Raw genomic sequence first — 144179 nt, forward strand, 5'->3', positions numbered from 1 at the left:
TGAAAATTCGTTAGTACCATCAATATATTTTAAGATTGAATTGAAAACATGAATGTAATTTACATAACGAATCCCAAAGCCAAGTCTGGATTGTGTGCAACTGCAAGAACCATGCCACACCGTGCGTCCCAGTATAGACGTTACGGTCTCTCTTATTGTCGATCTTCCTGATGATCCACTTATGGAAGCTCTTCTCCTATTGTGGGTCACACTTCCTCAGTGGTTCATAAACTAGCCCCCGTTTATCTAGTCTGATCTTCTTTGTTGGGTTGGTGAAGTCATCAAAACGCTTGGGCCTGCGTTTCTTCCTGACAACTTCAAGGCCAGCTGCCTCCTCGGGCAGCAGTACTCGTACACTGGGACTTTCAGCATCACTGACAACTACAGATGTCTGGGAATGTGGAGTGGAGGGTTGATCACCGCGCTCGTAGTCTGCAGGCAAGATATCATAATCTGTATCTGATTTTACGTCGGTGGATCGACATGAGACCAGTGAAAGCAGTTGCGCCAACTGAGCCATGATCGTGGTCTGATTCTGTAGTAAGGTTGCCTGGCCCTCCTCAACTCTCTTGAGCCTCTGCATCAATTGCTCATAATCAGGCTGGGTAACCTGACTAGATGAAGATGCACAGGCCTGTGAAGTGCCCTCCTCAACCCTTGGGATATCCTCATAAAAAATGGAGGCTTCCTTTGCAACTTTTGTCAGCTTCTCTGCCTCCTTCTCAGGTACCACTACTTCCTCCGCTGCAGTCCCAGCCTCCCCCACAGTTGATTCCAACTCAGGGAATAACCTGGAATCAACTTCTGGGAGGCTATTGTAGTAGACTACCTCACCGGGATGTGGCTTCAGCATGGGAAATACCACTAACTGCATGGTTGAATAATATTTGTCAGGAAAACTTTAATAAAATAAATCGTTAATCAACTAATCTGTGACATTTAACAAGATAAAATGGAACTTACTCGACAGTTGGCAAATATAGGAACCAACAGAGCTGTCAAAATAGTGATATTAGTCTTCGTAGCCCAGCTAAGAATCCTCAAAATCTGATTCCCACTGTTCTCACCGAACTTACTCCCGAGAGAAGGCATGGCCTCAAAAGCCCAGTAAAGAAGCGCGGGTGCATAGCAATTGAAACTATACTTCGCCTCCTTTTGTTTTTTGTTTTACCCCTCTTTCTTCTTCTCCTCGTAGTGTTTCAATTGCTTCTTCATGTCCTTCTGAATTCCTTTGCTAACCTTCTTAAATGACAACTTCCCCCATGGATACTTGAAAAAGTAATCAATATCCTCAACCATCCTCAGGGAATCTCCCCATATCATCGTTGTCTTCTCTAGGGCATTTGTAGCCCCTCTATCAAATAGCACAAACCCAACTTAAATGCATCTTCTGGGTTTGTGGAGGCCTTCAATGCATCTTCCAACTGACCAAAACCCTTCGACTCACCATTAAAATATTCCTGGATGATCCGATCACTTGAAAGATGCTCTTTCAACTCATCTGGGGACGGTGATTTCCCAAAATTTAGCCCGGTAACTAGGGCAAACTCTGCAATACCAAATCTACACAGAGTGTTGCCCAGGTAGAGCTGAACCTCTTCAGGCTTCTTGCTTTCTACCTTACGTAACATTAGTTGATGCAGCAGAACCCCAGAAAAATTAAATGGCTTCGCCTTAAAGAACTGTCCCAACGGGCATGCCTGTGCCCTTTCAATAAGACCATGCCTCTGAAACTGCTCTAAAAGGGTATCCAAGTAGGCATTACCCTATAAGTGACACGGCCAGGGAAGTGTTTCTCCAACGGCACAATAAGGTCAGGCATCTGGAAAAAAAAATGTTAAAAATGTAAAACAATCTGGTCACTATCGAGGCAGTTACTATCGAGGCCTATCGAGTCCCATCGAGGCAGAAACTGTAATGCCCCAAATTTCCTAATAAGGTTTAGGACCTTGATTAGGAGGCCGGGAGGGCCATAATTGCTTTATTATGTTATTAAATGATAATATGCATGTTTAGGTGTATTAAATATGCATGTGAACTCATTTTTGAGTAATTGGATGATTTTCATATTTTGGCTATTTTGGGCATATTTGGCATATATGTGAAATGTGTGTGGTGCTTTATTATTGTTTGGTTATGCTAAGGTTACTCAGCACAAGACGATCCTAGGAGGTAAGCTACTGGGAAAGTCACAACGAGATTTAAGCTTGACTTGAAGTAAGTCAAGGGGTATTTAGAGCATTACCAGGTTATTGGGTAATAGGAATTAGTATTTGGTGATAAATTGGGAGTTAGTAAGAGCAAGGGGAAATTCTGGAGGTTTTGACTATAATGTTCCCAGGGGTGTTTTCGGGACCCCGAGCATTACGATTTGGTTGAAGCTACTTAAGCTTGAAGTAACCTTTTAAAAGAAAAAAAAAAGAACGTTCTGTACGTTCTCTCTCCCTCAAAGTTTCCTTTTCGTCTCCCGATCATGTTTTCAAGATAACTTGAGTTCTAGGACTCGGATTCAAGCGAGGATCAAGGCATAGCGATCCTAGGGAAGATTATAAGTTTTTTTAGCCAGAAGATTTAGTTGGAAACAACTCAATTGGAGGGAATTCAAGTTTTAAGTTCTTAAAGTTTTTAAGCTTGAATTGGACTTTGTGTTTTGATGAGTTTTTGTTAGATTTGAAGCTTGGGTTTTATGGGTTTTGGATCATGGGGATGTTTGGGAACTTTGATTTGATGATTTGGTAATGTTTAGGCATGATTTTGGAGGCTTTGGGATGTTGCAAATCATGTTTAGGGATGGCTCTGGGTTGGGGGTCGCGGCCCTGTTCTTGGGAGCCGCGGCCCTAGCTCAAAGAAGCAGGTGGAGTAGTTTTGCCCTTGCTGGGCACCGGGGCCCTTGGTGTTGGGCACTGCGGCCCTTGCTTCTGGAGTGGCTGGGGGTCGAGGCCCAAGGTGCTAGGGTCGCAGCCCTTGAGCAGGGTTGAGCCCGTTTGAGTGTTTTGACCTCAGGAACTTGGTTTTAGGCCTCGGGATCATTCCTACTACCCGGATTGGTGGGGTTTGATGTCTTGGAGGCTAGGTTTTGGTTCCGGGGTTGGTTTTAGAACTTGAACTCATTGGATCACCATTTGTGGTTGTGACTAGGTTTTCACTAGAAGCTTGGAATCGGGATCGTGCTTGTGGCTCGTTTATTGGTAACCCGTGCTTGGACCAAAGGTAAGAAAACTGCACCCCATATGTGACATGCATAGTTATTCTTGATGGATGTTGGATGTTTAAATGTAAACATTGATAGCATATTGAATGCTTAGCAATCTTGCTCATTTGCATATGGTTATTATTGAGGCATGCTGGATGATTAAGTGTGATACATGTGATACACGAGAAACATGTGATTAGGGCATGCCATGAATATTGACTGTGAGATTGATCAGAGCTTGAGTCTCTGTGTTTGTGCATGATCATAATTGTGCTAGCATTTGTTAAGTAAGCATGTTGAATGCCCTACGTTTGAATATTCGACATATGACATATGTTTGGTAGCATTGCTTACTTGTGCATGGTACTGACTCATTAGTTAGAATTGGCAAAGGTGTCTGTATCAACTGTGAAGTTGTGACTCATTAGTCAGGTTCAGCAGTGGTTCTGGGCACTGGTCACACAGTGCTGACTCATAAGTCAAGACGGCCTTAGCGTGTTCAACGCAAGCCAATAAAGATTAGATCTAATCGATATCTGCATTGAATGACTCAAAGAGCATTAATGCCAGACCGACCTCAAGTTCGATGAATACTATAAGCGCTTGTCTATCGAAAGGCTAGTCATTTAGAGCCACGGTGACTATTTAGTCGCATGGCTGTGAGTGTTGAGCCCGTGAGACTTACCCATCAGTCTCTCATCTGTTTAAGCTAGTGACTACCCATCAGTCACTCATCTAGTTGGAGCCATTGTAGGAAAGCCCAGGTAACAGTCTCGTTACACGGCTGTGGGCACCGAGCCCCATAGTGACTTGCTTATCAGTCACTCGGTATGGTTAACATAACCTCAAAGTGATATTCACTCATCTGTTTAGAGCTATAAGCTCTGTATGATCATTTCGATCATCATATGCATGGATTTGGGTGTTGAGCCCCGTAGTGACTTGCTTGTTGGTCACTCAGTATGGTTTACCAAAACCTCAAGTGTTGAAACACTCATCTGATTAGGATTGACTTGGTAGTCATCCAATCAAAAGGGCAGGATTTCTTATCCTGGATACCCCAGCATTGTTTGAATTCATTTGCATGCTTGAATAAAGTCATGTTTGCTAGGCATGCCAGATATGATTTGATATCATGATATGACTGTTCATGAGCATATTGAGTTTTCTTGCTGGGCTTCGGCTCACGGGTGCTATGTGGTGCAGGTAAAGGCGAAAGAAAGCTGGACCATCCTTGAGTTGGAGAGCTTAGGTGACGATGTGTACATATGCAGCTGCTCGACTGCCGCGGCCGAGGTTTGAAGGAAAGGAACTAGGGTTAAACCTTGTTTTGTCGCATAGATCGGCTGGTTGTAAATATTTTCTTGTAATAGACCTTTAAATTATATATTTTTTTGGGATCCCAATGTATACAGTAAACGTTCTAGTGAAACGTTATATCTTAACCGAAATTTTTAATCCCTAAACCGCTAATCATACTTAGTTACACGTTTATGGCCAAATGACTCGATTAGTGAGTTTAGCACTGTTTGCAATGTGCACCGTAACGGTCCCTGGAGTTGGGGTGTTACTATTTTGGTATCAGAGCTTGTCAAGGTTTATGGGTTCTTGTAGACAAGCTAGGCATGTACATTCGTTACTGAAGATAGCTTCACTGAGGGAATGGTAACTATTTCTGTAGTTATGTGTTTAACTGCTTAAATAGAATGTAAATGCTTTACCTGTACATTGTATTAGGGAGCATGAGATTCTGATAGAGCCCGGTTCTTGACTATTTGATTATATGCTCCGTGATTATGTATATGATTGCGATCGTATGATTACCTGCTCCATAAATATATAATTATAATATTTGCATGCTGGAGTTGGAGGCATGGTATGAATTATGGAAGAGCAAAGAACATGATTAATGTATGAATGTCGTGGGCATGTGTTTAGCACTGCAAGTGGTTTGTGATTGTGGTGTGGTAAGACTGTCCCCGTGGGGAAAGCTCTTGATATGCTCGTCATGATTAATGGGTTAAGTTATTGACTGCAGATTCAAACAACAGGTTTATAGCCAAGGCAGACAATGAGGCCTGGTGGTGGCTATACAGAGGCTAGGAGTTTCAGCCAGAGGTTGAGTTCTTCATCTGCCCCTCAGAGTTTTCAACAAATGATCACAGATTTGTAATCAAGATTACAGAGGCATGAGGAAGAGATTAGGAGTTTGAAGCAACAACGGAATCTGTTGGGAAGCACCTCTTCCTTTGTTGTGCCAGGAGTGGCCCCAGCTTTGGCTCAGCCTAGGGTTGAGAGAAGATGGGAATTTCTCTGTGGAAGATTCCAGGAGTATTACCCTCCAGTTTTTGAGGGAGGCCTAGATCCATTCAGAGTTGAGCAATGGATGGTCATGATCAGTTCCATTTTTGACAGTATAGGGCTGGTAGTTCATGATAGGGTGGCTTGTGCGACATATGTATTGCGGGATGATGCCCAGACGTGGTGGGAAGTAGTATCCCATACACGAGACACAGCTGTGATGGACTGGAAAGAGTTTAGGTAGCTGTTTAATGAAAAGTATTATTGTGATGTAGCCAAGACAGCTAAGATGAATGAGTTTCTGAATCTCGTTCAGGGTAAGGCCACAGTAACCGAGTATGTTAATAAATTTGATGGGTTAGCCAAGTTTGCTTTTGATCTAGTACCCACAGATGTAGCTCGGAAGGAAAGGTTTATTCAAGGATTGAATCTTGGAATAGCTCAGGGCATTAGAGATGCCCCAGTGCATGAAGTCTCTACCTTTGCTCAGGTGGTAGAGAAGGCTCTTGTTGTTGAGAGCATAAGTGATGAGAAGGAGAGTGTTAAGGAACATGGAACTCAGATGGTAGTATCTCCACTTATTGGGGCAAGCAAGAAGAAAAACTGGAAGGCTTATCCGATATGCACTCGGTGCAAGAGGCATCATCTGGGGGAATGCCGAGCAAAGGCATGTTTTGCATGTGGTTTGGTTGGACACTTCAAGAAGGATTGTCCAAGGTTAAGAAAGGATGATAAAAAGGGGATGGACAGCTCGATTCCAACTCGAGTGTTTATTCCGAGGCAGTCAGAGTCTGAGACGGAGACTAGTTCCTTAGGGGTGGTAGGTCAGTTTTCTAGTTCTGATTTCTAAGTTATGCTGATTGGTTTTGGTGCCATGTTGTTCCTTTGTTTGTTGCACATATAGAAGCATAAGGATGACATGTAGATCACATGGTCATGTTGTGATGGGAAGATGATACTGTATTGGTGACTTAAGAAATAAGTGGGGTTGTGATAAAAAGGACTCCTTAGTGGTTTGGTTAAAGCTGGCTATGATTGGTTTTGGTTTGATCTGAGATATGGATAAGTTAAGTAAGTGTGGGGAAATTTTAAATGGCAAGGAAAGAATAGCATCTCTTAGGCTTGAGAGTGGAAAGCCTTGTGGCAGTTGGCACTGTGCATAGATTTGGTATACTGATGATATTTGTATTGAGAGCTAGAATTTTGTTGCAAGGAGATGCAGAGAAATCTTAGCTAGTGTGGTGGATCTTGGATCTGGTTAGGACCAGTTAGAGATCAGAGATAAAGTCATTTAAAAGATTGTGTTTGTATTAGATAAGAGCACTGAGAGTGCTGAGTATGTCCTGAGAATTTGTCTAATGCCAAGTGTTTGTGAATCAGATGAACAAAGCATTCAAAGGATTATCTGAATGGGATTTGTGATTGACTTGGACAATGATTTGTGGTATTTTCTCAGCGAAAATTTGCCAAGGTTAAGGAACACCTTAGGAGCAGGAGTTCCTTGGGTAATAAAGAATATTTCAGGTGCCTTGGGAAATATTTCTGAGTCTTCTTGCAGATCAGAACCAGTTAGTGGGTTGTTATGACATCTCAGTAACACAGAGAAAAAGATTGCTTGTGCACCATGTTGATTAAAAGATTTGACCAGAACTAGAGTAGAGTTTCTGGTGGGCCAGGTGGCCAGTTTATTGTTTGAGATTATTATCTCAGAGAAGATCAAGAGAAAAACAACTAAGTGAACCACAGATAAGAAAGATTGAATGGAAATCTTAGCTGGATTAGCTAAGGATCTTGCAATATCGGGTATGCACTTATTGTGGTATAGGGTCGGATTTGGAATCCGATGGACATTGAGATTAATTGGGATATTCTGTATGAATCTCATGTTACTCTTTTATTCTCTTCATTCAGGTATCATGGGAATGTGACAGGATATGAAAGCTTCATAGTGATGACCTGTGATGGAGAAGGGCGTAATGGAATGTGTGGTAAAGTTCTTAGTCTAATAGCAGGTCAGATCAGAGTGTTGGAAATCAGTGAGGCCATGGTAGCCTTTGAGTGTTTTATAGCATCGCGATGGGTTTTGCGGTGGGATTGCCTAAGTTAGTGGGCCAGTATGAGTTGGCAGTGATTCAATGTGGACCAGCAGTCCAAGTGAGTATATTTTTGTTAGCAAGGGTGAGTAACACAACTGATTAGTATTCAGACCTCTTTGAGAGAGGAAGAGATTTATCCAGTGTTGAAAAAGGTACCTTATGAAATAAGATATGGTAGAACGTGATCGTCATCCATTCGCTGGAATGAGATGGGTGAGATGTTATATCTGGATCATAAGATGGTTCAATGGACCACTGAGACTATTAGAAGTTGGAGTTTCGATGCTCACCTCTCAGAATAAATGGAAAAGTTTTGCTGAATTGAAAAGCAGGAACATAGAGTTCCAGGTAGAAGATTGTACCTTCTTCAAAAGTATCACCATGGAAATGGGTGATGAGTTAAGGGCAAGTTGAGCTCTAGAGGAGTATAATAGTTTGAGTCCTGGATAGGACTGGTCAGGTTGACTTGATTCGATCTTGTTTTTGGCACTGTCAATTGTGGACAGTGTATTTTTTATTTCCATGCTGAGGACATGGGTTGAAAGAAACTCATGAGTTGAGTTGTAAGAATCTGGGGATTTAAGGCTAAGTTATCATATAAAGAATAGCCAATCCAGATATGAGACAGAAAGAATAAGGTTTTGAGAAACAAAGTGATACCTTGAGTTAAGGTAATGTTATAGAGACAGTGAGGACGATGGAGTGACCTGGGAAACTGGAATCAGTTGTGCGGAATTGATATTCCGGTAGTTCAGATAAATTTCGAGGACGAAATTTCTGTAAGGAGGGGATAGTTGCAATGCCCCAAATTTCCTAATAAGGTTTAGGACCTTGATTAGGAGGCCGAGAGGGCCATAATTGCTTTATTATGTTATTAAACGATAATATGCATGTTTAGGTGTATTAAATATGCATGTGAACTCATTTTTGACTAATTGGATGATTTTCATATTTTGGCTATTTCGGGCATATTTGGCATATATGTGAAATGTGTGTGGTGCTTTATTATTGTTTGGTTATGCTAGGGTTACTCAGCACAAGACGATCCTAGGAGGTAAGCTACTGGGAAAGTCACAACAAGATTTAAGCTTGACTTGGAGTAAGTCAAGGGGTATTTAGAGCATTACCAGGTTATTGGGTAATAGGAATTAGTAATTGGTGATAAATTGGGAGTTAGTAAGATTAGGGGGAAATTCTAGAGGTTTTGACTATAATGTTCCCGGGGGTGTTTTCGAGACCCCGAGCATTAAGATTTGGTTGAGGCTACTTAAGCTTGAAGTAACCTTTTAAAAGAAAAAAAAAGAACGTTCTGTACGTTCTCTCTCCCTCAAAGTTTCCTTTTCGTCTCCCGATCGTGTTTTCAAGATAACTTAAGTTCTAGGACTCGAATTCAAGCGAGAATCGAGGCATAGTGATTCTAGGGAAGATTAGAATTTTTTTTAGCCGGAAGATTTAGTTGGAAACAACTCAATTGGAGGTAATTCAAGTTTTAAGATTTTAAAGTTTTTAAGCTTGAATTGGACTTTGTGTTTTGATGAGTTTTTGTTAGATTTGAAGCTTGAGTTTTATGGGTTTTGGATCATGGGGATGTTTGGGAACATGGATTTGATGATTTGGTAATGTTTAGGCATGATTTTGGAGGCTTTGGGATGTTGCAAATCATGTTTAGGGATGGCTCTGGGTTGGGGGCCGCAGCCCTGTTCTTGGGCGCTGCAGCCCTATCTCGAAGAAGCAGGTGGAGTAGTTTTGCCCTTGCTGGGCGCCGCGGCCCTTGGTGTTGGGCGTCGTGGCCCTTGCTTCTGGAGTGGCTGGGGGCCGCGGCCCAAGGTGCTAGGGCCGCAACACTTGAGCAGGGTTGAGCCCATTTGAGTGTTTTGACCTCGGGATCATTCCTACTACCCGAATTGGTGGGGTTTGATGTCTTGGAGGCTAGGTTTTGGTTCCGGGGTTGGTTTTAGAACTTGAACTCATTGGATCACCATTTGTGGTTGTGACTAGGTTTTCACTAGAACCTTGGAATCGGGATCGTGCTTGTGGCTCGTTTATTGGTAACCCGTGCTTGGACCAAAGGTAAGAAAACTGCACCCCATATGTGACATGCATGGTTATTCTTGATGGATGTTGGATGTTTAAATGTAAACATTGATAGCATATTGAATGCTTAGCAATCTTGCTCATTTGCATATGGTTATTATTGAGGCATGCTGGATGATTAAGTGTGATACATGTGATGCACGAGAAACATGTGATTAGGGCATGCCATGAATATTGACTGTGAGATTGATCAGAGCTTGAGTCTCTGTGTTTGTGCATGATCATAATTGTGCTAGCATCTGTTAAGTAAGTATGTTGAATGCCCTACGTTTGAATATTCGACATATGACATATGTTTGGTAGCATTGCTTACTTGTGCATGGTACTAACTCATTAGTCAAAATTGGCAAAGGTGTATGTATCAACTATGAAGCTGTGACTCATTAGTCAGGTTCGGCAGTGGTACTGGGCACTGGTCACACAGTGCTGACTCATAAGTCAGGATGGCCTTAGCGTGTTCAACACAAGCCAATAAAGATTAGATCTAATCGATATCTGCATTGAATGACTCAAAGAGCATTAATGTCGGACCGACCTCAAGTTCAATGAACACTATAAGCGCTTGTCTAGCCAAAGGCTAGTCATTTAGAGCCACAGTGACTATTTAGTCACATGGCTGTGAGTGTTGAGCCTGTGAGACTTACCCATCAGTCTCTCATCTGTTTAAGCTAGTGACTACCCATCAGTCTCTCATCTGGTTAGAGCCATTGCAAGAAAGCCCAGGTAACAGTCTCGTTACACGGCTGTGGGCACCGAGCCCCATAGTGACTTGCTTGTCAGTCACTCAATATGGTTAACAGAACCTCAAAGTGATATTCACTCATCTGTTCAGAGCTATAAGCTTTGTATGATCATTTTGATCATCATATGCATGGCTTTGGGTGCTGAGCCCCGTAGTGACTTGCTTGTTGGTCACTCAGTATGGTTTACCAGAACCTCAAGTGTTGAAACACTCATCTGATTAGGATTGACTTGATAGTCATCCAATCAAAAGGACAGGATTTCTTATCCTGGATACCCCAGCTTTGTTTGAATTCATTTGCATGCTTGAATAAAGTTATATTTGCTAGGCATGCCAGATATGATTTGATATCATGATATGATTGTTCATGAGCATATTGAGTTTTCTTGCTGGGCTTCGGCTCACGGGTGCTATGTGGTGCAGGTAAAGGCAAAAGAAAGCTGGACCATCCTTGAGTTGGAGAGCTTAGGTGACGATGTGTACATATGCAGCTGCTCGACCGCCACGGCCGAGGTTTGAAGGAGAGGAACTAGGGTTAAACCCTGTATTGTCGCTTAGATCAGCTGGTTGTAAATATTTTCTTGTAATAGACCTTTAAATTATATTTTTTTGGGATCCCAATGTATACAGTAAACGTTCTAGTGAAACGTTATATCTTAACCGAAATTTTTAATCCCTAAACCGCTAATCATACTTAGTTACACATTTGTGGCCAAATGACTCAATTAACGAGTTTAGCACTGTTTGCAATGTGCACCGAAACGGTCCCTGGAGTTGGGGCATTATAGAAACTATCGAGTCCTATCGAGGCCTATCGAGGTGGGTTCTAAAAATCACAAAGAATAATATCATTGGGTTACTATCGAGTCTTATCGAGGTCTATCGAGGTAAGGCCTAAAAAATCCCAAAGTCTCGTAGTATCGAGTCCTATCGAGGCCTATCGATTCCTATCGAGGTAGGTCCTAAAAATCCCAAAGCCTTGTATCATCGAGTCCTATCAAGGTAGGTCCTATAAATCCCAAAGCCCCGTATCATCGAGTCCTATTGATTCCTATCGAGGTATAGGCTAAAATTTCATCGAGTTCTATCGAGGCATAGTCAAATCCAGTCCTTATCATGCACTATCGAGTCCTATCGAGTTGCATGAAAAATATCGAAGAAAACCCAGATTTCTTCATTCCCCAGCCCCGATCTATCCTATGAACAAAAATCAACAAAAAAAACCAGGCACATACACATATTGCAGATTAAAAACGAAATCCATCACCTTCGCTTTCTTTGGGGTTGTTTCCTAAAAGTTTGGTCAGCTTGCTCGACGTTTTCTCCTTCCCCTTCTCCGATCGTCAACTCCGACCCTTTGGGAGCCCTTGTTCGTGGTCGTGGAAAACAATGAAGGTTGGGTTCTACGGATTCAATTGAGGCCTATCGATTTCAAAGTTTGCTTGGTTCGAGAATTTGGGAGAGAATACGGAGAGTTTGAGAAAATTATGCCAGGGGTATTTTGGGTAGTAACGTCATTAGTAGCACCAAAACGAGAGCCATATAGGGATAGGGTATTTTTTAAATGTAGTGTCACTTATTGCATTAAAACTCAAATTTCCCTATTGAAATAATGAAAGTTTAGGGATATTTACTTTACTGCCCTACACCAATTACACATTGTTATAGTACCAAGAGGTCAAGAAAGTAATTTTATACCAACAAATATCACTACTGACTTCTATATTTGCCAGCCTTTTTAGTTGTATATCTTACTTTACTAATTGGATAAACAGAACCTTGTTCCCGATCTTTACAAGGTGACTTTTTATTTTGTAGCAATTAAATCTTAACAAATATTATAAGGGTAAGATAAAATTTTAACAAAAAAATAAAAATAAAAAGCATAGCACCCATTTTTTTAGCTTTAAACCATTTTTAATTAATTAATATTTTTTATTAAAAATAATAAACTAATTAATATATAAGTGATATTAAATATTTTAGAAGTATAATAGAAAATAAATTTTTAATATTTAGATCAATTTACCAAAATAATATATTTTGTAATAATTAATTAATTAATATGGTTAAAAAGAAAAAGCAAATGGGGTGCTACATTTTTTTGGTTAAAAATCTCATTTTACCTACAAGGTTTATTTAATAAAATATAACATTGGGGTCTATGTAAGTCAAAATATAAAGGTTGAGGATCTAATTGCTACAAAAAAAAAATTGGGACCTAAATGATACAAGTAGCAAAGCTTGGGGACCCCAAGTGTTATTTACCCTGACTAATTTGTTTGTTTCCTTTCTCTTTATTCTCAAAAAACCCAAAACAAAGATGCAGAAAAGTGAAAGCACGAAGAAAACAAATTAGGGCAAATGAGAGAAAATAAAACAATAAATAAGAAGAAAAAGCTTAATTTAGCAAGGTTAACTCACAAATTTTGGGGCTACGTCCTCGTGAGCTTGCCAGAGGAACTTGGTTTGCACTATGGTGAATCAATGGAGTACAAGCAAATCAACAATGGAGGTTCCAACCATAGCTTGGAAGGTAACCTCAATATCTCTCCTTCAACCCTCTTCAAGCTTTCTTATTTTCTCTTTCTTTTCTCTCTTACAAAACTTCTCTAAAACAAAGTAAACACCCACAATCTCTCAAATCTCACTCTGAAAAATACAAAATATTAAAAAGGTATTTGGCTCATTCACTAAAAAATTGTTTTTTATTTTTAAAAGCTAAAAACTGATTCTTGAAAACAAGTTTGGCATTGTTTTCATAAAACAATATTTAAAAACAAAGTTACAAAAAACAGAAAATTTTAAAAACAACAAAAGGTTGTTTTCTATTGTTCTCAATTCTTTTATCCATCTTTTTTTTCTCACATCACTTTTTTAATTATTATTGATAACTCTACAAAATAGAGTTATTTTACCATATTTTAAATGTTAATTGTTGCTTAGTTCTTAAGTTTTTAAGTAATTTTGAATTTATTAGTCTTATTGTAATTTTTTAGATTTTATATGCTTTTATAGTGATATTTTTCTAAAATGTTGTGGTTTAATTTTGAATTATTGTTGTTTAGTTAGAAGTAAAAAAAATGCACTTAATTGATCTTAAATGTTAAATTCAATTCAATTTTAATTAATATTTTCAAAGAATCGATATGATTTATTTTATAATTGAAAATATTTGATTATGACTTAATACATGTTTATTTTGTAGGTTGTACTTTGCATTTTTGCTTGAAAAATCAGAAAAAAAAAAGTATTAAATTTGAGAGAAAAGCAAAGGAAATTAATAATTTCCCAGGCCCAATTCGCAGCCTCCCTTTGAGCCCACGACCCAGGAGAATCTAGTAGAAGCCCAGCCAGCTCCATTGGATCGCCCACCTGCCCTCACCAGTCCGGCCCGCCTCCCCTTCCCAGGCCCATGTGCACCCCCACAGCCCAGCCGCTTGCCTCAAGCCCATCAGCCTGCCATCCTTTCTCTTGAGCTCATAAATGTCCCCTTGTCCCTTTGTCTCATAATGTCCAAATGTCATTTTTTTACCCAACTTTTTTACATATTTTACCACAAAATTCATCATTACATCCTAAAATTTACCTCTACATGTCATATTATTCTTCATTTAAAATTTAATTAATTTAAATTGATTATTTTAAAGACTTTATTTTGCATATAAATATGTAGTTTCAAGAGCATTTTGGGGGTGCTTAATTATGGGGTTACTATCATATTTCTACACTCTCTCTACATTTTCTCTCTTCCTTTTGGAAGAACATTTTGTGCCAAGTATGTACTTCTTTTGTAATATATTTTGGATTCAAGTTATATGCTTCTAATCTTTTTCATAAGATTATTAAGATCATGATGAAACAGCTTGTAACTAGATAATATTTATTGTTGTATGATGATTTCCCTTGTAATGCAACAAATTTTATGGATTTTTCTTCTTCATATATGTCTTTCATCTTTAATATCTTGTATTTTGGATTGTTAGATAATATTACACTTTGTTCTTCATTTTGCAAAACATAATATTCTTTGATTAAGATGTGTCATTAAATTGTACACATCCAATGCTCAGAACAAAAATATTATGTTTTGCCTTATAAATAATGTTATTTGATTTTTTTTTCATTAGGTTGATTCTCATTAAATGCTTTGAAATTATATATATTTTTTTAAAGTAAAGAAAAATCCTATCTTTTTAGAAATAATGTGTGCTTAAATTATAAACCTATTTGGAAAATGATGGTTTGATTTATTTTAACTATCACTAAAACTTGGGAATCAATATACTAATAAATAATAACTTACATTTTGTGAATTCTAGTATCTTAATAATTTTTTTTTTACAACCTATTTACAAATCATAATCGGTTTATTTTTTCTTCTCTTGAATATCTTTATTTTCTATCTTTTATTTTATTTTCTTGACATTAAATCTTGTCAATCTTTGGAGCTAGGTTAGAATTTATTTAATTTTGGTTTAAAATAGTTTCTTTTTATTTTAGACAACTCTTTTGGGTTCGACATCATTTCTTACACTAACTCTATACTATATATATGATTCGTGCGCTTGCGATTTACATATTTAAAACATACTCATTTTGGATCTATCAAGATTTTGGCGCCATTTCCGGGGAGTTGCAAGAAAATAAACGAATTTTTCTCAAGGTTAGTGAATTTTTCTACTAGTTATTTTATTTTTTGCACTGCAAAAAATATACATAAATATAAAACTAAAAAAAAAAGATAAGAAAGAAAATTTTGGACGGTTCTACCACCCATAAAAATTTACTTATATATGTATTTATTTATACTAGCTTTCTATTATTATTTTTTTAGTTGACGGCACTTATGCCTCCTAACTTTTGTTATAATTTTATTTATTTATTATGTTGTTGTATTTTCGCCTTATATTTACTACTTGATGGAAATTTTTGCCTCATAGTTTTTGCTTTATTTTCTTTATGGTTAATAGCATGATATGCCCCCTAACTCTTTTCTTTAGTTGATGGCACTTGTGCCTCTTAGTTTTTTTTTTACCTTATTTACTAGTTGATGGTAATTTTTCCTCCTATTTATAACTTTATTTTTGTTATGGTTGATGGCATGCTATGTCTCACAACTCTTGTTCAATTTTAGTTAACATTATCTAGCTTGTTTTATTTTATTTCTCTTATCATATTATTGTGTAATTGTGAAAAAAAATACTTGAAAAAATATATAATTATTGTCCTTTCACCATAAGCAATCTTTGCTTAAAGGAAATTTGAACAAAATTCTTAAGTCTGCCTCTACTAATTAACCTCGGAGAGTTGTTAGTAGTGTGCGAGTAAGTGGAATCAAATAGGCATGGGGACAAGTAAACAAAAAAAATTATATTGTTGTGAAATCTCTAAAAATTCTAAGTATGCTCTGTGGTTGCAGTTTTTACTGAACTTCCACATCAGAAAATTGTTTGCTTGATATTATTTTTGTTGCCTTATTTGTGAAAATTGTATGCATCATTGGGAACGTAATTCTAAAAACCGATTAGTAAAGAGACGTTTATCTTTATTTGAAATTGAAAGTGTTATTAAAAATTTGAGCATCATGGAACCAATTGCTAATATAAATAGAAATCATGTTGATGAAAATGTTGTGTATGAAAAAACCTACTTGAATATTTTGCACCTATTTCATCTAATGCTCATTTATGTATTGTTTTTCCTACCACTTCTGCTACCCATTTTGAGCTTATTCAATTGTTGTCATCTTTTTATGGGTTAGATAAAGATGATCCTTACATGCATGTCAAAGATTTCTTAGAAATTTGCTCAACATTTAGATTTCAAAATTTTTCTGATGAGTCAGTCAAACTAAGATTATTCCCTTTTTCATTAAATACAAATAAAAAACTTGGTTAAATTCCCTTCTCGCGGGATTTATAACCACATGGGAACAATTTTATAATAAATTCTTGTTGAAATTTTTTCCTATGTCTAAAATTGATAATCTAAGGAGAGAAATCTCCGAGTTTTTTCAAAAAGATAATGAAGAGTTTTATGAATGTTGGGAAATATTTAAATATTTATTATTAAAATGTCTTTATCATGGTTTTGAAAAATGGAGACTTGTAAAATATTTTTATGATGGTTTGACTCCTTCTAATCGTCAAATGACTCAATCTATGCATACTAGAAAATTTTTACAATTTCAAGGGCAAGAGGCTTGGGATGCCCTTGAATATTTATCTGTCAATTCACAACAATGGAATTATTTTGATCCTAGGTCATGGTCAATGTTGTGATATTTTTCGATCAATTATGTGCAAGTGTACACAGTCACAAAAAAAGTAATAAAGTGATAAGTATTCGAGATCGTCTCCACGGTGATTGCAAATTAAAACTAAATGCACAAATTAATTACCAAACAATTGCAAAAGTAACCAAATTAATTTGTTTTGATTTTGTAAACTAACACTACTTGAGATCAATTAAAAATGCTTAAAAATAAATTGCAGTGCCAATCTGAAAGTGAGATCAAATCAATTGATTAAAATAGATTTGAATTATTAAATCCCTCTATGTCAATTGGCCTGTACGTTTTGCTGTAGCAAAATTACGCAGAGTTAACAATAATTCTAAATTAGCTCATAGAACTTTTCCAAATCCTATGGTATTAATTCTTTCACATAATTTAATATATTCCTATGCTGATTAAGTTTAAGAACCCAGAATTTAAGCATCAATTCATAATGGTTACGCAAGGAAAATAACACATTCCTATGTTATTCACAAACATAACCTAACAAGATTATTCACTTGTGTCATTCAAATCGATCAATTATATTCAAACTTCGTAGCATAAATATAACTCAATATCTTGTTATTGATGGCGAAACAACAACAAGAATTCATCAATAAGCATATTTGAATGAACAATGGGTCAATTGCTAAAATAAAATGTTAGAAAATTAGAATTAAGACATAGAGTTCATCAATAATTCAAGCCACAAAAGATTAGTTCATGGCTAATTTAAAGAGCATAAATCCAATTTCAATTCTGTCCATGAGTAATCAATCACAAAATACTAGAGAAAATAGGAAAGGAATAACAAACAAATAGAATAAATAGCCTAAAATGATGATGGAATAAATATTCTCTTCTTCTCCTCTTCTTCTTTTCTTCTTTTCCTTCTTTGTATTGCTGAAGTCTCCTTATACTTGGTACTTCCCTCTCTAGAAAAATGGCTGAATTGGGTAATGGAGGTTGCCCTTTCTTTTTATGATGCTAGGGTAATAAAACCCTTTTTCCTCATGTCCCAAAAATGCCCTCCTTGCCTCTCACGTGAGATTCATTTTCTCTTTTAGAAATTACTCCAAAATTCAATCCATTTTCTCTAATTTTTTTCGCCACCTCATCACTCATTGCCAGCTCAATTAATGTTGCCATGTGTCTCTCCTTTATATGTTGAATTTCCCTCTTTGTATCCTGGTGAAAATGCTCCAGCAAAATTTCTTTTGCTCCAGCAAAACCTGACATTTCAGCAAAAATTAAACAACTTAGAGCCAATTCACTTTTCATTATTTTTATTTGAACAATTCATGCATAAACTCCTTATTTTTCTACTTTCAGCTCTAAAAACACCAAAAAGGACACAAGAACACCAAAGAACACAAAAAAGAAAGGAATTAACTAAAAATAACAATAATACACAAACATCACTCAACCTAATTATATATTTATAAGCTTAAAAGTATAAAAATAACTCTTTATTCAAGAGTTATCAGTCAACTAATTTACCAAAAAGAGGAGGAAGGTGTGAAGTAAAAGATGAATTAGACTTAAGAACATCATTACACGAATTAGCAAGAAAAGTAAAAGCTTTAGCCATAAGCCAAACTATAAATTCTCCAATGCAACCCATAATAGATGCTTGCTCTATATGTTCTAATCCTTGCCATAATGTCCAATCATGTCCTTCCTACCAAGAGGTCTTTTCTGAGGAGGCCAATGCTCTTCCTGCTTATGGGAAACCAAATCATAACCCATTTTCATCCACTTATAATCCAAATTGGAGAAACCATCAAAAAATTTTATTGAGACAAAACCAGTCTCCAATGAATCAAGGGCACCAATACAACACGCAAACAACAAAAGAAACCTTCCTTAGAAGATACTTTACAACAATTCATGCATTCCACTCAACAAATCTTACAAAACCAGTGTTAATCAATTACCATACTTCGAGACACAAGTATGAACACTCACTACTGCTTTAGATGATAGAGAAAAAGGAACATTTCCTAGTCAACCTATCCCAAATCCAAAAGGTCAATATGAGATAGGAAAGTCTAGCCATAATGGAGAAGCCAAATAAATTTCAACTCTTAGGTTGGGAAAGAACATTGTCAAACTCGATTACATAACCGAGGTTGAAAAAGAAAAAGAAAATATTCAACCTTCTAGTTCTAATGTCAATGACTCTTCAAAGGAGGATACTCCAATCCATCATTTCATTCCCAAAACCCCATTCCCACAAAGATTACTTTCAATTAAAAAAAGGCAGCCAACATAATGACATCTTAGAAGTTTTTAAGCAAGTTATCAATATCCTTTTCTTAGATGCCATTAAACAAATTCATGCCTACTCTAAATTTTTTAAGGATCTTTGTACTATGAAAATATACACTAATGTTCCTAAAAAAAGCATTTTTAACTGAACAAGCTAGTTCCATTATTCAATATAAAGAGTCTTGTTAAATATAAAGATCTTGGGTGTCCCACAATTTCATGCATTATTGGTGATCATTTTATTAACAAGGATTTACTTGATTTGGGTTCTAGTGTGAATTTATTTCCTTATTCTGTTTATAAACAACTTGGCATTGGTGAACTAAAACCTACTTTTATAACTCTTCAATTAGTCAATCGTTTTGTGAAAATTCCTAGAGGCATTATAGAAGATGTTTTGATAAAAGTTGATAAATTTTACTTTGGGTTAACAATTAAGAACAAGTATCATTTGCCAAGGATAGACGAAATTTCTCAATTCTGCCACAAGGTACTTATTAGATCGAATAAGTACATTAGATCTAATAGAATTATTTTGCTGTATCCAGACTAATACCAATCCAACTCATTTCATGAATAAAATGTGACCAATTAACGAACCAACAAAACTACTTGTTACAAATAACATCTTTTTGTTGCATCGAAACATATAAATGGAGGTCGACTTGCTGAAGAAAAAGGGGCGGGCCGCGTGGATTTTCAAGAAAGAGAATCTTATGATATGTTGGGAATCTATTATGATAATCATCCACGTCTAAAACGTATCTTAATGCCCAAAAGTGTAACTGTATGATTATCCAAGGTAAAAGAGCCCCTGACCAATTCAAAACAAAAATAAATAAAAACAGAGTTCCAATAAATGGAACCCATGGACCATATTCTTCTCCAATCTAAGTTTTTCTCATGTCTCGACCTATTGGTTCGGTTAGTACTTAGTAATCTATATATTTTTTTTCTTTCTATATGAAATATAGTTTATAAAGAAGTAAGTTTCAGCAAGAATTCAATTTCACTCCAAATACACATATTTAAAACTATTTTATTTTAAATAGTTAAAAAAAAAATTAAAGAAGAAAAAGTTATTTATTACCTGTATCCACTATTTAGGCAGAATACCGTCAGCCATTGTTACTAAGAAACTGAAAGAAACCTTAGAAAAAGAGATATGTTTGATCAGTTGCAAGGTAAAAGGGTATTCTCAAAGATAGACCTTTGTTCTGGTTATCATCAGTTGAGGGTCAAGGAGGGAGACATACCGAAGATTGTTTTTCGCACTAGATATGGGCATTATGAGTTTTTAGTCATGTCTTTTGGATTGACTGATGCCCCAGCTGCTTTTATGGATTTGATGAACAGAGTGTTCAAGGATTATCTGGACCAGTTTGTGATCGTCTTCATCGATGATATTCTGGTTTATTCTCAGTCAGAGTCAGAATATGAGCAACATCTGAGATTGGTTCTACAGAGACTAAGGTGGCACAGACTGTTTGCAAAGCTCAAGAAATGTGAGTTCTGGTTATCTCAGGTATCTTTTCTTGGGCACATTGTCAGTAAGGAAGGGATTAAGGTAGATCCAGCCAAGATTGAGGCGGTCAGAGATTGGCCAAGACCAAAGATTGCTTCTGAGGTTAGAAGTTTCCTTGGATTGGCAGTTTATTACATGCGTTTCATGGAAGAGTTCTCTAAGATTGCTACTTCATTGACTGAACTGACACGCAAGAACAAGAAGTTTGTGTGGTCAGATAGGTGTGAGAACAGCTTCCAGGAACTGAAGCAGAGGATGATTACAACTTCGATTCTAAGTCTCCCAACAGATCAAGAGAAGTTTGTGATTTACTGTGATGCTTCACATTAGGGTTTGGGCTATGTTCTGATGCAGTCAGGGAAGGTAATTTCTTATGCTTCACGTCAGCTGAAGGAGTATGAACAGAGATATCCCACTCATGATTTTGAGTTGGTGGCTGTGGTCTTTGCTTTAAAGGTATGGAGGCATTACCTTTATGGGGAGAAGTGTGAGATCTACACTGACCACAAGAGCCTGAAATACTTCTTCACGTAGAAAAACTTGAATATGCGACAAAGGCGTTGGTTGGAGTTAGTAAAATATTATGACTGTGAGATTTTGTATCATCTAGGAAAGGCCAACGTGGTAGTTGATGCTTTAAGCCGGAAGGGTCCGGGACAGATTTATAGTGCGAGGCTGATAGCCAGAGAATTAGCAGAGCATATGACCAGAGCTGGTATAGAGTTGATGGTGGGCCAGTTGGCCAATATTACGCTACAGTCTATGTTGTTGGAAATAATCAATGAAGGTCAGTTGGGTGATCCATTGCTGATCAAGATCAAAGAGGATGTTTTGGCTGGAGCATCAAGAGATTATACAGTGTCTGATTTGGGCTTGTTGAGATACAAGGGTCGGATATGTGTTCCGTTAGACACTGTTATGAGGTGAGAGATTCTAGATGAATCTCACACTACTCCTTACTCTTTGCACCCAGGCACCATGAAGATGTATCAGGATGTGAGATTGTTGTATTGGTGGCCTGGGATGAAGAGGGATGTAGTGGAGTATGTGGCTAAGTGCTTGACATGTCAACAGGTCAAGGCTGAGCATCAGAGGCCGCAGGGTTATTGTAGCCTCTGGATATCCCAGAGTGGAAATGGGAGGACATCACGATGGATTTCGTAGTGGGGTTACCCAGAACTGTTGGTCAACATGATTCTATTTGGGTTATTATGGATCGCTACACTAAGTCAGCTCACTTCTTACTAGTGAGGAATACATATACAGTTTACTAGTATCCAGATCTCCATGTGAGAGAGATTGTGCGCCTTCATGAAGCACTGAGGTCGATCGTGTCATATCGGGACCCCACTTTTACTTCCAAGTTTTGGGGGAGTTTACAGAAGGCCATGGGAACACAGTTGAAGTTCAGTACTGCTTATCATCCTCAGACAGATGGACAATCTGAGAGGATGATCCAGATATTAGAGGACATGTTGCGAGCATGTGTGTTGGACTTTGGTGGATCATGGAGTAAGTATCTACCTTTGATAGAGTTTTCCTACAACAATAGTTATCAGTCTACCATTGGGGTTGCACCTTATAAGATGCTATATGGTAGGAAATGCAGATCTCCCATTCATTGGGATGAGACAGGAGAAAAGAGATACTTGGGTCCTGAGGCAGTTCAGAGGATCAGTGAAGCCATTGAGAAGATTAGAGCTTGGATGCTCACTTCTCAAAGCAGACATAAAAGTTATGCAGATCCCAAGCGCATGAACATGGAGTTCCAGGTGAGAGACTACGTCTTCCTTAGAGTCTCTCCATGGAAAGGGGTGAGAAGATTTGGGAAGAAAGGCAAGCTGAGCCCTAGATTTGTAGGTCCATTTGAGATCCTAGAAAGGATTGGTCAGGTGGCTTACAGGTTAGCCTTACCACCGGCATTGCCAGTCGTGCATAATGTGTTTCATGTTTCAGCTCTTCGGAGGTATGTATTTGATGTGACCCATGTTTTGAGTTACGAAGATCTAGAGCTTGAGGGAGATCTCTCCTATGAGGAACAGCCAGTCTAGATACTTGACAGAAATGACAAGGTCCTCTATGAATAAGATGATACCTTTGGTTAAGGTATTGTGGAGGAACAGCAAGGTCGAGGAAGAGACCTGGGAGCTAGAGTCAGACATGCATAATCAATATCCCGGGCTGTTTAGGTAAATTTCGATGACGAAATTTCTGTAAGGAGGGGATAGTTGTAATGCCCCAAAATCCCTAATGAGGTTTAATGGTTGGATAAGTAGGTCGAGAGGGCCATACATGATTTATTATGACATTAAATGATTATGTGCATGTTTATGTGAATTATATTATAATATGATGTTAAATGCATGCATGTGGGTCCACATTTGATCATAGGGGCATTTTGGTAATTTGGCCCGTTGAGGGCATAATTATATATTTGTATGCATGTTGGTGAACTATTTTTGAGGCCACATTATAATGTGGATTTGTTCGAGCCATTCGGCATGAGACGATCTTTGAGTGCAAGTTAGCGGTTTGGTCATAATGGGATTAAGTTCGGGGCTCGGGGTGAGTCTCGGGGTAATTTGGTGATTAGAATGTTACCGGGAATTAAAGGGTAATGGGATATGATTTATTGATATTTTAGAATAATGGAAATAACGGGAATTGGAGAACGTTAATTAAGATTAACGAGATAGGCGGGAAAGGACGATTTTTCCCTTGGAGGCTGTTTAGGGTTATAATTAAGCTTAGGGGCAATATAGTCTTTTCACCCTAAGGATATATTTAAACCATTGAAGGTTGTAGAATCTTCCAAAATAGAGTAAGCTTCTTCTTCTCCCGTACACCATTTTCCTTCCTTTTCTCTTTGGATTTTTGAGCTTCTTTTGAGGATTCAAGCTAGGGAAGTGAGTCTTAAGGGCTTTGGTTTATGTTCCACCATTGAAGAGGGTTCTAAACTGAGCTTGAGGTAAGGTTCTAGCCATTAAAACTTTGGTTCTTGCCCTGTTTTTCATTTTGGTTTTCAACTGGATTTCTAGGTTAGATAATGGGAATTGATGGGAGTTTTTGGCTAGGGTTACTTAGGTTATGATGCCTAGGACTTATGTATATGATTTTTGGGTTCATTTGGGAGTCTAAATGAGGTTTAAAATCTAGGTTTTAAGGTTGGAAATATAGGAGTTGAAGGAGGGAAAAACCAGGGTTGAAAACCCTGGTTGTAGCGCTACAACGCCCATCCATGGGCGTTACAGCGCTAGCTAGAGGGTTTTCTATTCTGCCAATAGCGCTAGGGCGCTAGAGGGGTAGCGCTGTAGCACTACCTTGCTTTTCCAGATTTATGTTTTAGGCATTTTTAAGGGTTTTTGGCTCGTAGTTTTAATTCCTAAGGCTCGAGATTGAATCTACTCACCGTTTGGGTACAATTTGGGGTCCCGAGAGTGAGGTTTAGGTCAAGACCCTTTTATGGTTGATTTTCATTAATGGAGGTTATATTTGGTTATGACTAGGTGACCACTAAGGAATCAAAGAGTCAATTGTTCTCAATGGTCGTTCTTTTACTATTTCTCGCTTGAACCAAAGGTAAGAAAACTGCACCCCATATGTGACATGCATGGTTATTCATGAGGCATGTTGAGTGTTTAAATGTGGACATTGATTGGATATCAAATGCTTAGAAAATCTTGCTTACTTGTGAATGACACTGACTCATTAGTCAGAATCGGCAATGGTGTCTGTATTAACTGTGAAGCTGTGACTCATTAGTCAAGTTCGGCAGTAGTACTGAGCACTGGTCGTATAGTATTGACTCATAAGTCAAGAACGGTCTTAGCGTGTTTAACGCAAGCCGATAAAGATTAGATCTAATAGACATCAGCATTGAATGACTCATCATGAGCATTAATGCCGGACCAACCTCAAGTTCGATGAAAAATAAAAGCACTTGTCCAGTATCATAACTAGTCACTTAGAGCTAGGGCCAAAAGGTCCAAGTGATTTCATCATCACATGGCTATGAGTGCTGAGCCCACGTTAATGACTCACTCATCTAATTCACGTTAGTGACTCACTGATCAGTCACTCATCTGATTCACGTTAGTGACTCACTGATCAGTCACTCATCTGTTTAAGCTAGTGACTTACTCATCAGTCACTCATCTGGTTTACGTTAGTGACTTGCTCATTAGTCACTCATCTGATTAGGGCTACAAACCCTAGCAAAGTTACCAAAACCTTGAAGTTATATTCACTCATCTGTTTAGGGTTATAAGCTCTGTATGATTGCATATTATATACGTGCAGTAATGAGTTTTCTTGCAGAGCCATGGCTCACGGGTGTTATGTGGTGTAGGTAAAGGGAAAGAAAAGCTCACCCAGCCTTGAGTGGAGAGCTTAGGTGGTGATGTGTACATATGCAGCCGCTTGACCACCACGGCCAGGGTGTTTCTCAGAGGAACTAGGGGTTAACCCTATTTTTGTCGCTTAGGTTGGCGGGTTGTAATTTTACACTGTAATGACCATTTTGAGTTGTAAATAACTTGTAAACGTTTTTATAGGCCCATGAACAATTTTATGTTTTAAATAAAATATATCATTTCCTTTTGATCAATTTTTTCACCTTAGCCTATTAATAACATCTAGTTGCACGTTTATAACCAAATGACTCGATTAGCGAGTTAAGCACGGTTCAAATCTCACAGTAACCGTCTTGGAGGAACCAGGGCGTTACACCATAGGTTGGACAATTGGAGACATTAAAGGAATTATCTCATCCATATGTATGCATAGAATCCATCTAGAAGAGACTGCTAAAACCTCTCGGGAATGTCAAAGAAGGCTAAATCCAAATATGAAAGAAGTAGTTAGAGAAGAGGTCATTAAACTATTAGAAGTAGGTATCATTTACCCTATTTCTTATAGTAAAAGGATTAGTCCAATTCAAGTTGTGCCTAAGAAGTCTGGGATCACAGTTGTTGAAAACTAAAAATATGAATTAATCCATACTATAGTACAAACATGGTGGATAGTGTGCATAGACTATAGAAAGAAAAATAATGTTACTAGAAAAGACCACTTTCCATTACCCTTTATTGATCAAATTCTTGAATGTTTAGCTGGCCATGCATATTATTGCTTTCTTGATGGGTATTCGGGATATAACCAAATCCCCATTGCCCCCGAAGATCAAGAAAAGACTACATTTACATGCTCTTTCGGGACTTTTGCCTATCGTTACATGCCTTTTGGATTATGCAATGCACCTGCGACTTTTCAAAGGTGTATGATTTCAATTTTTTTATATGGTTGAAAGATTCCTTGAAGTATTTATGGATGATTTTTTTGTATTTGGATCGTCCTTTGATGAATGTTTGCACCATCTTTCTCTTGTCTTGATTCATTTTAAAGAGAACAACATTGTGCTTAATTGGGAAAAATACCATTTTATGGTTAAAAATAAATTATTTTAGGACATGTGATTTCTTCTGAGGGAATAGAAGTTGATAAAGCTAAAGTTGATCTTATTTCAAAACTTCCCCTACCTAAAATTGTGAAAGAAATTAGATATTTCTTAGGCCATGTTGGGATCTGTACAAGATTTATAAAAAGACTTTAGCAAAACTTCTCGGCCTTTATGCCATTTACTTGGAAAAGAAAATGTTTTTGTCTTTGATAATTATTGCCATGTTGCCTTTGATAAATTGAAAAATCTTTTGACTACTGCACCCATTATTCAACCCCCTGATTGGAAAATACATTTTGAAATAATGTGTGATGCTTCTGATTATGTTGTAAGTGTTGTCTTAGGATAGAGACTTGAAAAAATACCTCATGTAATTTACTATGCTAGCAAAACTTTAAATGATGCTCAATTAAATTATTCCACAACCGAGAAAGAATTGCTTGTTGTTGGTTTTGCATTGGAGAAATTTAGGTCTTATTTGTTTGGGTCTACAATTATTGTCTATTATGATCATGCTGCATTAAAATATCTCTTGTCGAAAAAATATGCTAAGTCTCATTTGATCCATTGATCCTGCTTTTACAAGAATTTGACTTAGAAATACATGATAAAAAGGGGTCTGAAAATGTTGTTGCGGATCATTTGTCTAGGCTAGTTGTTGAAAATACTCATGAATACACTCCTATCATTGAAACATTTTCTGATGAACAATTGATGCATGTTTCTTCCTTGCATTAGTATGTTGATACTGTTAATTACTTGGTCACTAAAGAGGCATGATAAATCTAAATTTTATTCTGAGGTGAAATTTTTTATTTGGGATGATCCTTACTTGTTTAAATATTGCCCTAATCAAATAATTAGAAGATGCGTTCCAAATTTTGACCAATCTAAAATCATATCTTTTTGTCATGATCATGCATGTGGAGGACATTTTAGTGGTAAGAAAACAGCTACTAAAGTTTTACAATGTGGTTTTTATTGGCCTACTATCTTTCGTGATACGTATATTTATTGTAAAGCTTGTGAACGTTGCCAAAAGTTAGGAAGTTTAACTAGAAGAAACATGATGCCTTTGAATCCCATTCTTATCATTGATATATTTGATGTTTAGGGAATTGATTTTATGAGACCATTTCTTAACTCCTTTGGTGATCTTTATATTTTTTTTTGGAGTTAATTTTGTGTCTAAATAGGTTGAGGCCATTGCATACCACACTAATGACCACAAAGTTGTGCTTCAGTTTTTGAAAGAAAATATATTTTTCCGTTTTGGTTCACCATGCGCTATCATTAGTAATAATGATACACACTTTTGTAATAAGTCATTTGAACATTTAATGAAACAATATGACATTACACACAAAGTCTCAACACCATATCACCCACAAACTAGTGGTCAAGTTGAAGTGTCTAATAGGGAAGTTAACCACATTTTAGAGAAAAATGTTAATCCAAATAGGAAAGATTGGTCATTAAGACTCACTGATGCATTATGGGCGTATCGTACTGCGTACAAAACGTCCATTGGCATGTCACCCTACAAACTTGTGTATGGGAAGGCGTGCCACTTACTTGTTGAGTTAGAACATAGTGCATTTTGGGCTATTAAGCAGTTAATTTTTTCTCTAGACAAAGCAGGGGAGAAAAAAAAAAGCTTCAGTTGAATGAACTAGACGAAATTAGGAATGATGCATATGACTATTAAAAAAATATATAAGGATCGTATGAAATTTTATCATGAAAAAATGTTTTGAGAAAAGATTTTCTCCAAATCAAAAAGTCATTTTATACAACTCTCATTTGCATTTATTTCCTGGAAAGTTACGCTCTAGGTGGTCCGGTCCTTACATTGTTCGTATTGTTTTTCCACATGGAGCTATTGAAATTGAAAATCATAAAAATGGTGATATTTTTAAAGTTAATAGACAAAAATTAAAACCATTTTTAGAATTAAAAACCGATGAAGTGGATGAAATCCTCCTTGAGGATCCTATTTACCAAGTTATTTGATTGCTTGCGATTACGCTTGATAACTTGTGTTTTATTTGTTTTGTGTGTTTATTTTTGTGTGCTTATTTTCGTGTTTACTTTCGTGTGTTTTACTTTTTGTTAATTGTTTCTTGCTCTCTTGACGATGCACCACGACGAGGTACGACCATTCTAAACTCTAACCTCTTGTAAATTTTAATTTAAATTTATATTTTGACATATTGAGAACAATGCTTAAATTAAGTTTGGGGATAGTGAGTTTAATGGTTGTTTACCATTCATTATGTTGAATTTGAGAGTAGAACTGTGTTAAGTTTGTTAAAAAAAATTATATATATTATGTTGTCTTTAAATTTTTGTTTCGTTTTAAACTTTAGTAATATCTTTAATTTAAATTATAAGGACCTTGATTGAGTGTGATTGTAGTTCTCTTGAAAATATGAATATTACTTAAGCTTTATTTCTAATTATTAGGTCAATTTTACTTAAATTATATACATATATAGATTTTTCATAATAGAACACTTCTAATTTTTATAAGTTTTTATGAAAAATAATTGTTCTTAAAAATATAATTTAGAAAGCAAGATTGACTATTTTATTAAATACATAAGCTTAATCTATATTCATAAGTTTTTTAGAGCTATTATCATTGTGCAATTTTTGAGGAAATACTGAAGATATCACTAATAAAAAAAAATAAAAGTGTGTGTTTTAATTTTCTTTTGCTTGAGGACTAGCAAAACATTAAGTTTGGCGGTGTGATAACTCTACAAAATAGAGTTATTTTACCATATTTTATATGTTAATTGTTGCTTAGTTCTTAAGTTTTTAAGTAATTTATTAAGTTTTAAAAAAATGCACTTTTATTGATCTTAAATATTAAATTCAATTAAGTTTTAATTAATATTTTCAAAGAATTGATATGATTTATTTTATAATTGACAATAGGTGATTATGACTTAATACATGTTTATTTTGTAGGTTGTACTTTGCATTTTTGCTTGAAAAATTCAGAAAATAAAAGTGTTAGATTTGAGAGAAAAACAAAGGAAATTAGTAATTTCCCAGGCCCAATTCGCAGCCTCCCTTTGAGCCGACAACTCAGGAGAATTCAGCAAAAGCCCAGCCCACTCCCAACTCCCCTCTCCAAGCTCGCACCAGCCAGCTCCATTGGGTCACCCCCCTGGGCCCGCCTCCCCTTCCCAGGCCCGCGTGCACCCCCACGGCCAGCTGCCTGCCTCAAGTCCATCAGCTTTCCATCCTTTCTCTTGAGCCCACAAATGTCCCCTTGTCCCTTTGTCCCATAATGTCCAAATGTTTTTTTTACCCAACTTTTCTACATATTTTACCACAAAATTCATCATTACACCATAAAATTTACCTCTACATGCCATATTATTCTTCATTTAAAATTTAATCTAATCAATTTAATTAATTTAACTTGATTATTTTAAACACTTTATTTTGGCTATAAATAGGTAGTTTCAAGAACATTTTGGGGGGTGCTTAATTTTGGGGTTATTATCATCTTTTCTACACCTTCTCTCTTCCTTTTAGAAGACCATTTTGTGCCAAGTATGTACTTCTTTTGTAATATATTTTGGATTCTAGTTATGTGCTTCTAATCTTTTTATAAGATTATTAATATCATGATGAAGCAACTTGTAACTAGATAGTATTTATTGTTGTATGTTATTTCCCTTGTAATGCAATATCTTGTATTTTGGATTGTTAGATAATATTACACTTTGTTCTTCATTTTGCAAAACATAATATCATTTTATTAAGATGTGTCATCAAATTGTACACATTCAATGCTTAGAAAAAAATATTATGTTTTGCATTATAATAATGTTATTTGATTTTTGGTTGTTTCATTAGGTTGATTCACATCAAATGTTTTGACATTATATTTTTTTAAAAGTGAAGAAAGATCTCATCCTTTTAGAAATAATTTGTGCTTAAATTATAAATTTATTTGGAAAATGATATTTGATTTATTTTAACTATCACTAAAACTTGAGAATCAATATACTAATAAATATTATTAAACTTACATTTTGTTAATTCTAGTATCTTAATAATCTTTCTTTTACAACTTATTTACAAATGAGTATTGGTTCATTTTCTCTTCTCTTAAATATCTTTATTTTCTATCTTTTATTTTATTTTCTTGACATTAATTCTTATCAATCTTTAGAGCTATGTTATAATTTATTTAATTTTGGTTTAAAATAATTTATTTTTTTATTTTAGACAACCCATTTGAGTTCGACATCCTTGCTTACACGGACTCTATACTATATATACGATTCGTGCGCTTGCAATTTACACATTTAAAACATACATATTTTGGGTCCATCAATTATTATCTCACATTACTTTCTCTCTTATTAGTTTCTATTTCCTCACTTTCTCTTACATCACTTTCTATCTCCTTATTTTCTCTCTCATCACTTTCTCTCTCCTTAACTTTTATCTCATCAGTTTATCTCTTCTCACTTTTTATCTTTTCATTTTCTATCTCCTTATTTTTTCTTTTATCACTTACTATATCACAATTTTCTCTCTCCTCATTTTTTTCTTTATCACTTTCTTTCTCGTCATTTTCTCTCTCCTCACTTCTCTCTCTTCACTTTCTCTCCCATTTTTTCTTGCATCAATTTCTCTCTTCTCAATTTCTTTTTCCTCAGATTTTTTATCCATACTTTCTCACTCATTATTTTTCATCACTTTTTCTTTCACATTACTTTATCTCATTATTTATTACAAACTCTCAAAAGATTTTTCTCTATGTAAATTGTGTTATATTATTTATAATATAATGTAATATTATATTATTTTATAATATAATGTTTTAGATTAAATAAATGTGACAAAGAGTGTCACATATTGTAACATATAATAGAGAGTTACATTATTTAGATATATGTGAAATATCCAAATATGTAACATATTTGGTGTTACAAATTCAATCACAAATTTGTAACTTCCAAATATTACCCAATAATGTGTAGATTTGATATTACACATTTTGATTTGAATTTCTCAAAGCCATAAGAGATATGGCTGTTAGAGATGTGATTTTAACTCCCATAATGTTTATGGAAGTTACAAAATCAAGTGGGAATGAATTTGGAACGTTTTGGAAAATTTGGAAAATTGGTTGCTGAAAAAATGTCTTGGGTCGTGGCCTGAGTTTTTCAGGCTGCGGCCCAAGAGGCAGTAAACATCGTGGGCCGCGGCCCATGTTTTTTAGGTCGCGGCTGACAACATTTTCTAAACTTCGATTTTATCCAATTTTGAATGTTTCCAACAACCAAGTAACTCCCAAATCTCTATTTTAATTCCATAAACACCAAATTAATCATTGGTAACAGCCATGGGGTTGGTGGAATTTGAAATTCAAAGGGTGTCTCAAAACTCTATAAATAGGAGCCTAATGCTCACTTGTAAGACACACTATTTTCCATCCATAAAGCACTTGGCTGGAAAATATACCCATAGAGGCTTGATAATTCCAGAGAGTTATTTCCTAGAGAGATCCCTTAGTGCTTAGAGAATAGGGGGAAATAAGCTTTTGGACAAAGGTTTTGAACCTTGTTCAAGTTGGTGATCCCCACTACTCTACACTTTGGTTGTTTGAGAGTTTGTTCTTTTATTGATTTTATTTTCATTCTTTTGTTCTTCTTATTATTCTTATTTACTTGTATTATTATAGTATTGAGTTTGTAATCCTCTTCTTCTATTTTCTATTTACATATTTATTTGTATTCTTTGTTTTAGAGTTTTAGTTCCTATAATTATCTTCTTTTCTCTTATTTCTACATTTACTTGTATTGTTGGTCATTGAGTTGTAAACTTATTTATCTATCATCTTGTCCATTGTATTTTTTGCATGGAGTTTTAATATTTCTTACCATTTCCATTGAAATAAAATATATTCTCTAACAATCAAAAGCTTAACCTTTTTTGTTTCAATGGAATGTGAGACCATCAAGATCATGAACCAAGACCTAGTGAGGTTGGATAGGTTTGATGGATCCAATTTCACTAGGTGGCAAGACAAGGTGAAATTCTTTTTGACAACACTCAATATAGCCTACATCCTTGAGTCATCCTTGGCACCTCTAACCGAGCCATCCGATAAAGACACTCCCGAGGTGGTGGAGAAAAGAAAGAAGAGAGAAGAGGACGACCTTCTTTGTAGGGGTCATATCCTTAATGCCCTATCTGATAGGCTATATGACCTCTATACCAACACTAAATCCGCAAAGGAGATTTGGGATGCCTTGGAGAGTAAGTACAAGGCCGAGGAAGAAGGTAGAAGAAAGTTCTTAATTTCTCAATATTTTGAATTTTCTTTCATTGATGGGAAAACGCTTTTACCTCAAATCCATGAGTTACAAGCGATTGTGAACAAGATGAAAGTTCTCAAGATTGAGCTTCCCAAGGCCTTTCAATTTGGTGCAATAGTGGAAAAATTACCACCAACTTGGAGGAGCTATAGGAAGAGAATCCTCCATAAGAATGAGGATTACACTTTGGAAGAGATCCAAAAACACATAAGAATTGAACAGGAATCGAGAATAAGAGACAAGGGTGTGAATGAGTCTAAGGATGAGACTTCCAAGGTCAATGCGGTTTCACACAAGCATCCCAAGGGTAACAACAACAAAAGGGGTAGTGGGAACCCTTTAGGTCCAAAGAAAGATCATGGACAATTCAAAGATTTGAGAGGTCATTGTTTTGTTTGTGGAAATCCAGGCACTATGCTAGACGATGTAGGTACCGAAAGGACCCACATGAGAATGAGGTAAATGCTATAGAAAAGGAAGAAGAGATCCTAGCATAATTACCATGTTTATGTGCCTCGTTGGGAAATGGTCATTTTCACGTAATAAAGCTAGTACTCTTGAAAGCTATCAATAAATTAAAGTATTATTCTATAATAATTCTTTATTTTGTTATGAGATTTGTGATGTGAAACATTTGTGTGAGATATTAACAAAGTTGCAAAAATGAACTTGTTAAAATAATAGGTAAGAGTGACCTATTAGTCCATAATGTGATTATTTATTTGAGAAATTCTCACATTACATTTGTGTTCACATTTTCATTTTGTGAAATACATAAAGAAACTAAGTGAAAGATGCTTTGAAAGAAATGTGTCTTGCTTTAGTAAGTAAATAAATCAAGATAAACATTGAGGTTTTTATCTTGATTTATTGAGAGTTTATCATGTGTCTTAGAGGACTCGTGATGAACTTTGAGAATGATAAGTCTAGATTTATCTTGGAGGATAAATGACTTAATAGAAATGAAGAAATTTCTTCTTAAAAGTGATTATCATTATGAGAGAAATGTGGGGGTGATGCTCCGAAAGTTAATTAATTTATTTTGTTGATAATAATTGATTAATTTGGTCATCCTATCAAATAGGTGATTTGGAATTCCACATTCTAAATCACATTAGCTATATGTGTATAGAATGAACAAATCTAGACATGCTTGGTGTCTAAAGTTATTGTTTGTAATATTTTGATTCAAGAAGGAATCAATTTAAAACGTAAATTATAGAAACAAAGAGGAATCTGGAATTAATATTTAAATGTTTATCTTGGATATTGAACTATAAAATAGTGGGGGTGTTGACTATGGTCAAAATCATTATTTTAAAGGGGTAACTATGTTAATCAAACTATGGCTAGCAACACAGTTTGAAAAAAATAAGAGAGTCTAAGTATGCATACATGAGAAAAATGATTCAAATGGAATCATTTCTACATCTCAAGGGATGGGACTTAGACTCCCTAAAGAGATTCACGGTTGGTAACCTATCTAAATACTAGTTCCAAACTAGTATTAGGTTCAAAAGGTAATAACAAATCAATCAAGTGAATAGTAGTAATACTCAAATTTTGTCCCATCTGAGATATGAGTACTAGTGTGTTACCAAAACGAGGGTTAAAACCGAAAGGTTTTTTAATAGAACTCGGTCTTGAAAAGACAAGTATTTTAGGGTAACAAAATGTTATAAGAGTTCTACCTATATAGTGTTGGTGTTTATAGATCAAATTAGAGATTATACGCAGCAGAACAACAATCAAAATTGTTAATTTAACCTCACAAGATTTCTACATCTACTTCTTCATATACATATATATTGAATCAAAGAGATGAATAGAAAAATTACCTCAAGTCCTTCCTTGCTGCTATCTTTTTGTACGGCAAAATCCTTGAGATCTCACACCAAGATCTTCCAAAATGTTCTCAACACACAAAGAACGAGTGTGGGCTCATTATTCAAAACAATAGGCAAAATCTATTTATCAGATGTTCTCAACACATGAGATCTGATAAAGTTTGGACCTAAATTTGTGAAGAACGGTGACCTATGCTTGTAGCACTGTTCTATTTCTCTCAGGGAGATTTCACGATATATTTTGTATTTTTGAAAAGTATCACTCTGAAAAACTGATCTCCTTTATTTAATATATCCAATATATATTAAAATAAATAATATTAGTTATTTTAAACAATTTAAAAATAATTAATTAGTTATCAGATTTTTGTTTAAATAACAAAATTTTAATCACATTGAAATATCTCATTATTTATTTAATATTTAAATAACTAAAATTGTTGAACCAAGATTCCCCTAGAATCTTCTTGTGCGTGTAGCACAGTGTCTGTGCACTGTGCTACACACCCAACCCATGCCAGGGAGGGGATGTGATTTTCCCACTTTTCATCATTATTTAAATACCAAAAATCCCAAAAATAAATTAATTCAAAATTAATCATATTTTTGGTAAATAAAATAATTAATTAATTCTCAATTAATTAATTACACATAATTATACAATAATTATGTTTAGTGCATAGAAAAATATTTTACTTATCAAATAAGTCATTTTGCCCATTTTTGTATTTATCTTTGTCAGTGTTTGTTTGAGCCATTTCAAGGACCATGGACCTATAACATTAACCTCCAATAAATTAAAACTAAATAATTAAACTCTTTAATTATAATAGTTAATTTATTAATTATGATATTTATCCACTATAAATTCAGAATTGAACTCTTTATGTTATAGATATACTTTTACAGAAATCTAATTTTAATTTGTCCATTGATATAACCATCTTACAATAGTTCAACCCTCTAATTAATTAGTTCATAAATTAGAATGGAAGAATTACCATTTTACCTTTCTTATTTACTTCTTATTCCTTAAGTACCATTAATTCACTAGTGAATAATTAATCTATAATCTAATTTTAGATTTGAGCTCAAAATCATTCAGTTCTAGAATTAACCCTTAATGGAACCATTATACGATATGTTAGGAAAGATTAGATTCTGTATTGTTGATACATGTTCCCAGCCATCTGTGATATTAAATCTCCAAAACAAAAGTCATTAGCCTCAATCTATGAAGAGACCTTAACGAATGAATCAAAAGATTTAATAAACGTAAACAGAAGTTCATGAACACTGAGGATTTAAGTTGATCTAAAAATGATCATCAGTTATGATATGAATTACAAATCTTTATTATTAAATGGTTTTTAGATAAAGACTTTGTATGCCCTGATATTCAGCCCTGGTCTTTTAGGCAACTCGAGTACAGCTGGCTAGCTAAGAACAATACTAAATGTTCTACAAGTTGACATCTCCTTTGCAAAGACAGTGTGGCTCCCCAGGTAATAACACAAGCTGAGGAATACAAAGCATTAAGACACGAGCTGGAGATGCATGTGAAGCACATCGTCCTTGACGCGAGCTAAAGTTATGTTCAGGTCGAGGTATGCTATAGATCTGCCATTTTCAGAAACCTTTATAAACCCGAATACGTTATATATAAACGTGCATGATCAAACATCACATGTCCGTTTATCCCTAAATTCTCGGACACGTAATATAAACATGCATGATCAGACATCACATGTCCGATTACGCCAGACGACCCATGATCATTTTTACCTAATGATTAGACCATACCTTAATGTAAATTATAATATTCCTCATTTGTGTAAGACAAGTGATAGGAAGGATTTGTATTCACGTGATGACCCCGACCCCTATCCTGGGATGGTTCTTCTATAAATACCAAGACCTTGGATAGGGAAGGGGTTGGCTTCTTTCTCTGTAATGCAATACTCTGCAAAGATATAGAGAGATATACAGTAATAATATCGAATCGTGGACTAGGGGGATTTTAGCCTTTGAACCACGTAAAAAAATAAAAGAGTGTTCTTGATATTTCATTTCTAACATCCCTAAGTGTTATTTTCCTAGTTACAGTTTATCCTTAAGCACTAATTTATTCCAGCTAATTTCGTAATACACTATTGGTGAAAAACTGCGTCAACAATTTGGTGCTTTCATTAAGAGCTGCAAATTAGTGATATCGAAAAAGATTCAGAACAAAGTTCATCATGGTGGTCTTTCATTCAAGGCATGGTAACAAAATGGATCAGCATGGTGGGCAGAAGGCTCACCATACCGCTGTTTCTGACGAACAAAACCCAGAGATTCAGCATCGGTAGGGAAAGCAACTGATGGGCCACGACGACACTGGAAGTTCAACGCCTCTACCGCCGGATTACTTTGGAGAACATGCAGTTGAGAAGCCATCTAGCCAAAGAAAACAAGCAAATTGATGAGGTCTTGGCTCGGCTACCCCCTCTTGCAACCGACGTTAACGTCGAAAAAAGGCAAGGCGGGATTCGTAAGTCTCGCCGGGATAGTCGACCCAGGCCAAGTCGATCGGTTAGAACCTCAACTCCAAGTTCTATGCCCGTGTCGTACAATCACCAAGAACTCCTGTTTGGTGGCTTTCCCAAGGATCATCAACGAGTCAACCAGTTGGTCAGAACCTCGACTCTGAGTTCAGTGCCACCGTCAAATGCACCCAGGAGCACCCATGGCAACCCACATAGAAGTTCAAGGACAAACTCACAAAAATGGTATGTCCCAACCAACCTCCTTGTGCCGCGATCAGATCGCCAAACACAGGAAATTGGAAATGGTGGAGCAGAGCGACCACAGGCTAGTTTGATCCGACCTGATGGGACGAGAATCGCCTCACCAATTAGACATCCTCTGTCACTGATAAGGCATTCGTCTCCACCTCGTTCAGCTCGAAACACTCTTACCTACGGAAACAGCAGGAGGAATCCTCCTGCAGCTGCCCATGCTCATGTCCCGCGAGCATGCAGGAATATCCCAGATCCTCATCCTCGACCGCAAGCTCTGAGCTTCTCTAATGGAAGCTATTAGACGGAGGGCCATCGAAGTAATAGGACCAGCGCAGATTTGAGGAATCAGCTGATTTCAGCTCAGAATCCTCAAGTTGATCCACAGACCGAATTGCAAGATTGCCTTAATTCACAGAGGAGAAATCCAGCTCGCGATGGAGTCAGTGGCACTCACCACGAGGGAAGTCCTTCTGAAGTACGTGATAACGGAAATGTCCCACCAAACCAGGCTCGGGCTTGGAGGTACAATAACCCTCCATACGTGTATGGCCAAACAGGAGCTGTTGAACAGCCCCAGGGAGCCAAGGACCAAACCCTCGAGAGATTAGCCCAATTGGAGGAGCTGATGAAAAGACTCCTATCAGAGTAAGAAAAAGACGAGTATGACTCAGGGGACGAGCTCGAGCTCTTCACCCCCAACATCGCAGCACACCATACCCGACGGGTTTCAAGATGCCCCATTTATCAAAATTCGATGGAGATGGAGATTCGTCCAACCACTTGGGAATGTTCAATACTCTGATGATGGCCCACAATATCGGACCTGAGTTGAGGTGCTTGGTATTCCCTTCGACTCTGGTCGGACCGGCCAGGCAATGGTTCAAGCAATACAAAATGCATTCTATAAGCTCGTGGAAGAGCTTCTCCGCTGACTTTAAGATGGCATTCCGGGCTTCTCAAGCAGCTCGTATCAAGGCAGAATCCCTTGCAAACGTAAAGCAGCAGCCCGGGGAACCTCTGGAAGCTTATTTGAGTAGGTTCGCCAATATTGTTGTGCGAGCTAGAGACGCAGATGAAAGTTCTAGGCTTATGGCGATGAGAACAGGAATCCTGATTGGGGGTGACCTATGGAAAGAAATCCAGAGAAAGGGCGTCAACACCGTGGACGAGTTCCTGAATAGGGCTCAAAGGTGGATCAACTTGGAAGAGGCACGAGCTTCGGTCGCAGGAACCAGCCAAGTCCCTTCCCAGCCCGTTGGAGTGGTAACGGATGTTGCAGCTACAGCTCAAACCGTTACCCAGAATAACCAAGGGGGAGGGAGCAAGAGGAAGGGAAGTGGTGAGGGCTGCCGGAATGGTTCAAAGAAAAATAAGCCTGTGACTTACGCCGACCTCGCGGATACCAGAGAGTGCATTTTCTTGGAAAATTCTGCTCGCCTTCCGTGGAAGAAGCCGGAGCCTCTAAAAAATCAAAGGGCGAAGAGAGACCCTTCAAAATTTTGTCAATTCCACAATGACATTGGTCACAACACCGATGACTGCAAGCATTTGAAGGATGAGATCAAGATGCTCATTAGGGTCGGGCCTCTGGCTTAGTATGCCCAAAATTGAATCACTCCTAATCAGCTCGCTGGGCAAAACAATCAATCAGCTCAAGAAGCCCCCACAAATCAGACAGGAGCTCAGGTGAATCAGGATACCCCTCCTCCAATAACAGGAGGAGAGATAACCACCATCTCCAGAGGCCCTCATCCGGCAGGCACGAGTAGAGGTGCCCAGAAGAGGTATATCAACGAGCTAAGGTCTCACAATGGAGTTGAGTTCATCCCGGAGCAGCGTTTGTCTAAGCAACAACGATTGGAGAAACAACCAACCAGTTTTACTGAAGAATATGCTAGTCATGTCCAGTTCCCGCATAACGATCCTCTTGTCATAACCGTCCAGCTCGCCAATCAGAGAGTCAGGAGGACGCTAGTGGATAACGGGAGTTCTGTGAACCTGCTGTTTAGGTCCACACTGGAGAAAATGGGATTGTCTGTGAGCGAGCTGAAAGCAACCTCCATGATGTTGTATGGGTTTTCCGGCGAGGGATCGGCAACTATCAGAACGATCGAGTTAGTGATAACCTTGGGTGAGGGACCATGAGCTATTTCCAAACTGCTCGATTTTGTGGTTGTCGATTGTCCGACCGCGTACAATGCAATCTTGGGAAGACCTACGTTGATGGCATTCGAAGCCATAACATCTGTCCACCACCTCGTGATCAAATTCCCCTCATCTATGGGAATATGTACTGTTCGAGGCTATTAGCTTACTTCCAGGGAATGCTATAACATTTCCATGAAGGGAAAATCACAACCCGAGTAGCAGACGATGGCCATGCAAGATGGGGGCGAGGAATCCCAGGAAGTGAGAACTGATCCTGGGATGGAAGAACCTCAGCAAGTCAGTGGCAAAGGTACCATCCCGAGCGATGATATTGATCCACGAATAGGTGAAGATAGATCCGAGCTCCAGGCTATCGAAGAACTCGAAGAAGTAAATGTCTACCCAAAGATGCTTCGAGGGTAGTTAAGCTCAGGAAAAATCTTGACACTGAGAGAAAGGCGAAGCTGGTAAGATTTTTATAGGAAAATCTAGATGTTTTTGCTTGGTCTCATAAAGAAATGGTAGGGATCAGCCCGAGTGTCATCATGCATACCCTTAACCTGGACAAAAGCATGCATGCGAAATCCCAGAAACAGAGGCCTCTGGGTACAACCCGAGCTGAGGCCCTGGAAGAAGAAGTAGCTCGAATTTTAAAATGTGGTTTTATTTGCGAGGCTAAATACCCGATCTGGGTCGCCAATCTTGTTCTGGTCCCAAAGCCAAATGGAAAATGGCGGACCTGCATCGATTTCTCTGATTTGAATAAAGCTTGTCCCAAGGATTGTTTCCCCTTGCCAAGGATTGACCAATTGGTGGATGCCACCACGGGGCACGAGCTCATGTCCTTCATGGATGCATACTCTTGATATAAACAGATCTCTATAAACCCCGTGGACCAGGAGCATACTAGCTTTATGACTCCAACCAACATGTACTGTTATAAGGTCATGCCCTTCGGGCTGAAGAACGCTGGGGTGACCTACCAGAGATTAGTCAACAGAATGTTCGCTGATCAGGTCGGGAAAAACATGGAAGTGTATGTTGATGATATAATGGTCAAGTCAAAAACTGCCGATAACCATGTCTCCGATCTGAGGGAATGTTTTGGGATCCTAAGGAGGTATAGCATGAGGTTAAACCCGTAGAGGTGTACTTTCGAAGTGGTGTCGGGAAAATTTATGGGGTTCATAGCCAACACCAGGGGGATAGAGGAAAACCCCGACAAAATCAGATCGCTGCTAGAAATGCCTTCGCCCAGGTCGCATAAAGATGTCTAGAGTCTGACGAAAGAGTGGCCGCCCTTAATCAGTTTATTTCTAAGTCCACTGACAAGTGTTTGCCATTCTATAACTTGCTTCGGGGAAACAAAAAGTTTGAATGGACTGAGGAGTGCGAGCAGGCTTTCCTCGATCTAAAGACACATTTAGCCGAGCCACCAATACTATCTAAACCAATGGCAGGAGAGCCCCTTTTTCTTTATTTGGCTGTGACGGAAAATGCAGCCAGCGCAGTACTGGTTCGGGAAGAAGACCAAGTTCAAAAGCCAATATATTATATAAGCAAAAGACTTGTAGGAGTTGAATCTCGATATTTCCTAATGGAAAATATGGCGTTATGCCTCATTACAGCCTCTAGGAAGCTTAGGCCGTATTTCCAATCCCATTCAATCCATGTCATGACCGATCAACCTTTAAGGCAAGTGCTGCAGAAACTTGAGGTATCGGGACGTCTGTTGAAGTGGGCGGTTGAGCTCAACCAGTTCGAGATACTATACATACCCTGAACTACAATCAAAAGCCAAGCCCTGGCTGATTTCATGGCTTAATGCACTGGATTCCAGGAGGAGCCCTTGAGAGAACCAGTGCAGAAATTATGGAGAATCTTCGTGGACGGGTCATCTAACAAGAACGGGTTTGGAGCTGAGATCATTTTAATATCTCCAGAAGGGCATCGTTTCAATTTTGCACCACGGTTCGGATTTGAGGCGTCCAACAACAAAGCCGAGTACGAAGCCTTATTGGCCGGGCTTAGAGTGGCAAAGGAGTTGAAGGCCAGGGTCATCCAATGCTACAGCAATTCCTAGCTCATGGTAAACCAAGTGTCTAGAGAATATCAAGCACGGGGGACAAAGATGGTGGCTTACTTAGCCAAAGTGAAGAAGGAGCTATCCAATTTTGAATATGGCCTAGTCGAGAAGATCCCTCGTGAGCAGAACGCCAATGCCGACGCTTTAGCTAGACTCGCTACCTCCAAGGAAGTCGAGACCTTGAGCATAGTACCAATGGAATTCTTGGAAAGTCCAAGCTTAGCAGAAAGTACGATGTAGGTCGAGATGATCGATATCAGGCCGACCTGGATGACTTCCATAATAGATTATCTTACGACAAGGAAGTTACCTGATGAACGAAAAGACGCGAGGAGGATACTCTATCAAGCTCCAAGGTATAAAATCGTGGACAGGATGTTGTACCGATGTGGCCATTCCTTGCCTCTTCTGCGATGTGTTCTTCCAGAGGAGGCCAAAACTATTTGCATGAGGTGCATGAAGGCTTCTGTGGGGATCACGCTGGGGGGCAAAACCTAGCCTTAAAAATATTAAGGCAGGGATATTATTGGCCCACTTTATCAAAGGATTCCATCTCCTATGTCCAAAGGTGTGACAAGTGCCAGCGGTTTGCCACGGTCGCCCGAGCTCCACCAATCGAGCTGAAAATGATATCATCCCCATGGCCATTCGCAATGTGGGGAATCAATTTAATTAGAGCCCTGCCCACGGGAAAAGGAGGACTTTACTATGTTGTGGTGGCCATCGATTATTTCACGAAGTGGGCGGAAGCGGAGCCCCTGGCAACAATCACCTCAAAGAGGGTCCTTGACTTTGTAGTCAAGAATATTGTTTGTCGGTTCAGACTGCCAAGAAATATTGTATCAAACAATGGAACCCAGTTCGATAGCGATCTCTTCACCAAATTTTGTGAGAGGCATGGCGTAATTAAGAGTTTCTCTTAGGTGGCCTACCCGCAGGCCAATGGGCAGGTCGAGGCTGTGAATAAGACACTCAAAGCGAGCCTTAAGAAAAGGTTGGACGAGGCCAAGGGAGTCTAGCCTGAGCAACTACCACAGGTGTTGTGGACGTACCGGACCTCCCACCGAACTTCAATGGGGCACACCCCTTTCTCCTTGACTTTCAGAAGTGAGGTCGTCCTTCCCGTCGAAACAAAGATAGTCACGCACAGACTCCAGACCTTCAGCCCGGAGCGGAATAACGAGTTGCTCAGCGCGTCCCTCGACCTTATTGATGAAAAACGAGAGGATTCACAACTGTAACTCGCGCGTTACCAACAAAAAGTCACTTGTTATTTTAATTCAAAGGTCAAGAGGCGTGTCTTTGTTTTAGGCGACCTAGCACTCCGAAAGGTATTTTTGGCAGGCAAGGACCCCAAAGATGGTGCTTTGGGTCCGAGCTGGGAAGGACCCTATCAAATAGTGGAAGTCATACAAGAAGGAACCTTCAAATTGACTCGACTTAATGGAGAAAAAGTTCCACGGACCTGGAATGCTATGCACCTAAAAAAGTATTATCAATGATCGTACCACCTGTCTATGTAAGGCTTAGTTATAAAAGCCATTTAATTTAAGAAATAAAACAATCATTGTGTATTTCTTGTGTTTTTATATGGTTCCATCTACGTGTTAGTTCGGATGATAGAGTTGGTCCAAAGTAATCAAGAAAGTTCACTTTCTGATTGCTTGGGGGGCATATACCTTGATAAGGGGATTAAAACTTGGAAGTTAGTAAAAATTGACTAACCAAGTGTTTTTTTCTAAAAAACACGAGGTGTCAAAAAACTAACGCAAACTAAGTTTTAATTAAAAGTCCTGGATACAACCAGGTCCAAAACTTGGAAGTTAGTAAAAATTGATTAACCAGTGTTTTTTCTAAAAAACGCGAGGTGTCAAAAAACTAACACAAACTAAGTTTTAATTAAAAGTCCTGGATACAACCAGGTTCAAACACATGGAAGTTAGTAAAAATTGATTAACCAGTTTTTTTCTAAAAATGCGAGGTGTCAATAAAACTAACACGAACTAAGTTTTAATTCAAAATCCCAGATACAACCGGGTCCAAGGCTTGATACCTAATAGGTAGGATATAAATCAACACCAATTTTGGTTACAACCAAAATTAAAATATCTACCTCGACATAAGAATCATTTCCTAAAGATTTTGAATGTGCAGGTCATGAAGCATAAGAAAAAATCAGTGAATAGATAAAAAATAGATACTGGAATTATAAATAAACTGTCTCGAGGAAAATAACCTCGTACTAAGCCAAAAACGGCAAATGTTTACAAAAAAAAAAAAGAAGTGTAAAAATAAACAGAGGAAAAAGAAAATTAAGCCCCTCCAGGGCGCTCTGAGGACGTCACCTCCTCGGTCTCCTGCCCGCCAACGATGGAGGTTTCCCCCATCTCAAATTGCTCTTGCTGTGCCCGGGCCCTGAACTTCTCAAGGTAGAGATCCCACACGTCAAAGGGAAAAAAGGAGAAGTTGCCTTCTTGGTTGAAGGCCCAGCAATGATAGAGCATGCTCTCCATGGAGGATATTGAGACCGCCTTTTCCTCCTTAGTAGTAGCCTCCAACTGCTTGGCCTTGACCTCCATGAGCTCGGCCTGCGCGGCAGCCAGGGAAGCCTTCGCAGCCTGCTTGCCCTCTTGGGCCGCTGTTAAGGCAGCCTGCTCGCCTTCTTGGGCCGCCATCAGGGCAGCTTTGGCGCTTAATTCGCCTTGTTGAGTAGCTGCGAAGGCAGCTTGGGTAGCAAACAAGGTGGCCTGAGTAGACTGGAGCTCGGTCTTAAGCTCTTCATTCCTGGCCCTGGCCCGAGCTATGCTGCAATGTTGAGCCAAGACCGCCTGCAAAAAGTAAAAGTAGTTAGGGACATACCAAGATAAGATCAAAAGAATACATTAAGTCAAGGAAATTCGGCTTACTGTGAGGTTCATCCCCAACGTGGATTCCATGACATTCTCTGGGCTCCTCTCCTCGATCGCCCTCAGGTCCGTTGGTTTGGCCTTATAAAAGTGCTCCACCGTGTGGTTCACCGTCTCGTAGATAGTCCCCTGAAAAGTGTCTGGAATTTGCTCCAGGTCCTGAGCATTGACCGGGATGCGTACGATGGGGGCAGGGATGATCGGAGCTGGGGGATCAACCTGTGTTGTCTGGCCCCGAGCAATACCGAAAGGAAACTAGGGATGAGGTGGAGGCGGACCCCTTTTGTATTGAGCAGCAGCAGTTGGAGCTGTCGAGCTCTGGTCTTTCCCCTTAGCCGGGTATTTGGAGGTCGTTCCTACCGTAGGTGGAACCTTCTTGGATGAGAACCAGGGTTTCTTTACGATCGGCCCCGAGCTGGATTTCCCCTCCTGGAACATCGAGCGGATGTTGGGAACCCTTTGTTGTGCCATCTCCTCACCTAAAAAATAATGGGAATTAAGTAAGTATGCGTACAAATTCTTCAGTATACAAAAGAACGTATGTGCAATATAATAAGAAGTCCTACCCTCCGAGCTAGAGGAGGAGTCTATTGCCACGACCTCCGGCCTTTGAATCGCTATAGGAGAAGGGGAACCTAAGTCTATAACTTCTTGTATTAGAGGAGGTTCAGGCTCGGGTTCTACCTCGGGGCTAGATTCCTCCACATACTGCTTAAGTCCATGGGAAAAGACACATTGGAGAAGGGAGGGCCACGACCTAAGGTTGCTCCAATACTCTTCGAAAAGGGCCGACCTAAAGGAAAGGGCATTGTTTACAACTATAGTTCCCCTAGGATGGCCCATGTCGTGGCGAACCACTAAGTGATCCATGCACTAAAGCAGGGTTATATTATGGTCAGGGTCATTAGGGTGGCGGTGCACGAGCTGGTTTGGGTTAAACCTAACTAGCCTAAGGTCAGCGACAGCCCTATCTAAGTCCCTAAAGGGGTACGGATTACCTTGGCCAGAGGGGCCTGCTGCTGCCCCCGATGAAGCTCGTCCCACGTCTAGGTCCCGAGCAGCCTAAGGAGCTCGCCTCTTTCGCACGAGCAGCACCTCAGCCTCTTCTTGCTCTTCATCATCATCGGCCTCAGCACCCCCTTCGGGGATGGGCGCTAGCTCGCGGGCGGCCGGGTGGTTAGCCCAAGTCCACCTCAAGGCCAGGGTCTGGCCTTCAGTAATCAACTTACACGCCAACCTCGTGTCATCAGACACGAGCTGGCGGTAAACCTTCTCTCTGGATGGAAGCCCCGCCAAAGTGTCGTATTGACCACCTAGGGTCACTAATTTGGTCGTCCTCGCAAAAATGGCTGCACGAAGATACTCTAGTCAGTATACACACGAGAAGTCTAAGTATGAAAAGAATAATTCCACGAGCTAGGGAGAGAAAGAAGACTTACGAGGACGGTTGAAATATCGGTGTTCGCAGTTGCGAAACCCATTCAACATAAAAACTGGTCTTTAAAGTCGTTGGGGTGGCTAGGCAGCTGGATGACTGCGGGTGAGTTTGGAAATCGGGTCAGATACTAGAACCCATCGCCTCGTCCCCGTTGATCCGGGCTGGCCTTGAGGCAGAAGAAGTAGAGGATGTCCGCCGGGGTGGGGACCTCCCACTCATGCTTCAAGAAAAGGTACTTCAGCCCCGCCAACCACCAATACGAGTTCGGGGGGAGCTGGAACGGCGCCAACTGCACATGGTTGAGGAAGTCAGCGAAATATTGTCGAGGGGAAGGAAGGCCCCTTCCTTTAGGTGCTCATCACTCCAGGCCCCAAAGTCGTCCTGGAGTGAGGCGCAGCTCTGTTCCCCTTCGAGCGGAGGCCGAGCGATTAGGACGCCAGTCCCGACCTCGATGTTGTGGGACAGCATAATCTTGTTGACCCTCCCTTGGGTCGTGATCTTGGAGGCTATCCTCTCCGCCTCAAAGAAGGCATCAGGTCCGACTACGACCTCCTCCTCCACCACAGGGCCGAACTGAGGGATAAAGGATTCCAGCACGACCTCCTTTCCCTTGCTAGCTTGATGGGATGATGAGCCAGCTAAGTTCTTCTTGGACACGCCTTTCTTGGGTGCCATTAGCTCGCCTATCAAACAAGAACGATGAAACTCTTAGTGGGCGACCTAGAATTTTTATGTAGGCAAGAAATAACAAAGAAAGGCTGAGGATTCTAACACACGAACTAACGTAATCTCAGCCCGCGATGCGATGCCACGCGCTACCTATGCTACGCGCTTAGGTTTCCCAGTAGACCCCTGATGTTTAAGGATCCGTGTGTCAGAAAATCATGCCACTACCCTCCTTGTGAAGCGGTTTAGGGAAAAATTTCCCAAGAAGCGTAGCCCCTAAGCAACCTAATGTCGAACCCTCAAAAATATTTCATTTTCTGACAAGCCGAATGGGTATTTCCTAAAGTTACCCATAAATTACCTAGTTTATGAACATCACAATCCTAAACACATTTTAGGGTCTACTCAATAAACCTATATCAAAACCTATGTACCAGAAACATTTAGAAGCAACCTAATGTTAACAATGATGAAGTGCAGATTGGCATGATAAAAAAAAAGAGAAAAACACGCGAAAACCAGTAAACCTGAAAACTTACAGTGTATTCTTTGACGAAAGGGATGAACAACGTAGAAGGAGAGTTCCTAGAAAGATCCTTGGTGTCTGGGTTTCCGAAGGTTTTGGTGACAGATTTCTGGGATTTTATGAGAAAAGGAAGAAGGGTTTTGAAGTTCAGAAAAGAGAAAATGAGGAAAAAGTTCGAATGAAATGTGATGAACACCGAAAATTGCCAGCCCTATTTATACGTAAAAGGCATAAAGAAGCGTGGACTGTCCGATTAAGCTATTGCGAGATACGAGGGTCATGTTTCAAAAGATTAAACGACGGCAAAAAGGTGGCCAAGCCATTTAATGCAATCCTCGAAACCTGAACATACGCCAATCGCGTCATCTCAGATGTCCAGTACTTAAGTAATGAGCAAACATGGATAATCGCAACAGAAGTTTAAAAGTCCCCACCGTGTCAGTCAGAGAATGACGTCATAAGACATGGGCAGGGACTTGGGGGCAAATGTACGCCCTGATATTCAGGTCGGGTCTTTTAGGCAACTCGAGTACAGCTGGCTAGCTAAGAACAGTACTAAAGGCTCTACAAGTTGACATCTCCTCTGCAAAGACAGTGCGGCTCCCCACATAATAACATGAGCTGAGGAATATGAAGCATTAAGACACGAGCTGGAGATGCATGTGAAGCACATCGTCCTTGACGCGAGCTGAAGTTATGTTCAGGTCGAGGTACGCTATAGATCTGCCATTTTCAGGAACCCTTATAAACCTGAATACGTTATATATAAATGTGCGTGATCAGACATCACATGTCCGTTTATCCCTAAATTCCCGGACACATAATATAAACGTGCATGATCAGACATCACATGGCCAATTACACCAGACGACCCATGATCATTTTTACCTAATGATTAGACCATACCTTAATGTATATAATATTCCTCATTTGTGTAAGACAAGTGACAGGAAGGGTTTGTATTCACATGATGACCTCGACCCCTATCCTGGGATGGTTCTTCTATAAATACCAAGACCTTGGATAGGGAATGGGTTGGCTTCTTTCTCTGTAATGCAATACTCTGCAAAGATATAGAGAGATATATGGTAATAATATCGACTCGTGGACTAGGGAGATTTTAGCCTTCAAACCACGTAAAAAAAAAAAAGAAACGAGTGTTCTAAATATTTCATGTCTAACATCCCTAAGTGTTATTTTCCTAGTTACAGTTTATCCTTAAGCACTAAATTATTCCATCTAATTTCGTAATACACTGTTGTTGAAAAACCGCGTCAACAGTTATTCATATCGGTCCTTGTCATATATAATCATATTATATAAAGCACATTTACCGAGATGTCTTACCACATCAATAATCTGAATCTAGATTATTGTATCAACATGATACTCAATAAACCATACTTACAACCCTAATTAAAGAATTCCATAACTTCAATTTGTTGTTGACTATTTTTATTCATTCATGCGATCTTAATTCTCTCATACTAATACAAGATCACATTCTCAATAATGAATATGGAATTTTTCTGATATTTACAAAAAAAAATTATTCAAACAATAATTTAATAATCTAAATATAACAATAATAGACCATTGTATTTATTAATTCATTGAAATAATAAATGTCGTTTACATGCTTTTATGACATATTCCTAACATATAGACCTAGGGGTGGTGCCGCCCCTCATGAGAATTGGGAGTCATTCTCAAGAAAAGTCTATGAATGGAATGTGTACATGGCCATTAACGGTGCAAAAGCTAGACATTGAGGTCTCAAGTGAACATAGCAAAGGTGTGTGTGTTATCACCGGTTTGTTATCAAGGGATAGTGGTTCAATGCTTCGGCAACCGAAATTTCAACAATCTTTGTGATAATTACACTAAGGTAAAATTCAAGTCGAAAGACATTTTACTTTATGCACCAATGCAAGGGTTTCTATAGAGAGTGATTGTTTAATCAAGTGGGGGAATATTACATTTTATATAACGTTTGATTGATTAAATAAGTGTTACAATAGATAAACTATTTAATCTAGTGGGGGAATGTTATATTATTTATAATATAATGTAATATTATTTTATTTTATTATATAATGTTTTAGATTAAATAAATGTGACAAAGAGTGTCACATATTGTAACATATAATAGAGAGTTACATTATTTAGATATATGTGAAATATCCAAATATGTAACATATTTGGTGTTACAAATTCAATCACAAATTTGTAACTTCCAAATATTACCCAATAATGTGTAGATTTGATATTACACATTTTGATTTGAATTTCTCAAAGCCATAAGAGATATGGCTGTTAGAGATGTGATTTTAACTCCTATAATGTTTATGGAAGTTACAAAATCAAGTGGGAATGAATTTGGAATGTTTTGGCAAATTTGGAAAATTGGTTGTTGAAAAAACGTCTTAGGCCGCGGCCTGAGTTTTTCAGGCTGCGGCCCAAGAGGCAGAAAACATCGTGGGCCGCGGCCCATGTTTTTCAGGTCGCGGCCTAAGCGGCTGACAACATTTTCCAAACTTCGGTTTTATCCAATTTTGAAAGTTTCCAGCAGCCAAGTAACTCCCAAATCTCTATTTTAATTCTATAAACATCAAATTAATCATTGGTAACAACCATGGGGGTTGGTGGAATTTGAAATTCAATGAGTGTCTCAAAACTCTATAAATAGGAGCCTAATGCTCACTTGTAAGACACCATTTTCCATCAACAAAGCACTTGGCTGGAAAATACACCATAGAGGCTTGATAATTCCAGAGAGCTATTTCATAGAGAGATCCCTTAGTGCTTAGAGAATAGGGGGAAATAAGCTTTTGGACAAAGGTTTTGAACTTTGTTCAAGTTGGTGATCCCCACTACTCTACACTTTGGTTGTGTGAGAGTTTTTTCTTTTATTGGTTTTATTTTCATTCTTTTATTCTTCTTATTTACTTGTATTATTATAGTATTGAGTTTGTAATCCTCTTCTTCTATTTTCTATTTACATATTTATTTGTATTCTTTGTTTTAGAGTTTTAGTTCCTATAATTATCTTATTTTTCTTATTTCTATATTTACTTGTATTGTTGGTCATTGAGTTGTAAACTTATTTATCTATCATCTTGTCCATTGTATTTTTTGCATAGAGTTGTAATATTTCTTACCATTTTCATTGAAATAAAATATATTCTCTAACAAATTGTTGCACCCGAATTTCGAGATTAAATAGATAGCCTCGAAATGTAGGCTCGTAAAGAGTAAGTTCAGGAATAACAAGGGTTAGCAATACACTTGTACAAATTGTCAAACAATTCTAGATCTACTATCAGTGCTCGAGCATGAGTTGCAGGCTCGAAGATATGCACCTTCTCTGAGGGATGAGTTCAATCAACTTAGCGAGTGAGGAGAAGGCAACAACTAGAATGATGAGCTCGAAGTTTGAGTGGTCTCGAAAGCGCGTTAAAGCAACGTTCGAGCTCGATGACGCTTTTACCACACGGAAAAGCTGTTAGGAAATCCCTATTTATTTGGAATTCGTTAAAACAGTGTGTTGAATCCCTAGTTTTATGGGATCATCATTTAAATAACGCATTTAAGTTGTATTATTATGATTTTTGACTGGTTTTTTAGCCAATTGACGCGGAGTCAAATAATCAGATAATTAATTAGAGAGCTTTCAATTAGACAATCAATGAACCATAAATGAGCCTAGAACCTGATAATAATGAGCAATAAATAATAAAGAACACCAGGATTTATAGAGGTTCAACTCCAAGAATTGATAATGACCTACTTCCTCTTAGATTTGTATTGATCTTAGGGGTTTACACAAGATAACCAGTGAATACATGTAGATTTCTAAGTGTAAAAAATAATACAGAATGGCACAATCGTTGCTAGGTAACAAGCCAGGCTGCTCGGTATGTTTCTGGACCTGGTCGATAGGCAATTTTCGTGAACCCCCCTCACTGTGGTGGAGGGTTTGTATTTATACTAATCCTCTCGCCCAGGGGTTGCGGTCTAGTGTAGCTGATGGGAAAAAATCTCCATATTCTCGCAGGTGGTTGCTTCCCTATCCTTTAGGAGCTTTGATCAAGCTTTCTGAGCTGTTAGACGCTCTTTGCGAGTCGTGGGGAGATTCTTGCGAAGAGCTAATCAGAGAGTGTAACTAATTTCATCCGAGCAAGTATATCTGTCTGTCATATCGATCAACTGCTCTTCTAGCAAGCGTACTGAGCAGTGACCATTATACTGACCAGCAAGTTTTCTGGGGGTCCTGTTGACCAGCTGAGTCTCTGGAGATAGTATGTCGAGCAGTAACTTGTCGTATACCCTGCAGGTATACACCGACGAATTTGATGGGAGGTCTGTCCTGTCTACTTCACGTGTCCAAGTTGGTGCCACGTCAAATTTGCCAATTTTTGGGATAACAATTATTATTCGAATATTTATTTGAATTTAAATATTTGATTGTAACTTCCCTAAACTGGGGGAAGATATTCCTGCAACCAGGTCTATAAATAGCATGGACCTGATCATTTATAGGGATGGACAATTTTGTAGTGAGAAGAGACTGCCAAATTGCTTTCATTTGAGGCTTTTGCACAAAGTTCATAATAACAGTAACTCGTGGATGTAGGCAGATTATAACTGCTGATCCATGTTAAAAATATATTTTTCTTTCTTTTCTTCCTAGTCAATTATTCATTGTTCTACATAATTAAGTTGACAAAAAACAGCATCAACATAAATATATTTATTAATTTTTTATTTAAAAAATCATTTTTAAAAAAATAAAACTAAAAAATTATTTTTAGAAAACATTGAGCAAACACTTCTTGTTTTTTAAAAACTACAAAAACTATTTACTATGCTCATTTCTGAAAACACAATTTTAAAAAACAAAAAACAGAAAACAATATCAAAATGACTCAAACTCTCTCTTCTCCTTCTTTTATCCGAGTTTGGGTAAAAGTATATATAGGCATCGGAAGTGCGGAGGGAGATAACAAGAGATATTCTGATGTGGACTGAAGGCTAGTTGCAATCTTGATTTCTTGTTTGTTTTGTTGAACTGCTCTGCTTGGCTTCCTAACTGTTTTAACTGAACATTTTTTTTTTTTTAATTGCCCGGGTGGAGACTTACCTCGACAGAAAGCAATGCATGTGTTTGTCTACTCAAATTGGCCAATTTTTTATGTCCCAATTAGTTGTGTTTGTAAAAGTGTAAGCTTTAGATAATAAATAATTGTTTTAGATCTCTATACTTGAATCTTTTTATTTTACATTGCAAGGCATTTGATATTGAATAAATTGACCACTTTAAAGTTATAGACTTCTTCATTTACAATTTCATTGGTCCCATTTGCAAGATTGGAGGAAGCCTTCGAACCATGGTAGCTTGTTCAAAAGCATAGGCGATTTCAATCAACTGACGCTCAGTACCTTTCAATCCCCCAAAACATATCCCAAATGGCATTTTACTGCTTGATTCATAGCCAGCCGGGACTGAAATTGCAGGGTAACCTCCAATAGCCAGTACTGTCGAAGCTCCCCAGCCTAGTGTCACCATGGCATCCAACTCATTCTCCTTCATCAATTTCTCAAATCCATTTTCTGACAGTTTCTTCATTGTGTCTATTGCTTTCAACACATCTTCTCCAACACCATTTGTCATCTCCGCCGCAATTTACTGCTCTTGTCCATATTTGTTCATCATTTCCTGCGATTCCAAAAGAGAAAACCTTGTCAAACTATGACAAATGAAAATATGAGTTGTGGACATCAGGACTAAGATTTGCGTACCAGTTCAGGGTTATCTGAGTTGAAAGCAATGATGTCTGAAAGGGATCTCACTGGAGAGTTTACTAACTCATAGAGATATTTATTCAACTCAACCTTCAACTCGGTTGTTAAAGCAATTCCTTCACCACTCTGATTAGCGTCATTAATGATATCAATATTTGCTATCTCCAAATGATCGATTACGGTTGCACCTTCTTGCCTTGAGTTTTCAGATCACAGTCAGACCATTCAAAATTTCGAGTACTAAAAAGTGAAAGATTTTCATGTATCAACTTCAACATTATGAGTTGTTTTAGTTCATACCTTAATGTCTTAACGTGACACTCGAAGGTTGAAATAGCAGAAGTTTCATTATAAGTGTCTAAAAATGGATTTCTTACAACTCCAAGTCTCTTTCCTTTAAGCCCATTTTTCTTTAGAAATTGTTTGTAACCACCTTGAGGAATGAACTTTGCTGCAGCATTTGTTGCTTCATGATCTCTTGGATCATATCCCACAATTGCATCAAGCACATAAACCGCATCCGACACAGTCCTGCATATGGGCCTAAAAGTACGCCACAACTTGGACCATTCATTAACCTTAGTATGCCAAGTATTTTAATGGATTCTTCTCAATATATACAAGTTAAGTTACCCGATTGTGTCCTGACGTGAGGAGACCGCGACAACGCCGGCTCGGCTGGTGAGGCCAATGGTGGGTTTGATTCCGACGACGGAGTTGTGATCAGCGGGGCAAATGATGGAAGCATCAGTCTCAGTTCCCAGTGACACTGCCACCATGCTTGCTGCAACTGATATAGCTGATCCGCTGCTTGATCCACATGGATCCCCCGACTCTACATAAGGATTCTGCATACATACACTTCACTCCTCATTACTTTGGACTTAAAATCACAATCCAAAGATTGATGAGAACACCCACTTAGTTTTCTCTAAATTTGTTTGCCTTTAACTCACGTAGAACCTAGACTATCATAATATCATCAATTCAGTAAATGAAAGAACTAATTTTAGTCATACCCCCAATCAATATTTTTAAGTACTAATTATTAATTCAATTACCAACTCCAAAGTTCTTTTATACATATATAAAAAAAAAATACTTAGTTTTGCTTAAAATTTGTGATCAAAATTGAAGTTTTAGCATGTTTACATGGTAAGTTTCAAAAGTAAGAAAATATCAAATAGACCAACCAACCACGCCTTGTCCACTCCTGCCACACCAACCGTACGGAATCAGCCAAGAACGAGCTCCATACCACTCGCTGAGGCTAGCCTTCCCCAAAATCACAGCCCCGGCGCTTCTCAACCTCTCCACGACGGCGGCGTCCCTCGGCGCTTCCGACCCAAGTAGAGCGTACGACCCCACCGTCGTGTTCAGCGCGTCCTCGGTCGCTATGCGGTCCTTGAGAAGCACCGGGACGCCGTGTAGCTCTCCCAGCGACGATTTCCCGCCGCGCCACGTGGTCTTCTGCTTCCTCTCCCGGTCCGCCTCGCCCGCCAGAGACCGCGCGTCTGGGTCGATTTCCAGCACGCTACGAAGCTGGGGATTGAGCCTCTCAATCTGGTCGATGTAAAAATCAACTAACTGTCTCGACGTCAGCCTTCCGTCGGCGAAGGCATGTTGAATATCAGCAATTGTGGCTTCGACGATTGGAAATTGTGAGCCGTTGATTCCGTTGATGAAGCCTGAAAGCAGTAAGATCAACGGTAAACAGAGTAAAGGGCCGTTATCATTTTGTTCTCCAACTATAGACATGTATTATTTATGGGATTACCTATTGTATTATTATCACTAAAATTGAAGGTTGTTTTTTAATATTAATCTAATTTCAAGATGTACTTTGTCAGAACAGCCTAAGATTGTAATTGGATTGGCTCTTTTGAGTTTAGACTGACCTGTAAAGCTCTATTCTTATTTAACCAATAATTCATTCCTTTTCAAAAAACAAAAAAAGACTTATAGCAAAAAAATATATTAATAATTAATCTATTTTCGCAATGTTCTTTGTCAAAATGATAATAGAATGTTTTTGTCAAAAAACAAATGATAATAGAATGCTATCCTTTAATAATATTTTTATTTTTATTAAAAAGAAAGCTAAAACTTATATAGAGAAGGGTTAAGAAATTAGATGACGTCATTATTACTGGTAATTTGGGTAGCTGTGTTCTTCAATTCACTTCACATGATGTTCGTGGATTTCTACGTAGTGAATAAGGATGTCGTTTTCATCTCTGAAGTGTCGTTTGTTTAGTAACTACTTTGTAGTTGTTTGAATGAGTCAATTACCTATGATTCATTCCCAAGTCAAAATATGATCAAACTCAAAACACATAAATGAAAAAAATGTAAAATTAAATAATAACAAAACAAACTTAAATGACCATAAAAAAACACATACATATTAAGTAATTAACTTTATGATTTTTAAATTTATTATTTATTGTATGTTGACTTAAGAGATAGATTTATTATAAAATGAAATTTAAAGAGAAGGTTTTATAATTTTTAAAATCTCATGGGGGATTGTATAATTTAACTCATTTTGTATTTAGTTTAGATTATGTATGTCAATTTGAAGTTCATATCGATATAGGTGCCATTATTCAGATTTTGCTCCATTGAATTGAATCCAAAGCCATAAAAGGTGGTACTCTTTGTGTGTATCTGATAAAGATATGTGCGTGTGTGTATAAGTATAACTTAACTAGCTTCCATTTATCTTTTAGATCTTTTCTCCCTCACAAAGCTGGCATAATTAAAGTCATCACCTATTTCAGAAGGCTGCTAATGGAGTTTGTAGAGATAAATAAGAAAGAACTATTATAGAATTAGAATAGAATACTAGTACAGATAAAATATGTATCTATTTAGTTGTATCAACTCAGATGAGGATTAAATTTCATCGATACCAAAATATTAACCTCCCTCCAGAAACTCTTATTCAAAAACATAAACTAGTACTTTATAATCACTGGGACAACAATTTTGAACTATATAAGATTGGTAGATATACTGATATATATCAGATGATGTGGGTTCAGTTGAGACAAAATAATCACTTGCAAGGGGTGAATGTGCAGTTGACAGTACCATGACCCGAATTGGCCCTCATAAACCGCAAGCCTGTAAGAAGTACACTGCGTGTAGATCCCATTAATGCCCAATCCATATGTTGAATCACACCAATTGTATTGTAAGGAAATTGAAGGCTGTTGTAGGAGTTGAGAAATGAGGTAACCCCTTCTCTCAGCAGTGTTCTGTAAGGGTCTCCTCTCCCTTGTAAGGCTTGCATCAATGTCATATCTGTACCATATCGCCTAGCTGCAAGTGATCCGAACACAACAGCAACCTTAGTCTCAGGATTCACCATTCTCCAGTAGCACTTGTATTCAGGCATTGTCCAACTCCTGCCAATATATAATTCAGGACGAAACCATGAGTTTCACACAGTTTGTTTTAAGATCCATGAAGTTCCAACTCAAAACTAACATATGATCTCTCAAGATTGTGACTCTTTTCAAGTACCAAATCATCAAATCTTTAGTGGCTTTTTTGTTTTTTGCTCACTATTGTTTTGGATCGTATATGCTTGTTTGAGCTATTGGATTCAAGAGTTTGTTATGTGGCAGTGTACTGGTGTAAACTAGAGTTGTGTAAGCAACTTACTTGGATGGGCATGCTGAGGCTTCCATGAAAGGAGCTGGTGGCAATGATGGCAATGGAGGCAAAGGAGGCAATGGAGGCATTGGCGGAAGCCTGAAAGCTGGTGATGGAGGAGGAATTGCTGGTGTCACAGGCGCAACCACAGGTTGTGGCTGAGCAGGTGGCACTGGTGCTACAACAGGAAGCGGCTGAGCAGGTGGCACTGGTGTTACTGGTGCAGGGACAGGATTAGTGGACTTTGGGCAGTTTGACATTGGCTGGGCAGGCTGTGAGAGCAATGAATCCGTTGCATACATCTCCATGTCAAAGAACCTAAACATTAGCCTGAGTTTCTGGGCTGGTCCAGCAGGAACTGAGCAGCCTGATTCCGAGCTTTGTCCACTGTCCGACACCTGTGAAAAACAGCCACTGAGATCTGGCGCTCCATTAAATTTCACCGCGTAGTTCCCAAACCAATTTGTAGTCTCTTCTCTTGACATTGTGATTTGGCCATTGCTGTCTGTGCAGGTCACTTTGACTTTGACTCCTGCAATAAGAAAGTTACTTCTTTTCTAGATAAATTTAATCCACCCCAAAAAACTCAATTAAGATCAAAACACAAAGTGCTAGAACAAAGAGATAAAATTTACATATATACTCAAGCACATTCATTATAACATGAATGAACATCTTGGTTGGCTATCAAATAAATAGTCAAATGGCTTTTAGACCCTTTTAAGATCTTAGCCCGGTCATGCTCATAACAAACTCTTCATTATGAACTAAGAAACTTAATGCTCAATTGATACATAATGTAGTTAAATTCTAACCGGAAATAGGATAATCAAACCAGGATCTTTGGCCATCTTTGCATTGGTCACAGAAGACAGTGCCAGTAACCATGGCATCTCCCTGAGTTCCATCAATGGCTGCAGCAAAAATGAGAAGAGATACAAACAAGAGCTGTTGCAGCCTACCCATATGGCCAAAAAAGAAACCAAAAAAGGATGAGAGCAAAAGAATAAAGAGAAGGATTGGGTGAAGTGAACAAAGCCTGCAAAAGTGAGAAGTAAATAAAAAGAGGGCAGTGAGTTATACTTATATTTAATGCTCAACTGTCTGTATTTATGAGTTTGGAGATAAAAATACACATATATAAAAATAAAATGTACACTCTCAAACTAAAGCGCTGAAATAGTACGGAGTTGCATTTAAGACTGGTAACTAGTATGGCTGAGTGGTCTAGAAAGATGATGGTATCACATAAACAGATTGACAAACTTTCTTCTAAAACCATAACCTGTTTCACACGTGAGAGATACATAGTTTAAATCAAAAAAGCAACTGATAGACCCAGCCCATGTTTGCTTGGACCCAAATCATATAGAAGCCCACGTGAAGACATGGACTGATAGTGAAAGATCCCAAACAGAGATAAGTGAAGGAGACCAAGAAAGGGAACACGAAGAGAAGGAACCCCAAATCACAGCAGCTGAGATTATCAACAAACCAGCCAAGGAGAATAAGCAAGCGATTCCAGAAGAAGCAACGCGTGAGAGGAGGACGCGCGTGAAGCCAAGATGGCTGAGGGAGTTCGTTATGGCCGAACGACGCTGAAGAAAGGCTATGGCTCACAACTGAATTCTGTTGGAAGCATAAATCTATTTTTGTATTATTTCTATTTCCTGCTGTCATATATATACTGGGCATTCTGTTTTTGGGATTTTTTATGTGAAATACGAATTGGTTATTTGGAGTTGGGCACTGACTTGAAGAGTGCAAAGTAGAGCATCACTGGTGCTTTCATTGAGAGCAATGAGGAACGAAGAGATTGCTGAACTCTTGAAGGCCATGGAAACTAACCTCAAGGATCATGTGGATTCTCAGATGGAGAAGATTTCTTCTAGGCTGGAGCAACACCGATTGGACACGGAGGAACGACTGGGTAATCTTTCTCAAGCCCCCACTGTTGAGCAAACCACAGAGGGAAGCCGTAGGGTGGATTATGACCAGGAACAAAGTGCATCTCGTTGGAATGGAGGGAACTCGGGCTCGAAGGACTTGGTTACGATATTGAAAACCTTGCAGGTGAAGGTCCCCAGATTCGAAGGGGGTCAGGTTGAGAATTGGATATACAAAATCAATAAGTTTTTTGCTCTGCATAAGGTTGATCCAGAGATGCGACTGGCTGTGGTGGCTTTCCACTTGGAAGGAGGACCGGCGACGTGGTACCAATGGATGGAAAAAGGGGGTATGCTGACCAGTTGGGAGGTGTTTCTACAGGAGCTGCGCAAGAGGTATGGGTCGTCGATATACGAAGACCCATTGGGGAAGATAGCAAAATTAACACAGACAGGGACAATCGAACAGTACCGAACTGAGTTTGAGGAGCTCATGACGCAAATCTCGGGGGTGGCCGATAATATGTTTCTGAATTTCTTTGTATGGGGATTAAAGTTACCGATACGACGGGAGTTACTCATGGCAGCACCAACCGACTTGGCAGATGCAATGGCTAAGGCAAAGCTATTCGAAGATAGAAATGAAGAATTGATGGGGAAGTCTCGGTATGAACACTACTACAGCGGGGTTGCCAATCGCAAGGTCACAAACATGGACACGCCAGGGGGAAGCAAGCCAGGTCCGATCATCAACCCAGGAGGGTCAGGGGTAAATTCCAAACTATCTCAACTGCCCATCAAACGCCTTACTCCGGCTGAGTTGAAAGAGAAGAGAGACAAGGGCTTGTGTTTTACGTGCGACGAAAAATTTAGCTATGGACATAAGTGCAAGAATCGGGTATTGTTACTGTGTGGACAGGAAGGAGATGCCGATGAGGAAGAAGAGGGTGAAGTCAATGAAATAGATGAAGAGGAAATTGAAGAAGAGGTCAGTTTGAATGCCTTATCCAACTACACAAATCCAAGGATTTTTCGGATAGTGGCTAAACATGCAACGGAATCACTAGAGGTCTTGATAGACACTGGAAGTAACAACAACTTCATTCAAGAGGTATTAGCAGATAGGTTACAGTTTCCTTGGGAACCAACCAAGCCATTTAAGGTGTACATGGGCAATGGGCAGTTTCTAACGTGTTCTAAAAGGTGTCGTGAAGTGGAGTTGATATTACAGGGAAATAAGTTTAAGGTAGACCTATATGTTCTGCCAATTTGGGGTTTGGATATCGTATTGGGGATGCAATGGCTGCAAACACTTGGGCCTTGTATTCATGATCACAAGGCGTTAACGATGGAATTTCAATGGAATGGAGCCACGGTGAAATTGGATGGTAACAGGAATTGGAAGCCGAGACAGATTTCATGTACTAAGTTAAACTCCCTAGTGTCTGAAGGAGAAATCAGTTGTATGTGGAGGCTACAGCCCGACAGTCAAGAACCAAGGGAGAAGAAAACAGAGCTGGAGCAGATACAAGGAGAAGTTCCACCGGCAGCCCAACAATTGCTGAGTGAATATGCCGAAATTTTTGCCACTCCAAAGTCCCTCCCGCCGATCAGAAATGTGGATCATGGGATCCATTTACAGCCAGGGATCGCTCCAGTAAATGTGAGACCATATAGATACCCATATTTTCAAAAAGATATTATGGAAAAAATGGTCAAAGAATTGACAGAGGCCGGGTTCATTCGAAGCAGCACCAGCCCATACTCTTCACCGGTTTTACTGGTCAAAAAGAAAGATGGGACGTGGCGTTTCTGCGTGGACTACCGGGCACTAAACAGCATTACCATCAAGGACAGATTCCCTATTCCAACTATTGATGAGTTATTAGACGAATTGGGGGCAGCGGTGATTTTTTCGAAACTGGATTTGCGAGCAGGATACCATCAAATTAGGATGGACCGTCGAGACGTGCACAAGACGGCTTTTCGAACACACGAAGGACACTACGAATTTCAAGTTATGCCGTTCGGTCTAACCAATGCGCCAGCGACATTTCAAGCAGCCATGAACCAGGTCTTCAAGCCTTACTTGCGTCAATTTGTGATAGTTTTTTTTGATGATATACTGGTTTATAGCAGGAGCAAGACAGAACACATGCAACACTTGAAACTGGTTTTTCAATTATTACGAGAGCATCGATTCTTTGTGAAGGGCAGCAAGTGCGCACTATTCCAGCACACTATTGAATACTTGGGGCATGTAGTTTCAGGAAGAGGAGTGGAGGCCGACCCGACTAAGATCGACGCCATGCTCCATTGGCCCTAACCCCAAAATATTAAGCAGTTGCGCGGGTTCCTTGGTCTCACCGGCTATTACAGACGTTTCGTAGCTCATTATGCATCAATTGCGGCTCCTCTCACCGATTTGTTGAAGAAAGACAGGTTCTCTTGGAATCAAGACGCTACCATAGCCTTTGGGAAACTCAAGGAAGCCATGACAACAACACCCGTTTTGCATCTCCCTGATTTTTCGAAACAATTCATAGTAGAGACGGATGCCTCTAACGTGGGGTTTGGAGGAGTTCTTATGCAGGATGGCCATCCTTTAGCCTATTTCAGTAAAAAGTTTGGGCCCAGATTATTGGGTGCTTCAGCCTATGATCGGGAGCTAAGGGCGGTGGTGGAGGCAGTCACGCGCTGGCGCCAATACTTGTTGGGACGCCCCTTCATTATCCGGACTGACCACAAGAGCTTAAAAGAGATGCTTACACAGATTATCCAAACCCCAGAACAGCAGTATTGCTTACGGAAATTGCTGGGATTTCAGTTTACTATTGAGTATAAGGCGGGGCGAGAGAATTCAGCGGCGGATGCCTTATCTCGGAGGGAAGAAACATTCATGGGACAGTTGAAGACATCTATTTCAGGCGGCCAGTTTGAAGTTTTGGCAGATCTACGACACGACAATGAGACACAACTAGATTTGGTATCTCTACATCAACAATTACAGCAAGGAAATTGTAGCGATGCAGCTTATACAGTGAGGGATGGGTTGCTCATGCATAAAAACAGATTCGTTATTAGTGTTCATTCTCCATTGAAGAAGCTCCTTTTACAAGAATTTCATGATACTCCGACCGGGGGACACGCAGGTGTGGAAAGGACTTTCCTCCGTTTGAATGCTAATTTTTTTTGGGATGGAATGAGGCGAAGCGTTAAGGAATTTGTCCACTCTTGCCCAGTTTGTCAAACAGTCAAGTACTCCCCTTCGGCACCGTATGGGTTATTGCAGCCGCTGGAATTGCCGGAACGCGTATGGGAAGATCTTGCAATGGATTTCATTGTTGGCCTTCCCAATTCTGCGGGTCTCACAACAATCTTGGTAGTCGTCGACCGCTTCACTAAGTACGCCCATTTTGGAGCCCTTTCTGCCCAATACTCAGCTTCAAAAGTTGCTGAATTATTCGCCACAATGGTCATTCGCCTACATGGTTTACCGTGTACCATTGTTTCTGACAGAGATTCGGTGTTCACTAGCAAATTCTGGCAGCGATTGTTCGATTTAATGGGTACACGTTTGAAGATGAGCTCGGCATATCATCCCCAAACGGACGGTCAGACGGAAGTCACAAATAGATACTTGGAACAATATTTAAGAGCATTCACCGCAGAAAACCCGAAGAGTTGGAGTCGGTTTTTATCATGGGCAGAATATCATTACAACACAAGTGTTCATTCAGCAACCGGTATGACGCCTTTTCAAGCTGTGTATGGGCGACCACCTCCCACCATTCCTATGTATACTCGGGGGTCGACCTCTGTTCAGGCAGTGGATGAAGAACTCACCACACGGAACACTATATTGCAGCAGCTGAAGTTCAATTTACAGAGAGCTCAACATCGCATGTGTCAACAAGCGAACAAGAAACGACGTCATATCGAATTTTCTATTGGAGACTTAGTCCTCGTTAAGCTTCAGCCATATCGACAGTCAACTGTGGCTCACCGCCAGAATGCGAAACTTAGCCGACGGTACTTTGGCCCTTTTCCAGTGGTGGGGCACGCAGGGCCTGTTGCGTATACCTTGGGACTGCCTGCAGGAAGTAGGATACATCCGACCTTTCATGTATCTTTACTCAAACCTTTCCAAGGTGAGTACCCCCAAACCCACTTTCCCTTGCCAGAACTGAATAGGGGCCATCAGCCTCTTGTACTGCCCCTTGCAATTGTAGCCAGTAGAGTGATTCAGAGGGGCTCTTAAACCATGCCACAAATTCTTGTCCAGTGGTCGCATAGTTCCCCGGATGATGCTACTTGGGAAGACTTTGGGCCGTTTTGTCAGATTTACGGGTTGACTGACCTTGAGGACAAGGTCACTTTCGAGGAGGGATGTAGTGATAGACCAGCCCATGTTTGCTTGGACCCAAATCATATAGAAGCCCACGTGAAGACATGGACTGATAGTGAAAGAGCCCAAACAGAGATAAGTGAAGGAGACCAAGAAAGGGAACACGAAGAGAAGGAACCCCAAATCACAGCAGCTGAGATTATCAACAAACCAGCCAAGGAGAATAAGCAAGCGATTCCAGAAGAAGCAACGCGTGAGAGGAGGACGCGCGTGAAGCCAAGATGGCTGAGGGAGTTCGTTATGGCCAAACGACGCTGAAGAAAGGCTATGGCTCACAACTGAATTCTGTTGGAAGCATAAATCTATTTTTGTATTATTTCTATTTCCTGCTGTCATATATATACTGGGCATTCTGTTTTTGGGATTTTTTATGTGAAATACGAATTGGTTATTTGGAGTTGGGCACTGAGTTGAAGAGTGCAAAGTAGAGCATCAGCAACTTCGTTGGAAAAAGTTCTTTAAGATTTTGCTAGCTCCATATTATTTTTTCAGGATGTCTTCATGTTCCCAAAAACAAGTGAGATGGTAGGAAAATCTGATCCACACTTCTGTTTTTTTTTTTTTAAAATATCGAGGATAGCAATAGCACCGAGACCCATTTAAAAAGACACAACTAAAAAGATATTTCAACATCACAACGACTAGTAAGAATCGATACTTATATGTGTGGCCAACATTAAAGTCATAGTAGACCGGTGGTGTTAATATTTGTAATGAGCAGCTAGTTCAACATGGTTATGCATTTTTTTCCCACTTTAGAATATAGATCATATATGTTAGGGCATAACTAATTCTGTAGTATTCTGTTATTTAACAGCTGTAATTAGTTAGTATTTAGTCTTAGTTTTCCTGGTCGTATTCGTGTATGTTAGGTATATCAAAATGGGGCAGTGAGGCGGGGTGGGGCCCCGACCTACGGGGCGTCTTTGACGTGTAAAAACGGGGCAGGATTGCCTTGTCCCGAAAACTTTTTTTTTCTATACTCAAACCCCATATTAAAAAAATATTATTTTAATATATATGCAACTATTATATATTTTTCTTAATATTATTTATATGTATTTCGGGTACCATTTTATATTAGTATTTTTTTTCTCTTTAGTCAAGAAAAATGGATTACAAATATCTAGGTATATAGTGATTTTACAAATGAAATAATATATATTTGGAATCTGTTTTTATTGAAATTGAGTCATATAATGTGTACTGTATATACTATTTAGAATTTCATTTCTTACTTTTAATCTAATTTTATTATAATTAAATTTTTTTTTTTTAAAAAAAAAAGTTAAACGGGTCGGGGCAGACCCGCCCCGATTCAGTCGGAGCGGGTTGACCCAACCCGCTCCAAGGAACTTATCAGGGCGGGGTAAACCCACCTCATTTACATGCCAAGTGTATACATATACTCTGATGTAACCTATTATTGATTCATTCAATACAATAGACAATTACACATTCTCATACTTTCCTTGCATGGTATCAGAACCATTCTAAGACCTTCTTTCTTTTCCTAAATTCATTTTTTTTACTCTCGTTGTTCATTTTCGTTCATCATAAGCTTCCGCCCATGGTATCTTCGAATCCATCTGGGGCTACAACCTCTTTCTCAGCTATCGTCTTCTCCCATACTCTATCTGTGAAGCTCGACAACAACAATTACCTTCTCTGGCGTCCTCAGGTTGAAGCTACTATATGTTCACAATCTCCAAGATTACATCGATTCCACCTTCGTTCCGCCATTGGAGTACCTTGATGAAGCATATCGTACCTTGATGAAGCAGATCGTACCTTGAAGAAAGTCAATCTGAAATGCAAAGACTGGAAAAGGCATGATCAACTTCTTTACTCATGGCTTCTCTCATCTATGGCCGATGGCATCCTCACGCGAGTTATTGGATCACGTACTTCGATTCAAGTTTGGTAGCTTCTTGATTTGTACTTCGTTACTCAGACTGAGGCAAAGGTAGATCAATTCAAGAATCAGTTGTGTAACATCAAGAAAGGTTCGTTATCCTTGAATGACTATTTGCTTAAGGTGAAATTTCTTATTGATCAACTCCATTCCATTGGAGAATCTGTTTCTGTTAAGGAACGCATAGCTACAATTTTTAATGGACGGTCATCTGAATGACACATTCATCACTTCTGTCAATTCTAGATCTCACCCTTATATTGTGGCTGAGATCGAGTCCTTGTTACTTGCTCAAGAAAGTCGCATTGAGAAACAATCTCGTGATTTGGATTCTCATCCGCTTCTTGCACTAACAAATCAAAGGAGAAGAGGAGGTTTCTCCAATTATAATTTTGGTGGGGGATCGTCTACACCCGATTTTTCACAATTTGGTAGGGGTGTGTGACAGTCAGAATCCCGTGATCCGTAAGGGGAAAGACCGGGTAAGCTGTGCAATCCCACACCGCCTGGGGAAGGTCAAGTGTAATGATTCTAAGACTGTGTAGGTATGGGACTACACAGTTGAAGAGGGCTTAAATGGATTGATGGGTACTACCTATATCAGGAAGGTGCATCTTCTTTTCGGTAGCCCATCACTTGAGAACTCCATGGTTAAGCGTGCTTGGCCTGGAGTAATCTAGGGATGGGTGACCTCGTGGGAAGTTTTCCCAAGAAGTGTGCGAGTGAGGACAAAGCACGCTGGAAAGACTTGTCTTGGTTTGTAGGGCCAGTCGTCATTCCAGAAAGCAGCCATAGTGATGTGGGGCGTCACAGAGTGGTATCAGAGCGGATCGGTTTTGAAGACAATCCCATATGTACAAGCATGATGGTAAGCGTGGTACTCATCAAGTAAGTCCTTATGAATATATATATATAAATATATATTAGCGTTAAATTTAATCCCTTAACAAAGTTATATCTAGCGCTACTTGACGTGTAAATAAGTGATATGGTCATTTACTTTCAAGAAAGTTTTATTCATGGTAATCATCCCAACTCATGACCTTTTAGAGTTGAAGAATGGAAGGACATGCAGCTGGAGAGCCTACTGCAGAGCAAACTATTCCAAATGTTGCTGAGCTAATGCGGAAATTTCAAGAAGAAAGGGAGAAAAACCAACGGTTAGAAGATTTACTAGCACAATACATAAGTCAACAAAGAAATGAAGGACGACCACAGGGTAATGAAGAATCACCACATGATAGCGCAGACCACCCACCAACAAATGGAGCACAGCAACACGCACCACCTCCGACTCCTCCAATAGAAGTCAGGAATGCAATAGCCAATTACTCTCCGGAGGCCTTTATGAAATTCCACCCCCCGGAATTTTATGGAAGCATTGATTCGAAAGTAACAGAGAATTGGATTCGCACGATGGAAAGACTTTTTGATCTAGCTCGAGTCCCACAAGTAGACAAAGTGCGGCTAGCAATATACTTGTTGAGGGAGGATGCTAGCTATTGGTGGGATACTATGGCGGCCATCCATGGAGTAGACACAATGACTTGGGAACATTTTCGAAACTTATTGGAAGAGAGATACCTTACGACTGCCTTAAAAGATGAAAAAGCAAGAGAATTCACTTACCTGAGGCAGAAAAAGATGTTGATGAAAGAGTTTATTCGAAAATTTAATGAACTCTCAAGATACGCCCCCCACATGGTCTGTACGGATGAATTAAAAATCAAGCATTTCAAAAATGCTATTCATCCTGACATTCGCAAAGACCTCGAAGTAGCAGACTTGGAGGGAGCTTCTTTTTCCAAAGTTGCTGACAAAGCCTTGAAGATCGAAAGGGCAATACTGATGCAAGAACGGGAGAAAGAAGCTGAATTCAGAAGACAGGGCGCAAGGAACTTCCGAAATCGGCAAAATAACCATTTCATGAAAGGTGGTCCAAGTCAGAAAAGTAGTGACAAGAAGCGGCCTAACCAGTGGAGTTTCAACAACAACAACAACAACAACAAGAGAGGAAAGGAGCAGTCCCAAGAAAAGCCAGGATTTCCTCAATGCCCCAAATGTAACAGATATCATCCTGGTGAATGTCGGGTTGGTACTAACACTTGCTACATATGCGGGAAGCCAGGACACTTTGCAAAGGAATGTTCCCACCGTAATGAACAGTATAAAAGGGGAGAAGAAATGAAAACAAACGCCAGAGTCTTTGCCTTGACTCGAGAAGAAGCGGAAGCAAGTCTGATAACTCTATATTTTAGAGTTATTAATTTAGCTTTTGGACTTAAAAAGTTAGGTGAAATTGAGTGTTTGTGCTGTTATTGTGTGGTTTTAGTCACTTTGTCTCTTAACTTTGTTTGTGTAATTTGTTTTAATTAATGATAACTCTTGTGGAAAATAATGGAATTATGTTCTAAAAATGTGGTATTTATTTTTAAGGCATAGCTAGAGGGTGCTTGGAAAGCTTAGTGAAGCATGTGGAAGGAAATCATATTAGAGCTGAAATTCTGGCTGTTGTTGCAACATCAGTCAACTTTGCTGCAGCAAAGTATGGACAGTCAGCAACATAAAGTCTGCACACTTGGCATGTACTTAGATGAGGTGGAAAGGAGCTGCAACTTCTGAAAAGGAACAGAATATTGTCCCCCACGTGTAGAGAGAGAAGGAGAGGGTTTATACCCTTTGTGAGCCCAAAAAAAGGGATTATCTTCTTCACCCAAGAAAATAGAGTAAAGAGGGAGAGAACCAGCCGCCCAAAGCTCCATTAAAGGGGTTTATTTCTGAATTTCTTGGAGCTGAATCATCAAGAAGAGAAGAGGAAAGAGAAGGAAGCTAGAAGAAGAAGAGGATTAAGAGTTAGAAGACAAGAAGAGAATATCTCTATCAGCTTGGCTTGTTTTTCTAAACTCAACTTTCATATAATTTTATTTTCTTTTTCTTCCTTTCTTGAACTCTTGAGATAATGCTGAATATTTATTGTGGTGATTTGGGTATTTTTACTATGACTTAAGTTATTTGTGTTAGGGATATTGATGAACCCTAATTTGCAATTGCCCCCAAATTGTTGACTATTTTATGAAATTTTTCTCTTGTTCAATTGAGCTATTTTATTGTGCAAATATCTTGCTTGAGAATGATCAACTTATGTGAGAGACAAGCTAGTTTTAATTCCGGAAGGGTAAAAATGAGTGGAAATGCTTGATTGATGCATGTTGATACTTTTGTATTGATTAGTGAATAACTTAGGAATATTTTATTCATCTTGCAAACTTGACGGATTGATGCTAGGAATTATGTTCTTGAAATTAAATTTAGCATAGGAATATGTGAATCTAATTGATGGAATTTTAACATGAGCATTTGGAAAAATGGCATGTGCATTAAATTGGAAATCCTAGTTACAAGAGAACTTTGCTATGAACTTTGTTGCAACATCAGGGGCAAAACTACAAATTAGGGGGATTTGATATGCCTAACTTTTATCATCATAGTAATCGCAATTTGTTATTTTCCAGCTTTATTGTTAAACGCCTAAATTAATTATCTTGTTTAGTTCTTTTTTGTCCTTTAGTTAATTTGATTAATCATAAAAAAAAAAGGGATAATTAATTGCACCCCAAATTGTTTGATGATGATTTTTACAATACTTGTTTGGCAATCCTTGAGGAGACGATAAAAATTACTTTCATTATATTACTTGTTCAACGATTGTGTACACTTGCACACACTTAGGAAAATCCGCAACAAAGTCCATCCACAGTAATCTCAGATCAGCTCATTTTCAATAACATCCCTGCATCAGTATTAGTTGATTCTGGAGCTACACACTCATTCGCATCGGTACATTTAGTTGATAGACTTAATGGATTACCTGTTGAGATGGATACAATTTTTAGTGTAGCACTGCCCTCCGGGGAAGTGCTATACTCAACTCATTGGTATAAGACTATACCAATTACAATCAATGACAGGGAACTATATGTTAACCTGATCATTATCGACATGAAGGACTATGATGTCATTTTAGGAATGGATTTCCTAACAACGTATAACGCTAGAATCGACTGTAGTAAGAAAGAAGTCATTTTTGCACCGGTAGGAGAAGGCGAAGTTCATTTCCAAGGAAAAGAGAGACGAACTCCTTCACCAATGATTTCTGCAGCAAAGGCTAAAAAATTACTAGCAAACGGATGCACTGGATATCTAGCAACGATTTGTGACGTCTCGAAAGAGAAGCTTGCGCGACCTGAAGACGTTCATATTGTACGCGAATTCATGGAAGTATTTCCAGAAGATCTTCCTGGAATTCCTCCCGATCGTGAAATTGAGTTTGAGATCGAGTTGTTACCTGGTACAACTCCGATTTCAAAGGCCCCTTACCGCATGGCACCTGCCGAACTGAAGGAACTAAAGACTCAACTGGAGGAACTTTTGGAAAAGAAGTTTATAAGACCCAGTCATTCACCGTGGGGAGCTCCAGTACTATTCGTGAAGAAGAAGGATGGTACAATGAGAATGTGCATTGATTACAGGGAGCTCAACAAAGTGACGATTAAAAATAAGTACCCGCTACCCAGGATTGATGATTTATTCGACCAACTACAAGGAGCGGCAGTATTTTCAAAGATAGACCTTCGTTCAGGATACCACCAGCTCAAGGTGAAGGAACATGATATTCCCAAAACGGCGTTTCGAACTCGTTATGGACATTACGAATTCCTGGTGATGCCATTTGGACTAACTAATGCTCCTGCAGCTTTCATGGACCTCATGAATAGGGTATTTAAGGATTTCTTGGATAAATTTGTCGTTGTTTTTATCGATGATATCCTTATATACTCAAAGTCGGAAAAAGAACATGAGGAACATCTAAGACGTACGCTGGAAACTCTCAAAAAGGAACAATTGTATGCCAAATTCAAGAAGTGTGAATTTTGGCTCGACAAGATTAACTTTTTGGGACATGTTGTGTCAAAAAGTGGGATTTTGGTGGATCCAGCTAAGGTAGAAGCAGTAAAAGGATGGTCCCAGCCAAGGAATGCAACTGAAGTCAGAAGTTTTCTGGGCTTAGCTGGATATTATCGACGATTCATAGAAGGGTTTTCCAAAATCGCAACCCCACTTACGGCACTCACTAGAATGAATAGTCGATTCATATGGACTGAAGCTTGTGAGAAGAGTTTTATGGAATTAAAGAATCGACTAACTAATGCCCCAGTCCTCACCATCCCGAATAGTACAGACGAGTTTGAAATTTTCTATGACGCTTCAAAGATGGGATTAGGAGCGGTGTTGATGCAAGAAGAGAGAGTAGTAGCTTACGCCTCCAGACAATTAAAGGATTACGAGAAGAACTACCCCACACATGATCTAGAGTTAGCTGCGGTAGTTTTCGCCTTGAAAATTTGGAGACATTATCTCTACGGAGTGAAATGTAAAATTTTTACTGATCACAAGAGTTTGAAGTACTTCTTTACCCAGAAGGAACTTAATATGAGACAAAGAAGGTGGTTGGAATTAGTCAAAGATTACGACTGTGAAATTCTATACCACCCTGGTAAAGCTAACAAAGTAGCGGATGCATTAAGTAGAAAGACGTCGACAAGCTTAATGTTCCTTCAAGCCTTGTCCAAACCGCTACAAGAGGAAGTAGTAAGATCGGGCATAGAAGTAGTAATCGGAGGATTGTCCAATCTGACGTTGCAATCGACTCTACTGGAGGAAATAAAAGAAGGTCAAGAATCAGATCCTCACCTAACCGAGGTCAAAGCAGAAGTCAAAGAAGAAAAAATGAAGAATTTTAATGTTTCTGACTCAGGAATATTAAAATTTAATGGAAGAGTTTGCGTACCTGCAAGAGAGGACATTAAGAATAAGATTATGAAGGAAGCTCATAACACTCCATACACGGTACACCCAGGCTCAACAAAGATCTACAGAAGTTTGAAGGAACACTTTTGGTGGCCTGGCATGAAGAAAGATGTAGCCCAATATGTAGCTCGATGCCTTACTTGCCAGAGGATTAGGGCAGAACATCAACGACCTGGAGGAGAACTGCAGCCTTTGGAAATACCAGAATGGAAATGGGAGCAGATTGCAATGGACTTTGTTATTAGACTTCCACGAACAAGCAAAGGATATGATTCAATATGGGTCATCATCGACCGATTAACAAAGTCGGCTCATTTCCTTCCGGTAAAGGTGACGTACACAGGGGACCAGTTAGCGGAAGCTTATGTGCAAGAGATAGTACGATTGCATGGAATTCCAATTTCCATAGTGTCAGATAGAGACTCAAAATTTACTTCGAAGTTCTGGCAAAGCTTGCACAAGGCTATGGGGACAAGATTGAAATTTAGTACAGCTTTCCACCCACAAACAAATGGTCAAACAGAAAGGACTATACAGACTCTTGAAGATATGCTAAGAGCGTGTGTCCTGGACTTTGAAGGATCGTGGAGTAAATATTTACCGCTGATTGAATTTGCCTATAACAACAGTTATCAGGAAACCATAGGGATGGCACCCTATGAAGCGTTATATGGGCAGAAGTGTCGATCTCCTATCCATTGGCATGAAGTGGGTGAAAGGAAGTACATAGAGCAACAAACTGGACCAGATATGGTGACGTCGACAACGGAAGCCGTTCGAAAAATTCAACAGAGGATAGCAACAGCCCAAAGTCGACAAAAGTGCTATGCAGACAAACGAAGAAGACCATTAGAGTTCCAAGTCGGAGAAAAAGTATTTCTGCGGATAACACCAATGAAAGGTGTTATGAGATTTGGAAAAAAAGGGAAATTGAATCCAAGGTTCATTGGACCTTTTGAAATACTAGACCGAATTGGAAAAGTGGCCTATAAATTGGCACTGCCACCAGAGTTGTCGGATATACATGATGTATTCCATGTGTCTATGTTGAAGAAATACATTCCTGATTCCAGTCACGTGTTGAAACATGAAGTTATCCAGGTGGACAAAGACCTTACTTATGAGGTCGTTACAGAGTACGTCGTTACAGGTGGACAAAGACCTTACTTATGATACCACTCTGTAACGACCTCATTTCTTAACATACATATATATAGTGTAAAAACAAAGTTTTACCTGAATATAACAATACTGAAATTCTGAATTTACAAAAACTTTATTAAACAATACATAAACTAATGTTCATAACTTCAAACCGTACAATACTCATAATTAAATAAAAACTTTATCTTACATACAAATCTTAATACTTTTATAAATAATTTTCGTGGCGTTACTACACCTTAACGTAGAAATGAAGATGCATCTAACCGATAAATTGAAAAGCTTTATGTAAATTACAACGTTATGAAATACTTTTAAAGCTTTAAGTAAATTATAAAGTTCACAAAATAATTTTAATGAAATATAATTATAAAATCAAGTTTCTCGTTTATTTATAAAATAGCATAGCAGAACTCCATTCCCTTCAGGTCAGCCCCATATGTACAGTCATGTTGGCTCCACGTATACTCATCAACAATTTATATTTGGGGCCTCTTACCTACAATACAAAACATTATCTGATGAGCTAAGGCTAAGTAAGTAGAATAACTACCTCATATGCATTAAAATAAACATGCAACATGCTATGTATTTTCTTTCTTTCTTTCACTTTCCTTTCTTTTGGGCCCTAGAGGATGCTGCTGCCGGCATTACATAGGGAATCACATTCCCACCTGAACATAAACATGATAATAGGGAATTTCTCCCTCATAAACATTCATTATATAGGGACGTACATCTCCCTCCTTACATTTTTGGGACGTAGGTCTCCCAAGCAGCACCTCTACTTTAACACTTTCAATAACTTGTTTGTGAACATTAAGCGTGCTTATGCATAAGAAATATAACATTCTTAAAAATAACTTATGCATAACAACATGGCAGGATAGCATATAAATGCACATAAGACACATAAAAGACTTGTATTGTAGATAAGGATTCTACTTACCTTGCGTCTTGATAAAACAACCGAAATTGTTAGCTTCCTGATAAAAACACAAACTATTAACTTACATAAAATCTACATGATGTAATTTTAGTTTATAATTGTTGTTATTCTATTTTTCTTTTCTTCTTATTGTTTATTTTATGTCCAGGCGTATGGTCATACTATATTAGTCCATGGGATGGTCCTGGTCTAAAAGTCGTGGTCGTGGTCATGGTCATACGGAAATGTCCAGGTCATAGTATCAATCCATAATAATAGGGAATAAGGTCATATAATACAAGTCCAAATAGTCCAAAGTGTGACCATAGCCTATATAAGTTTAGTATTATAACGATACATAAAAAAAATAGTTTATATTTCAATTTTTGGCATTGTAAATTACGGCGACATGGTAAAATAATCTATATATAAATTTTAGCATTTTAATGGCATAGTAAAGTAATCTATATAACTTTTGGCATTATAATGGCATGGTGACATAATCCATATATAAATTTTGGCATTATAGTAAAGTAATCTATGTATAAATTTTGGCATTATAACGGCATAGTAAAATAATCTGTGTATATATAATAACTAAATAACTTAAATGAAAGGCTCGGAAAGAGCTTACCTAAAAGGTTTTCGTAGGCTAGCATTTCAGACAGAACTTCGCCTAGATCTTCAAGGCTTAGAACTTTAGAAGTGTGTTAGGAAGATTTTTGGGTAGAGTAAGAGAAAGAAAATAAGGATTTTGTGATTCAAGATGAGTTTTGGAAGGGCTATTTATAGGAAAATTTTGGGCTACTATGCTAATAAAATATTAAAAATATCAAGCATAGTGGAATAATAAAATATTCAAAATATAAGCATGGTGGTTTGCTAAAATCATCATTATATCACTACTGCATCATCATATGGGAACCATGGGGTGGACCCCGCTGTGGGACCCATGTGGACCCTACTGTGGGACCCTTGCGGACCCCACTGTGGGACCCACTATGAATAGTACCCGGTGAATAGTAAAAAAATTGAAAATTTCCCAATATTCTTATATTACTTAGTCCAGCATTTTTGACTCACAAACTTTTCTGAAAAAGTTTCTCTAACACCCATAAATTAATTATTCCCACCTGTTGGTTACTTCAACTACTTAGAATTGTTAAAATCCCATAATAGAAAACAACTATACCTCCAACGGTCATGAACACTATTCACCAACGGTCATAAACGGCTAGTTTTTGTCCTATAAATACTTGTTCCTTCAACCATTTATTTGCACAACTTCTTCATCTCTTAACCTTCTAGATAAAATTCATCATCAAAACATGAATTTCTCTTTATTTTTCATAACTTTAGTGATTGTTTGCTTGTATTTAGCATCATTCTATGGGTATTATACTAATGAAATGCCCATGAATGTTATAGTTGCATATTCATTAGTTATTCTTCCACTTTACTTAATAGCTCTAACATTCGGTTAGAATTGTAATGCACTCAAAAATGAATAAAAATATCAGAGCCTTGACCCAGCCGGAAGTGTGGCTGACGGGGACGTCGGGCCCATAAGGGGGGTGATTGTGACAGTCAGAATCCCGTGATCCGTAAGGGGAAAGACCGGGTAAGTTGTGCAATCCCACACTGCCTGGGGAAGGTCAAGTGTAATGATTCTAAGACTGTGTAGGTATGGGACTACACAGTTGAAGAGGGCTTAAATGGATTGATGGGTACTACCTATATCAGGAAGGTGCATCTTCTTTTCGGTAGCCCATCACTTGAGAACTCCATGGTTAAACGTGCTTGGCCTAGAGTAATCTAGGGATGGGTGACCTCCTGGGAAGTTTTCCCAAGAAGTGTGCGAGTGAGGACAAAGCACGCTGGAAAGACTTGTCTTGGTTTGTAGGGCCAGTCGTCATTCCAGAAAGCAGCCATAGTGATGTGGGGCGTCACATAATGGTATCAGAGCCTTGACCCAGGCGGAAGTGTGGCCGACGGGGACGTCGGGCCCGTAAGGGGGGGTGATTGTGACAGTCAGAATCCCGTGATCCGTAAGGGGAAAGATCAGGTAAGCTGTGCAATCCCACACCGCCTGGGGAAGGTCAAGTGTAATGATTCTAAGACTGTGTAGGTATGGGACTACACAGTTGAAGAGGGCTTAAATGGATTGATGGGTACTTCCTATATCAGGAAGGTGCATCTTCTTTTCGGTATCTCATCACTTGAGAACTCCATGGTTAAGCGTGCTTGGCCTGGAGTAATCTAGGGATGGGTGACCTCCTGGGAAGTTTTCCCAGGAAGTGTGCGAGTGAGGACAAAGCACGCTGGAAAGACTTGTCTTGGTTTGTAGGGCCAGTCGTCATTCCAGAAAGCAGCCATAGTGATGTGGGGCGTCACAGGGTGCTACCTGGAATCCGTATGCTACTCCACCAAGATCCTTATCAAATCCCTCAGCTCAACCTGGAAATGGCACAGCTCGTGGAAATTTTTCAAATCAATCTGGTGCACCATGTCCTGTTTGTCAGTTGTGTTCAAGACCTTGTCATCTTGCTTCCAAGTGCTACCAGTGGTTCAATGTTGAATTTCCAAGGTTTGGAGCTGCTCCTATTGACAAGAATCAGACGTCCATGTCTGCTATGTTGCCCACCTCAGATGTTGTGAATGACCCTGCCTGGTACCCTTATTCAGGCGCCACAAATCATTGTACTAATTTTTATCCCAAAAATCAGAAGTGAATGACATGGCAGGAATTAATTGCACGTGGCTGACACCTGGCAAAACCTGTGTTCGACTATCGACCAGGAAGACATTCGACATTATGCGATCGGTCTTTTCATACGACCAGTCTGGTCGTATGCATGTAACATGCGGAGGAAATCTTAGGCAGTTATGATGGAATCCGAAATTCTCTCCCATTATTCCCTCAGTATCCGATTATTTAGGAAATAATATCTGTAACAAATCAATGTAAATCTTCCCTGAGATTATAAATAGAAGAAGAGGGCTCAGGGAAGGGGATCCTTCTTTTTCTTTTTCTAACTTCTAAATCGCTTGGGATTAGAGTTATCATACCAATCATATTGTATTGTTCTTCAGAGGTGGGTGAAACTCATTGAACCCTAGTTCTTTGATCACTCCTTTGGATCTCACATCAATAACAATCTAAGTGGACGTAGGTTATTACCAGATCCTGGGGCCGAACCACTATAAAATATCGTGTTCTTATTATTTTCGTCATCACGTTCTTTTCAACGCGTTCATCCACGTCAAGCGTATTTTGACTCCATGTCAGTTGCCCAAAATCAGGGGCAACACTAATGATGACCAGAACCTCATGACCAAGACACCTTATCAAGGTACTGACCAGTTGCTTATTGGTGATGGAGCTAGCTTGAAAATCTCCAATGTTGGTGAATCTCATTTCGTTTCCCCCTTTCACTCTAAAACTCTTGTTCTTCGTAATCTTTTACATGTTCTAAAAATCACAAAGAATCTTATCAGTGTTTCCAAGTTTGCTCACGATAACAATGTTTTCTTTGAGTTTCATTCTTCTCACTGTCTTGTTAAGGATCAGAGCACCAAAGCCATTTTGATGCAGGGCAAGCTTAGTAATGGCATGTATTCCTTTTCCCCAACTGATTTGGATCTCTCTTCTAGTCCTTCCTCATCAGTCCACTTTGTTGCCTCTAACTCGACTAGTTTATCTTCAAATACTCTTTGTAATTCAATTCAGTCTTTTTCTTCTATTGTTTCCAATAATGTAGACTCTAAGTACATGTTATGGCATAGAAGGCTTGGTCATCCTTCTGCCAAAATTGTAATCTATATACTCAAATCTTGTAATATACTCCATATTAATAAATATGTTCAAGATTTTTGTACTACTTGTTGTCAAGGAAAGATTCACAAATTTCATTTCCCTAATTCAACAAGTCAGTATACTCATTCTCTTGAACTAATTCATTCGAATATATGGGTGATGCACCTATTGTGTCATCAAATTTTTACAAGTATTATATCCATTTTATTGATGCATATTCTAGGTACACTTGGGTCTATTTACTTAAAGTCAAATCTGAAGCACTTCAAACTTTTATTAACTTCAAAACTCAAGTTGAAAATGAGTTAGACTATAAGATAAATACTTTGCAATCTGATTGAGGTGGGGAGTACAGATCTTTTACTCAGTTTCTAATCACTCATGGCATTAACCATAGACTCTTTTTCCCTACTACTCATGAGTAAAATGGCCTAGCTGAAAGAAAACATAGGCATCTCATAGAAACTGCTCTCACACTCTTAGCCAATGCTTTTCTTCCTCTGAAATTTTGGGATGAGGCTGTAAGGGCCTCATATCTCATTAATAGGCTGCCAACACATGTTCTTGACAACTCTACCCCTCTCCAAGATCGTTTCAAGAAAAAACCAGATTACTCAAAACTAAAAAAAATTGGTTGTGCTTGTTTTCCTAATATTAGACCCTATAATGATCACAAACTTCAATATAGATCTCTTGAGTGTACATTCTTGGGGTATAGTTTTAAGCATAAGGGGTACAAGTGCTTAGCAAAATCTGGTCGCATGTACATTTCTAGAGATGTAATCTTTAATGAGTTTTTTTTTCCATATGCCACTCCCACCTCAACCAAAATTACTCTATCTGTACATATCATTCTCTCTAACTCTTCTCCTCTTCCATCTCTTTCCATTTCTTCTGATCCTTCTCTAGAGTATCCTCTCAGAAATAATTCCCCTCCCTCTATTTCTTCTAGTTCTAATTATAGCCTGAGTCTTGACACATCTCAGTCTCCTCCTAACGCACCTATTCTCTCTCAGCCACAATCCAGTGTTGAGAACTCACCAACACAGGTACCTGAAGTTGATAATGTTGCTACAAATGTAGCTCCAACCAATACTCAACTATGATCACTACATCTAAAGTTGGAGTCTATAAACCAAAGGTATTTATTGCATCAAAAGAACCACTTACTCTGACTGATGCCTTGCAGAACAGTAACTGGCACAGTGCTATGCTTGAAGATCTTGCAGCATTACAAAATAACCATACTTGGACTCTTACTGAGCTGCCTTCTAACAGGAAGCCAATAGGCTGTAAATGGATCATTAAACTAAAAGAAAATCATGATGGTAGTCTTCTTAAACACAAGGTTCGATTGGTAGCAAAAGGGTTCACTCAGCAGTATGGGTTCGATTTTCATGAAACTTCCAGCCCCGTAGCCAAACCTACTACACTCATAGTCATTTTTACAGTTGTTTTACATAGAGGTTGGAGCCTTAGAGAGCTTGATGTCAATAATTATTTTCTTAATGATGAGTTACAAGAAGATGTGTACATGTCACAGCCTCCAAGATTCCAAGACAACAACAATCCTAAGCTTGTTTGCAAGTTTCATAAGGCTCTATATGGTCTTCAACAAGCCCCAAGGGCCTGGTTTGACAAGCTCCAGACTACTCTATTCTCACTTGGTTTTAATGCTTCTCGGGCCGACTCTTCTCTCTTCACTCAGATTACATCTACTCACACTACATTTTTGTTAGTATATGTCGATGACATATTGGTCACTAGTAGCTCTTTTAAGTGAGGTTATGGCTCTTATAACTCAGCTTCACTCTATTTTTTCTATCAAGGATATGGGAGTTGTTCACTATTTTTTGGGCATTCAGGTGGAGCAAATCTCTCAAGGCTATCATCTCTCACAAGCCAAGTACATTACTGATGTGTTATGCAGAAACAAGATGTAATTTGCAAACAGTTTGCCTACTCCTATGTTCGGAGGAAATAGGCTTAGTTCCTATGGAAGTGATTCTATTGTTGTACATGTTCTTTATCGACAACTTGTTGGTGATCTGCAATATGCCACTCTCACTCTCTCAATTCATCACTTGTTGGTGATCTGTAACGAAAATATCCTATGCATCAATCGACTCTCTCAATTCATGCACAATCCGCTGCAATGTCACTGGAAGACACTCAAGAGATTGCTTCGTTACCTTAAAGGCACACTTCAACATGGCAGTCATATCACAAAGGGGTTTACACTTGAACTGGTTGGTTTTTCAAATGTTGATTGGGCATCTGATCTTGATGATTGGTGCTCCACATCTGGTCTATGCGTGTTCTTAGGCCCCAATCTTGTCTCTTGGTCGTCGAAGAAACAACCTATAGTGTCCAAATCCAGCACTGAAGCAGAATATCGTAGTTTAGCCAATCTTGCTACCGAAATCACTTGGCTTCAGTCTCTCTTACAGGAACTTCAGGTCACTTTGTCTTGACCACCCATTCTTTGGTGTGACAACATCAGTACCATATTTATGTCTTCCAAACCACCCACTCTTTGGTGTGACAACATCAATACCATACTTATGTCTTCCAATCCAGTGTTACATCAGCGTACAAAACTGTTGGGGTTTTATGCCCTAATTAAAACCCAAATTCTTTGTAATCTCATTTTATTATCAATAAAAGAATAGAAATCATTTTTTGACTTGGTTAATCACTTTGCTCACATGTTTTATTTTCATGATTATTTGTTTAATATAAACTTCTATTAAATCCCGAGCATATAGCTAATCTTATTTATAGTGACGTAATCACAGTGGAATATAAATATGATTATATGTTCAAAAATAAGTTAGTCCTAAGATTAGTCAGTGCACCGGATTTACACTGACTTGCCAATCTACGATATGATCTACTTACACATTACAGTGTTATGTTCTTTCCAGAACATTAGCAAAGTAGATAAGATCGGATGTATTTGTTACATCGGACAGGACCGATATTGACAGTTGATAAGATAAGTAAACATACCGTTATTATTTATTCTAGTCATATCATATAGTTGACCATAGGTCAATTCAATCTCAATTCTGAGTGGTTAGTATTCTAACTGATTGTATTATTTGAGTTCTTTGACTTGTTCGTTACCAGCTTACCCTACGGACTAGCCCATACTTACATCTTGGGAACTCGGTAGTATAATTGAGTGGGAGTGTTAATCATAGATATGAACATCTATAGCTTCTGATGAAGAAGTGAAACGATGGTTTCCTTTTAGTTTGGTTCAAGGTGATAAATGATAGAGATCTCATTTCAGTAATTAAAATAGTTTACTGAAATATCATTTACAAGGAACTAAGTGTTTTAAGGATAAAATACAATGAGGGGTAAAACGGTATTTTAGTCCTATCTCATTGTAGACCGTCTATAGAGGATTGAGTGACAATTATGGTTGTAACAATGGATAATTAATAGCGTATCTATATTTGTTATAGAGCGTTCTATGAATTCAAGAGTGTAATTCCAAGTCTATAGTGGAGTAACGAGGAATTAATAAGTTAGTAAATTTATTTGTTAGATTTATGATAACTTATTGGAGCTTGATTTCATAGGCCCATGGTCCCCATTGTACCTTGGATAAAATCATCTAGATAGTCTCAATTAATTGATTTAATTATCAATTAGAATTATCAAAGTTGACCAGGTCAATTTTGGATAGTTTCACAGAGTTGTGTAATTTTGAGAAGAAAAGAGAAATTATGGCAGATTTATTAATTAAGATAAATTGGTATCTAAATTAATAAATAAATTTAAATCAAAGTTCAAATTATAAATAATTAATTTGATAAAGGATTTAAATAATTATTTAATTAATTAAATCAATAGAAAATAATACAGGCCTTGATTTTAAGTGCAATGAGCTTATAATCAAATGGGAAATTTCACGGGCCTATAGCCCATGATAATTTCGACCTAGGGCTTCAAAATGGCTGTTATTTTATTGATTTTTTAATTAAATTAAATGGCCTAATTGAGTCTATAAAATGAGTGCTTAGAGAGAAGATTTGAGAGACGACAGATAAGTCACAAGTCAGATTTTCTGATAGTTTTATATTCTCTCTAAACACAAGTCATTTTCTAAGCCACTTTGTTATTTTCTCTTCTTCTCTCTATATCTATCTCATGTGTTGAGAATTGCCCACACTAGTCTAGGTGGTTCTAAGGATACATTGGAAGATCGTGAAGAAAATAGAAGATTGGTTCAGTTTCTTGATAATACTCTGCGACAGAGAGGATACAAGAGTTAGAGAAACTGAAGGAAGGACTCTTAATTCCGCTGCGTCTACTGTAAGTATTATATTATTTGTTTCTCTTTGAATTCAATTTTAGAAACATGTTTTAGGCTATCTCGTATTAATTTGTTTAATATTAGATATACATGAAAATAAATAAAGATCTTGTATAAGTTTTTTCCAACAAAAACATATAGAGCTTGATCTATATTTTGTCAGTGAGAAAATTGCTCAAGGTCTGCTTGTTGTTAACCATGTTCCTTCTTATGATCAGGTGGCAGACATATTCACCAAGGCCTTGTCAAGCTCTCATCTTCTTCTCTTGAGATCCAACTCAGAGTTGAGGCTTCCTCACCTCTTAGTTAGGACATAACTAATTCTGTTGTATTATGTTATTTAACAGCTGTAATTAGTTAGTTGTTAGTCTTAGTTTTCCTTGTCCTATTCGTGTATATTTATACTCTTATGTAACCTATTATTGATTCATTCAATACAATGCACAATTATACATTCTTATATATAGTCCAAATAAATACCATGTAGTACAATTAAGTTCTACAAATAGCCATCAAAATCTCTTATTCATCATATGTCAGAAGGTAAGGACCATAAATTATCAAAGAGATAAACATTATCCATTAGGGCTGAGCATTGGGCGGGTTGGTCAGGTTACAAGGCATTTTTACCCATCCAATGTCATAATCGGGTTAGCAAAAGTGACCCGTAACTTGCCCAATTAAGAAAAAAAAAAAAATTTAACCCGTCCAATAATTTGGGCGGGTTGGTCGGGTTAACCCGCCCAAACCGAAATGATTTTTTTTTTTTGCGAGTTGGGCGGGTTGGTCGGGTCAACCCGCCCAAACAAAAGTAGTATTTTTTTTTTTTAACATTTTTGTAATTTTTTTCTTTTAAATACTAGTACTAATAGTATGAAGTTTATATTTTTAAGCTTAAAACAATATTTTAAATTTATAGTAAAAAAATTAAAACAAAACTTAATTAATTTATATATTTATTTGAATATATTAAAAATAATAAATTCTTAATTGGGCGGGTTGATAATTATTTTTGACCCGCCCAATGTAACAATTGGGCGGTTTAAATTTTGGTCGTTTTATTCGGGTTGCGTTTTTTGGCGGTTTTTTCGAGTTGGATTTGGCGGTTTATTAGGGTTGGGCGGGTTGTAAAAATTTTTGCACAGCCCTAATGCATACCCAATATGGACACCAGAAGTATTTTTATTTCATTTACGTCACGCAACATTTGGCAGAATTTTCAAGTGACAACATTGCTTAATTACAAGAACATTGTCACACTAATCTAAATATAAAGTCAAAATGACATTTATACATAAATATCAAAAGTCTTTAAAGTGTCGTGATCAACCAACAAGACTCCAAATCCTTCCTACAATGACTTAAAAAGACTATGCGGCCGACCACCATTTCTATACAGAATTTATTAGAATAAACAGCTAAGTTAGACCCTAATATTGTACTTGATCCACATACAAAATCATTATTATCGTGTTACGTTAATACCAACTGTTGCGCCTTTATTAGGCCTTGTTCACAGACAAGTGTAGTAAATATCTCAAAGTTTCAACCAATTTTTTTTAAGTCGTTTTATTCCAAATGTCGTCGTTTTATTCCAAATGTCAGAAACGTTCACATGGTGGTCACTTACAACATTATATCATTATTGGTATGCTTTTGCTGGTAGCGGGTATTAGTTGGCCGTCGGAGTAGATGTGTGTACATGTATATATATACATATATATATATATAGCTACACCAAAGTGCATTAATTAGCAGTGAAGAAAAGGTGAGTTTTGAAGTTTTACTTAGCCACTCTTGAAACTTGAATACAGTTAATTATTTATTCAATTTCCTTTTCAACTAAACCACACAGCTCATGCCTCGAGTTTTCTCGTGCCCTCACTAGAGAAAAAGTTTCACATTTTTATGTGAAATTTGTAAAATAAATCTAATATACCCAACTTTCAAACCCAATGACATCTTTTCTTTTTTGAGTAATTCAATGCCCTAATTTTTGTGTGGGAATAACTCGTTTATTGTCATTATTATTTTTCAAGGGTGACAGATGTCTCAACACGATTTGGCAGTCATAACTACATGAGATTTAAACATCTATTAACAAAAGTAAAGTGGGTCAGCCAGATTTGATTCTTTAAATCCAGGGCCGCCGCAGTATCATCGATTGAGCTGGAGCATGGAGGCCCCGAGTATATAAATTATTTTATTTAATTTGTCGGTTTTTATATAACAATTCATTATTTAATTTTTAAATAAACGTTCCCTAATCCAAATTTAAAAAAAAAAAAAAAAAAAAAACACACACATTTTTACAAATAGCTCATCTAGAATTGAGAAACTATGATCTTTGCTCGCTCCACTGGTTTAGAACCAAGTTAATGCGCACCATCCATGTCACCTGGATTGAGAAAATGTTATCAAGGAGTACTTATTAATTGTTTAGTGCACGCCACATCAACAAAATCATGTTTTAGAGGTGTATATTTACTAATCAAAACTCAATTACTTAAAAAGATGATATCACTAACAAAGCACAACAAGAATGTCGACAAAACAGGCTCTAAACCAAAAATACCACCCTCAATCATTTCATCAATCAATCAAATCAAAACAAACGAACTCTTAGGCTTGTCCAACACTGGAATGGCCAACATATACACATCACATTTGAAAAGACATAAAAAGCCATCAAAACTCGAGATTAGTTCATTAACGTATACAAAAACCATACTAATATGGACTCTTTAACAGATTTGAAAATCATAATTTGACGACAAAACAATATAAATTATTAAGGTGACGAATATTTCTCAATTCCACAAATTTTTCAGTTCCAACACAAACTACAAAGCAAGCCATCGAGACAAAACTCCTATAACTAATTAAGCAGCCTACCAAAATTGTCAAATGCCAGTTCAATGTTATATGTGACAGCCAAAATATATAGGGAACAAACAAATAAATAGTAGTCTCACGGAATCCACAGATCTAATAACTTGAATCAACTTTTTCCTCTGTTTTCTGGTGAATGCTCTCAATTCTCTTCAGCTGATGGCCCATCCTCCTCGCTTTTTTCAGCACTGCACCCCATAGAAATAAAGTTACCTGATCATATATAAATCATATGAAAAACAATTAAATTCTTTAAATGATTCCAACAATTCTAAACAACAGAGCAGATTTTTGGGCTAAACTCAAATAAAACTCCACAGTACATCTTCTAATGAATCACCTGAATTTCATTGCAAATCATAAGCTTTCAATGACACAAACTTTTAGTAGTTTGAAAGTGCCTTTTAATCCACAAACAGAATAAGGTATTTACTTGCAGACATAAGACAAGAAAAGTAAAAAGCTTTATATATATTCTCCGGAATAAAGGCAAGAGCGGGGGGAATGGGGTGCCTGTAGGGTTAGATTCATACAACTAGCAACCACATTCCTTTCCTTGGAGGAGGCCAAGAAAGCTCAGAAAGTACCCACAAACTATTCTGGTCACTAAATCATTAAAAAAAAACAAATTGTGTACTAATTACTTTGCTGCAGTTATAATTTAAATTGCAACAGTTCATAAATATAACAAGTACCAATGCCTGCCAAGCCTTCCCAAAAGGTGATAGATGAACAACTCAATTACCAACGAACGTTTACCAAAAGAAAATTCTCAAACATGAACAGAACAATATGGTAGATAAAGAAGCGAGAGCAGCAGGAGTACCAAAATCAGAAAATTCAAAACCTCTGTTAAGCCACTAAAAAGTAAAACAATGGTCAATGCAAATCATGCTAATCAATCTGGTTTTACATCATCAACAATCAATATTCCTATCAAGAACTAAACCAATTCTAGCAACAGTGCAGCAAACAATCTATTGAATTTTTTTATATCTTCATTCATCATGTAAAGAAAGGAGCAAAGTATCAACCTTGCTAAATTTCACACAGTAAAAAGGGAACACTTGAGCGTATTTTCACATAGCTGACAATACAAACCTTTGGGAATTAGTATCCTCCGTGTCAGGCTTCCTCCAACTCTTTTCAATGCGGTCAACAGATCGCCCATTCCCGATTCCAAAACTCCTTTTCCCAAATGAAGATCCACCCTCTGGCTTCTCATTCACCTCCTTAATCTTCAACGAATCAAGCTGCTCTTCGATCTTCTTCCAGTCCTGTCCTTTTTCAGCCAAAACCTCCTCCCTCGGCCTGGCCTCTCCAAAAGGGTTTGAGCCCTTTGGCTTGGTCACAGTAGCCGCCACAGTCCCCGAACCTGAACCGGGCGAGCCTCCATCGCTAACAACAGGTAGCGTTCGCGGCTGCAAATTCAACCTTGGCCTCCCTCCACCCACACTCCCACCCTCATTCCCAGTTCCACCATTACTCTCCTCCCTTCTCTTACCCCAGAAGTCCCCATCTGCTCCACCACCATTGGAGGTGAAACCCACTTTTCTCTCCCTCTCAAACCCACCACCATTCGACCCAAATCTTCGTCCCTCGGACGGCACAAAGCTCTTATTCGTGACCCAGCTATCCGATTCATCGGCCTTCGATTGAGAATCAGGAAAGAACCCTCTTCTTTCTCTTCGCTCGCCTCTCTCGAAATCATTACCACCCCCAAACGATTTCTTCGTCGATGCCCAATTGTCGGCCTCGTCAGCCCGAGAAGGCCCCGAGTCCCTAGGCGCATCCTTACCAAACCCATTACTGTTCCTATCAGAACTCTTCCACCTCGAATTCGACGACTCGTCGCCGTTCCTATCACCTCGATCAAACGACCTAAAGCCGCTATGACGGGCCCGTTCAAGCTCTTCGGCGGTACGCTCTCGAGGGCCCTTAGGGAGAGCCATGCGATCTTCATGGGTCAAACCCGCAGGGGCGGTGGGTTGGGCAACTGGTTTAGGACCTCCATAGGTGGTGAACTCGGCTAGAGAAAGAGTCTGACCTTTCTTTTTCTTAGGCTTCGTGATGGCGGCGGCGGAAAGAGAAGGGAAATCATGAAGAGGCTCCATGCCTGCCTTCTTCTCCTGCTCCTTCAGAAGTTCGGCTTCTTGCTCTTCGGAGTCTAGGGCCCAAGCGCCGGGTTTGGACCAGGGAGAAACTGTTGCCGCCATAGTTTCTCGCTCTAAAGGTTTTCTCTTTCTCTAAACTCTCGTTCTCTACTGCTCTTTCTCTCTCTCGATAGCTTTCTTTCTTTGCGAAAGGGGTTGCGTAAGTTGGCAGCAAAATGGAATATATAGCGGGCAAGTGGAATTGGATTTGATCCAACGGTGGAGAATGATTCTAGAGATTTTCTTTCTATGGAATTTTTCTTAGATTCGATTTAAATGGACGGCTATGATCGTGTCTTGATGACGCGCGCCTTTTCGTGTTGGTTTAGGGCTAGAAGTTTGATTAAGATTTTTTTAGGAAAGAAAGAAACGAATCTTTTGTTTAAATTTAAATTAATTAATGTGACAAAAAAAAAATGTATTATAATTTAGTGTGCTTAATATTCCAATTAATCCAAATCAATACAATTATAAAAAATTAGATATCCAATTATAATAAAATTGGATTGGATTTATAAAGTTTGATATTAATTGGATTAGATTGGATGATGGATTAGATTATAAAAATTTACTTAGTAACCAATTTAATCCAATTACAATTTAAAATATATTCTTTTTATATAATATAAATATATTTAATTTTCTTATTTTTTTTTCTTATTATTTTTAGTACTTTGGAGATATGATTGTTGTTATTTACTTGTTATATTATTGTAGCACTTTAGTTATTAGTTTTGAGACATTAATTAGCAATAAAAATTTAATGGACAAAAATTTATTATGTGTCGTCCTTGGTAGTCGTGAGTTAGGCTTAGTTGGGCCCGAGTTTTGGAATCTGTTTTTCATTTTATTTTTTTGGTGCATTCAAGGGCTATTAATTTGTAAGTACATTTCAATTAGGATTTTTATAACTATTTGAGACCTTGAGATTTTTAAGGTTTAAAGTGAAGAATTTATTTTGTTACTAATTTTTTATACAAGGAATTGATTCAGTTTGTTTAGGGTCATAGTGTTCCTAAGTTTGGCAACGATTTTGCATTGATGTGCTTATAATGTGCTTAAGTTTGGTTTGGGTCATTTGATATGAGATTGAAGAATTTGTCGATTTATTGATTTAATTTTTGGTTCTGGGAAAAGGGATTTGGTCAAGTATTTTAATTCTGAGGTTAAATATGATGTTATTCATTGCATGGGATGTTATACATCTTATCATTTTTTATTCATAAATGATTTTTAAAAGTGGACAAAATCAATCCAAAAATGATATGTACTGATATACATGAAAAGATTTGGGTTTCTTTCTATGCCTTAAATGATTTTGGCATTGATATGTTTATAATGTGCTTATTCGTTTGGTTTGGGTCGTTTGACATTCTGTTTTGGTCTATTTAGTGACTTATTTTTTGTGTTCTGTGATATATACTGTTATTAGAATAAATGCTTTGGGTTGCTTTCTATGCCTTACATGATTAGAACTATAATGAGATGAAGTTCTTTTTCATTGACTTTGTTTTAGGTGGCTTCAAAATATTTGTTCAGTTTTGTCAATATTTGTTCTTAAAAATTTAAGGTAGACCTACATCATTGTACTGTACATGTTAATAAGGTCTTTGTTATTTTCTGTTTGTAAATATTGGTTATGTTGGTTAAAGAATTGGTTAGAATTGTATACAATTGAGTTTAGTTTGTCCCTAGGACTGTGAGTTGAATTATCCTATTTTTTTGTTTCTTCAATTTTTATTTTCATATCAGTGTAGTATCATGTACTACTTATTTGAATTTGTGTACTTAGTCGGATTAGCTTATAATGGCAATTAGGCATTAAATTGAAAGTCTGGTATTATATTATTAGTTTTGGTGTATTGATAAAATCCATTATGCTTAATAAGTGTTCATACATGGCACCAAAGGGTAAGAGGAAGCAAAAGACGGATAGTGAGAACGTGGTGATCAATCCAAAGAAGGATAATGTTGCCGCTGGCAAAACTTCTTGTAATATCATGTTCTTTTTCTATTTTTATGCATTGCTTTTAATGGACATACCTATGTTGTAAAATTAAATTTAACTTGCTAACTCACTTTTATTTATGCAGCAAAGCACAATATAAATCTTATCAGGCTGCACACAAGGAGATGACCAAGAAAGAGGTTGGTTTGTACTAATTCATATTACTCATTGTCTGTGTGTTTTATTTTTGGTTTCTTATCTAGTTCTTCCCATGTCTATACTGGTACTAATGAAGTAATTAATGAGATCATTTTCAGGTGAAGGAGAATTTGAAGAAAATATTTAAGGCAATGCCAGTAGAGGAGAAGGAAACAGGAGGAAGAGGTCAGTAGAAAGGATATTGGTTCTAAGGAGAAGAAGTTGAAAGCTAGGGAGGAAAAAGATAAACACTCTAAAGTGGGTGAGGAGGAGGGTAAGTTGGAGGCGGATGACTCGCATCGGGTTTCTAGAAGATGCTCATTTGAAAGGTTGTCACACATTGTAAAGTCAATGAGCCTAGAGCAGAAGGATGTTGTTCTCAATGGCGGTTTCAGCATATTCCTAAGGGGGGAGGTCCCTTACATTGACACAAAGATAGTCAGCCATCTCATTGTGCACGTTGACCTTACCACATGCAGACTGAATTTATTTGGCAGATCCATCCAATTGTCTGCCTGGTTGTTCTCCAATGTTATGGTTGTAAATGATGGTGGGGAACCTATGGTAATGGAAAGTGAGAAAAACAATTCGAAGGTTGAGGAGTTGTTGGGGGTGGGAAGGTACACGATATCACTGACTTCTTTGGAGAAGGACTTGAAAGAGTCCACTGAAGTTAATGCACTCTTTCTGATAAGGTTTACACTAGTTTCCATCGGGTCCGTTTTATGCCCGAAGATTGGCATTGACATAAGCACTGATTACCTTCACTCTTTGATAGAGACCAATAGCATTTCAAAGAAGAATTGGGCGTCTATGGGGTTTCAATACCTAATGAACTCACTATTTAGGTATTGGACTCACCATACAAAGAATGTTGGTGGCTGCACCATTTTCTTGCAAGTGACCTAATTCATATTTGTTTATTTTTTGTTTTTGTTTTTAAGTGTGTTTAGCAATGACCTTGATCCTTTGTTCCTTTGTTAGCTTGTATATTTGACGCATGTGGACTCGAGTAACAATTTCATAGACCATATCATGGCTCCAATCGACTTTTGGAATGCCAAGCAATGCAAGGTCGTCTACCGCTGGATCCGCGACCAATGCGATCATTTGAGTGATTTGGTAAGTACGTTTCCTTACTAGTTGTGGTTCATTTTGCTCTAATATATATGGATTATGTTAATGATATTCTAAATTTAAATTTAATGTAGAAATCAAGTTGACCAAGACTCGTGTCCTCCTTCCAAGTGCTACATCAGACACCTATGGAAAAGCTACAAATGAGAATGTGATGCAAGCCATTGCCGAGGTGAAGGATGAGGTCAGCCGCGTCGACATAAAGGTTATGCACGCGCATGAGCTTTTTATGAAGGAAATGAGTTTTTTTTAGGAAGTGTGTTACAAGGTACTTTGGGAGAGAAGTTGTGGACGAAGAAGGAAGGTGATAAAGTGTCACCTGTTCAACAGACTTTATCTTTTAAAGGAGAGTCGTCGAAACCTGTAGATTTGGATAGTGAGAAACACGAGATGTCTGGAGTGAAAGGGGTGTCGGGAGTTGTTAGGGAAGTTTTGGGTGATTTTGGTGGAGATGTATTGGATAGTGTACCATCATTTGATGATTTTATAGAAATAATGGAGGCAGAAAATATGGATGAGGGGAAAGTGGAAAAGGGTATAGTGGAAGAGAATGATTTGTTTGTTGTTGTTAGTTTTTGGCAAAAGGAGAAACAACCCATAATTATTAAGGAAGAAATAGTACAGGAGGTGGAGGAGGTTGTGAAAGATGATTTTGATTTGGAGTCTTTTGAGGCGTCTAAGGAGTCGGGAGGAACTGTGGTTGGGTCATTCATTGTGAAGAATAGAATGACCGATTATATGTTCAGGTTTTTCCGATTCATATTTTCAAGAGTCCTGGACCAGAGGTAGTACGTTATGCTTTATTTTATTTTTTTTAAGTTTCTGATATGAGTTCATTGTCTAATAATTTGATATTGCAATGATGCAGCTATACGTTAGCCAAGTTTGGGAAAGTTGAGGTGAGCAGACATGTGATGGGGAGCTTGAGGCCAGAGGGCCAGGTCGTAGGAAGTGTAAGAGTTTGGATCTTTTTATTACTCCTTACTTTTTCATTTCCTAAGTACCATGTTTTTTATAATTTTGGTTGTTTGCACTTATAGGTTATTGATTGTTATGCACAAATCCTGAACTTTGAAGAAAGGAAGAAGGAAGGTCCAAGTCGAGTGTGGTTCATGCCAACCAGTGTTTCGGTACGATTTCCATTGGACATAATGTATTCAATAGTGTTGCCTACTGTACTAAAGTGTTTGATCATCTGGGCTGAAAATAACTTGTTAAATTATTGTTGTTGTTTTGTAGAAGAAGCAGCTAGGCACCTCTATGAGTGTGGAAAGGATGGCGAGGGAACAAGAGTGGTTGAAGTTGTACTACAATGAGTATTTTAAGGCTTGCGACAATGTATTTTCAATTTGAAGTATTATTTACAAATTTTAGTATCATGTACTAATTGCTTGAGTGATAACACATTTATATTTGTATTTCTTTCTTTAGAAAATGTATGTATTGCAGATGCTTGTTCCACTTTTCCAAACTGAAGGTGGCCACCATTGGTTCCTAACACACATCAATATGCAAACCGTGATTGTAAATTTGATGGACTCTTTGTTGAGGCCTCTAGACGTTAGGTATGTACTGAAATGGTAAGTCTGTTTTGACTAGTAATAGTAATAGAACATGCTTAGGTCAAAATCCTATCAGTTGATCAATGTATATATATATGTGCAGCTTAAGACTCTAGATCAGTTATTTGCTCAGTCCAAACCCAAAAATATGAAATTTGAGAATTTCATTATTAAGACGGGGAAGGGGAACTTGCCCCAACAACATAATGGGTTTGACTATGGGGTGTACTTGATGAAGTACATGGAGTCTATCTTTTTGGCCAAGGAGCACGTGGATGAGGTGAATTCTGGTGCCTTTGTTTTGACTTAAATTCCTTTGTTTTGACTTATATGTAGTCGAAATCAATTTTTGTATGGCAGTTTGACCCAGAGGATGCACGATTAGAGTTAACTGCTAGGGTTGTTAGCCATGCAAACAATGAGTATCATTTGAGTGTGCAACATTGCTGCAATAAGGAATGGGCTGAACCTATGGGTCATCGTTAGCCATACTAAGTGCACTAGCAGCCGTAAAAAGTCCATCAAAGGCTCCACTTGATAAGTGCTTCAGTACATCAAAGGCTAAGTCCGAGAACATGTGGACGAGCTCCAAGACCTCTCGACGGACTTCCAAAAGGCTTCAATTGACTCATAAGTGATTATCATATTGTCACTTATTTACCAAATAACTACAAAACTTGTAACGCCCCAACTCTTGGGACCGTTACGGTGTACCTTGTAAACAGTGCTAAACTCGCTAATCGAGTCATTTGGCCAAAACGTGATCTAAGTATGATTAGCGGTTTAGGGTTTAAACATTTTGGTTATGATGTAACGTTTCTCTAGAACGTTTAATATATACATTGGGATCCCAAAAACATGAATTTCAGAGTTTATTATAGAAAATATTTACAACAGGCCGTTCTAAGCGGCAAAACAGGGTTCAACCCTAGTTCCACTTTAAACCTCGCCCGTGACAGACGAGCAGCTGCATATGTACACGTCATCACCTAAGCCCTCCAACTCAGGGATGGTCTAGCTTCCTCTTGCCTTTACCTGCACCACGTAGCACCCGTGAGCCGAAGCCCAGCAAGAAAACACAATAAAGCATGATATAATATCAACAACAATCATAATAACCATTCAGGACTATCAGTCCAAGCAAACGGGTGACAATAGCCAAAAGTCACAATAATGAGCATAGCTCCTTCTAGCCATGTGACGATAGGGTCACCAGGGCTCATCTGATAAGTGATTCTTTCATAAGTTTGATCAGGACAGGTGCATGGTGAATGGTCACCAACATAACCTTCCCCCCGACTCTAGAGTCGTGCAATGGACAACGTCCCCTAGCCATGTGACAAGCAGTCACCGGGGTCATATACCTTGGCTATAAACATCTGGTCATAGACCAGGCAAGCGCTTATAAGTTCTTCGACCTTAGGGTCGGTCTCGCACTAATGCCATGGAGCTATTCAATGCGTGATCATCGACCTTAGGGTCGGTCAGGCATTAGTGCCTTAGAGCCACTCAATGCACGATTCTCGACTTTAGAGTCTGTCCAGCATTAATGCCATGGAGCCATTCAATGCATGATTCATCGACCTTAGGGTCGGTCTAGCATTAATGCCATAGAGCCATTCAATGTGTGATTCTCGACTTTAGAGTCGGCCCCTGACTAGTCAGTGTCATACACAAGTAAGTCATGCCGCCAATCATATATCACATGTTCCATATCCATAGACAAGGTATTCAGCATGCTTACTAAACAGGTATTAGTACAATTAGGACCATGCACAACCACAGAGGCACAAGCTCTGAATAATATCATACTCAATATACGAAGCATGTCCTAATCACAAGTTTCTCATGCATCATATGCAATATATCCAGCAATCCAACATGCACCAATAACAGCCATGCATGTCACGTTTAATCGTCAACCAACATGCATCAAGAATAGCCATGCATGTCATACATAATAATCAACCGGCATGCATCAATAATAACCATGCATGTCATACTCAATAATCAACCAACATGCCTCGATAATAACCATGCATGTCACATATACACAGGGGTGCAGTTTTCTTACCTCAGATTCGAGCTAGAACCAATATAAGAACGACCCTTGAGAACGATCAACCTTTAAGCCCTTAGCGGTCACCTAATCATAACCAAATATGGAACACCATCAATAACATGATAATCAAAGGTTTCCACACCAATAGCTAGCCTCCAAGAGACCAATCCAAACTAATCCAAGTAGTAGGGACACACCCGAGGCCCATAGCTAAGTTCCCGGGGTCAAAACGAGCAAACGGGGTGAAAATAGGGCAAGGGCTGCGGCCCTAGCACCTTGTGCCGCGGCCCCCAGGGTTCTCTGAGGCAAGGGCCGCATCCCCCTCAATCAAGGGCCGCGGCGCCCAGCAAGGCCAATTTCCTAACACCTGCTTCATCGAACTAAGGCCGCGGCGCTCAAGAACAGGGCCGCGGCCCCCAACCCTGGGCCATTCCCAAACGTGTTTTAAGCACTCCAAATCCTCCAAAAACATACCCAAACATTCCCCAATCATCAAATCAAAGTTCCCAAGCTTCCCAATACTCCAAAACCCTCAAAACCCAAGGCTCAAACCGACCAAAAACTCAACAATTAACAAAGTCCAATTCTAAGCTTAGAAACTTTAAAAACTTAAAACTTCAAACTTAGATTACATTTGATTGGGTTGTTTTCCGTCAAATCCTTAGGTTAAGAAGCTCCTAATCTTTCCTAGGATCGCTATGCCTCGACCCTCACTTGATTCCGACTCCCAGAACTCAATATTTCCTCAAAAATGCTCAAACGGTAAAACGGACTGTCTTTGAGAGAGAACGAGAGGTTTCTAACGTACGTTCTTATCTGACAAGCTACTTCAAGCTTAAGTAACCTCAAATAAAACCTAGTGCTCGGGGTCCCGAAAACACCCCCGGGGACACTATAGTCAAAACTTCCAGAATTTCACCCTGATCTCAAATATTCCCAATCTATCACCAAATAAACATTTCTATTACCCCGAAATTGACCCCATTATGACAAAACCGCTAATCCATTATATATGACCGTCTCATGTCGAATACCTCGAATATATCTCCATAATAATGAAATCTCATTCACAAATCACAATATGCACCCAATTTTCAAATATGCCCTCAGCAGGCCAAATTACCAAAATGCCCTTATCATTATAAATACACCCATATGCATGCATTTACCATCATATAATAATATAATTCACGTAAACATGCATATAATCATTAAATACAATAATAAATCAATTATGGCCCTCCCGGCCTCCTAATCAAGGTCCTAAACCTTATTAGGAAATTTGGGGCATTACAAAACTATTTTAGATTACTAAGTTTACTTTTCTTCTCTTGTATTTTGGAGCAATTAAGTAAGTCATTTAGACGTCTTAGGTACTCAGGAACAACTAATTTTCATTTTGAAACAAATTTAATATCATATGTATTTACTAAATAAAAATGCTCAAAAAGACTAAATACCCAACACATATGATAATGGAATTAAATTGAAACAGGTTTCGATTAACACGTAAACATTGAAAAATAGTAATATTCAAACATGAGGATATGGCGTGAAGAGTAACTCATTAATAAATTGGTTCGCAAAAAAGTTATTACTTTATGTATTAGTTTTGATTTCAAAATGTATTTCATTAAGAAACCAAGCAGAGTTTATGACATATATAAAATACCAAGTACATGAGAGTGTTCATATAAGTACAAGGTTAGATCAGAATTATAATTTAACATTTCAAACACAATAACGAAATAGAAAAACACAATAAAGTTAATTATAAATTTAATGCAAGCCCAAAGGTCAATAGTTCAGTTTGCATAAAGACATATTAGTGGATGATTACTGACTTAAAAGTTGCCATATAACAAATAACGAAGCTATTATGAAAAATAACAACTTCCTGATTATTTTTTCATTAATCTTGTTCTCATTGTCCAATACCTTGAATTCGTTCAACAACCCTGGGATAACCTCACCCGATCTTGTGCACATGGATGGATCTTTCCAACGAAAAAATTCACAGCCTAGATAGAAGTTCCTCTCCTGCCATGTATATGGAAAATTAAACATGAATTGAAAATGCACTCCACATATTTATTATAACATAAATAATTTATTCTCTACTTACATAGTTAGGACATCCAAAGAATCGACGCTCTGGATTAGCCTTACTCCATGACACCCTAACAATTGAGGGATCTCCACAGTAGCATTTGGGATGTCTGACCTTGTTGTTGTTTGATGTTGAGGCTTCGTTATCACTGTCATAATATGATTCTCCACCAATGTTTACCATCTCCTTTGTGGTCTTTTTAGATTTAGATTAGTTGAGAGCTTCACTTATTGAGAGGTTGCCTTGGATGAGAAAAAACAATATGTATAAATAAAAATAGTTAAAATCCTTTTTAAATGAAACTTAGAACAATTATGGAGCCCCAAACTGAAAAAAAAAAATCATTTTCATTTTCCCACCGTCGAAGAGTACATTGATAGTATCAAATAGTGCAAATGACATGACTGGACACTTACAATCACTATTTAGACACCATTGGAATAGCAAATCCCTATGGATATCTCAGTCGCGCTATGGATGAGTTAACCTAACATTATAGGGCATGGCTGGACATTTGCTTCTGCAGTTCGTATTATGTCACATCAAATATGGATAATAAATTTGTTTTATGTCACATCAAGTACGAATGTCAAATTTGGTCTACGAATACCCATTAAAAGTGTTAATTTAATCTACCTCTTTACAAGTGATGGAAAAACACATTTATGAGAGAATAAAATACCAACTCAATATTCATCTCTTCCACGTGTCATTCAATGAACGTAGAATTGAATATTAAAAAATATGCTAAAAAACTTGTACTAGTTGTATTGTGCAACATATTGTAACTTTGTACAACAAATGTACAAATTCATTAACACAGAAAATAATATGCTTGATATATAATTTGACATTATTGTTTATATAATAATTCATAAATCTTAGTAAAAATAATATTCATAAGTTACAAATCTTAGTAAATTGAAAACAAATAAACATAATTGGGCGCTAAGTGTGACATCATTTTTTATTAATAAGTTCTAAATTTTAGCCATAATATTCATAATGTATAAATCTTATTGAACATATTAAACATATTATGCTTCATTGTAAGTGTGACAATATTTTTAATTAAATAAGTGGGTTATCTTAGTCATAATATGACTAAGTCATAAATCTTAGTCACTAGTTACTCATTATGAGTCACTATGTCACTAGTAAGTCTAAGATCAGTCCACCATTACTCGTTCTGAGTGTCTAGGGCACTAGTAAGTTTAAGATTAGAACATCATTACTCGTCTCGAGTGTCTAGGGCACTAGTAATGTGAGATTAGTACACCATTAATAGTTATGAGTGTCTGGGGCACTAGTAAATGTGAGATTAGTACACCGTTACTCGTTCCAAGTGTCTAGGGCACTAGTAAGTTTAGAATTAGTACACCATTACTCGTTACGAGTGTTTAGGGCTCTAGTAAGTGTGAGAATAGTACACCATTACTAGTTTCGAGTGTCTGGGGCACTAGTAAGTTTAGGATTACTACACCTTTACTTTTTCCGAGTGTTTAGGGCACTAATAAGTGTGAGATTAGGACACCATTACTCGTTTCGAGTGTCTATGGAACTAGTTAGTTTAGGATTAATATACCATTACTCATTCTGAGTGTCTGGGGCACTAGTAAGTGTGAGATTAGTACACCATTACTCGTTCCGAGTGTCTATGGCACTAGTAAGTTTAGGATTAGTACACCATTACTCGTTCTGAGTGTCTAGGGCAGTAATAAGTGTGAAATGAGTGCATCATTACTAGTTTTGAGTGTCTAAGGCACTAGTAAATTTAAGATTAGTACACCATTACTCGTTCCGAGTGTCTTAGGTACTAGTAAGTGTGAGATAAGTACACCATTACTAGTTCTGAGTGTTTGTGGCACTAGTAATTGTGAGATTAATACACCATTACTAGTTCTGAGTGTCTCAAGCACTAGTGAGTGTGAGATTAGTACACTATTACTAGTTCCCAGTGTCTAGGCACTAGTAATTGTGAGATTATTACACCATTACTAGTTTTGAGTGTCTAGGGCACTAGTAAGTGCGACATTAGTAATCAATTACTCATTCTGAGTGTTTAGAGCACTAATAAGTTTAAGATTAGTACACCATTACTCGTTCCGAGTGTCTGGGGCACTAGTAAGTGTGAGATTAGTACACCATTACTCATTTCGAGTGTCTAGGGCACTAGTAAGTTTAGGATTACTACACCTTTAATTTTTTCGAGTGTTTAGGGCACTAGTAAGTGTGAGATTAGGACACCATTACTCGTTTCGAGTGTCTATGGCACTAGTTAGTTTAGGATTAATACACCATTACTCGTTTTGAGTGTCTAGGGTAGTAGTAAGTGTGAGATGAGTACACCATTACTAGTTCTGAGTGTCTAAGGCACTAGTAAATTTAAGATTAGTACACCATTACTCGTTCCGAGTGTCTTGGGTACTAGTAAGTGTGAGATAAGTACACCATTACTAGTTCTGAGTGTTTGTGGCACTAGTAAGTGTAAGATTAATACACCATTACTAGTTCTGAGTGTCTCGAGCACTAGTAAGTGTGAGATTAGTACACCATTACTAGTTCCCAATGTCTAGGAACTAGTGATTGTGAGATTTATACACCATTACTAGTTTTGAGTGTCTAGGGCACTAGTAAGTGCGACATTAGTGATCAATTATTCGTTCTAAGTGTCTAGGGAACTAGTAAGTTTAAGATTAGTACACCATTACTCGTTCTGAGTGTCTGGAGCACTAGTAAGTGTAAGATTAGTACACCATTACTCGTTCTGAGTGTCTAGGGCACTAGTAAGTTAACGATTTGTACACCATTACTTTTTTTGAGTGTTTAGGGCACTTGTAAGCGTGAGATTAGTAAACCATTACTAGTTCCGAGTGTCTGGGGCACTAGTAAGTGTGAGATTAGTACACCATTACTAGTTTCGAGTGTCTGGGGCACTAGTAAGTGTGAGATCAATACACCATTACTAGTTCCGAGTGTTTGGGGAATAAGTAAGTGTGAGTTTAATACACCATTACTATTTCTGAATGTCTGAGGCACTAGTAAGTGTGAGATTAGTACACCATTATTCGTTCTGAGTGTCTGGGGCATTAGTAAGTGTGAGATTAGTACACCATTTCTAGTTCAGAGTGTCTGGGGCACTAGTAAGTGTGAGATTAGTATACCATTACTAGTTCTGAGTGTCTGGGGCACTAGTAAGTTTAGGATTACTACACCATTACTCGTTCCAAGTGTCTAGGGCACTAGTAAGTTTAAGATTAGTACATCATTACTCGTTCCGAGTGTCTAGGGCACTAGTAAGTGTGAGAATAGTACACCATTACTCGTTTTGAGTGTCTAGGGCATTAGTAAGTTTAGGTTTAGTGCACCATTACTCGTTAGGAGTGTCTATGGCATTAGTAAGTGTTGGGGGAGAGTGAGATAACACCACCACAAAAAATAGAATCTACACAAATTTTGGATTGACAGAGACTTAAAAAAGATTGAGAAAGAACTTGCAAACCCTAGTAGAACAATGGTGTTCTTCAAGTTTTGATAAAGCTTCAAACCCTAGGCAAATTACCACTTTGAACAAATCCTTTGAGCAAACCAAAACACAAACCAAGGCTTATACACGTTGTAGAACGTTGTCCTAATACTCTATTTCCTAGCAACCATTGATGCTTGAGGCCTTCTCTTTGAGGAAATGGGGATTGAGATTGAACAAGTCTTCAACTCTCTAAGTCAAGAACTTTCTTGGAGAGTTCTTGGAGAAAACTAGAGATTCTTGGAGCTAGAGAGGGAATGAGGCTAGAGAGAGATTAGAGAGAGTGATCAAGTCTCCCAAATCACTATTTTTTATTTATATATAGTATAGGCACCGTCATTAGGTCTAACCAATAGGATTAGACTTGCAAAACACATTATTTTGAGCATTTATGTAAATCCATGTAATACAACAGGCGAATCGTCGCCTGCTAGGGTTTCTGGAAACCCTAGCTTCTAGGCGATGTGTCGCCTCCTGGGTGGCGATGTATCGCCACTCCCTCTGACTTTGGACACTACCAAAGGTCCAAAAAATGCTCCAAATGCCACCAAAATTTTTGGGAACCCTTAGATACTTTTATGTATCACTTTGGACCCAAATTTGCATTTTCTAAGTGCCTACAATTTGAAACTCAAATTCACATCTTCACTATGTGAATTCTACTAAGTGTTTATACCTTGCTTGTATCTTAACACTTCATCATTTGTATTTAACCAATCATAACAATCCCCCACTTGGTTAAATACAAGCCACATTCTCTAGCTTAAACAGTTTTGGTGCATAAAATAAAGTGTCTTTCAGTATGAACTTTTTCTTAGTGAATATACCATAAAGTATTATCGAAATCATTAGTTGCTTAGAGCTTGAACCAAGTATTCCATATGATAACACCAGTGATACCTCACACACCTCCACCACATCTTTTGTTTTCCCACTTTCTCGCTTAGCACTATCATGGCCATGTGCTCATCTCTTCATGGACTGTCTGGGGAGAAACTCCAACTCCCATGAGAGGCGGCACCACCTCTAAGTCCACATAGGTGAATTTCTTACAACATATTTGCTACCTTTATAGATGCTGGTTACACTCAACTAAACTTCATTAAAAGCCTTAGGCTTAACCCTAACTTGGTAGCAACCAACACTAACTATCTCAGATGGAACTCATCATAAATTTTAGTGTTGAAACTATTCACTTATCAATGACTTGTTCTTACCCGTTGAGCTCTTTCCCTTGATTTGTACAAGTTAAGAGTTCGGTTTCCATCAGTGGTGAATCTATTCTTCTAGGAGTTTCAATCCCATCTCTTTTGAAGTAGAATTTACTAACTATAACGACCCAAATTCCCTAATGTAGCTTAGTGCCTGGATTAGGGGGCCAGGAGGGACATAATTGATTTATTATGAAATTAAATGATTATATGATGATAATTGCATGCATGTGGGTTCACTTATCATTAAAAGGGCATTTTGGTAATTTGGCCCGCTGATGGCATATTTGTATATTTCCATGCATGTTGGTGAGGTATGGATGAGGCCACATGTTTGATCTATTCGGCATGAGACGATCTTAGAATTCAAGTTAGCGGTTTGGTCATAAAGGGGTTATTTACCGGGCTAAGGGTAAGTCTCGGGGTAATTGATGATTAGTACATTACCGGGAATTAAAGGGTAATGGGATATGATTTATTAACTATTTGAGAATATTGGGAATAACGGGAATTGGAAGACGTTAATTATAATTAACGGGATTAGACGGGAAAGGACAGTTTTTCCCTTGGGGGCTATTAAGAAGTTAAATTAGGCTTGGCAGCATTTTGGTCTTTTGACCAAGGGTTATATGTTGAGTTAGAAAGTTTTAGAAGCCTTAGGAGCAAAATAGAGCAGTTGGTTCGTTCTCCCTCCCGATCATTTCTTCCTCTCTTTTCCATTGAATTTTTGAAGAAAGATTGAGGGTTCAAACTTGGGAATCAAAGCTTAAGGTTCTAAGCTAGTGTTCAGCCATTGAAGGGGATTCAAATCTAAGTTTAAGGTAAGGTTTCAGCCATGGTTTTTTTCCTAGTTGTTGACTGCGTTTTTAGCCAACGACGTGAGAACGTCAAATACGACAAGCCTTCAAGAGAAATAAAAACGACACAGACGGTTTAAACAAGAAAAGTAAATAACACAGGAGATTTTTATAGTTGTTCAGCCCCGATTGTCGGTAATAGCCTAATCCACTTAGAGTTGTGATTTATAGATCCGTACTCAAGATCAGATGGACTGAGCCAACTGAGTTTCTTCAGTACAGATTGCAAAAATACAAGAATTCTCTCTTATTTCAGCACTTTCTCTCTCTAGAATACTCAGACCCAATTTTCTCTCTCTAGAAAGAAGAAGTGGAAGAAGAAGCCTCTCTCATCCATAAGCCCTCTATTTATAGGCCTGGGATACTCAACTGATATCCCCTTTAGATAGGGATATTTTATTATTCATCTTATATTTATATTACAAGAAATATTTAAAATACAACTGATTCCTCAATTTGAGTGAGGAATGAGAGATTCCCGGATGCTTAGACCAACTCTTGCTGAAGTCGTTCCGGGGATTTTGACGTAGTCTCACATGCATGTTGATTACTCCTTCAAGCTTTCCTTGGACCAAGGTGATACAAGCTTGGCTCTCCTCGAACCAAGGTGGTCCGAGCCAACTCCCTTAGCACCTCACCTCGGGCAACTTTGAGGCAACCTCCTCCATGACATGTCCGATCGGACATGGTGACCTTCTCCTCGGACCAAGGTGGTCCGAGGCATCCTTCTCTCTTGCTTCTCTCCTCGAACAAGTCCGAGCATACCTCCTCCATTCAAGGTCCCTTCGGACGTTGTGGCCTTCTCCTCGGACCAAGGTGGTCCGAGGCATCCTCCTTGGCATCTCACCTTGGACAAGTCTGAGGCACTCTCCTTTAGCATCTCCCAACTATGTCCGATCGGACATTGTGTAGGCTCTCCTTGTCAAAATCTAAGTCTCCATTCTTGACTTGCATGGGACTCCTCCTCCTTAGCTACTTACCTTGGACACTTTCGAAACAACACTTAGGAAACCTTGGGAGGCTTACCTCGGACACACCCTTGGGGTCTCCTAGGACCACATACTCCTTGGGGTCTCCTAGGACCACTTTCTCCTTGGGGTCTCCTAAGACCACTTTCTTGAGTTCTCCTCGGACCTCATCCTTGGGTTCTCCTAGGATCACTCTCTTTAGCCTCCTAGGATGCATTTTGTCATCTTTATTGCCATGCCATTGATCTCCAATTTTTGGGTATAACACTAGTTTTTGCTCTGTTTTTCAGCTGGTTTTTAGTTGATATTTTGGACTGAAGAGATAGGAATTTGATGAGGTTTTAAATGGTTTAAAGATTAGGTTTTGTTGGTTGAGTGATGGGTAAGTTGTGGTAATGCTTGGGTGTGATTTCTAGGTTGATTGGTGAAGGTTTTTGGCTGGTTTTAATGGAGAAAATGGTAGGGGGGCTGTGTTCGTGTGGTCAAGTCGCGACTTAGCCCAGGCAAGTCGCGACCCGCCCTTGGAACACCAGGCAGATTGCTCTCTGACTTGGGGGTGTGTCGCGACTCACTAGGCCAAGTCGTGGCCCACCCATTCCTTTTGTGCCAGGGAGGAGTTTTTCAAGGGTTAGGCTCGGGGTTCTTTTCCTAAGGCTCGGGATCGAATCTACTAACCATTTTAGTACGATTCGAGGTCCTGGGAGCGAGGTTTTAGATTATAAACCTTTTATGAATTATTTTATTAATGGAATTCCATATTTAGTTATGACTAGGTGGCCGCTAAGGAACTTAAGGACTGATCGTTCTCAAAGATCGTTCTTTTATTATTTATCGCTTGAACCAAAGGAAAGAAAATTGCACCCAGTATGGGACATGCATGGTTATTGATGAAGCATGTTGAGTGCTCTATATATTGACATTGATTGCATAGTAAATGCATAACATCTTGGCTTATTTGTGTATGGTACTGACTTATTAGTCAGAGAACGACAATGGTGCTTAGTATTGATCCTGAAGCTGTGACTTACCAGTCAAGTTCAGCGGTGATATTAGCATTGGTCGTATGGTATTGACTTAAGTGTAACACCCTAAACTCCAGGGACTGTTACGGTGCGCATTTTGAACAGTGTTAAACTCGCTAACCGAGTCATTTGGCCATAATTATGTAACATATGATTAGCGGTTTAAGATTAAAATTTTTGGTTAAGATATAATGTTTCACTAAAATGTTTAACGTATACATTGGGATCCCAAAAATATAATTTAAAAGGTTTATTACAAGAAAATATTTACAACCAGCCGATCTAAGCGGCAAAACAGGGTTTAACCCTAGTTCCTCTTTAAACCCTCGGCCGTGGCGGTTGAGCAGTCACATATGTACACATCGTCACCTAAGCTCTCCAACTCATGGATGGTCCAGCTTTCTTTTGCCTTTACCTGTACCACATAGCACCCGTGAGCCGAAGCCCAGCAAGAAAACTCAATATGCTCATGATCAGTAATATCATGTCATCAAATCATAAAGTGCATGCCTAGCAATAATAGCCTTCATCACACATGCAAATAAGTTCAAGTAATGATGGGGTATCCAGGATAATGAATCCTGCCCTCCTGAGTGGATGACTATCAAGTCAATCCTAATAAGATAAGTGATTTAACACCGGTGGTTCCGACAACCATGCTAGGCTTATAGCCCTAAATAGAAGAGTGACAGTTGTAAAAGTCACTAAGGTGGGTTTTGTTCCCTTTACAAATAAGTGATCACGTCACTAGCTTAAACAAAATAAGTGATTGATAAGCAAGCCACCAATGCAAACCAATCGGGTGACCATAGAGTCACTACTGTGGGTTTCGTTCCCTTTAGCCATGTGACTACACAGTAACCTGGGCCTTCTGGTCCTGGCTCTGAGTAACTAGTCATAGACTAGACAAGCGCTTTTAGTTTTCATCGAACTTAGGGTCGGTTCGGCATTAATGCTCATAATGAGTCATTCAATGTAGATGTCGATTAGATCTAATCTTTCATCGGCTCTGCTTTCACGACGCTTATGCCACTCCTGACTCTTGGGTCAATAACACACGACCAGTGCTCAAAACTACAGTCAAACTTGACTAGTAAGTCACAGCTTCACAGCTAGTTCTGACACCATTGCCGATTCTGGCTAGTAAGTCAGTGCCACGCACAAGTAAGCAATGCTACCAGGCATATATCATATGTCAAATATCTGAATACATGGCATTCAGCATGCTTACTTAACAATTGTTAGCATAATTAGGATCATGCACAAACACAGAGACTCAAGCTCTGATCAATCTCATATTTAACATTCATGGCATGCCTGTAGCGTCCCAAATTTGCTAATAAGGCTTAGGGCCTTGATTAGCGTGCCTGGAGGGCGATAATTGATTTATTTTGTTAATATGTGAATTTGATAAGTATGTGATTAGAAATGCATGTTTAGGTGAATTAAATATGCATGTGGGCCCCATTTGGTTGCTAGGGGCATATTTGTAATTTTAGCCCGTTGAGGGCATAAATGCAATATTTATGTATATTATGATTGATACCACGTGTGAGTGGTGATATAATTGTGTTGCACGATTTGAGACGGTCCTAGGGAGCAGTTTAGCCAGAAAGTCACAACGGGGTCAAATACTCGGCTCGGGAGGAGCCTAGGGCTATTTTGGGTATATAATATAGGTTTTGGATTTATTAAGTATCGGGTAGTAATTTAGTAATGATTCGAGTATGCTGGGATTAGCGGAAATTTTTAGGTATACTCGAGGACTTAGCGGGATTTGGGTGAAATGACAGAATTGCCCTTGAGGTTAGTATAAGAATTTTATTATGGGAAAGGGCAAAATGGCAATTTGGCCTTAGGAGAAGATAACCTTGGCTGAGGAGAGGTTATTCACATTTTTTTTTTAACACTTAGGCTTATTCATGAGTTTTCTGCTGGAAGTCTAGAGAGAACCAAACTAGAAGGAAGGTGAAGAAGAGCTAATCTTCTTTGGGGTCAAGGAAGGAATTCAAGGCTGAAGTTGGGGCAACTATAGTCAAGCATAGGCCAAGATTAATTCAGAGGTAAGGCTTCATCTCTGGTTTTGAGTCTCCTTGCATGTTTTGAGAGTTTGGGTTGAGTGCTGAAAATTGGATTTGTGGCTTAGTGATTGTGAAGTTCAGCTTGGGAATCAAGGGATTTAAGCTTGGAGTTGGACTTGGAGGTAGCTCAAGGTCGAGATTCTACTTGAGGTAAGGATTCCATGCATCTCTGAAGTTTATTTTCTGGTGTGGTTTAAGTTTTCTGAAGGGTGGTTTAAGTTTTATAAAGTGTGGTTTAAGTTTTTGTAAATTTTTAAACCACTAGGTGATTCTTGGGTTTGATTGTGTCTTTGGGCTTGTTGTTGTTGTTTCTGAGTTTCTATACTGTTTATTTGAGGTTTTAGGTCGAATTGGCACTTTGGTGTACCTTGGTATTGATTTGGAAGAGTTTTGGCTCGGGAAAAATGTTGGGAAAAACCCAGTTTTCTGGGTTCGCGTATGAGCGCTACGGCCCTGTTCTTCCGTGCCGCAGCACTAGGTTGAATCAGGACAGGGGAAGCTTGCTGGGCGCCGCGACCCCTATAGGGCTATGCCGTGGTGCTAGGCCAATTTCAGGAGTTGGGAATTTGTGTTTTTGGGGTTTTGGCTCAGGGGCCTCGGGGGGCGCTTTCGCTACCTTATGTGGGGAAACGGGAGGTCCTGAGAGCACAGGATTGGTTCTGAGGGATGATTATGAATTGGTTAGTAATGAGAGTGCTACGTATGTGTTGTGACTAGGTCTTCAGCAAGGCTCGGGTTAGAGGACTGTGCTCGGGATTTCGGTGCTCAAGAAGCTCGAGACATAGGTAAGAAAACTGTTGTACCCGTAGAGCAGGGCAAGGCCCATAGTTGTGTTGCAGAGCACGACCCTATATGATTGTGTGCAGGGCGTAGCCCCATTGACTATGTTAATACATGTTTAAGTGTTTGTTTAATTATGCTGTGTGTGCATATATGTGAATGAACGACAAGAGTTGGGAACGGTGAAGGCTGAGAACGACAAGGGGTCGGGAGCAGCGTTTAGCACGCGGAGTGCGAGTTGCCAGGGTGAGACCCTAAAGAATACCTGGGATATCCTCACGGTGTAGACCACGAACCCAGGGCCTGGTAAAGCGCCTGGGACGGCATGGTCGTATGTGTTTAGCCTGTTGGCGAATTTGTTATATGCTGAATAATTTATATGCATATGTTATTTATTTGTGTGGAGTTTTCTTGCTGGGCTTTGGCTCACGGGTGCTCTGTGTAACACCCTAAACTCCAGGGATCGTTACGGTGTGCCTTATAAACAGTGTTAAACTCGCTAATCGAGTCATTTGGCCAAAATCGTGTAACTAAGTATGGTTAGCGATTTAGGGATTAAAAATTTTGGTTAAGATATAACGTTTCATTATAACGTTTACTGTATACATTGGGATCCCAAAAATATAATTTAAAGGTCTATTACAAGAAAATATTTACAACCAGCCGATCTAAGCGGCAAAACAGGGTTTAACCCTAGTTCTTCTTTCAACCCTTTGTCGTGGCGGTCGAGCAGCCGCATATGTACACATTGCCACCTAAGCTCTCCAACTCAAGAATGGTCCAGCTTTCTTTTACCTTTACCTGCACCAAATAGCACCCGTGAGCCGAAGCCCAGCAGGAAAACTCAATATGCTCATGAACAGTCATATCATGTCATCAAATCATATCTGGCATGCCTAGCAAATATAGCTCTATTCAAGCATGCAAATAAATTCAAATAATGCTGAGGAATCTAGGATAAGAAATCCTGGCCTCTTGATTGGATGACTATCAAGTCAATCCTAATTAGATGAGTGATTTAACACTGGAGGTTCTGGTAAACCATACTGAGTGACTGACAAGCAATTCACCACGGGGCTCAGCACCCACAACCATGCCAATGATGATCATTATGATCATACAGAGCTTATAGCCCTGAACAGATGAGTGAATATCACTTTGAGGTTTTGTTAAACCATAATGAGTGATTGACAAGCAAGTCACTACGGGGCTCAGCACCCACAGCCGTGTGAGGAAACCATCACCTGGGCTTTCTAGCAATGGCTTTAATCAGATGAGTGATTTAACACTTAAGGTTCTAGTAAACCATACTAAGTGACTGATGGGTAAGTCACTAGCTTAAACAGATGAGTGACTGATGGGTAAGTCACACGGGGCTCGGCACCCATAGCCATGTGACTAAACAGTCACTAGGCTCTAAATGACTAGCCTTTGGCTAGACAAGCGCTTTTAGTTTTCATCGAACTTGAGGTCGGTCCGGCATTAATGCTCATTTGAGTTATTCAATGCAGATGTCGATTAGATCTAATCTTTTATCAGCTCTGCGTTCATAACACTTATGCCATTTCTGACTCTTAGGTCAGTAAAACGCGACCAATGCCGATCCTGACTAGTTAGTCAGTGCCACACACAAGTAAGCAATGCTACAAGGCATATATCATATGTCAAATATTCGAACACATGGCATTCAGCATGCTTACTTAACAATTGCTAGCACAATTAGGATCATGCATAAACACAGAGACTCAAGCTCTAATCAATCTCATATTCAATATTCATGACATGCCCTAATCACATGTTAATAGTGCATCACATGCATCACATTTAAACATCCAACATGCATCAAGAATAACCATGCATGTCATATACACAAGGTGCAATTTCCTTACCTTTGGTCCAAGCACAGGTTACCAATAAATGAGCCACAAACACGATCCTAATTTCAAGCCCCTAGTGATAACCTAGTCACAACCATAATATAAAACCTCATCAAAATGAGTAAATAAATACTTCCGTACCAAGTCCTAGCCTCCGAGACGTCGAATCCTACCAAACTGGGTAGTAAGATCGATCCCGAGCCCTTAGGTTTAAGTTCCCATGATTAAAAACCCATTTTGGCCATTTTTCCCCTTTTGAGCCGCAGCCCCAAACATTAGAGCTGCAACCCCACTCAAGTCAGGCCCGAAAATCTTCTCTGACAGTAATTATAGCCGCAGCTCTACCCAATAGAGCCATAGCTCAAATAGCCCAGCAACCCCAAACCACCAGCTTCTTCAAGCTTGAGCCACGGCGCCCAAGAATAGAGCAGCGACTCAACCTCAAACCCAGCTAGAAAACCTCCATTTCTTCATTTAAAAACCTTCCAAAAACCTACCCAAACATATCCAAATCCCAAAATCAAAGTTTTCAAACATCCCCATGATCCAAAACCAACAAAACCCAAGCCTCAATCAAATCAAAAACTCATCAAAACACAAAATCCAATTCAAGCTTAAAAACTTTAATAAATTAGAACTTAAAACTTGAATTACCTCTGATTGAGTTGTTCCCAACTAAATCCTCTGGCTAATAAGCTTCTAATCTTGCCTAAGATCGCTATGCCTCGATCCTCGCTTGAATCCGAGTCCTAGAACTCAAGTTTCCTTCAAAAATGCGATCGGGAGACGAATATGGAACTTAGAGGGAGAGAGAACTTACTGAATGTTCTTTTTATTTCTTAAAAGGTTACTTCAAGCTTAAGTAGCCTCAAACAAAACCTAACGCTCGGGGTCCCGAAAACGTCCCCGGGGGCAAAATAGTCAAAACCTCCAGAATTTCTCCCTGATCTTACTAACTCCCAATTTATCATCAAATACTTGTTCCCATTACCCAATAACCCGGTAATGCTAAATACCCCTTGACTCACTCTGAGTCAAGCATAAATCCCGTTGTGACTTTCCCACTAGCTTACCTCCTAGGATCGTCTCGTGCTGAGTAACCCTAGCGTAACCAAATAATAATAAAGCACCACACACATATCACATATATGCCAATTATGCCCAAAATGGGCAAAATATGAAAATCATCCAATTAATCAGAAATGGGTTCACATGCATATTTAATACATCTAACACATGCATATTATCATTTAATAGCATTATAAATCAATTATGGCCCTCCCAGCCTCCTAATCAAGGTCTTAACCTTATTAGGAAATTTGGGGCATTACACTCTGTGGTGCAGGTAAGGGCAAGGGGAAATTCGACCAACCATGAGTACGGAGAGCATGAAGCAACGCATACATGTCTGGTCTGCCTAGCTGCCACGACCAGGGGTATTTTTGGGAGATGTTTTGTATTAAATCTTATTTTGTCGTGTAGTCGACTTTAATCATATTTTGAGTTGTAAATATTTATAAGTAGTATTTTGGGATCCCGAATGTTAAACGCTTTATAATTTTCAAAGAATGACTACATTTTCAAATTGTGTGATTTAAATACAGTTTAGTTACACTTTTGACCTAAATTCTTGACTAGCAAGTTAAATGCACATTTTAAACTCACTTAGTAACGACTCTAAGGTAATAGGGCATTACAACTTGGTGTCAGTGACAAGCTCAACTCAGGGTTGGTTGGTAATGATTGAATTATATGCTTGATTATGTGCTTAAATGCCCTGTTTTCCTGCTTATTTTATATAGAGCATGATAAATGAGTTAACATATGCATGATGCCAGGGCATGGCCCGTTGAGTGTTATATGCTATTTGTATGTTATGTGATTTGCTATTTTTGGTTGGCTGATGTGATTGGGAAGTGGTTTTGGATGTTGTTATCATGCCTGATGAGTAGCGTCGTTGATTGAAGGCATATTGTTGTGATGCCTCAACAATCATTGAGACTCCGCGACAGCAAGGCTGAGGATGACAAACAGGGTCAGGACCCTCCACCTGCCCCACAGAATTGGCAGAAAATGTTTGTCAAAATGGAAGTAAGATTGCAACGAACAGAGGAAGAACTTTGACAGTTGAGGCAGCAGGCCCCTCCTTAGGCCACTGGGTTGCCAGTTCAGCAGGCTATGGCGCCAGTGCCAGTTCAGCTTGTTATGGAGAATAGGTGGGAACCTTTGTATGAGAGGTTCAAGAAGCAGCATCCTCCTACCTTCGAGGGTGGATCAGACCCATTGTGGGTAGAGCAGTGGATGAATATGATTTCCTCCATCTTGGATTTTATGAGGGTGGAAGGGAACGAGAGGGTAGCTTGTGCCAGCTACATATTCAGAGAAGATGCCCGCATTTGGTGGGATGTAGTGACTCAGAGGAGGAATGTGGCAGTTATTACTTGGGAAGAGTTTAGAAACATCTTTAATGAAAAGTATTACAGTGTTGCAGTCCAAGCTGCGAAGGTTGACGAGTTCATCAACCTGACTCAGAACCGGTTGACCGTTACTGAGTATGCTCTGAAATTTGACCGGTTGGCAAAAGTTTACACCGGATTTGGTGCCGACTAATGCGGCAAGAAGGGATAGGTTTGTGCGAGGATTGAATGTTATGATCGCCCGTGATGTTAAGATTACCTTGGACCTAGAGACTACTCTTATGCTCAGGTAGTGGACAAGGCCCTTACTGCTGAGGGGGCCGAGGATCAGATTTGGAGAGAAGGAAATGCTAGGCGCGATGCCAGAAGGATGGTGCCTCCTTTTACTGGATCTAGTCGAGGTAGCGGCCCCAGTGAGTAGAAGAGAAAGGCCTCAGATTCCTTCATTCCTCCTAGCTCGGATAGGAGGGCCTGGGGTGCATTTAGTGGCCGTCAGGGCGAGGGTGACAACTGGAGGAGTTTTCCAGTGTGTCCTCGGTGTAGACGACGACATCAGGGAGTGTCCAGGATCAGGGCCTGCTTTACTTGTGGGAGTGTCAGCCATCTGAAGAAGGACTATCCACATGCCAGAAAGGAAGAGCAGAAGTAGGGTGACAACCTCGCTCCTGCCTGAGTATTCACCTTGACTCAAACTGAGGTGGAGGCTAGCCCCTCATTCGTGACAGGTTAGGTTTCTAGTGCTAGTTCATATTTTACTACGTTGATTGATTCGGGAGCTACCCATTCATTTGTGTCTGCTAGAGTGATAGATCAGGTGTGTAGACCTAGTGATTTGTATGCTAGGGGTTTTCAGACTCTGTTGCCGACTGGGGAAGTGGTAGTCTCTAGGAGATGGATTAAAGCATTGCCAGTAGAGATAGATGGTGGGGAATTGTCGGTGGATCTGATTGAGTTAGTGATGGATGACTTCGATATGATTCTAGGGATGGATTGGTTATCGGAGTATGGGGATACGATTGATTGCAAGCGCAGAATGGTGACTTTTGAACCAGAAGGGGAGGAACCCTTTGTATTTGTGGGGACAATCAGTGGACCGCGGCTACCTATGATTTCAACACTGAAGGCTAGAGACCTGATGCAGAAAGGTTTCATAGCATTCCTAGCAAACATTGTGGATACCTCTAAGGTTGTGTCGGTTGGACCGGGTGAGACCAGATTGGTATGTGAGTTTCTAGATTTATTTCCAGCAGACCTACCAGGGTTGTCACCGCAGCAGGAGATTGAGTTTGTTATAGAGTTGGCGCCAGGAGTGGAGCCAGTATCTTGGACACCTTACAGAATGGCTCCGGCGGAGTAGAAGATTTAGTTGCAAGAGTTACTGGATTTAGGGTTCATCAGACTGAGTTTTTCGCCATGGGGTGCTCCAGTGTTGTTTGTCAAGAAGAAGGATGGATCTCTTAGGATGTGTATTGACTACAGGGAGCTGAACAAGTTGACCATTAAGAACAAGTACCCACTACCTAGGATTGACGACTTGTTTGACCAGTTACAGGGGAAGACAATGTTTTCCAAGATTAATCTTCGGTCAGGTTACCATCAGTTAAGGATTAAAGAAAAGGACAGGCCAAAGACTGCTTTTGGCACGAGGTATGGACACTATGAATTCCTGGTTATGTCCTTTGGATTAACCAATGCCCTAGCAGCTTTTATGGACATGATGAACATGATTTTCAAGGACTACTTGGACAAGTTCATGATTGTGTTTATTGACGACATTCTGGTATACTCTCAGTCAGAGACAGAGCATAAGCAGCATCTACGTTTGGTATTGCAACGATTGAGAGAGCATAAGCTATAGACTAAGTTCAGCAAGTGCGAGTTTTGGCTATCGCAAGTCACATTTTTGGGCCATATTGTCAGTAAGGAGGGGATTCTGGTTGACCCAAGTAAGATTGAGGCAGTGAGAGATTGGCCTAGACCGAGCAGTGTTCCAGAAGTTAAGAGTTTTCTGGGATTAGCAGGGTATTATCAGCAGTTTGTTGAGGGATTCTCCAGGATTGCTACATTGTTGACTGAACTGACAAGGAAGAAGACTAAGTATGTTTGGACAGACAGGTGTGAGAACAGTTTTAAGGAATCGAAGCGGCGACTGATCACTGCGCCAATGTTGAGTCTGTCGATAGACAATGAGAAGTTTGTGGTTTATTGTGATGCTTCCAGACAGTGTTTAGGGTGTGTTCTGATGCAAGCTGGAAATGTGATAGCCTATGCATCAAGATAGTTGAAGGAATATGAGTAGAGATATCCCATGCACGATCTAGAGTTGGCAGCGGTGGTATTTGTACTTAAGGTTTGGAGACATTATCTGTATGGTGAGAAGTGCGAAATATACACCAACCATAAGAGCTTAAAGTACCTCTTTACTCAGAAGGATCTGAATATGCGCCAGAGACGGTGGCTGGAGTTGGTAAAGGATTATGATTGTGATATCCTATACCATCCTGGGAAGGCTAATGTAGTGGCTGATGCATTGAGTCAGAAGGGCCCAGGACGGTTGTTCAGTTCTAGGCAGATATCTAATAAGTTAGCTGAGGAGATAACTAGAGCGGGTATAGAGTTGGTGGTTAGTCGGTTAGCCAACATCACTCTTCAGTCTACACTCCTTGAGAGGATCAAGGAGGCGCAGGGGAAGGAATCCCAGTTAAGAGGGCACACAGAGAGTGTCTTAGTCAGAGCGACTAAGGACTTTTCTATCTCGGAGATTGGGTTACTAAAGTACAAGGGTCGGATCTGTGTTCCGACAGTTCTGATATCCGGCGAGAGATCTTGGACGAATCGCATACCACCCCCTACTCTTTACATCCGGGTTCGACGAAGATGTACCAAGATTTGAGAACCTTGTATTGGTGGTCGGGAATGAAGAGGGACGTGGTGGATTATGTGGCTAAGTGCTTAACTTGTCAACAAGTAAAGGCTGAACATCAGAGGCCAGCAGGGTTATTGCAGCCTCTAGGGATTCCAAAGTGGAAGTGGGAAGATATTACCATGGACTTCGTGGTTGGTTTGTCGAAGACTGTGGGACAGCATGATTCAGTGTGGGTGATCGTGAATAGGTATACCAAGTCCGCCCACTTTTTACTTGTCAGGATGACTTATACTGTGAGTAGTATGTCGAGTTATATGTGAAGGAAATTGTTCGACTTCATGGGGCTCCGAGGTCGATAGTATCCGATAGGGACCCCACCTTCACCTCCAAGTTTTGGGAGAGTTTGCAGAAGGCTATGGGCACGCAGTTGCAGTTTAGTACATGTAACACCCTGGATAGCCAAGACCGCTACACCGTGTACTTATAAAGGTGCAGGACTTGCTAATCAAGTCTTTTGGTTAAAAACGTGTCACTGAAACCATTAATGTGCTAGGGTTAAAAGATTTTGGTCTCGAAAGATACATTTCATATAACTAAATATTTTTACACATGGGATCCCAAAAGGATCAGCGTTTAAAAGTCAGTTTACAAAATTTCCAGAGTACAAACAACCACTAGCCACTCTAAGGGCAAAATAGATGTTTATGGTTTTCCTGTTCCTGTCTCCCCCTCAACCGTGGCGGCTGAGCAGCTAGTCATGCACATTCTGCTCTCAGAGCTCTCTGAATCAAGGCTGATCAAGCTTGCCCTTGCCTTTACCTACACCACGTAGCACCCGTGAGCTAAGGCCCAACAAGAAAACATAACATTATATAACAAACAATGATAACAATTAAAAACCCTTTTAAGCATGATCATACACTTAACATACCACATTAATCACATAGCACGTAGATACAACCAATCAACACTCAGCTATTCAGCATGACAAATCCACCAATCAATAATAACAATCAAATCACATGATAATCAGGGTCGACACCTTAGGTCGCACCCTCTGTTTACCCCACTGACTCCGGCCTACTTAAACCGAGCTCAGTGCATAATAAGCTGTCCTCAGCTACCAGTGGCCAAGTTGTGCCCTGTGCGCTAATGTAAACTTCGGCACTCTTAGGCCGTTTGTTTACTATTTACATGGCATAATACAATCCTTTACAAAGCATACAAAATAGGGAACCCTTAGTCCCATTCTAAATCCACAACTGGGTGCATTTTTCTTACCTTTAGTTTCCAAGTGTACTGGTTACGCGAGATGCCTCTTGAGCACGATCTGTTTCCCAAGCCCCTAGCTTATACCTAGTCACAATTAAGATAAGGGATACCATTAATAATCGTAAAAGGGCTTCTAGATAAGGTTCTAGTCTCTGGAACATCGAATTCCACCAAACACGGTAGTAGATTCGATCCCGAGCACCCTAGGTTAAATTCACATGCTTAAAATCCCAAAATCCCTTTAAGGGCCGCGGCTCAAGCTTTCCATGCCGCAGCATGGCCCCAAACAGAAGCCCATCCATGCCGATAACCAGACACGGGCCGCGGCCCTACAAGCCCCATGCCGCGGCCCGCCCTCCTTCCTCAGCATTCATCAGCCTCAGAGGGCCGCAGCTCACCAAGAACTATGACGCGGCCCGACCCCTTCGAACCCAGAAAAACCTCCATTTTTAACTCTCAAACCTCACTCAAAACCATCCAAAACCATCCCAATAATATACCCCAATTATCACAAACATTCCTGCATGATTTCAGAAGCACAAGCCAGCAAAAACCTAAGCTAAAAACTCATCAAAACCCCTTTTCAATTTCTAAAACTCACACACTCAAGAACACTAAAACCAGTCATAAAAACTCAGAATTCAAACACGAAATCATGAATTGGAGCTTACCTTCTTTGATGAACCAACTCTCTTAAAGATTTCTGATCTAACTCCCAAGTTTCAAGCTTCAATTCAATCCTTCAATATCAAAAGCCATAAACACCTCAAATTCAGCCATAAACACAGAATTTAACCACCATGCACAAAGCTTGTGACTTACCTTAATTCTTGATTGAATCCTCAGCTAATTATTGAGCTAATTTCCGGGATTATAGCTCCAATTCTCTTAATTCCAGCTTAATTCCCTTGGTTTCCTCTAGTTTCCTTGAGAGAGAAAGGGAGAGAGAGAGAAGGGTCGATTCTTAATGTTTCCACTGTGTTCTGTGTTTTACTCAGTCTAATCTTAGTTAATTAAGTCAATCCCGAGGCTCGGGGTACCAGAAATGTCCTTGAGGGTAAAATGGTGAAATTCCCCAGTATTCCCACCTAAGCTTCCTAACCTCAAATATATCTCAAATTATTTATTCCCATAACTCGATAACCTAAATAACCATTCAATACCTGAAATACCTCTTGACTTGCCCCAAGTCAAGTATTAGGTCTCCTTGTGACTTTCCCGCTAACTAGCTCCCTAGGATCGCCTCAAGTCGCATGCTGCAGATTTATCCACATAATAATGTGGTCCCCACAATTATAGCATATAATCACATTTACATTCATATAACTATACAAGCATGCTTATTATATAATCATGCATTAAACTAATAAATTCACACATAAACCAATTATGCCCTCCCAGTACACTAATCAAGGCCCTTAAGCCATATTAGTGATTTTGGATCGTTACAACTATCCCTTCCTACTGAGAATTTCGTCCTCGAAATTTACCTGAATAGCTCGAGATACTGATCCCGCATCGCTGTCTCAAGCTTCCAGGTCGCTTCCTCGACCTTGCTATTTCTCCACAATACTTTAACTAACATAATTGTCTTATACCGTAGAACTTTGTCTTTCCGATCTAAAATCTGAACCGGTTGCTCCTCATAGGACAAATCTGTCTGCAATTCTAAGTCCTCATACTTAAGCACATGTGTCAAATCTGAGACATACCTCCGCAACATAGAGACATGAAATACATCATGAACTCCCGAAAATGACGGTGGCAAGGCCAACCTGTAAGCCACCTGTCCAATCCTTTCCAAAATCTCGAAAGGTCCAACAAACCAAGGGCTCAGCTTGCCTTTTACTCCAAATTTCCTCACCCCTCACAGTGGTGAAAATCGCAGAAACACGTGGTCCCCAACCTGGAACTCCACATTCCTACGCTTGGGATCAGCGTAGCTTTTCTGTCTACTTTATGAAGCAAGCATCCTGGCTCGGATTTTCTCAATAACTTCACTTGTCTTCTGAACCATGTCTGGCCCCAAATACTTTCTCTCACCCATCTCAATCCCAATGAATGGGCAACCTACACTTCCTTCCATATAGCATCTCATAAGGGGCCACTCCAATCGTGGACTGATAACTGTTGTTATACGAAAATTCAATCATCGAAAGATACTTACTCCAAGATCCCTCGAAGTCGATCACACATGCCCTAAGCATATCCTCCAACACCTGAATCGTCCTCTCAGACTGTCCATCAGTCTGAGGATGAAAGGCTGTGCTAAATTTCAACTGAGTCCCCATGGCTCTCTGCAGAGCTCCCCAGAACTTGGAGGTAAAGATAGGGTCTCGTTCAGATACAATAGACTTAGGAACCCTATGGAGATGAACTATCTCCCTCACATACAACTTTGCATACTGTTCCACATTGTAAGTCGACTTTACTGGCAGAAAATGAGCTGACTTGGTGTATCTGTCCACTATCACCCACACCGAGTCATAAAGTCCCACCATCTTGGGTAGACCTCCCACAAAATCCATGGTAATGTCCTCCCACTTCCACTCTGGAATACCCAAAGGCTGAAGCAATCCCGCTGGTCATTGATGCTCAGCCTTCACTTGCTGACATGTCAAACATCTGGCCATATACTCCACCACATCCTTCTTCATCTCGGGCCACCAATATAATGTTTGTAGATCTTGATACATCTTCGTGGTACCCGGATGAAGCGAGTATGGCGTACTGTGAGACTCATCCAGTATCTCTCGTCTGATCCCTTCATCTGCCGGAACACAAATTCGCCCTGATATCGAAGCATACCAGTCTCAGAAACAGAATAATCCTTAGCTACCCCCGCTAAGATGTTCTGTTGAACTTCTTGTAACTGTGTATCTACCAATTGACTCTCCTTGATCCGCTTTAGCATTGGCGACTGCAAGGTAATATTGGCCAACTGGCCCACCACCAGTTCTATCCTTGCCCTGGCCATCTCATCTGCTAACTCTCTGGAGATCTGAACAGAACTAAATAATTGCCCCGAGCCCCTCCGGCTCAATGCATCTGCCACAACATTGGCTTTCCCTGGTTGGTAAAGAATATCACAATCATAATCCTTAACCAACTCCAGCCAACGCCTCTGCCTCATGTTTAGATCCTTCTGGATGAAGAAATACTTCAAACTCTTATGGTCAGTGTATATCTTGCACTTCTCCCCATACAAATAATGTTGCCACACCTTCAGTCCCAACACCACTGCTGCTAGTTCCAGATCATGGGTAGGATACCGCTGCTCATACTCCTTCAACTACCGCGACGCATACGCTATAACTTTCTCATTCTGCATCAACACACAACCTAGACCCATCCTCGACGCATCACAGTATACCACAAACTTTCCTTCCTCCGAAGGAAGACTTAACACAGGTGCAGTAATAAGTTGTTGCTTCAACTCTTGGAAACTATGCTCACACTTCTCTGACCAAACGAACCTCTGATTCTTCTGTGTTAACTCTGTCATTGGTGAAGCAATCATTGAGAGTCCTTCTACAAACTTCCTGTAGTAACCTACTAACCCGAGGAAACTCAGCACCTCCAAGGCGTTCCTTGGCCTCGACCAATCTCTCACTTCTTCCACCTTGGACGGGTCCACCTCAATCCTCTCTGCACCAACTATATGCCCAAGGAAAGTCACTTCTGGCAACCAAAATTCACACTTCTTAAACTTGGCATATAACCGATGCTCCCTTAACCTCTGTAAGACCTGTCGAAGATGTCGCTTGTGCTCTGCCTCTGAACTGGAGTACACTAAGATGTCATCGATGAAGACGATGACGAACTAATCCAAGAAGTCCTTGAACACCCTGTTCATCAGATCCATGAAAGTTGTCGGGGCATTAGTCAAACCAAAAGACATGACCAAGAACTCATAGTGCTCATACCGCGTTCGAAAGGCCATCTTTGGTATGTCCTCGTCCTTGATCCTCAGTTGGTGATAACCAGATCGAAGATCAATCTTTGAGAACACCGTCTTTCCCTGCAGCTGATCAAACAAGTCATCGATCCTTGGTAGAGGGTACTTATTCTTGATGGTCAACTTGTTTAATTCCCTATAGTCTATGCACATTCTCAGAGTCCTGTCCTTCTTCTTAACAAACAAAACTGGAGCGCCCCATGGAGAGTAGCTAGGCCTGATGAATCCCAAATCTAGAAGTTCTTGTAGCTGTATCTTCAATTCCTTCAACTCTGCTGGTGCCATCCTATATGGTGCTCTTGATACTGGTTCTGTCCTTGGTGCTAACTCAATAACAAACTGAATCTCCCTGCGCGACAGCAATCCTGGTAGCTCCTCAGGAAACACATCCAAAAACTCACAAACCACCCTAGTCTCTCCCAGCCCCACTGGCAAAACCCTGGTAGTATCCATCACACTAGCCAGAAAGCCTATACATCCACCCTGTAACAAGTCTCTGGCTCTCAATGCTGATATCATGGGTACGCGGGGTCCACATACCGCACCCACGAAGACAAAAGGATCCTCGCCCTCAGGCTCAAAAGTCACCATCTTCTTTCTGCAGTCAATAGTAGCCCCATACCTGACCAACCAATCCATACCTAAGATCATGTCAAAATCCTCCATGTCTAACTCAATCAGATCCACTGAAAGCTCCCTACTATCAACCATCACTGGCAGTGCCCTAATCCATCTCCTAGAAACTATCAGTTCCCCTGTAGGCAATAAAGTCTCAAACCCTGCAGTCCGATACTCACTAGGTCTACACAATCTATCAATCACTTTACTAGAAACAAATGAATGTGTAGCACCAGAGTCAATCAATACAGTAAAAGGAGAGCCATCGCTAGAAAGCTGACCTCTCACTACCGAGGGACTAGCCTCGGCCTCTGCCTGTGTCAAGGTGAATACTCGAGCTGGAGTCAAGCTGTCCACCTTTCCTGCTTCCCCTTTCTTCACTGTTGGGCAGTCTTTTCTTGAGGTGCCCCACCGCTCCACACACATAGCAAGCCTTGGCCCGACATTCACCCTAATGGCGTCTTGTACACCTCAGGCACTCTGGATAACTCCGCCACGCCTCACCGCCGCCCTGATGGCCACCCCGACCCCTCCTATCAGGACCAGCAACGGTCGAAGTGTCAGGAGTCTTTCTCTTAAAATCACTGGGGCCTTCGCCTCTACCTGACCCGGAATAAGGAGGCACCACTCTGCGACCCTCGCGCCTCACTACACTTTCCTTCCAAATCTTGTTCTCCGCTTCCTCAGCGGTAAGAGCCTTCTCAACGGCCTGGGCATAAGTTGTTCCCCCAGGTACCGTTGTGATCCTAACATCCCGAGCTATCATAGCATTAAGCCCCCTAATGAATCTGTCTTGCTTGGCTACATCTGTAGGCACAAGGTCTGGTGCAAACTTCGCAAGTCTATCAAATTTTAGGGCATACTCAGTAACCGTCATGTTTCCCTGCACCAAACCCACAAACTCATTAACTTTTGCTGCCCAGATGGCAACATTGTAATATTTCTGGCTGAACAAATCTTTAAATCCTTCCCAACTCAAAGTAGTGATGTCCCTGGTCTGTGATGCCACTTCCCACTAGATGCGGGCATCCTCTCTCAACATATATGTGGCACATGCCACTCTGTCATGTCCCTCTATCCTCATGAAGTCCAGGATAGTAGTAATCATAGTCTGCCATTGCTCGGCCTTCAGTGGGTCAGGTCCTCCCTCAAAAGATGGGGGATGCTGCTTTCGGAACCACTCATACAATGGCTCCCATCTGTTCCCAACCTCTCTTGGCTATACAACTGGTACCACTGCAGGTAGCACAATATGGGCAGCACTCCCTGATCGCAGAATACAGATCTGCTCATCCTGGCTATGTAGTCGTGCTTGCATATATGCCATAAGTTGCTACCAGTTCTCAGGGACTGGCGGAGGAATCTGGCCCTGGTCATCACCTCCGATCCCAGACCTAGTGTAACGCCCTGGATAACCAAGACCGTTACACTGTGTGTTTAAAATAGTGCAAGACTTGTTAATCAAGTCATTTAAACAAAATGTGAATTCAATGTCATCAACGGATTCGGAATAAAAGATTTTGGTCACAAACAGGCTATTTTCATTAAAAAAAATGACAGTTTAATACATGGAAACTCAAAACAGGGTTTAGACGACTTAGTTACAGCAAATTCCAAGAGTTACAAATAATTCAAGCCACTCTAATGGAAAAATATACATTTTAGGTTTCCGTCCCTGTACAATTCCTCGATCGTGGCGGCCGAGCAGCTGACAATGTACACCTCGCCCCCAGAGCTCTCCAACTCATGGTTGATTCAGCCTACCCTTGTCTTTACCTACACCACGTAGCACCCGTGAGCCAAGGCCCAGCAAGAAAGCATGATATCATAGCAAGATCAATATCATTAATCAAACAGCCCACAATGCACAACCTGGAATTCAACAATTCAAAGCATTTACCCAATCAGTGATAACACTCAGCAGATAAACAGTTTATCACCTAGACGGTCAACCAATCATATCCATAACACAATATTCACGTTCATAACATTCAGGGTCGGCGCCCTTAGGTCGCACCCTTTATTTAACACACTGTCTTCAGCTCACGCCGCCCCCAGTGTAATACTCACTGACTCCGGCCATCTTAACCGAGCTCAGTGATAAATAAGCTGCCTCAGCTACCAGTGGCCGAGCCGCGCCCTGTGCACAAATGTTGATTCCGACACCCTTAGGCCGGTTATCGCATGTCCCATGGCATAACACCACCTCATGACATGATATACAAATATAGGGAGCTCTTAGTCCCATCATGTTCACATGGTTAATCACATTCATATAACAAAGCACACAAACATAGGGAACACTTAGTCCCAACCTAACCACATAATCAGGTGCAGCTTTCTTACCATGATCACTTGACTCCTTGAGCACGATCCCTCTCGAGCCCTAGCGCTCACCTAAACACAATCATAGGTCAAAGTCATCACCAAACCTTAAGTCCAAAACCTAGCCTCGGGATCCATCCCAAGCCCCCGGGAAGTTCTAGTTCCACTAAACAAGGTGGTGGAACCAAACCCCAAACCCTTGGTCAAAAACCCTTGCAAATAACCCTAAAATCCCTTTCTGGAAACAGGGCAGCGCTCTTAGGAGGTCACTACAAGCAGAACCAAATTCCCCCAGAAATCTTGGCGCTGTAGCGCTAGTCACAGACAGGCAATACCCTAGTTTTTCCTCCTGCGATTTCCTCGAGCCAAACTCAACCAAAACCTCTCCAAACCTTCACCAAACTAAAAAAACAACCTTATTAACACACTCCACTCATGCCAAGCACCCCAAATACCCAGAACTCAAACACATGCATCCCTACTCTCAAAATTCACCATAGCCACTTCTAGATATCAAAACTCAGCAGAAACCAATCAAAACATCAAAGTTAAAAGCTTAGAATTTCTTACCTTTAGTGGGAATTAGGTTTCGAGACAACCTATACACCTCCTTAGCTTGCTCTCCCTCAACCTTTGGCTTGAATTCCCTAAAGTCCCCATCAGATTCAACTTAAACACCATAGTTCAAAAAACCAAAACCAGAAACTGAAGAACTCTAAAGTCTTACCTCAGGTGATGGTGTGTTCTTGCTAAACCCCTGACAGTTCTTCAAACCTAGCTTAGGATCCTTGATGCTCAGCCTAACCCAGCTCTCCTCTGAGCTTTGCTCCAAGAAAACCCAAGAAAGGTGGTGAGAGAACCACAAACCGACCCTAGAGAAAACTCTATTTTCCTCTCCTTTCTCTTTTCTTTCTTTTCCTTCTTCAGACTTCTGTAGTATTCTACCACTTCCACTAACATAAAGCCTCAGTAATACCCATCTTTAAAAATCCAAATGACCTTAATGCCCGCCCTTTTATTTCTAACCCTTTAATCCACTTAAGGGCATTTTAGTCATTTCACCCCAATTCCCGCTAACTCCTCGAGTGTCTCTAATATTTACTGCTTACTACCCAATACCTAGTTAACCATCGATAAAATTCCCCGATGTCAAAATAGACCCCAATATACTCACTAAATTCCCATTTATACCCCAGGCTCACCCCGAGCCGGGTATAAATCCCCGCCATGACTTTTTCGCTAATCTACCCACTAGGATCGTCTCGAGTCACAGATCACAGATATATCCACATAATAATGTGGTCTCAACATTAGCCTACCAATATACACACAAGTACACAATTACGCTCTCAATGAGCCAAATTACCAAAATACCCTCATAGCAGAGTATATAGCCCCATGCATGCCTTTATCATCATATAATAATATGACCCACATAATAATGCATATAATCATATAATAGCACAATAAATCAATTATGGCCCTCTCAGCCTCCTAATCAAGGTCCTAAACCTTATTAGGAAATTTGGGTCGTTACACCTAGTGTCAGCTAGTCGCGTAGATTTTCTTGGACGCATAGCTATCCAAGTCAATCTGCAATCAACGACTCGGAATCAGACCATGATGACAGGGTAAAAGCTTCTCCAAAATCTACCAATGAAACCTAATCAATCACCAACAACCAAGATATAAGCATTTATCCACATGCACCGACATTGCTAATAAGCATGCCCTAACATCACCACACAACAATTAAGATACAACCATCCATCCCAATGGGAAGTAGTTCAGGGCCTTGATTCTCGCTCATACACTATGTAAACCTGAATTTTTTTTCACGAGAATCACCCAAGGTAGTACAAAAGAAAAATTAAACCAAATTGCAAGATAATTAACTTTACAATAATTGACTTTAAGCAATCCTCGGCAACGGCGCCAAAAACTTGTTGCGAATTTTCCAAAGTGTGTGCAAGTGTACACAATCGTTACACAAGTAATAAAGTGAAGGTAATTTTTATTGTCTCCTCAAGGATTGCCAAACAAATATTGTAAAAATCAACACCAAACAATTTGGGGTACAATTAATTTTTTTGATGATTTAATTAATTGAACTAAAAAAAACTAAACAAGAAAATTAAAATAGGTCTTGAATACTAAATCTAGAAAAGGACAAATTCTAAGTAATATTATGATAAAAGTTAGGCATATCAAATCCCCCTAATTTGTAATTTTGCCCCTGATGTTGTAACAAAGTTCATAGCAAAGTTCTCTTGTAACTAGGATTTGCAATTTAATGCACATGCCATTTTTCCAAATGCTCATGTTAAAGTTCCATCAATTAAATTCACATACTCCTATGCTAAATTTAATTTCAAGAACATAATTTCAAGCATCAATCCTTCAAATTTGCAAGGTGTATAAAATATCCCTAAGTTATCCACTAATCAATAACAAAGTTATCAACATGCATCAATCAAGCATTTTCACTAATTCTAACCCTTCCGGAATTAAAACTAGCTTGTTTCCCACCTAAGTTGATCATTCTCAAGCAAGAGTTTGCACAATAAATATAGCTTAAATGAATAAGAGAAAAATTGCATAAGACATTCAACAACTTGGGGTTGATTACAAATTAGGGTTCATCAATATCTCTAACACAAACAAATTAGCTCATAGTCAAAATACCCATATCACCACAACATATATTCAACATTATCAGACAAGCCAAGATGATAACAATCTTCTCTTCTTTGTCTTCTAACTCTTCTTCTTCTTCTAGCTTCCTCCTCCTAGGAATTCCCCCCCCCCCCCCCCCTTTTTTTTATGTTCTAGCTCCAAAGGTGCAGAAAACTTCTTCAATGGTGTCTTAGGCGGCTGAGTTTCTTTCTTGGAGAAGATGATCTCTTTTGTTGGCTCAAAAAGGGTATAAACCGTCTTTTTCTCCCTCTACACGTGGGGACCACTCCCATTTTCAGACTTTTTCAGCTACTTTCCACCTCATATTCCCACTATTCAAGTCTCTCTCCACCTCATTTAATCACATGCCAAGTGTGCAACTTTATGCTGCTGGCTGCCCACACTTTGCTGCAGCAAAGTTGACTGATGTTACAACAAAGTGCCAGAATTTCAAGTCCAAAATGATTTCCTTGCACATGCTTCACTAAGTTTTCCAAGCACCCTCTCTTTATGCCTTCAAATTAGATACCACATTTTTAGAACATAATCCCATTATTTTCCACAAGAGATATCATTAATTAAAACAAAATACACAAACAAAGTTAAGAGACAAAATGACTAAAATCACACAATAATCACACAAATACTCTATTTCACTTAAATTTTTAAGTCCAAAAGCTCAATTAATAACTCTAAATATAGAGTTATCAATAGACAATTACGCCTTCAACGGGCCAAATTACCAAAATTCCCTTATAATTAAAAATGGACCCATATGCATGCATTTATCGTCATATAATAATATAATCCACATAACACATGCATATAATCATTTAATAACATAATAAATAAATTATGGCCCTCCCGGTCTCCTAATCAAGGTCCTAAACCGTCTTAGGGATTTTGGGGCATTATAGTTACCGAACCATGAGTCGAGCTTGTCTTCAGTGGCGAGTGTACATGCCCAGCCAGTCTACAGGAACCCTAAACCTTGGCACGCTCTAATACCAAGTTGTAACGCCCAGGTTAGCCAAGACCGTCACACTGTGTACTTTAAATAGTGCTTAACTCGCTAAACGAGTCATTAGGCATAAACGTGCATCTAAGTGTTATTAATGGGCCAGGGTTAAAATCTTGGTCAAAAGGAATTGATATAATTTTATTAAAAACATAAAACTGTGCATGGGATCCCATAAAAGTGTTTGCAAAGTTGTTGTAATGCCCCAAATTTCCTAATAAGGTTTAGGACCTTGATTAGGAGGCCGGGAGGGCCATAATTGATTTATTATGATATTTAATGAGTACATGCATGTTTATGTGAATTATATTATTATATGATGGTGAATGCTTGCATATGGGCTTATATTTTAAATGCAAGGGCATTTTGGTAATTTGGCCGTTGGGGGCGTGATTGTGTAATTTTATGCATATGGGTGAATTATAATTTTAGCCACACTATAAGGTGGATTGGTTCGAGCTTTTCGACATGAGACGATCATGAGATGTAAGTGTTCGGTCTAGTCATAACGACTTTAAGTTCGAGGCTCGGGGTGAGTCTCGGGGTCATTTGATGATTAGAACATTACCGGGAATTAAAGGGTAATGGGGTATGATTTATTGGCACTTGAGAATGTTGAGATTAGCGGGAATTGGAGAGCGTTAATTATAATTAACGGTATAGGTTGGAAATGACGAATTTACCCTTGGGAGTGCTTAGAAGCTTTTAAATTGGCCTAAGGGCATTATGGTCTTTTGACCTTAAGGATTGGTTTCAGCTTTTGAGTTTTAGAAAGCTGTAGAATCGTTTAAAAAAAATAGAGCATCTTTATCCTCATCTCTCTCCCTCACCGTGCACCATTTCTCTTCCTTCTCCCTTTGGAATTTTGAGAGCCAACTTGAGGGAACAAGCTAGGAAATCAAGGTTTGAGCTTAGGGACTTGATTCAGCCATTGAAGGGGGTTGAAAACCAAGCTTGAGGTAAGGAAACTCAGCCATGAAAGTATGGTTATATTCTGTTTTGGTGTTAAATTTCAGCTTGTAATTTCTTGGTGGTTAGTTGGAATTAATGGAAGTTTTGATTAGGGTTTATCTTGGGTCTTGCTAAGGGAGTGTTATAGATCAAGCTTAGGGGTTGTATTGGAGGTTTGAGTGGTGTTTAAACTTGGTTTGAAGGGTTGGTTCCAAGAGAAAATGTGAGGGAAGAAAAACAGGGGTTTTGGCTGAACTGGAGGTTGCGCCGCGGCATGGCCAGGGTGGGCCGCGGCCCTTGGAGTAAGCTGGGTTTGGGCACCTCTGTTTGAGGGGGGGGCCGCGGCATGGCCAAGGAGGGCCACGGCCCTTAGGGTCATTTTTTTCCAAGGAAGGAGTTTTTAGCTTGGGAATTCAAGCCTTAAGCCTCGGGGTTGTACCTAGTACCCGGTTAAGTGGGGATTGATGTCCCGGAGGCTAGATATTGATTTGGGAACTTAAGTTGATCATTTTTATTGATGTTACCTTATGTTTGGTTATGACTAGGTGACCGCTAAAGGACTAAAAGCTGATCGTTCTCAAAGGTCGTTTCTTTTATTAATTCTCGCTCGAACCCAAGGTAAGAAAACTGCACCCTGTATGTGACATGCATGGCTATGATTGATGCATGTTGGATGTTTAAATGTAAACATTGATAGCATAATGATTGCCTGGAAATATTGCCCATTTGCATATGATTATTATTGAGGCATGCTGGATGATTAAGTGTGATGCATGTGATGCACGAGAAACATATGATTAGGGCATGCCATGAATGATGAATATGAGATTTGTCAGAGCTTGAGTCTCTGAGTTTGTGCATGATCATGATTATGCTAGCAACTGTTTAGTAAGCATGCTGAATGCCCTACTCTTGGATAATTGGCATATGATACATATTGACAGCATTGCTTACTTGTGCATGGTACTGACTAATTAGTCAGATTTGGCAAAGGTGCTAGTATCAACTGTGAAGCTGTGACTCATTAGTCCAGTTCGGCAATGGTACTGGGCATTGGTCACGTTGCACTGACTCATCAGTCAGAATTGGCAAAGGTGTTGGTATCAGCTGTGAAGCTGTGACTTATGAGTCAGGTTCGGCAGTGATACTAGACACTAGTCACATAGCGCTAACTCATTAGTCAGAACGGCCATAGCGTGGATCACGCAAGCCAACGGAGATTAGATCTAATCGACCATCAGCATTGAATGACTCAAGGAGCATTAATGCTAGACCGACCTCGAGGGTCGATGAATGAAATAAGCACTTGGAGGCTAGTGGCTTACCTAGCAGCCACTCTCCCTCTTGAATCATGTGATGTTCACTCATTGGTTTGATAGTTTTACGCTCAGTGTGATTATAATGATAATCATATGAGAATGCTTATGTATAGTGTTATGTTTTCTTGCTGGGCTTCGGATCACGGGTGCTATGTGGTGCAGGTAAAGGCAAGAGGAAGCTAGACCATCCTTGAGTTGGAGAGCTTAGGTGATGACGTGTACATATGCAGCTGCTCGTCCGTCACGGCCGAGGTTTAAAGTGGAACTAGGGTTGAACCCTGTTTTGCCGCTTAGAACGGCTTGTTGTAAATATTTTCTGTAATAAACTCTGAAATTATATTTTCGGGATCCCAATGTATATATTAAACGTTCTAGTGAAACGTTACACCCTAACCAAGATGTTTAATCCCTAAACCGCTAATCATACTTAGTTCACGATTTTGGCCAAATGACTCGATTAGCGAGTTTAGCACTGTTTACAAGGCACACCATAACGGTCCCAGGAGTTGGGGCGTTATAGTTGTGTTGCAATCCAAAATGGTCATTACAGTTCAAAAGTTACAATCCGCCGACCTAAGCAGCAAAAATAGGGTTAAACCCTAGTTCCCCTAAGAAACACCTTGGTAGTGGTGGTCAAGCGGCCGCATATGTACACGTCGCCAACTAAGCTCTCCACTCAAGGCTGGGTAAGTTTTTCTTTCCCTTTACTTGCACCACATAGCACTCGTGAGCCAAGGCTCAACAAGAAAACCTATTACTGCATGTATACAATATAAATAAATGATCATGAAATCATTATTGTAATGACCCAAAATTTGCTAATAAGGCTTAGGGCCTTGATTAGCGTGCCTGGAGGGCAATAAGTGATTTATTGTTATAATATGTGAATTTGTGTGAATATGTGATTAGTGATGCATGTTTAGGTGAATTAAATATGCATGTGGGCCCCATTTAGTTATTAGGGGCATGTTTGTAATTCTAGCTTGTTGATGGCATAAATGGGATAATTGTAATAATTGTGATATACTTGTGATATATATGTGTTGCACGATCCGAGACAGTCCTAGGGAGCGATTAGCTAGAAAGTCACAACGGGGTCGAAAATCCGACTCGGGGCGAGTCGAGGGGTAATTCGGGTATTAAACGCTTTATGGGGTTACCGGGTTATGAAAATAAATATTTGGAGATATATTTGAAGTTAGAATGTTTAGGAGGGAGTATTGGGGAAATTTACCGCTTTGCCACCGAGGATGTTTTTGGCACCCCGAGCCTTGAGGTAACCTTAGAGACTAAGTTTAATAAAACTAAACATAAAAGTTTTTAGAACCTTGTGAACCGACCCAAAAATTCTCTACTCTTTCTCTTGTTTCCTCTCAACTTTACCAAGGGGGAACTTTGAGGAGTTTGAGCTAGGAAGTTCAAAATATAAGGCTGGAGCCTTGAGGAAGTGAAGCTTAGAGCTTAGGAGAATAACTTAGAGGTTCAACTAAGCAAAGGTAAGCTCTTAACTTGATGGATTATGTTGAATTTCTGTGGATAATTCAGAGTATGCATGTGAGCTAAGTTGAGATTTGTTCTTGATTGTTTGGTTGAGTTTTGGGGTTAGTTTCTGTTAGGTTTTGATGTTGAGGCTGTGTTAGAACCTTTGTGATGAATGTTTGGATTGTTAGGTTAACTTTTATGGATAATTGGCTTGGTTTTAGAAGAGAAAATGGAGGATTTTTCTGGGTTCGAGGGGTCGGGCCGCGGCATTGTTCTTGCTGAGCCGCGGCCCCTTAGAACATTGGGGCGTCTGGAAATGGAGGCGCGCCGCGGTGCCCTTCATGAAGGGCTGCATCGCGTGTAGGCTGAAATGAGGTAGGGCCTCGGGTTGGGCTGGGGGCCGCGGCATGGGTTCTTAGGGCCGCGACGCTTAGTGCATTTTTGGGCTTTAAAGAGGTTTTACGCTCGGGAATTCATTGGTTAAGGTTTGGGATGGATTTTATCACCTGGATTGATAGAATTCAATGTCCCGGAGATTAGAATTATGACCCAAAGTTATTTAATGGATTAGAACTTGATGAATGGATATTGTTGGTGCGTTGTGACTAGGGTTTCTGCGAGGCTCAGACTAGGGGACTGTGCTCAGGGCATCGGTGGTTGGAAAGCTCGGGACACAGGTAAGAAAACTACTATTCTTGTAGAGCTTATGTTGCAGGGCACAACCCTATATGATTGTGTTGCAGGGCTCGGCCCTATATGACTGAGTTGCGGGGCGTAGCCCTTTGATTGAATTTATATGTGTTTAAGTATCTATTTAGTTTTATTATGTGTACATATATATGAATGAACTGCAAGAGTCGGGAACGGCGACGGCCGTGAACAGCGAAGGCCAAGAACTGCAAGGGGACAGGAGCAGCATTTAGAATGCGGAGTGCGAGTTGCCAGGGCAAGACCCTAAAGGATACCTGGGATATCCTCACGGTGTGGACCGCGAACCCAGGGCCTGGGACGGCATGGCCGTATGTGTTTAGCCTGATGTTGGCTTGTTTATATGTAAGTGTGTAATATACATATGTTATCTGCTTGTGAGGGTTTTCTTGCTGGGCTTCGGCTCATGGGTGCTCTATGGTGCAGGTAAGAGCAAGGGGAAAGTCGACCAACCATGAGTACGGAGAGCGTGAAGCAGCGGGTCCATGTTTGGCCTGTCTGGCTGCCACGGCCAGGGGTATTTTTGGGAGATGGTTGTACCAAACTTGAATTTTGTCGTTTAGCCGACTCTGATTATATTTTTGAGTTGTAAATATTTCCAAACAGTCTTTTGGGATCCCAAAGGTTAAACGCTTTGTAAATTTTCAGTAAATGGTTATTTTCAAAGTTTATGACTCTGATTATGGTTTAATTACACCTTTGTCTTAAAACCTCGATTAGCAAGTTAAATGCACGTTTAAAACTCACTTAGTAACGGCTCTAAGGCAGTAGGGTGTTACAATTATGGGGCTCGCAGCCCTAATCTGATGATGACTATCAAGTCAATTTGGCGTCCTGCGCCTTGTATAGATGACTATTAAGCCTTTCTGGGGTCCCATGCTCTGAAAAGATGACTAATGGGACAACTTGGGGTCTTGCGCCCTGAATAGATGACTATTAAGTCTTTCTGGGGTTCTGTGCCCTAAGCCATGTGACTATTAAGTCACCTAAGCCTTTTAGCCCTGGCTCTGAGTAACAAGCCTTAGACTAGCCAAGCGCATTAGTTTTCTTCGTCCAATAGGTCGGTCAAGAATTTAATGCTCATGTTGATTAGATCTAATCATTTCGGCCCGCGTTCAATATGTTATTACCGCTCTTGACTCATAAGTCAATTCCATATGATTAGCGCTCAGTACTACTGCCGATCATGACTAATAAGTTAGAGCTTCATGACCAGTACTAAACACCATTGTCGTTTCTGACTAAAAAGTCAGTGCCATTCACAAGTAAGCAATCTTGCAGGCATTTACAAGGCAACCAATGTCCATATATAGAGCACTGAACATGCCTCATCAATAATCATGTATGTCACATACTCGGTGCAGTTTTATTACCTCAGGTTCGATCGTAAAATAAATAAAGAACGACCTTTGAGAACGATCCTGTCCTTAGGCCCTTAAAGGTCACCTAAGCATAACTAAATATGAAATTACATCAATAAAATGAGTAATAAAAGATTCATGGACTAAAGCCCATCCCCTGGAACCTCGAATCCTGCTAAAATGATTAGTAGATTCGATCCCGAGCCTTAAGGTTCGAAAACCTGCGCTCAAAACTAACTAAAACCATGCCTGGCCCAGAAGAGACAGGAAGGCCGCGGCGCTCCTCCCAGATAGACAGGCCCCCTGTCTGGGTGCCAGGGGCGGGCCGTGACTTGTCCCTGAGGGTCGCAACGCGCCTGCCAGATAGAGCCCAGTGAAGGCTCTGGGGTTCATTCAAGTCGTGACTTGCATGAACTCAGTCACAACTTGACCCCGCGAACCCAGCTCCCCTGCATATTCCTCAATCCAAACTCAGCCAAAACTCATCAAACAAATCCCCATATCAAAGCCAGTCATTAATACAATATAACCACCAATCTAACAACAAAACCCAAGCTCATAAACACTCAAAACACCATAAAATACCCAATCCTATGATAAAAATATCAAGCTTTCAAACCACCTAAAAACAGAGTAAAAACCTTGAAGTTTAAGCTGAAAATCCTTACCTTAATCCCAGAATTAACACCTTCAGTTGCTGCAGTACAATCCTAAACTCTCAAGCCTTAAATCCTCAAGTTTAATCTTCTAGCTTGCCTCAAAATTCAACTGAAAGAAAGAGAGAAAAGAAATAACCCCTGTTTTCTGCTAATTCAATCCACAGCCTTCCTTTGGCTGAACATATCCAATGGCCTAAATGACCAAATTGCCCCTAGGGCCATCAAAGACACCCAAGGGAAAAATTGTCATTTCTATTGACCTCGTTAATCATAATTAACGTCCTCCAATTTCAGTTACTCCCAATATTCTCAAATAATCATTAAATCATACCCCATTACCCGCTCATTCCCAGTAATGTACTAAACAACAATTTAACCCTAGGCTCACCCCGAGCCCAGTAATTAACCTCGTTATGACCAATAAGCTAACTTGCTTCCAAGGATCGTCTCATGATGAATAGCTCAAACATATTCACATAACAATGTGGTCTCACCCATATATCACATTCATGCACAAAAATATACAACTATGCCCTCAACAGGACAAAATTACGAAAATGCCCTTCTAATAAGAAATGGCTCACATGCATGCAAATATCATCATATAATAATATAACTCACATAATCATGCATATAATCACATAATCACATATTAAACCAGTTATGGCCCTCCTGGCCCCCTAATCCAAGCACTAAGTCACATTAGGGAATTTGGGATATTACAAGAACTCCCAACTCATGCAAGATTGCTGACAACGTACTATAAGTAGTGTGTGATTTTTCACAAGAAACATGTACCACAAAGTTGCTATACAAATTGACATGGAGAATAATTATTTTGTGCTTGGTGAGCAAGAAGATGACGATTGGAAGATCTTCACCATTGGGAAATCTCAACACCCTGAGGTACAATACACAGTTCATTATTCTCAATATCAAAATTGCCTACACTGTAGTTGCTTGATGTTTGAGAGTCAAGGCTACCCATGTAGACATTTATGGGCTTCCATGAAAATATTAAGCATTAGGAGAATCCTAGATTCCCTTCTTAAAAAGCGGTGGAGCAAAGATGCTAAGCAAAATGTACACCTTCAATTTATCCATGCAACATCACAACAAGAAAACCTTTCCGAGATGGCCAGGTTTGGTTCCCTTAATTTACAAACAGACACCATGAATTTTTATGCTTCCAAATTACCAAATTTGTACTACCATGCCAAGGAAGAAATTTCATGCCTCACATCAAAGTTCAAATAGGAGTTCGAGTTGAACTCCAATCCCGAAAGTGAGACACCATAACCAGGCATATATAATGACAACCCCAACATTCTTAGAGACCCTGAAGTGGCCAGAACCAAGGGCACAGGTAATCTAACTACACGGGAGCGAGAGGGAGTCCCATGAAGGCAAAAACATTGTCGCATATGTCGATCCACTAGCCATGACTACCGTAGGTGCCCAGACAAAGATCAATACGATGCAACTCAGTACCCAGAAGCTAGCAATCCTCATGTTCACCCCAGAGTCGACTCACACTCTGATTTCACAGACGCATACGTCCCTGATCCACCAGACTCAACACAAGAATCATACCACAATGGTTTCTTCTATTACTAGTTCTTCTCTATACTACTATTGCTTCATATGTTATAACTCTGACCACTGCTTCAGTTTGTATTTTAACTTCTTCTATTACTAGTTCTTCTCTAAACTACTACTGCTGCTTATGCTAAAACTCTAAGGACTGCTTCGGTTTGTATTTTCCATATTTCATTATTCTTTATCTTTAAGCACATTCGTTAAGAATGTTGGTAACTTTGTCACACATTATTATTTTAGGTCCAAGTTAAATTTATCTTTATTTTTTATAAATAAAAAATTGCTCTGAAATTAATCTTAAAAATTACACTTCAAACATCCTAATCACGTCATGCTTCTTATAAGAAAAAATTAAAAACAAAATAGCAATGATTATTTACAATTTATTATTTTAAATTTCGAGTTATATATAACCATTTCGCCTTAAAATATTTATACTCCAATATATGTTCAACAAAAATTCATATAAAAAATGACATTTGCATACTTTTTATTTATTTTGTGAATGTTCTCAAAACCCTCAATGTGCTTCAACATTCATCCTGATTTTCTCATTTGTGTTATTGAACGTTCACAGTACGTGTTATTATGTACTTTTAAAATATTACAAATCTCCTATCCATAAGTGTACGTGCGTTAAGACAATAATGTCCTCCCCACTGACACTAGGACCCAGCACCCGTTGTACTTGCGCTTGATATTTTTGTGACAGTTTGTACTTTAAAACATTAAATTTTTAACAAAATATAAAACAAAAAATCCAACCGATTAACAAACCTTCAATAGCCGGTTTCAACACAATTAAAACATTAATAAAGCACGTGAGACCCACTCGTGCCGTACAACGGAATGCATTCTGTTTTCTTTAAGAACAGGACAAAATCGAAATCCTACATTTATGTAACGCCCTGTTTAGCCAAGACCGTCGCACTGTGTATTTTAAATAGTGCTTAACCTGCTAAATGAGTATTTAGGCCATAAACGTGCATCTAAATGTGATTAATGGGCCAGGGTTAAAATCTTGGTCAAAAGGAATGAATATTTTATTAAAAACGTTAAACTGTACATGGGATTCCATAATATTTTTTACAGAGTTGTTTATAGTTCCAAAATGGTCATTACAACTCAAAAGTTACAATCCGCCAACCTAAGCAGCAAAAATAGGGTTTAACCCTAGTTCCTCTGAGAAACCTTGGCCATGGTGGTCAAGCGACCGCATATGTACACGTCGCCACCTAAGCTCTCCACTCATGGCTGGGTAAGCTTTTATTTTCCTTTACCTGCACCACATAGCACCCGTGAGCCAAGGCTTAGCAAGAAAACTTAGTATTGCATGCATACAAGTACAAGTAAATGATTATAGAATCATTATGGGGCCCGCAACCCTAGTCAAATGACCATATAGTCAACCTGGGGTCCTTTGCCCTGAATAGATGACCATGGAGTCATCTTGGGGTCCTTTGCTCTGAATAGATGACCAGGGAGTCATCCTGGGATCCTTTGCCCTAGCCATGTGACCGTAAAGTCACCCTGGGCTTTTCGCCTTGACTCTGAGTAACTAGTCAACCGCTTTAGTTTTCTACGACCATTAGGTCAAACGAGCATGTAACGCTCTCTTGATTAGATCTAATCATATCGACCAGCGCTCAACACTATTGTCGTTTTGACTGATAAGTTAGTGCTTTACGACGAGTGCTATTGCCGTCCTTGACTGATAAGTCAATGCCTTTCTCAAGTAAATAATGCAACCAAGCATTCATAATGCAACAAATATCCATATATAGAGCACTCAACATGCTTCATCAATAGTCATGTATTCACATAACGGGTGTAGTTTTCTTACCTCAGGCTTAAGCATAAAATATATTAAGAACGGCCATTGAGCACGATCCTGACCTTGAGCCCTTAGCGGTAACCTAATCATAACCAACTATGAAATCCCATCAATAATGAGCAATTAAAGGTTCCAGGACCAAGTCTTAGCCCCCAGGACCTCGAATTCTACCAAATCGGGTTGTAGATTCGATCCCGAGCCTTAAGGTTTGAAACCCCGACCTTAAAAACCTATACTGGCTTAAGAGAACTAGGCGGGCCTCGACCTACCCCCAAGGGCCGCGACACACCTCCCAGACAGAAAGCCCCCTGTCTGGATGCCAGGGGCGGGCCGCAACTCGCCCTTGAGGGTCGCGACGCGCTATCAAGACAGAGCCCTATCTAGGCTCTGGGGTTCGCTCAAGTCGCGGCGCCCAAGAACACGGCCGCGACTTGACCCTGCGAACCCAGCACCCCTGCTTTTCCTTCAGCCCAAACTCAACTAAAAACACTTCCAAATAATCACAGAATCATAACTAAAACCCAATACGATATTATCACCAAACCAGTGGTAAAACCCAAGCTTTAAAACACTCAAAACACTACCAAAAACCCAATCCCATAACCAAGCTTTCAAGCTTAAGAACATCATAAAAACAGAGAAATAACTTCAAAAATTCAAGCTTAGAATCATTACCTCAATCACTGAATTATCCCTTAGCTTTACCCAATCAAGAACCTAGCTCAAACTTAGCTTCAATTCTCTTAAACTCCAGGCCTTCCTCGAGAAAATTAAAGAGAAATGAGAGAGAGTGTGTATCCGAGAAAGAGAAAGAAGAGTGTAAACTGTTCCTTTGGTTCATTCTACAGCCTTCCCTTGGCTAAGTGTATCTAACCTTTAAGGGGAAATGACCAATATACCCCTAGAGCCAACCTTCTCTCTCAAAGCTCCTTAAGGGTAGTTTGGTCTTTTAGCTCCTACCCCGTTAATCATAATTAACGTCTCACAGTTCCCGTTACTCCCAATGCCCTCAAACAGCTACCAAATCATTTCCCATTACCCGCTCAATCTCGGTAATGTACTAAGTACCAAATTACCCCTAGGCTCACCCTGAGCCCACTATTTGACCCCGTTATGACTAAACTGCTAACTTGCTTCCTAGGATTGTCTCATGCCGAGTTACTCAAATATATCCACATAATAATGTGGTCACACCCATATATCACATATATGCACATAAATATACAAATATGCCATCAACGGGCCAAAAATACGAAGATGTCCTTCTTATAAGAAACGACCCCATATATAAGCAAATACAGCCATATAATAATACAACCCACATAATCATGCATATAAACATATAATAACACATTAAACCAATTATTGCCTTCCTAGCCCCCTAATCCAGGCACTAAGCCATATTAGGTAGTTTGGGACGTTACAATTTATAATCCGTTAAGAGGGAAAAAAATATCATCAAAATTTTGGATTTGAAAATATTTTAATTATAAAAAATCCAAAGTCAAAAAAATTTGATTATGAAAATTAAAATTTTCCTTTGCATTTGAATTTGAATTTTTTTGCAACAATTTAGTTTACATTTATTTATTTATTTACTTAAATATAGTGATTAAGAATTTCAACTAAGAATAAATTTATCATATTTGCAATTTATTCAAAATGTTGCAAATTAAATGATGGTTTAGCAGTGATTAAATTAAAGTAAAATTTTCTGTTATTATTTTTATTGTAAATTTATTTCTTTACCTAAACATTTGAAATTGTTTTGTAACCAATCGCCCTGATGTATTTTGTTCGATTAATCCTATTAATGAAATTTCTTATTACTTTCAAAAATAAGAATAATATTACATACAAAATTTGCATATATGTGTAAATAATACCAAACCATGCAATTCGAAATAATGTCCTATTTCTATTTCTATTTTTATTTTTATTTTTAGAGGAATGTGATTCTACTTAAAAATAATCAAGTTATTATTTACAATAATTGCGTGCAAATTTTTTGTATATAAAGGTAAATTAGTCTAATATTTTCATGATGAGTTACAATCTTTCTTAGAAAATATTGCAAGTATATTATCTAATTTTTCAGAAATGTTCTTAATGTATGCACACCTATAGTAAATTAGTTGCGTATCCTTTTAGGGTAAAGGATAAATTTTTACGATCAGAGGATTTTTCTTATTCTTGATTGTTTTCAATAAAATTCTCGTTGCTACAAGAAAGAAATAATAAACAAGTAAATAAACCTTTTTTGAAACAAACTCGTAGGCAGTAAAAGAATGTGTATAATTCAAAATATGAAATTTACAACCGCAAGGATACCTAGTCAACTCTCAACAGTGACAAAAAAAATGGACATTAATACAAGGAGATGGAAACGAAACAAACAAACTAACTAAAGAATTATGGAAGCTATGGAGTATGGACGGATACCCTTATACAAAGGATAAGAAGAAGAAGAAGAAAAAATAATAATAAAGATTTCTATAAATATGTACAAGCAAAAATAAGCTTGTCATGGACAAAAAAAGACAACGCTGAGATCACAATAAACAATTTCATGAACTTGGAAGCAAGCACCCGCCGCAACAACCCCCTTGAAGCCTCTACAATGGAACCACACTTCTAGATGGGGTTGGTTCAATTGAAGGGTCTATTCCCAAGCCAGTGAAGAGAGAGATGCATAGAAGACGTTGTTGCAATCTCCACTGTCAATCCAGGATTCATTCACAAAAGAAAGCAGCTTCCTCTCTCTCTCTCTCTCTCTCTCTCTCTCTCCCTCTCTGCAAACAATACTTGGTGCAAATGGCAGTGTTGCTTCATTGCTACTTGCTAGGAATTTTCATCTATACTCCAATCTGAAAAGGAAAAAAAAATACTAGTGCTCCAGATAGTCCGAATCGCGTAAGGTTATTAAATGCTCCTCTTCAAGGTTCCTTGAATCTCCAGAGATATACCAATGTACATTTCCTGCAATGAAGACGAGTAAAGTTAACAACCAAAAAAGTGAAAACTTGATACGAAGATATAGGCAAAAGACAACAGCTACATTGTCACTATTGCTGAGAATTCATCCCTCAGTAACCTTTCTTATTCACTGGATCATGTACTGCCAACATGTAGCAACATAACAAATCATGCTGAGTTTAATCTGAATATTCCCCCAGCTCCAGTCCTCTCTATTAATATATTTACTTTTATTTTTATTTTTTCAATTAACATATCTGGCCTCATTGGGCCGAATATACAGCTGCATCTTTGCCTTTGCTGCTGATTAATCATCATAAATTGTTCAATTCTTTAGATCTGAATTCTATCAAAGGGGGCAGTTATATTTTTAGCCTCATTGAACCAAATACACAACTGCAAAGTGGAAGATGAAATAGTTCCAGTTGACACTCATATTGTAGTAAACGACCTACATGATGTTGAAATTAAGTTCTGATCCTTTAACCCACAACATGGACATCCTTTTCTTTGTTGTTTGTTATTTTTTTCCCCTTTTTTTTTCTTCACTCTCTTTGGTTCAAGACATGCACCACATTTATATATAGTACAGAGGTTATTTCAGGATTGATTTTAGATGAAAAAGTCTGTCTGCGTAGTTTATACCTTGTGTAGGAGCAGGTTCCTGCTCTCTGGTTGCATGAAGTATGATTGTTCCCGACAGCACAGTGATAAATCCACATATCTCAGAGGCTATGCTACTCACATCCTGACCAGCCCAATCCTGAAGATCATTACAAGCAAAGATGACCTTTAGACTCCCCTTTATGTTTTCTTTGAGGTAACTCCAAAGAGAAACTATTTTTGAAATTCATTTATAAGTAAATGAATAAAAATACTATAGATTACTAAACAGATATAATCCGAATCAGCAGATGAATTAGATATCCTACCTTGAACATTATTGCACTTGCAATGATCGTCAGAGTTGTGAACATGACATAATAAACAGGAGAAACAATTGCTGTGTTGAATGTATCTAACGCCTGAAAAGAAAGGGGTCATGAAGATAAGTCAGAAGAAAATGTGAAAGCTCTTATCTTGATTAAGTAAATGAATATAATGGAGATAAAAAATGACTGGGTATATTCTTCAAGAAACTGATCAGCGTAACAATACAGCCTTTCTTATGCTAGGAAGAATCACATAAAAGTATACTCTAGCATACGCATTAGAACACTATTTAACATTGAGCACAATGGTTAATGACCCAAATTGGATGCTAAAGATATCATTTATAAATTTATTACAATTATTTTTAGATACAAACGAAAACTATAAGCCAAGGTAAAGAACAGATTTAGTACAAGACTACTAAAATCCTCAAAGAAAAAAAAAACATTAACAAATGCTTGGAGAAAAATATTAAAACAAAGATACTGACCTTGTTCAGGTAATTTAACTGTGTAATTACACAGATTACTGCAACAGTTATAAAAAACCAAGTTTGGGGGTAAGCTAATTGGCTTACCCCATCGAGGGTAAGCTTTATAGCAATTCCTATGGCCTTTATGCTTACAACCTGAAAAGCAACAATATAAAAGATTTTTAAAACTAAGCAGCTAAAAGTTTAATACTAATGACAGCCAAATTTAAGCACATAAAGGTTACGAAACATTAAATCTATGCACTTTTTCTAACTCACCGTAAGAGAGCCCATTAAAGAACATATTCCCAAGTAGATTAGTATGTTTGTTTGTCCACAGCGAGGCTCAAAGTGTACAATCAAACCAAACACAAGAGAAAGTGTAGCCGCAACATAAACCAGGAACGCTGTCAGTTGAAAAGGAAAGCAAAAGCATTTAGCAGGGTTAAGATGATAAAGGTGTAGGATGAAGGTAAAGCAGGCAAGTTGTACAGTAGAATACCAGGTTGAGTTGCTAGATTCCATATTTCTTGAACAGAATGTGGAGTATGCTCCTGAGGTGCATGAATAACAATTACGACTGATCCAACAATACAAGACACACACCCCAGAACACCCATTTTCTGCAGCTGTTCCCTCAACAAGAAGTGAGCCAAAATAGCACTGCACAGATTCATTGCACAAGTAAGTTTTAAATTTTTCATTTTCCTTTTTTGCATAAATTAGCAGATAAGCAAACTCAGACACATGCATCTACCTGATTATTATACTCAGTGCACCAAGTGGGGTCACAAGAACTGCAGGTGCATATACATAAGCCACAAAATTGGCAACCTCACCAATAATCACTGCCAAGTCCAGACGTACAAATATCAGTAAGTGTTGGTATAATATTTCAGGCTCATAACATTTGGCAAGAGAGAAACAAACTTCCATTACGAGTGACACACACTTACTTGTCACCATGCCCGCCCACCATAGAGGCTCTAATAAGTAAGTATAACCACCAACCCCTACATCAGATAAGAGGCAACAGATTATGATAAACACAATTACCAAATTTTCACAAGATTGGCAAAGCATAATTCAATGGCAAGATTTTGTATTCAAGGATCACAGCTTCCAATTATGCTTAGAGCCAAACAGACACGTGCACTATACTTCATGATAGAGACAACGAAAGTTTCATCTTTTTGGCATTGTATGTGACAAAAATTGAAACACATGAAGAACAAAAGATTTTAAGCGCAGTTGTCCTTATCCTTTGCAATCGTCAGCGTCATCCAGTACAAAATTAACCACATAAATATTACCATTGGAAACCCAGATCAAAAGCAGTGAATGAATTTACACAGGTGATTCCACACCTCTTGGTCTGTTATTCCAAAATACATAAATAAAGGGTTGATGAGAAAGTGATCATTTCTGTCTGAGTACCCTGAATTAGACTCCACATCCAAATCTTCAACTTTAATTTGTTAAAAACAAGATATATTCTCTTTCAATGCATACTTAATAATCATTGAATAGGGTCCAAGAATCAGCACAATAATCTTAATTTCATAAACATGGCTATTGAGCCTTCGTAAGGGCTTCCACTCGAAGGCATAGAAAAGCAGAACAGTAACCATAAACTAAAAACCCAATCCTACTCTGCAGAAATCAACTTAATTCAATTTATACCAAAATAATCAAAATTCAGAGATCTGAGTGCATAATTCAGAATAAAATCACAAACCAGCACGAGTGCCATTAGAACCAGCTCGTTTGAGACCCTTCTTCTTCAAGATGAAACTGGTGCCAATAAAAACGCTTGATGCCACTGCTAATATCAACCCTTTCGAATTCTCCGATTCCCCCATGCCCTTTCCAAGATCCAAATGCTCAATTCGGAAGACAAAACGTTTCGAGTTCCCGCCAAAAGAATCTGCAATTCCCTTTTACCAAAAAAAAACTCCACGAACAGTAATGGCGGATGAAGAAATCCCACTACTAACCTCGAAGAGCTATGGATCAAGATCTATACAGAGAGAGAGAAGAAGAAGAAAGATCCAGATTCTAAGTCTAAATTCTAAATATAACTCGCTTAAGTCACGACGAAATATAACTCAGTGAGTTCGTCGTGTTACCGGAAATTTCCCATGGCAGTGTACGAACAGAGAAATGATTCCCTACTTCGCACCAAAAGCCACCCTCCTTACGTGGCGGCTTCAACGTTGCCAGCTGGTCAGACTAATGTTTTTTAAAACTCTTTGACCACATATTGCTGAGCTTCTAAACGCGTCGGCACCCTTTTGGTTACTTAAAGCTAACAACTTTTTTATTTATTTTTTATTTAAATTAATTAATTTTTTTGTTTTTTATTGATAATTACGAGAATTACGTGGCCAAAGGCGTGTGTTATTTATGATAACGTATCATATTTGGTTGGCGTAACGCTACTGATATGACAGAACTACCTTTGCGGGTACTGAGGTGGTGGGTAAATTGGTAATTTAGGATGAGGTGGGGAACAGTTGGGTTGGGTGACGAGGTTAATGAATGACAGCATAGGTACAAAGAGGTAGAACACTCAATTGATTGGCCCTACCAGCTTTCGGAATTTATTAAATAATTTCCACGTGTTATTTGAGGGAAAAAAATAAATGCAAAACACTTTTTTATTGCTCAAAGTAATTTCATTTTTACCGTGTTCAATGTGATCTCTCTCCCAAATCAACAAAAATATATCTATTAAATATATAGAATGATAAATAATGAGTGGTTCATTCAATTATTTTATCTTTTCGTGATTTTTTTTTTAAATTGTCCTTGAGATTTTTCTTTTACTAAAGGCATGTGCAGTTTTTACTAGTATATATAATTAGAAAATATAATCGCGCTCCGCGCAGTCTTTTGTAATTATTAAAACATATATATTTTAAAATATTTTTTGGGAGACTGTGGGGTGGTGATTCATTTTGACCATACTTGTACAATATGTTCTTTATATAGACACGTGAAGACATCTTGACCATAATTTTTTATTTCATGATGGTGTTCACTGTTATTGTATAGCGAATCTCTTGTAGATTTTTGAAAAATTCTGACAAATTTTAAAGTATTGAAAACAAAGTTAAAAAAACTTTTATTTTTTAAAATGAACCTTTGGACCATGTATTTATTTAAAATGTTCAAACTTCTTATGAAAATTAAATTATATATTTATATAATTTTTGTTTACTGTAAGGGTTCATACTATTTTGAACCTTGTATTTTAGTTGATCACCCATTAGAACTTTTATTTTTACAAATTAACTTGTAGACCTCAAGTTTTGTCAAAATATTAAAATAGAAATAGATAAATCTATTATTTGAACACTATATTTTGGCCGATTACTCATTTTGATTGTATATTTTTAAAATTAACTTGTGGGTCATATATTTATTAAAAAGGTTAAAAATTATTTATAAAAAGTAAATTATATAAATATATATAATTTATGTTTTCTATAAGGGTTCACACCATTTTGAACCTTGTATTTTAGTTGTTTACCCATTTTGACCATTAATTTTTTTTTTAAATTAACTTGTGGACTTTGTGTTTTGTCAAAAATTAAAAAATAGGAACATAAAGATAGATTATTTGAACCACGTATAATTTGGTTGATTACCCATTTGAATATTTTATTGTTAAAAGTTAACATTTGAATCCTGTATTTTGTCAAAAAGTTAAAATATATTATTTATTATTATATGTAGATATTTTTATCTATTATAATTTTTATTAAAATAAAAATGAGAAAAAAGAGAAGAGACAAAATAGATAAAAAAAATTACTTAATAAATTAATAGCTATAAATTAAAAAAGTAATATAAAAAATGAGAAAAAAATATTGTTTACTTATATTTATAATTTAATTAAATAGTTGTTGTAATGAAATATCTAATCAAATTTAAATTCAAAATATACATCGTTGAAATAAATCAAATTCAAATTAAATTATACATGTTAATATATATTTTTGTAAAACTATTACATTTAAATTAAAAAAAAACATAAATAATTTAAATAAACATTTATTATTTTTGTTGTTGTGCATTATTTTATTTTTAGTAATATTATTTTTCATTCATAATGTGTTCCTTATTTCTAAAAAGAATTTTTCGTGTTTCACATCAACCTCCGCATATTTTGTTGCTGCAGGAATGTCCACTAAAATTACAATCTAAAAAATATTTATTTATTATAGTGAAAACAAATCACAAATCCAAAGAATGTCATTAGTAATATCTTATTTTCACAAGCTTAGTAAAATATCAAATAAGAGAAAAATACAATTATAAATATTGATGATTGATGATAATAATTATAATATTTTGTAAAACTATTCACTTTTGAATAAAAAATATAATTATAATATAATTAGAAAAATAGATATATAGAGAACCGAAAACTATTATGTAATTTTTTCTAGTATTTTTCAATGATTAAGTAGTTAAGATATTTAAGCAAATTAAATTAATATGTATATATATTAATATTTGTAATTGTTAAGATATTTTAGAAAATTAAAAATGAATAAAAATTAGATTAAATGAGAAAATAGAAATAGTGCTTTGAATAAATTTTAGAGTCTCACATAATCTTCTCGAAACTCTCATTTATATATATAGATATAAAGATATAGATTTAATATTTACTGAATTACATAGCGAAAAGAAAAATTGAAAATTTGGTACGTGGGTTCTTTAAAATTCATATATACAGTGTAAATCGATATACTCAGAGTTTACTTTCTTTAGTGAAAATAATAATAATTAGAATTTTAAATAAAAATGACAGCATCAAGCGATTCAACACCCGATAATAAATTTTAATTCTCATTAATATTTAGGTATTATATGTTCTTACCAATATCAAGGTAGTTCTCTTTCTAAGGAAGAGAACTGCCTGCAAAAGAAACATATTATTTTGTAATGGCATACTTTCATGAGTTAAAGCTGAAAAAATGAATAAAATATTAAAGAAAATATAAAATTAGATGCTTTAGATTGTAAAATGTTAATTATAAAATGATATAATAATATAATAAAATCTAATTGTGATAATTGTTTAGAAAGAGTGATTTGAAGAGATTTTAAAGTGCCACATAATATCCTTGAAGCTATTTTTTAATTAATTTTTTTAGTATTTTTCAATAAATAAGTAGTTAAGATATTTAACTAAATAAATTTTTAATCAAATTAATATGTATATATATTGATATTTTCAATTGTTAAGATATTTTATAAAATAGAAAATGAATAAAAAAATTAGATTAAATGATAAAATAGAAAGAGTGATTTGAAGAGATTTTAGAGTGCCACATAATATCCTTAAAGCTCTCATTTATATATATATATAGATAGGCGTATTTGCAATGCCGGTGATACGATTTTTTATCAATTTTTTTAGATTACCCTGACTGTTTGTTCAATTTTTTAAATCGCAACTCACATTACATAAATCTCAAATTGTATAAATTTTATCACAAAAATGTGGTGTAGTGTGAGCGATTTATACTTGTCCCTAAATTATTTAATAATTAAATATTATAATTAATAAAGATTCATAATAAATCTTATAATTAAAGAGTGTTTAACAAAATAATAAATATACAACAAATTAATATTTTTTTAGCAAAACAATAAAAATACAACAAACTAATAATAACAAAGAAAAAAATGTGATAAAGAAGTAAATGTTTTGATTAAGGAGGAATAGGTTGAAATAGAATATGTGTTAGCATCTTATGATACATAATATTTTTTTTAGATATTGTGTATATTATACTATATAAATATATGTGCATTTAAGTTTAAATGTGGTAAT

General features: G+C 38.8%; 3 protein-coding genes and 1 pseudogene across 4 annotated transcripts; all 4 read right to left on the reverse strand.

Annotated features, from left to right (window-relative positions):
* Positions 1-51942: 51942 nt before the first annotated feature.
* On the reverse strand, positions 51943-54380 carry LOC133788647 (probable amidase At4g34880; annotated as a pseudogene).
* Positions 54381-55325: 945 nt separating this feature from the next.
* LOC133788655 (anther-specific proline-rich protein APG) lies at positions 55326-57244 on the reverse strand. The gene is made up of 3 exons (XM_062226209.1): positions 56997-57244; positions 56191-56713; positions 55326-55931 (listed from the first exon to the last, which is right to left on the reverse strand). Exons 1-3 carry the CDS (start codon positions 57145-57147, stop codon positions 55580-55582), a joined length of 1026 nt encoding a protein of 341 aa, XP_062082193.1. The 5' UTR covers positions 57148-57244; the 3' UTR covers positions 55326-55579.
* Positions 57245-82791: 25547 nt separating this feature from the next.
* Positions 82792-85705, reverse strand: LOC133788662 (eukaryotic translation initiation factor 4B3). Of its 2 annotated transcripts, XR_009873334.1 has the most exons (3): positions 84491-85705; positions 83473-83577; positions 82792-82895 (listed from the first exon to the last, which is right to left on the reverse strand). XR_009873334.1 is itself a non-coding variant. In XM_062226213.1 (2 exons), exons 1-2 carry the CDS (start codon positions 85603-85605, stop codon positions 83532-83534), a joined length of 1161 nt encoding a protein of 386 aa, XP_062082197.1. In that variant the 5' UTR covers positions 85606-85705; the 3' UTR covers positions 83264-83531. The 2 variants fall into 2 exon arrangements, 1 of the variants encoding a protein (XP_062082197.1); XM_062226213.1 differs by lacking the exon at positions 82792-82895 and having other exon boundaries at positions 83264-83577.
* A 50513-nt stretch (positions 85706-136218) lies between these two features.
* Positions 136219-140537, reverse strand: LOC133788675 (probable magnesium transporter NIPA6). The gene is made up of 9 exons (XM_062226224.1): positions 140064-140537; positions 139282-139338; positions 139083-139173; positions 138828-138988; positions 138605-138732; positions 138344-138481; positions 137853-137945; positions 137566-137683; positions 136219-136923 (listed from the first exon to the last, which is right to left on the reverse strand). Exons 1-9 carry the CDS (start codon positions 140185-140187, stop codon positions 136832-136834), a joined length of 1002 nt encoding a protein of 333 aa, XP_062082208.1. The 5' UTR covers positions 140188-140537; the 3' UTR covers positions 136219-136831.
* Positions 140538-144179: the final 3642 nt, after the last annotated feature.

This window comes from Humulus lupulus, chromosome 1 (assembly GCF_963169125.1).
Source record: "Humulus lupulus chromosome 1, drHumLupu1.1, whole genome shotgun sequence".
NCBI lineage: Eukaryota > Viridiplantae > Streptophyta > Magnoliopsida > Rosales > Cannabaceae > Humulus > Humulus lupulus.

Coding starts and splice junctions, on each gene's coding strand:
- LOC133788675 (XM_062226224.1), bottom strand. CDS start 140,187: ATGGGGGAATCGGAGAATTCGAAAGGGTTGATATTAGCAGTGGCATCA. Junction 139,174..139,281: donor GTGGGCGGGCATGGTGACAA/GTAAGTGTGTGT, acceptor TGGACTTGGCAG/TGATTATTGGTGAGGTTGCC. Junction 136,924..137,565: donor GGAACCTGCTCCTACACAAG/GTATAAACTACG, acceptor TCTTCATTGCAG/GAAATGTACATTGGTATATC.
- LOC133788655 (XM_062226209.1), bottom strand. CDS start 57,147: ATGGGTAGGCTGCAACAGCTCTTGTTTGTATCTCTTCTCATTTTTGCT. Junction 56,714..56,996: donor GTTTGATTATCCTATTTCCG/GTTAGAATTTAA, acceptor TTCTTATTGCAG/GAGTCAAAGTCAAAGTGACC. Junction 55,932..56,190: donor GCCTCAGCATGCCCATCCAA/GTAAGTTGCTTA, acceptor ATATATTGGCAG/GAGTTGGACAATGCCTGAAT.
- LOC133788662 (XM_062226213.1), bottom strand. CDS start 85,605: ATGGCGGCAACAGTTTCTCCCTGGTCCAAACCCGGCGCTTGGGCCCTA. Junction 83,578..84,490: donor GAGGATACTAATTCCCAAAG/GTTTGTATTGTC, acceptor TATGGGGTGCAG/TGCTGAAAAAAGCGAGGAGG.